At 38.5% G+C, this 121,896-nt stretch overlaps 2 protein-coding genes across 2 annotated transcripts; one reads left to right on the forward strand and one right to left on the reverse strand.

Annotated features, from left to right (window-relative positions):
• The first annotated feature begins 16,579 nt into the window (after nucleotides 1–16,579).
• On the forward strand, nucleotides 16,580–68,223 carry LOC140240195 (peroxisomal acyl-coenzyme A oxidase 1-like). Its single transcript, XM_072319991.1, has 14 exons — nucleotides 16,580–16,754; nucleotides 19,147–19,309; nucleotides 24,394–24,554; nucleotides 30,041–30,148; nucleotides 31,642–31,761; nucleotides 32,281–32,396; nucleotides 56,971–57,140; nucleotides 57,254–57,416; nucleotides 58,471–58,661; nucleotides 59,535–59,696; nucleotides 62,399–62,504; nucleotides 63,053–63,199; nucleotides 65,040–65,246; nucleotides 67,257–68,223. Exons 1-14 carry the CDS (start codon nucleotides 16,580–16,582, stop codon nucleotides 67,320–67,322), a joined length of 2,055 nt encoding a protein of 684 aa, XP_072176092.1. The 3' UTR covers nucleotides 67,323–68,223.
• A 17,465-nt stretch (nucleotides 68,224–85,688) lies between these two features.
• LOC140240196 (scavenger receptor cysteine-rich domain-containing group B protein-like) lies at nucleotides 85,689–118,842 on the reverse strand. The gene is made up of 4 exons (XM_072319992.1): nucleotides 118,773–118,842; nucleotides 98,217–98,615; nucleotides 97,206–97,514; nucleotides 85,689–85,930 (listed from the first exon to the last, which is right to left on the reverse strand). The coding sequence occupies exons 1-4, from the start codon at nucleotides 118,840–118,842 to the stop codon at nucleotides 85,689–85,691; spliced, it is 1,020 nt and encodes a 339-aa protein (XP_072176093.1).
• Nucleotides 118,843–121,896: the final 3,054 nt, after the last annotated feature.

Genomic DNA, 121,896 nt, shown 5'->3' on the forward strand with positions numbered 1-121,896 from the left:
TTGGCATTGAAGTCTGTGATGTTGAGAGTCCCAATATGGCCATTCCTTCCACTGAGCCAAGCTCTGTTACTCCGTCCACTGAGCCCTGCTCTGTTCCTCCCTTCATCGAGCACAGCTCTGTTCCTCCCTTCACTGAGCCCAGCTCTGTTCCTCCCTTCACTGAGCCTAGCTCTGTTCCTCCCTCCACTGAGCCCTGCTCTGTTCCTCCCTTCATTGAGCACAGCTCTGTTCCTCCCTTCCCTGAGCCCAGCTCTGTTCCTCCCTTCACTGAGCCTAGCTCTGGTCCTCCCTTCACTGAGCCCAGCTCTGTTCCTCCCTTCACTGAGCCCAGCTCTGTTCCTCCCTCCACTGAGCCCAGCTCTGGTCCTCCCTCCACTGAGCCCAGCTCTGATCCTCCCTCCGCTGAGCCCAGCTCTGTTTTTCCCTTCACTGAGCCTAGCTCTGTTACTCTCTTCACTGAGTCTAGCACAAACATTTTCATGGGCAATACAAACCCTCACGCTGACATTGACAATACATTCACAGACACTTCACACCAACCACGAGTGAATTCACACATACACTCACAGTCTAACAACCAAGGTCAATACACGCCCATTGACAATTGGTATAATACCTACAATGATCCTCAAAGTCTCAATGAACAGTACCAGTTTGTGGTAGCTACCTTGCCTCAAGGTTTCTCCAAGTTTCTTCCCAGTCAGACAGGTGAGGACGCTCTTCCTGTCACGGATCATGTCCCTCTACCCAAGGTGTCAACCCACATGGACATGCGTGTATTTGGCATTGATCGACATCGTGCTAGTCATGGTTCTGCCTGTGTGGAGAAGACCACCGCGACATTCACCCATCAGCCAGTCGATGTCCTCAGCACTCGTTTGCAGGGTGAAGTACCATCTTCTACAGGTTCTCCGCCTGGCTACTACCTCACTCCTGATGATGCCTCTCCCTCCTACACGCCGCCAGACAGTGAACACCAGTTCATGGTGGTCTTCAGCGTGGTCACCGAAATCCAACCAGAGGGTTTTCCTGCCTACAACAATGCTGTTCGCCTCCGCCTCCCTATGGATGACGTTGGCCTCGCCGATCGTGACACACACCCGACCTGGAAGGCTCCACCATGGCACAACGGCCTGTGCCTGTCCTGTTTGTGGTCCGAAGGAGATCCCTCCCCCTCTCCCGATGATGGAGTCTCGCGTGCATTCTACCAGATGATCCCCACCGAACACTCATCTGATGATCCCCGAGCTCCTACCCATGGCTTCGCTGATGTGGGTATCATGGATGTCCTACTCCCCTGCGTGCTCCGGATCCCCCATCCCTCAGCACCCCCTGATTCCTCCCGCCCATCAGCGATAACCCGTGGTCCTCCCATGCCCCTATCTCCTCCAGGTTAATTGGTCATTTCAGTTGTATTCTGTACCCATGTTTGTAGTGTGTATAAAGGTGCACAGTGTTAGGTGTGTGTTTTTGTAATTCACATATTTCCACATGTATCAACTGTATGTATCGTACGTTTTTATACCCACATTTTTTGTCATTGCGATAGGTAAACTTACATTTGTAAAATTCTTTGGGTATCATTTGATGTTTTGATCATTTTGTGAACCCTTTTTTTTTCGTACAGTTTTCTGTTTTGATTTTTCGAGATCTTCATCTTTTTCAAGTAAAGGTTTTTTGCCCTTTGGACTAAGGATGCAATGTGTGTTTTTGTAATTATTACCACTTTGGCTATCAGGCAGGAATATGGTGCCTTTTTGTTTTTAGTGTTCCTAGTATGGCAGCTATGTACTACACTGTATTTCATTTTATACCAGCATTTAACCAGACATGTAGATAGACTGGACATGTACGATTTTTGTCAGGGTTGATGTCAACATATCGTTGACTGTGTCTGGCAATACACAAGCCGTCTAGTTATTTTAATGTTCATTATTTCACCAGATTCATTTTGACTCACAATAAGTTTGCTTTTGCAGCCTGTGCAAGTACATACAAATATCTCATGCTGATGTCGTATTTAGCTAGCCTAAGATTATATTATTTGTCATTTGTTTTTATTGATGGTCATAGATTGTTTACTGACCTAATGTATAGGACACATGAGTGGAATTTACTGGTATGTATGATTATTTAAAGACAGTACACTTTTGTATTTGTCTGTGTGCTTTTTCGGATACATATGTGGTATACTCATTTATTACTACAGGTATTGTATGTTGTTTTGTCAACATGGAAGATCAAAACTATGATAATCTTTTTTAATACTAATGTTGATAAATGATGGCAAACTTCCCTGCTGCCTGATTACTGTCCATGGTAAATTAGATTTGTATGACCATATACACTGTATGTTTCCAGTACAGTGTCACACATTTGTAGTGTTATCATGCCCATGCCCCTTATTAGCATGGTTTTGTTAATTTTTCCCCATAAGAGTGGCACATATATGTACAGCTTAAACATACTTACCGGTATGTATTTTTATATAGTGTGGTTGTCTGGATTGTTTATTCACTATTATTGAGCAGGATTGATTCATGCAAACAAAACAGTGTTTTCCAGGTCTGCCCTGGTTATGTTATAATCCACATCCAGTTATGTTTTTATAAGTACCATGTACATTGCACGTGCTCAACTTAGTGAGGAATTTCATGTTTTATTCAGATGACCATGTATACTTAATGTATCTGATTATGATTATATATACATGTATACGGCTTTTTCAATTTTGTCATGCTTCACCAGTGTCATGTTAGCGTAGTTGGTATGGGGGAAGAGAAGATATTGGGATACAGTACACAATAGTGAGTTTGTTGTGAAATGTGATTTGTGTTCAGTTGTTGTCAGAAATCTAGGAATATGATGTTGGTAATTGAGTGGAGTTTGGTGCAAATACAGTGTACCGGTAGTTTACATGAATATGATGATTTTGTGTTTTTTGTGAAAATCGTAAAGCAAGTCAAGTTACATTTGTGTGTCGATATACTTGTATGCAGAGGTTAAATGGGCAAGATTGTTGTTGGACATTGATAGTCTGTATGATCAATATGTTTATGCATAAGGTTATCAATTGTTTGTTGACAGCGATAGAGTTTTGTTATTAACTACAGTATAGTGATTGTTATCACAGTGATGGGTGATATGCTAACTGTTCAGTTGTGGTTTTACTTAGTGATTAGTTTCAGTTTTTTCAGAGTGTTTGTAATAGAGGCAAGTTTTGAGGTTGTATAAACGTATGATTGATTGCTAATGGAAAGTAATGATTAAGCTGTCAGAGAACAGAGGAAGAAAGAAGAAGTCACGCCAGTATTGGTTGTGTTATATGCAGTGTATGTAGTAATCTACGTCTGTGCACAATTGGCCTGCCGTAGTTGTCTCGGCCACGGCAATAAACCAGATCCAAACTTTATCCGAATCGTCTACGGTTTCCCCTTTTATTTACTGGCGCTCACAAGACGCTCTCTGAACGTGGAGATGTAGTCTAGGGCATTGGAATCTTTCTCTTCCTCATCAGACAACAGCTGCTCCTTCACAACTTTCAGGGGCCCTCTTGGCTCATGCCCAAACACCAACTCAAAGGGGGAGAATCCAATTGATTAATTAGGCACTTCACGAGCAGCGAAGAGAAGAAAAGGGATACCTTTGTACCAGTCCCTGGGATTATCCTAACAGTAGACCTTCAACATCGTCTTTAGCGTCTGATGGTACCTTTCTATGGCCCCCTGAGATTGCGGGTGATATGCAGACGACTCGATCTGTTGAATACCAAGCTGGTACATCAACTCCTGAAGGATACGAGATATGAAATTGCTACCTTGATCCGACTGAATTTCTTTTGGTAGCCCGTGCGTAGTAAAGAAAGTCAACAAGGCATCCAGAACTGACTTAGCAGTTATGCTCCTCAAGGGAAATGCTTCTGCGTATCTCGTGGAAACATCCATCACAGTCAATAAATACTGACATCCCGACTTTGACTTCGGCAATGGACCAACGCAATCTACCATCACACGGCTAAATGGCTCCTCAAAAGCCGGAATAGGAATCAACGGCGCAGGTCTAATGGCATGTTGTGGTTTTCCTACCACTTGACATTCATGACACGTTCGACAAAATTCAGACACATCCTTTCTCATCTTGGGCCAGAAGAAGTGAGTTCTGATTTTACAGAAAGTCTTCTTAACACCCATGTGATCGGCCATTGGAATCTCATGTGCAAGACGTAGAAGTTCATTCCGATACGGCGGAGGAACAACTATCTGGTCGACAATCGTCCAGTCCTCATCTGCGGGACGATGTGGAGGCCGCCATTTCCTCATTAAAATACCTGACTTTGCATATCTAGCACTCTCTTCGCCTCATCTACAGTCAATGCACCCTCTCTCAACTTCAACAACTCCTCATCTTCCATCTTTGCTTTGATTAAAGTTGGCTGACTGAACACACCTTCTTTCCAACTTTGTTCTCTTTCATCTTCACTAGTCACCTTTCCAAAGAATGTGTTATCAAGAGAAATTTCACTTTCAGACTCCTTTCTCTCACGCTCTGCTTCATTAATTTGCCCGAAACCTGGTGATAGCACATGTTGGAAATACTTCTGGAAATTCATCGACGAGTTTTTCGGTTTCCTGCTCGTACACTGGGACTTTGGAAACAACCGGAAGGACACTCACTCGACCCCCTGCAAGGTCATTACCAAGCAAAAAGGAAACTCCATCCACAGGGAGAAATGGAACAATTCCCACAATCACTTCCCCTGAAATCAGTCCACTATCCAAATTCACTCGGAATAGAGGGACCGCATGCGTTCCTCCATTAAAGACACCCAGTCGCGAGGATACATGGACATATTTCAGCCGCGGGCGGCAGCACGTAAACTCGCTTCCGCAGTTGCTACGAAGCGAAATGTGTGTGTGCGCAAGACATCCCTAAAGCAATGTATCGCGCTATAGTATCTCGTTTGCTCGCGCGCTTGATTGATCTGAGCGCGGGGAGTACGTTTTGTGTAATGTGAATTGAATGTATGGTATACTGTATGTACTGTGTGATGCAATGTTCGCATGAGCTATAGTAGCCAGCTGCCTATACTTCGTACGACTACAGTGTACGCCTTCTCTTCATCGCACCGTCGATCGTCGTCACTCGTTAACTACACTGTAATCGTCAGATCAGATTGGTAGGGTGGCCATCATGGACGATGACACATCATCATGGGTAGCGGATATTACCGCCGAGTTGTCCATTCTGAACGCGGACGATTGGGTCGGAGACCCTGTGTCTTGTATGGTAGCCCTACTACATATCAACCACCCTTATTGAAACCGACCGCGTATAATTCGCGCACTGAACACTTAGTACGCACTTCTCTGCGCGCAAAGCACATAAAAATGGATTGGCTTTGAATGTAGATGAGGATGGTGTGGGAAAACGCGATAATTCATTGTTCATTAATGGTTTTAATCAAGGACAAAATTTCGAATGAATATTTTCACCGAATCGTAATGACAGCACAATGTAATGTCTATGGAAGTTTCTAAAAGGCTTCTAAAAAGCTTCGTACAACACGGTATTCAATACAACTCGGTTTGCGTGCATTGTCAATGCAAAAACAGCGGTCGATCCTAATAACGCGATTTACCGCGGGGAGCTGAAACGAGGCCACGCAAGTTCGTCGGCGATATTTTTGCACTGAAACTTCGAATCGAAAACGGAACAACGGCATTTGATAGAGCTGGATTTTCTCAATCACGTAGGTCAAGTTTTTTTACGTGAATTTCAGTGTTAAATATTCTTATCAAGCAGATAAACATTAGGCGGTCGATTAGTAGTAGGTCCAACCATACTTGCCCTGGCGTGTGTAAATTCAGGACGGGGAAGCGACTGTGCCCGTGCAGGACCAACGGCCACAGTTGCACTGCACAGTGTACCTGTGGCCGTGGTAGAAGGGGGCCGTGCACCAACCGACATACCTTCAAGTCGAAGCAGGGCCTAAACTAGAATCTATTATTGTTAGATCTATCATCTTTGAACCTATAGTTCCCCTGTTTAAACGTTAGAGTTCTACCAGATCTATTTGGTTAGACTACATGTATGATGGAGCTTGCGATAGATCTATTCATTTTTTTTTTTTATTTATTTGCAAATCCTAAATCATATTCTTGGGGAATTGGCATAACATGATTAATATGAAAAACTTCTCATTTAATGGGACTAATGACATTAAACTGACCCAGCAAATGTCATTTCAATTACGGCATTATCATAATTTGACATAAATGAGAACTTAGAGAAGTTTTTCGCGGAATTATACATAGAAAAATAGGCCTACTTGTCGATCAAACGCAAATGCCCTAAAGTTACTGATACTAGATTAGAAAAAGGCCATTCCACTTCAATCATTGATTCATGTGTAGACTTCTACTTACACATCATCTGGATCTGGATTCCTTGAAGTTGTTGACTTGGCCAGCTGGGGTTGCTTGATTGGCGTAAGCCGTGGCAACACAATTCCACCTGCATGTCGTAACACGAATTTGCACATTCTAAATAAAAATTCCTGCAAAACTGTTCATGCAACTCCAGCAAGTGGAAAGCAAATATTTCATCGGCACGCTGACGCTGAAGCCTCCCCCTCTGGTCTCTTACTTGTCCTCCAGCTAAGAACACGTCTCTCTGCGTTCTCCACTCGTCGATAGCGTCAAACAAGTAGATCACGTTGCCTCGAGTTGGACGGCTGTTTGATCTCCATTGTGAGGTTTCATTACTAAATCAAAGCCAAGGATAAGCCGAAACAGTACAACACTTTTTATTGCAAACAGTACACGCATATTATACCACACACAATATTGATATTGACATACCGGTACCGAAGACTTTCTATCAACTTTGTTATGTTACGATCCGGCCCAACGTACTGTAAGCTGTACGTATAACACATGCAGCTGACGCAGCAGACAACATTGCACGATGAGATCATAACAACCTGCCATATGGCCATATGCACCATATGCATTGCAACTTGCTATACATGAAGCTTAGAGTTTTAATATTTCTTCATCAAAGCATATTTATGAATACCAAATATTAAACAACGTAATATATGAATAATTTATGATATTGTTATATAATATTTTCAGACATTTTGAAATATTATTGCTTAGATTGCTGAAATTGGCACCATAGTGCATATAAACAGAGACTGGAGCCAGATACGTACGTACGTACGTACTCCCGACAGCTCTCACTACTTGTTGTGTCGCGGACCGGGAGAGATTTTCATGCGCATGGCTTTTGTGCGGTTTTGTGCATGCACCCATTCGGCCCCATTCGGTAGGTATTCGGGCGTCCATGTTGAAATTACAGTGGACAGCTCGCACGGCGCTCGTGCCCCATCTGGTTTTCGCTGGTGCGCTGCGTAGCGTCGTGTTCGGCATTCGGTACGTACGGGGGTACAATAACGGGAGGAGCAGCTTGTCGTGCTTTTCTACTGAGCTGCGAATCGCCTGCGACGACCGGCTGCCTTTAACATCATGTATCAGTACTTTTCTATCCATGAGGGACTGTGTAGCTCCAGTATCACCAAGGATGACAACCGGTACTCGAAATTCAGCAACGACCACTTGAACACTTATCTGCCATTTTTGAGACACTCCTTTTCACAACATTTGGATGACGCTGTTCATCACTGAATACACTTGACTTAACAAAACCATTGGTGGCTGTTGACGGTTTCTCTTTTGTTTCAGTATCTGAACTGTTCTGTGGACATGTGTCTGCGTGGACTAAACCATGTGTTGCCTTTTGCTTTTGTTTTTCCTTTGCTTCTTCTATTCCAGGAATCGCCTACATTCGGACTTAATGTGACCTGTTTTTCCACAGAAAAAGCATCTCACCTCTTTGTATTGAGGCCGTGGCGATTTCGGGCGCTCTTTCTGTGATTCAGTCTTTACTTTATCCCTGCGTTCACTATGACTACTCGCGAGTTCACGGGGAGTTTTGGAGATTCACCGCGAGTTACGCCGAGTCGTGCCGACATGTCACGAGTTATCCCGAGTTACATGAAGAGCTTTACGCGAGTTATCGCGCGAGTTGTCGCGAGTGCCCCTTTGAGGCAACTCGCCACAACTCGCCAAAGCTAATAACTTGGCTAAGTGGGAACCCTGCTAAAGCAATTCAGACTTGACAAACACTCGTATATCTCGACAAGGCCAATTTTCTCGTAAAGCCACATCTAACGATGCTAATCCAAATAACCAGAAAGTGACCCACTAATCTGATAGAATGACATAACGGAAACGATAATACGTACCCTGTCTTTCCAGCAATCAATGCTGTAACCATGGTATTCAGCTTGCGAGAAGACCAGTACAAGTGCGCAAAACATACTCATCGTATCGCTTCGCGAGTCGCACTTCGATTCACAACCACTGCTAACGCAGCCCCATCACACGTACCATGCAATGTCACGCAGTATAGAATACCGTTACGAACTAAGTACGACATCGTTACGTTCGCTACCCTGAGTGTATTCTCACATGAGTGCGAACACTACACATACCTCCAACGGGCATCAATGATTACAACGATGTACCAAACACCGAAATAACTACCCAAAAGACGGCTTGTTTATAAGTTCAGTTCCCGGACATGTTCCCCACATGTCATGCACCAACAAAACCATGTCATGCATCGACAAACAATCTGGAACCAACACCGAGACTTTGAACCTTCTTAGAGCCAAAATGACTACAACTGTTCACAACATTTTTTTTTTTTTTGCAACCAACTCTCTCTAGAGTCCCGGATGGACACTTTTTATTCCCCTCCCTGGGTTCTCATTGATGTTCTCCATCACAATCTTAAAAATGTGAAAGTATAGCAACAGTAGAGGGCCCGTATAATCATCAGCCAAAGATGAATTCTGGAAAAGATGTATATATATATATATTTTTGAATATAAACCCCTCAAAAAAAAAGTTTGGAAATCTGAGTTTGATCAATCATTTCTCATTTTTCCTTGAAAATAATTTATTTGTGCTTAGTACCACACAGAGATTGTTTAATTCTCTTTAAAATGATACCATACTTGTTATGATTATCGTATGGAGGTGCAGTGCTTACAAATAAGAGGTAAAGTCAGAATTTAAAAGCTGCAAAATGGCCCAATTTTTTACGTCCCTATGGAGTTTCCTCGTTATGAGTGAGTTCCCCATTGTTTCTTTGGTGTTCATTTACTGTAACATTGACACAACATTTTTATGGAGTGAAGCATGTATGCGTTCAACCAAACAGATAAACAAACACACACGCACACACACACACACACACAAACACAAACGACCATGACTCAAACCATTTTTATCTCACAGAACCTCGCCACATTAGCCACAACAAAGACATAAAGAAGTGAAATGACATGGTCTTGATATTATTGGAGTTTCATCTTTAGTTTGTCTTCATTTTGTCGTTTTTTGTCTTTACTTTATGTTTACTTTGTCTTTATAATTGTCAATAAACATGATCGGGGCTCAGTATCTGGTGGACGACCCAAGTGCTTGCACCACCGCCTGGCATCGTGTCCTCATGCTGTTGATTAGCTTCGTGATTAGCTGGTGAGGAATGGCGTTCCACTCGTCAATCAGTATCTGACGGAGTCCTGCCAATGTCGTTGCATTTGTGACCCTCTTCCCCACGTAGCTCAGCCAAGTTGATCCCAAAGATGTTCTATGGGGTTGAGGTCGGGGCTGCATGCAGGCCAGTCCATTCTAGTGATGCCCTCTCTCTCGAGAAAGTTGCCCACAAGTCTCGCTCTCTGTCAGTATGTGGTCTTGCGTTGTCATCTTTTTGAAGCATCTCAGCTTCAATTTGCCCTATGTCGCGGGCTTTTTGAACATTGCTTACACGTGGCATGTTGCACAACCATAAAACTTGATGAGCTGTCAAAATTGCCTGGCATGGCACCACTGAAAACTTGAATGTTAAGTTAAGATGTCTATTGAAATTTGCCTTCATGGCTGACCAGTTAAGAACAAAAGACATAACACAAAGTAACATGTTCTCTATTTACTCTTCACGACCATTCTCATTCATAAGGACCGTTCTTTTTCATTTTGCAGCTTTTCAATGCTGACCTTATCAGACAGTTTTGAGTACAGTCCTTTACTTGGTAGCAAAATCATAGTGAGTAAGATATCATTTCAAAAAGAATTAAATAATCTTTCCATTGATATCAAGCATATATTGTATAGTGCTAACAAACTGGAGAAATTTACAACTGAAGTCAGATTTCCAAACTTTTTTGAAGGGTTTATATAATGTAGTGCGAAAGATAGTTCCCTTCCCTATATATATATATATATATATATATATATACACACACACATATAATCATATGTATATATAATATAATATAATATAATATAATATAATATAATATAATATAATATAATATAATATAATATAATGTAATATTCACAATATTTCTAACCACTATGCCTATATATAATTGGTTTGTTTGTTTGTTTGTTTATTTCATTTGTCTTCAGCCGGGTTCGAAAGAGTCAGTAGTTTGCAAAATGAAAATTCAACGCAGATATGGGTTTACAAAATCTCATGCTCAAAACTATCTCCTATAATGTAATATAATGTTTGTTTTCCTCATCGTTTTAATTGTTATCTTTTTTATCTTTTCAATTCATTATAATGATATTGACCTTTCCTGACGAACTTACACAAGGTGGTCCATTATCATGAGCATCTACTTTTTTGTCAAGTTTTTCCAAAAAAGAAAATAATCCCCGAAGAGCTCGCGAATCCTCTTGATTAAAGATATTATAACTAGTTAGTCAGAATTGGTCCAGGAAATAAAAATTGCTGCAATTACAGCAAGCAGAACATGAAGTTGACTTCCTTTTCCCGTACACAATCAAGAACCCCACTAGCATAAGCATCTATAGTATGAATATCAAGTTATGCTGCAAATTCAGCAAAACTCTGTGATCCCGGCTTTGGACGTACAAATGCTTTTGTGCAAATTCTAAGACCAAATTGTGCTTAGAATTTCTGCAAAACTTTGACACTAACATATTGATGATCAGCAGTTAATGTCATTTCTCAAAATATGTCATTTGCCTTAAATATACTCTCTAAAAAAAAATAGAGTGAAAATATTCACTCTTAAAGGAGTGAATTAAAAAAAGAGTGGATTTAGAGTGAAATTGGAGTGAATGTTGAGTGAAAATGTTCATTTTCACTCATTTAGGAGTGACCTCAGGGATCACTCGAAGATTTTGGGTCACTCATTTTGGAGTGACCTCAGGGATCACTCGAACTCGTGAGCTGTATGACTCGTGGTCTGTATAATTCATGGGTCTCAGTCTCGTGGGATGACCCCGATTTTGTGAGCCGCGGCAAAATCTTGTGCAAGCCCCCAACTTATAGCTTTAAGATCCTGTCGAAGGATCACTTCATCTATGATAAAGATTCATGGGATCGTGTGGTCTTCTAATGTGATTCGTGTGTCATCGTATGGCCTTCTGTAGGTATCGCAGCTTATAGGCTCCCAAGTGGCCAGGTTCGGGGCCAACTTCGTACAAAAGATTCGATATTCGTATTGCCACTTAGCATTTGCGTAAATTTCCGGACATTGTGGCGTCATGACCCAATATAAGAACTTCATCCTTGATTTGAATGAACCAGTGGCGAATCCAACTGGACAATCGCCTTAAACTACCAGTTTTCGACGTTGAGGGCGTCAATATCATGAATATAGAGAAATAGTACGAGCAGAGGGTCTGGAAGCCAGACTATAGGGCGAACCGGGCGCGCGCCAACCTCTTTACTATCTTGTTTATTTATTCATTTATTTCTTTTTTTACAAAAGAAATAAAAAGAAAAAATGGAGGGGGGGGGGGGGCGTGCGTCCTCTTTAATTTTGTAAAGGCGCCTCCCTTTTACAGAATTACTGGATCCGCCGCCTGACGAACAATAAATTGAAGAACTTGAGACATACTTGATTCAATTTATTATTGCATTCACTTAATGGTTTTATGTTTACGACTTAAACAGATTATTCATTTTATCGCACCCCCACTAGTACACATATTCAACATATCTCTCAATTCTGGCCGCTGCCCAAACTCACTGAAAATCGCAAAAATGATTCCCATCCATGAAAAAGACGATCACACACAACTAAGAAACTACCGCCCAATATCCCTTCTCCCAAGCATATAAAAAATTATAGAGAAAATTGTTTATCAAAGACTATTTTCTTTTTTAGATAAAAATGAAATTCTTATTCCGAATCAATTCGGATTTAGGAAAAACCATTCTACTGATTACGCTATTACTCAACTTTGTGATAAGATAATTGAAGCTTTTATTAATAAGAAACATAATTATTGTTTTTATGGACCTGAGTAAGGCATTTGATACTATTGATCACAAAATTCTTATCCGCAAATCAAAACATTATGGAGTTCGAGGAATACCTCTTCTATGGTTCACCGATTCAGAACCGTGAGCAATATGTTGAATTTGATTCATGTTCCTCCAGGAGGTTAAAAATCAATTGTGGAGTACCACAGGGGTCTATCTTAGGCCCTCTGTTATTTCTTATTTATGTTAATGATATAATTAATGTTTCACCAATATTAACTTACATTTTGTTTGCAGATGATACAAATATATCTTATTCACATAAAGATCCACAGATAGTTATCCACACACTTAATTTTGAATAAGGTAAAGTTTCTTCCTGGTTCAAATGCAATAAATTATCTTTAAATATTGAAAAAAATAATTTTATACATTTCAAAAATGTTCATTCTTCTGATATTGAATGTAATTTATATATTGATGGGTTACCCCTTGTAGAAAAAAAGTCTACTAAATTTCTTGGTGTAATTATTGACGCTAATCTTACCTGGAATGAACATGTAAATAATATAAGTAATATTGTATCAAGAAACATAGGTATATTGTTCAAACTGAAAGATTTTTTTGATAGAAAAGTCTCTTTTTATTTTATATAATGCACTGATTTTACCATACATCACATACTGCAATATGGTATGGGCAAATTCTAACAAGACAAAAATTCAATCAGTTCATCTTCTCCAAAAAAGAGCACTCCGCATTTGTACCAACTCACATTATCTTGCAAATTCTGAACCATTATTTTTTAAATTGAAAACTTTGAAAATCCATGATATTCATACATTACAAAGCGCAATATTCATGTACAAATACAAATCCAGCACCCTCCCTTCCTCGTTCCACAACCTATTCACTGTGAACTCCAACGTCCACGCTTACCCAACTCGACATTCTAAAGATTATCACCTCCACAATCCCAAGTTAATGATAGCTCACAAGTCAATTAGACATCATGGACCTGACGTTTGGAATAATCTCCCCGAGCAAATTAAGACAACCACCAAATTACATTCTTTTAAGGCACTTATGAAAAAATATCTTTTATCGAAATATAATGATGTATGAGTGATAAGAAGTTTTGGGTTTTTTACGTTCACTCACAAACAGTTTATATTGATATAGTATTAGTTTTAGTACTTTGCTGCGCATCAAAATTAACAAAATTGTATTTCATCGCATGCACAGCTCAGCACAACACAGCACAGCACAGCACAGCACTCACCTCAGCACAGTATTATGGTAAAAAAATGCCTATTGATAACAAATAAACGAAAACTATTTTGAATTCCCCCTTTACTTTTGATTTCATAAATTATTACAATGTTTTGGATTTGACTATTGATTCTATTTTTGTAGACACGTCCGTTATACAGATATGTAAATCGATTTTAAGTCTCGAATTTTACCCCGAGGCCTCGATCCATGTCAAGCTGCTGCTTATGATCGCGGTCTCCTGCTTTTCTCTTATTATAATAACCAAAAAATATTGAATTTTAAAAATCAATTTATTCAAATCCCCTCTGTTATATTCTTTTTTTTTTCTAAAATTCGTTTAATGAAACGACGTGATATACTCCGAATGATTAATCAATTATTATTTACTTACTCTACAAGTGTTGATTTAACGATTCGCCTCTGAACTTTTTTTTTTTTTTGTGAATGATATGCTACACGTCTTATACATCGAATACTGTCATGTTCATAGTGTGTGTGTATATGTACCTTGAATTAATTTGCAAGACAGTAAAATGCTTGCTTAAATGTCGTGTAACGTTAATTTCTAAATATGTGTATTCTTGTGTTATGTGTGATTTGGAAAAAGGCAGAAATAAAATCAATCAATCACTCAATCAAAATTTGATCATCAACCTCTTTGTGCGAGTCTGTTTCCTGTTGTTGATCTTCTCTAGGTGCTTAAAGAGATGATACAGTATTGGTTGAGGTGAGGATTCAGCTTTTAACTTTTTGTAAGTTACTTAGACACTCTAATTCTAACAGGAATTGAAAGTTAAAGGCACATAGACCCAGTGGTTTATTCGAATACGTACGCGGGCGGACGGCGCAAGTTTCAAGCTACAGACACCTATGCTATCGACTCCTGTTTAGCGCCTACGCTTCTAAAGACCCATTCCCACCTCCGGGTGTACGCATCTTTATAAGTTGATGAAAATCGGTTTTGAAATGGCTGAGATATCCAAAAGCAAAGTAGGAATGCGATCCTAATCAAAGGTGGAACCCACCTTTTATTAGCATCGCTTTGTCTCGGATAGCAAAACCAATTTTCATCAAATAAGCTTTGAATTCCTCTAAGAATCATATGCTCTTTCAAATTTATTTAAAGATTTCTCACCATGCTCACTGTCTCAAAAAAAGTCATCTTCAAAACACGTTGGAAACCTGAAGCTCTATCTCAACCAAAACTGTATCATCCCTTTATTGTTTAATAATCAGACATTATCAGTCACCTCAGGACTGGTGGTAATCAAGTTACTCTGATGATGCTTCATGCGTGTTCCCGATTTTGGGGGAAAAATGATAGGGGCTCAGTTCGGGGAAAATCCCGAAAAATTGTTGGAATAGTGGTTCTTTTTGTATTTTTTTCCGAAATATCTTTAATTAGGGGGAGTTTTCAATCTTCTTTTCGACAATCCTGAAACAGGGACCATCCAGACTTTATGATGATGTTTGCCCCGATTCTCCCGAATTACTTTCTGTGCATGTTTTGCTGCCACATTATGCTGCTTTGCTATGAGCTTCCCTTCCAAAAACCTGTGATATAAATACCATTAAAAAAAGCACTCAAACAATGGTGTTTTATAGGCATAAAAAAGAGAGTGCTGTTAACTATAGTCTACAACAAAACTTTATCCGTTTCCGTTTTCAACAAGACCCCGGGACCCTCATTCAAAGAAAAAAACATGTTCAAAATCGGAAATCCGCTGAGGAAATACATTAGTGAATGCACTTTCACGGGTTATTCCATTAAGTCCCGGGGTTGGGCGGGATTGAAGGGTTTTTTTTTTTTTTGTCTTGTTTTGCTTTTTAACTGCATAGTCAAATTGTCTAAGTGTCTAAAATTTCTATGGCAGATATTTTAACCCGTGAATGGAATACGCAACATATATGGACAACATAAATGCCCCCTTGCCAATAGAAGCCCTCAAAGCTTGCGGCCCCCCCCCCCCAAAAAAAAATACAAGTTTGCAATGTTTGCAGGTGGTAGTCCAGTGGCGGATCCAGAGGGGGCCCACCGGACACGCGCCCCCTCTGTTATTTATTTTTTTTTGTGTGTAAAACAAAATCAATAAAAAGAAAAAATGGGGGGGGGGGGTCTCATGCGCCCCTTTCATTTTGTAAAGGCGCCTCCCATTCACAGAATTCGTGGATCCGCCCCTGTCAGTCTGCAAGAATGCGTGGATGGTGAACCTAATGCGATACTCAATGATCGCTAGACCCCCGGGTCTCTTGTTAAATAAAGTTAATAGGACAAGTTTATCTTCATCCACATTATAGGATTAACAGAATACAGTAATATTCTTTCAACACATCACTGAAACTTTGAGGAAAATTGAACAGATCACTTTCAAAAGTTATGGATTTTGGCAGTTTCAGTGTATCATCGTTAATGGATGAGAAGACTACTCAGATTGTTAATTGTATACATAGGGTGTGGGGAAAATAATTCATGAAAAAACCCCTAAAACTCATTTTTTTTTCTATCTCTCTCAAAGCCTAATAAAAGAGCACTTCACTTGCCTCTTTTGGAAGGCAGGGTGAATAATATTTCCCTTAACAATTACTTACTGACCCTTACTTAATGACTTAGGCCTAAATGAAATTTTGTGGAACTCGCGATCTCATGAGATAGTTTCGTTATAATATTCCTACAACGACGATAGAGCAAGCTACTAGTATAGTTTCATGGGTTAATTATGTAGGATAAAATTCGAAAAAAAAAAAATTGCCTTTTAGTTTTTGTTATTGTTTTGTCGATCACCTAATAATCGCCAACGGTGTCACGGTAAGTGCATGGCCGCTGAGAGTTTGTCATCGATCTTGCCTTTTTGTACTGATCGATTCCACTATTACACAATTTCGCAATCATCACATTCACAACAAACATAACAAGATTCTCAACAAGATGGCGGCCAACGTGAATGTTAGTGTCAGCGGCAATCTCTCGGCTAGATCTCCGCCAACGGAGAACATCAATCCCGATATTGCTGAAGAGAGAGCTAATGCCAACTTTGATCCGATAGAGCTAACTTACACCCTCGATGGAGGGAAGGAAAGGACCGAAAGGCGGCAATATTTGGGTAAGTTTGCCGCTGCAGTTGGCTGGCTGTAGCGCGCGTGTAGGACGAGGTCAGCCTCTAACGTTACTGCATAGGGTCCTAGGCCGACTGTGAGAGTTTGCGATGCGATGCGACAGAGCCTGGTGCTTGAGAATGACACACCCCCGCCCCGCCGCGCAGCGCTGCGTCGGGTTCAAAGTTTCATCGTAGCAGGCAGGGTCTTCTTCTTCTTCTTCTTCTTCCTGTTCAGTACAGTCCACCTTTGGTGTATTGTCGTACTGTTGGCAGGCATGGTGTGGAGATGTTTATGTACAGTGCAGGTTAAAATGACTACATTTTCTAGAGTGCAGCTAAAAAACATCCCATTCCCTTCTAGCGGAGTTGAATATCTTGCACCACTTGCTTAAACTGAGCTAAAGTGGTGCAGTTGAAGGTATCCTGGGGCAGAGCATTCCATAGTCTGGTTGTGTCTGGGAAGAATGTCCTTTGGTAGCTAACAGTTCGTGCATATGGAATAAAGAGCTTGTGAGAGTGTCCGCGGAGTGATGTTGATGTCAAAAAGACAGCTGATACTAGAAGCATTCATGTTCAAGATCCCCTTTGCCCGGACGCAGCTAGTAGCTTTATAAAAGATAAACGGCAAAAATAAACATACTTTTCCCGGGGATTACCTTTTTTTTTTTTCCTGGGGGGGGGGGGGGGTGCTTATCTGGCCCCACTTCCAGGTTTCGTCAGCTAACAAAACAACCCCCCCCCCAAAAAAAAAAAAAAAAAAAAAAAAAATGAAAGTAGAAAATAGAAATGATCATAAATAGAATAGAAACAATGAAAAAAAGGCCTTCAGGCTCAGCACAACTTTCTTCTGATTCCACTTTCGGGTTTCTTCAGCTGACAAACGGAAAAAAAAAAGAAGAAAAAAAAGGTCTCTCACAGACACACAGACTTATGAGCCGCATGCATGTGAGGGAGCGAATGAGTGAGTGGAGGAGAGTCTGGATGGGGCCCATGCCTGGCTCCGTGGGGGGTGTCCCACCTCCAAGTACCCACCCCCATCCCCGGTGACGCCCATGCTTTTCGGAATCGACTCGGCCTCGGATGGGTGCTTGATAGTGATGTCTGTTAACAACATTACAGTATATGATGATGACTGGCGGGGGAGGGAATTCCCATACCGAATGTTCCACCCGAAGGGTTTGAAATGCTATTGAGGGACTTATAGCCTCCCGAAATAGCATTTCAAACCCTGACCTGAGGGTGGAACGTTTGGTATGTACATGTTCCCGACAACAAAAGTCATCATCTGTTATATTTTATGGGTTAGTCAAATCTGCTTTTTCACATTGTATGAAATGGGCAAATTTATCCTATATAGATTGCGTGAAAAATATGATCGTTTAATTGTTTGCTATCGTTTGTCATTTGTTACGTGAAAATGTTTTCCCATGGGAGAACATTACAAAAATGTTCTGCCCATGGGCGAACATAACCAATGTGCCTCCATCATGTGACTGTGTTTAGCCAATCACTAATTGGTATTTGACTAACCCATTTAATATAATTCAATATACAATATTTAGGAAAGAGTTCCATATACAATGTGCCTCCATCATGTGACTGTGTTTAGCCAATCACTAATTGGTATTTGACTAACCCATTTAATATAATTCAATATACAATATTTAGGAAAGAGTTCCATATACATGTACCCACACTAACCTATTCTGGAATCTGCTTTCCCTCTCTAGGACATGATGATCAACGTTACCCTGAGGCCTAATCCTAATACCTATGAATAATCCTAACCATAACCCTATGAAACCTAGCCCTAGTAAAGCCACCTAAGTTTTTTTTTTTTATTATTATTATTCCAGTTTGGTTTTGTTATTTATGGGTTTTATTTCAATTAAAAACATAATAGCATAATAACATTCCAATTATGAATTAAAAATATATAATTAATTCCACTCTTTGGCTACAACATGATATCAATATTTTATTTAATTCAATAAAGATGAATTTTGAGCATCTTAGGGGACATTATTTTGGACTTGCCCTTTAATAATTGTCATCATGATGTGTATGATTATTTTTTTCATTACTTGCATTATTGTAATGTTTTTGTAATCATGAATATAATTTTTATGACACTGGACTCCCGTTATAACGAAGTCCTCAGGACTGGCGGTTTTCTTTCGTTTTATCAAAATTTTGTATAACTGAACAAGTAAACAATAAAAACATGTAGAGCCAACAATTTTGCAACCTGAATTGTTTATTTCATTGTAACCAGAATTCGTTATAATCGTGTTTATAATAACGGGAGTGCACTGTACAGCATATTATCATTGTCTCTCTCTTTAGTGCCTTTATAATTTTATTTGCCTCTTTTTGGTCCATTTTCTGTCGTTTGCAGAGGATCAGGCCCTGAGTGACCCAGCGTTCAAGGACCCTGAAGATATCGCCTTCATGTCTGAGGAGCAGCGGCATACCAACAGCATCCGCAAGGCCATCCACATGGTGCGCAAGATGCAGGAGTTAGAGCTGACCAACCACATGGACATGCACTGGTTCCGAGTGTAAGTGATACACGTACATTATGTCCATTTTGTACGTGTACAGAGGACACCACATTTGTAGATATCTCATCCCTTCAACTCGTCATTGATGTACCCCCTCTCTGGTTACGCTAATTATCAGTGTCAATCGTGATGATAGTGGTGATGTTGATTAATGATTATGATGGTAGTGATGTTGAATGATGATGGTGGTAGTGATGTTGATAATGATGGAAGTGATGTTGATGTTGCGAGTGATGTTGATGAAAGTGGTGATGATGATGAAAGTTATGTTGATAATGATGATGGTGATGTTGATGATGATCATCATCAACATCACCATCATCATTATCAACATAACTTTCATCATTACCATCAATGGTAATGATGTTGATAATGATGGTAGTGATGATGATGATGATGGTAGTCATGTTGGTAATGATAGTGATGGTAATGATCTGGAAAATGATGATGTTAGTGATGATGATGATGATGATGGTGATGTTGATGGTGATGGTAGTGATGATGATGATGATGAGATGGTAGTGATGTTGGTAGTGATGATAGTGATGGTAATGATCTTGAAGATGGGGGATGATGGTAGTGGTGTTGATGATGGTAGTGGTGTTGATGGTAGTGGTGTTGATAATGATGGTAGTGGTGTTGATAATGATGCAAGTGATGTTGTTGATGATGTTGATGATGATGGTAAGTGTAGTGATGATGATAGTGAATGATGATGGTGGTTATGTTGTTGATGGTAATGATGGTGGTGGTGATGATGATGATGATGGGAGTGATACTTGAAAATGATGATGAAGAGATTTTGATTGTGTTTATCATGATTGTGATATATCACCAGATGGGATGCGAGAGTCTTTCATGAACGTTGAACTGAGTGATGTTGAGAATGACTTCTGGAGATGATTATGGTGATGCGTTCCTCATGAAGTTTGGTGACTTTGATGAGGATTACAGTGACAAGAATTGTTGCGAGTGGAAACAACAGACTTGATATGTAGATTTGTATCCTGATGGAAAAGATTTCATGCAAAATGTCTGAGAATTGTAACAAGTCATGAAATTTCCATGAAATTTGAAGAGTGTACTGTAGAGCATTGGGATTATGGCATGGAGGTTTCTGTTACTGCAGTTCCACCTCACCTTTGGAGACGATCAACCTCGGCCTTCATGCTTCCATGTTCCTCAACACCATCCAGTTTCAAATGTCTGATGAGCAAAAAGGGGCGTGGCTGGATGCCACCCGGAACTACCAACTTGTGGGAACTTACGCCCAGACAGAACTTGGTCATGGTACAATATTGCCACTGCCATTGCTTTAACTTAAATTTGTGTGTAATTGTCACACTGTAGTTGTGCTTTGAAGATTGTTATTGTAGAAGGCACTTGTAGACATTTGTAGTCAAGCTGTAAAAACCTCCTTCCTTAAAAGTCATGCAAATGTCTACCTGTCTATTTAAATTCAATTCACCAAAATGTAAGGCACATGCAGTATTGATACATGTGTATGCTACAGAGTGTCATCAGAAATAACCATATCAGGCTTCTTTTACTTCTAATGTGATACCATTATATGTACAATAACCATATTTCAAAATATTTCTCACAGAATCAACAAGATTTTCATCACAGATCTTTCCCCTGTCTCTCTTTCTTACCCTCTTCCAAAGGATGTTCTCACACATTTGCTGCTTTCATGCATTTATCGGGAGAACTAAGAAAGTCATCTTAAAGGACAAGTTCACCTTCATAAACATTGTAAGGATTGAGAGAATGTAGCAATATTAGTAGAACACATCAATGAAAGTTTGAGGAAAATCGGACAATCCAAATTACTTGTTATGAATTTTTGACTTTTTTGTGCAGTAACCGCTGGATGAGAAGACTACTGCAGTACACATTCGTACAACAATATAAGGAAAATATAAAGATAATTTCATAAAATTTCATCTTTTGAAAAAAGTACACATTCCCTTGACTCGTTACCGACATATGTTATGGGTAATATTATTCCCCCTGCCTTTGGAAAGAGGTAAGTCAAGTGCTCTTTTATTATGTGACAAAAAAAGTGAAAATATGTTGAATTTTCTTTACATTTTCTTTACACAGTTGTACGCATATGATATCACAAGCTGTAGTCCTCATCCAGCGGTTCCCACACAAAAAGTTTAAAAATTCATATTAACTTTTAAATCGATTGTCCAATTTTCCTCAAACTTTCACTGATGTGTTCTACATACTTAATATTGCTGCATTCTCTCAATCCTTATGTTTATGAAGGTGAACTTGTCCTTTAAGCTGCGGTCACACTGGCAAAAGATAATGAAGTTTAAGATTGCAAAGACTTGCTTACATCGTAGTAATCTCTTGTCGTCCATTCACACTGGCAGCCCAATTTCTTGGTCTTTGGATCAAAAAGTTTTGGTCACTAATGTGCTTGTACAAGAAAGATTAGAAGAAAGCGTACACCGTCTATAAACATCTAATGAAGTGTGATGTAACAATGCACACAGTCTGTGCATCCCATTGAGGCACCACATGAAATGCATTGATCGATACCGCAAGCAGGTAATGGGCTGGTCATGTGACAAACTTTTTGAAGTTTCATTTGTGAGCATTCAAGTATCCCTAGTTTGAATGGGAAGTTTTGCAGGAAGTTTCATGAGAAGATCGCGATCTTAGAATAAACTTTGCGACCTTGGTGCCAGTGTTACTGCAGCTTTGGTATTTGGACAGATTTGTATACAGCTGTGGTGGTGTATAGGCATTAATGACCATTACGAGGGGATACAGTAGATGATGGACACTAGAGATTGTTTGTGTCGTGGGTGCAGTTTACAGCCCTCGGTTACTCTGCTTCAACCCCACCTGCCATCAATAAGTTTTGAAGAAAAAGCAAAACCAAAAACCAAATAAAAACAAAGAACATCAAGAAGCAAAACAACAAACAGACAGAACTGCTTGTGGTCCCTGCATGTTGGATTGAATGGAATAATGCCCTATCGTTATTCCTTCAAATTACAGTACTCTGTGTGGCTGTGTTTAAATATTTTATATTCCTCATTCCATTTACTGTACCTGCTTCACTAGTTGTCTAATATTCATTTCTTTTTTGTCATTTTCATGTTCATGTGTCTTGCCCCTCAGCCTAATCTTCATTTTGTTATTTTCTCAAAGGAAGTTAATTGCTTGCGAAAGATTGCATGGCAAAAATTAAAAATTCAGAGCATCTGTGTTGTCATTATTGCTTCCTATCATGCAGATGGACTGCTTTTTGGGGCATAATTGGTATTATCGCCCCGCTTACGGGAGCTCAACTCCATGCTATGCTCTGAGGAGCTTACTCCAAGAGCTGCACAATAGCATGGGATTGAGACCCCTCTGGTGTCCTTTGAAGAGTCAACAAATGAGGCATACACGTATAATGCTAAATTGTTTTTAATAATCTATCCATAAGATCATTTTAGAATTCCAGAGCTTGTGCTAGAAATTGTTGCTAAAATAGTGTGGGAACACTGCCTTTATCATACAATGTGCACGATGAATGTGGCTCCAAAATACATGTAAGGGAGAAAATGTACGGTACCCTACCTGGATGCATGTGTGTACAACACAATTGATGAGAATATACATCATGTACTTTGAAGTCAGTCTTGCTTTCATCCACTGTTTTTCATTAGTGTAAACTTCATGCTATATGTTTGATTTCACTTTTACAGACCCTGTGTGGGGTGAAGTTGAGCAAAAAGAAATTGCAAAAGTTTTGTCAGTGTCAGACATGGAGATAAAAACACATTCTGTAGGCCTACAATTTCCATAAATAAGAAAACCTCACAATTTCTCCTTTATATTAACTTGCACCAAATCTTCAACAATTGATTATTACTGATTTTCATGGTTTTGTTTAGTGTGTGTTAACTCAGGAGAAGGTCAGGATTTTAGATACTTGTAGCACCAGAATCCATTGTTCATGGAGTTGGAGAGCTTATAAGCGAGAACCCGTTGTACTGATGGAAAATTATATAGATAATGTTCTCTAGTATGGATTAGTACCTATGGGTATTATCAAAACACCCTTTGCAGGCTTCTGAAATGGTGAAAGAAAACTCAGTTTTGTTTTTCCATTCCTTGGGGTTGAAATTGGTGTGGAGACAAATCTCCTGAGGTGCTGATGTCAATATCTATTATTAATGCCACCCAGTTCTTTTTTCTCTCTAGCAGTCCATGTGATACAGTTCCATCATGGCCTGATTCATCTGCCTTCCTTTTCCCCTTTCAGTCTAGGAGACAGAGGTTTCATCTACCCCATTGCCTCATCCGATGAACAAAAGAGACAAACGAATAAAACCCAACAATTGTGTATCTCCATTTCAATGCAGGGCCATCTGTAAAACAGGGCCAACTACACTGTTTGTCCACCAACTTTCCCTGTATGAAAAGGCTGAGCAGAGTACATGTCTAGAGGGCTTTGACCCTGCCATTGTATTCCATGATCTTACCCTAAGGGCTCAGAAGAACATTAAAAGCTATTTAAATCATATGTCCATTTACTACAGGTCCTCAACAGAGCAGACTCAACGCTGCAGGAGATACATTGTATACCATTCTGATACCCCTTTCATACTTAGCAAATTTTACTCGGATTCACCTGGGAGATCTCATAGTGTGAAAGGTCTCGTAGGCAATTCCCTGGTAAAATGGCAGGTGATTTTTCCGAAATTTTATCCTCAAGCCGTCCTAGGTAAACTTCAGAGTGTCCCCACGAAAGCCTGGGCGATGCTGTAGTTTGAAAGTCATTGCGGGTGTAAAACTCCGTCCAGGGGTGAAAAACGAAGGCCAGTGTGCCAACAACACCTTGCAGGCCGTTTCAATCATGGACCATACCATGTACATGTACATACTTCCACTGCAGAAGAGCGGACTAAAGAAATTCATCTGGGAGCTCATTTGCTAGTTTGAAGAAAATTCTTCACAGGGGTTCCATGTTTTGATTCCCCTGTGAATCTTCAGTTGATCCCCAGCATGACTAGTATGAAAGGGGTATCAGAGAAGAAAGCTCTATATGAAATCTCTGTTCATTACAGGGCTGTTCACAAAGTGGAAGAAGTTCCTCTGGGTCTGCATGCCACCATGTTTAGCCATGCCATTTACTCGCAAATGTCTGAGGAGCAGCACGAAAAATGGCTGGAAGCTGCGTTCAGCTACACCCTAATCGGCACCTACGCCCAGACGGAAATTGGCCACGGTAATTAAAAAAGATAATGCAAACTTGAAAATCCAAAATGATAACTTTCCCTCCATTTTATTTCCCAATGTCCTTCATTTTTTAAGTCTTGTATTGGTCTCATACCAGGGATATATTGTAGAGTTCAGTGTCACCAAAGTGAATGGAATATTTAACGAATAGTAGCTGACATGACATACGTATAATCACTTGACACTACTTTGAGATCCATACTGACCAGTAGCACTTTGTGGCATGGAGCATAAAGGTAGTGTTCTTGCACTATTTATGGATTGAAATCATTTCCCAGGTTTTGAAGAATTTCTTGGAAATTCTGCACTAATTCAAACATGGAAGAAAAGGAAAGACTAACTCTCTTTGTTTCATAAGTTCATCTCTCTTGTCATTCATACTCAAGTGAATCATTGTGTTCTGCTGTAGATGCTTTTTATTTCCTTTTCTAACCAGAAAGCATTCATTTTCCATGACATGCACTCTTCGCTGAAAAGATTCATTTGAATGGAATATCAACTGGTTAAAATTTTGTTTTGCCACAATAAGTTGCAAATTACCTGTTCTTGATGAGACTCTCGCCTACTGGATCTGTAGGCTTCTTCAGATCAAACACTGACAGAGTTTTCCTACTAGCTGACGTAGCTGGTGTACGCCAATCTGAGAGAATGGGATCTGAAGAAGTCTACAGATGAAGTAGGTGAGAGTCTCAGTAAGAACAGGTAATTTGCAACTGATTGTGACAAAATGAACTTTTAACCAAACATGTATTCTTATATTTCATGCTGTGGGTAATTGGTCATGATGACTTTTGTAGAAGGGGAGTCAAACACGTCATATATATTGAAAGCTGCATGCTTCAAGCCTTCCTCACAAGCGAATTTGTACATATGTATTTACAATTTTCATTAACAGGTTCATCCACATCCTTCCATGCATCATTCAAAGTTGTGTCTGTCATCCAGATAGCAACAACAACAACAACAAAACAAACAAACAAACAAAGAAAGTGCAATGGCTTTTGTTTGTGTGGATATTTCCCTCTTTCAGATGAGAAAATTTAAGTATTTACAGTACTGCATGATACATTTGTAATATGTCATTCATGTTTATTTATTCCTTTCAAAGGTTTGCAAGCTATCCATTAGTTTCTGAAGATATTTCCTTGTTTGTGAGGCTCTATAGTGGCCGTTAGGATGATGAAACATTCAGGTTCTACAATGTATAGGTGGTTTAGTTTCTGATTATTAAAGGTCCAGTTTACCTTTGGGAGCAGTGATTCCAAAAATTTTCAAGATATCATATTTGATGCATATGTGTAGGTCTGTTGTATCATAAAACATCCTACCATATGAAATATTTGCAATAAAACCTAAAATATAAGGAGATATCAGGGATTTTCTCAATAAACCGTAACTGTACACGGTTTAGTCTGGAAAATTTTTTATTATAACTATTGTTCACATTTTGTGTATTTAACAACACTTAACATCGATTATACGGATTCAAATTTTGACAGTGGTTGTTTCTATCCCTAACTCACATTTTAGAACTATTTTATAGCACTAATGATTTCATCTGCAAATGGTAAATTATGCCTTTAACTAGGTTGGAACAGTCTGATGGAGAATGTTGAGTCCAGGGAATAATTTTCCTGGTATCGCATAGCAATGTGCTATCCATTTTGGTATGACTGCTATGCAAAATGTAATTTGCGTAGCAGTTTCATTACATAGACTTGTATACCATTTTGTTGAAAATGTGTGTCCATCGACAAGAATTGCTATTCAATTTCGAGAAGGAAAATTATTTCCTGGAGTCTATATTAATATGATATAAAACCTACGTAAACGTACACACACATACAAAAAAAAAAACAACAAACACGCCACTACAACAAAAAACAAACAGTACACCCAAACACCCAAAGTGATAGAAGGCTAGAAGCAGTTTTATGTTTACAACACCCAGATGAGGGCAGAGTTACATGTAGGTACCTCTTTTCTATTTGTGTATCCTTGGGTACGTAGATAAAAAGTGCTAAAGATCACTTTGTGATCCTCACCCTGTCACAGTGATGGATCCAGAGGGGGGCACACTGGGCACGTGCCCCCTCTTTATTTTTGGTTAGAACAAAAGAAATACAAATAAAAAATTGGTGGGGGGGGGGTGCGTACACACCCTTTAATTTTGCAAAGATGCCACCCCTTTATGGAATTCCTGGATCTGCCCCTGCTATCATGTCTTTTGAAGCAAGAATATTGAATCGGACAAATGTTTTTGTTTTCTTTCTAAAAAAGTTCTAGACAAGTTTGTCTCCGTTTTTAGAATTTAGCCTTATGTTGTCTGGCCTGTAAGACATCAGAGTCATCTTCATTTAGTATGACCAATAACACTTGTATTCATGAAATCTGATAATTGTTTTTTTCTTCTTGCTTCACCTCATAAACATCATTCTATTACATCCATTTCCTAACAATGCACATCTCTGCACTGTCACCAGTATCATTCATCCTACTGCGAAGGTGGGATCTTAGCCTAGATTTTTGCAAAGACAGCGTGCTATAATTTGAGGATATGCACACAGAGAGGAGTGGACTCGCACGCAAACACCGCGCGATCTGCGAGCGCACTATCTGATCGCTGTGTGAGTGCGAGACCACTGCTGGCTGTGTGCGAGTCCATTGCGAGCTGCCTTTTGCTAAAGGCTAGTGTAGCCTGACTTACAATGTATCACCATGTGGAAAGAATATTGCAAGAATGTTGCAAGTAGTGAATGTGCTCTCTCACTAGATTTCTGCAGTTTCTTTTTGCAGTACTCTGTGTGACATTTACAATGAATATACAATGGAGGGCATTATGTGTATTGTCAGCTGAGAAGCAGAAGGGCACTTATCGTCGCTGGGGTGACAAGACCTTGTATCTGCAATTTTGGTGAAAATGACTTTTTTGGATTAATGGTCAAATAATGGGTTAAGTGATGTCCTGTCCAAATCCCAGCTGTCTTTTTACTCCAAAAATGAAGCCACCACGGCATGTCAAAGGAAAGGCTATCCCATTCGCCACAGTGCTTTGGCCGCCATGTTTTTGGCTCTCCTGAACATTTGACATTTTGAGATACGAGGTCTTGTCGCCCCAACGATGTTATGCTTTTTCGAGATTTGAGCATTCTAAATAAAAGTGAAACAATTCATTTTCAATTTATAAATGAAAAGTTTATTTCATTTCATCAAAAGTGGATAGATTTTTAAACACTATTCCAAATATAGGATAAACTACACCTTTGTGGTTTTCTTCTAACGTTTTACTGACAATGAGAATAATTTCAAATTGACACCATAATGTAGAGGATTTCAAGCTTTACATCATGATACCAATAACTCAATACCCCCAAATTGCAATAAACCCTTCTTGTTCTCAGCCAATGATATCAACTCCCACATGAAACTTGGATGAACAATACAGACAAGCATACAAGTGTACATAACATGACTGCATGTTTTGTTGCAGTGTTAAATGCACAGCTGAACTACATCACCATGTCGTAAAAGATACTACATTATTCATAGTCTTGCTTGATGTTGGTGTAGACTAGCTGTGCGTAAAACATTGATACAGTCTGTGTTATTAGTTATGCAGGGAAGATGGCTGTATTTTATTTCTCCATATGAATCAAAAGCCACAATCAAACTTCCACTGTCATACACTGTCAGCTCCCAAATAGATTGATATTTATTTAAGGCATTATATGTTTTCGGTATTGCTATGGTTGGGATTCCATGCATTGTTTTCACTTTGTTCTGTGTGCTTAGATGTGTGTAGACACATTTCTATCATGTGTATATATGTATAGTCTGTAGGTGAAACCCTCTGCGTGCCACATGACATTAACTGCTTATAGGTTTGTGTGTAAGAGTTGTGCAAATTCAATTCATTGGCATAGAAAGGGTTGATATAATAATAATAATGATAATAATAATAATAATAATAATAATAATAATAATAATAATAGTAATAATAATAATAATAATGATAATAATAATAATAATAATAATAGCTGCTTATGTAGCGCTTAATATTCCTGGAATCTCTATGCGCTTTACAATGTACATAATTGGGTAAAGTACCATAAACTACAACTTACATAATTTTAACAAAACAATATAATTAAACATACAAAATACAACTTATCATAATCATTTAATAACAAAACAAATATGTTTTTAAGGACTTGAGGAAAGTGTGAGTACATGTGATGGCCCTAAGTTGACTTGGTAATTTGTTCCAGAGTACAGGTGCTGCTGACTGAAAAGCCCGATCCCCATATGAACGTGTTTTGGTTGTTGGCATAATCAATAAATATAGTTAAGATGCATCTGAAATGAATAATTAATCACTGGTGTACATCAATAATAGACCATCCATGTATATGATGAGACATTTAATAGTGGAAATGGATAATTTCCCTACAGATATACAATACAATTTTGCACAAACACTTAATTTTGCCCAAGACTAGATTTCTCAAATCAAAATGACATTTGTTGTAAAGCTTTCTTGATAAAAGAAGACAGATTGAACTTTCCATTTTTGTCATTAGCATGTCTTCCTCATACTGTTGATATTCAGACATTTTGTCCCTTTTTAACCGTGACACTTAAAAATCATCACCACCACATTTAGCACAAAATGGGTTTCTATGCTATTAATCTCCATCTAGTGGAAAGTGAAAATCTACCTCTCTATATTAAACTTTTTTGTGTTAGGTCTGAATTTCAAAAAACCTTGAGCTGTCATTCTGCCTGCATGATTTTACTTTGTTTATTCTCTCTTTACATTCTTGTGTTCATTTTTTTAATGATTTTTCTTTTTTTTTTGGGGGGGGGGGGAGGTGGCAAACAATTGGGAGATTTGTTGCAGGAAATGCTAAATTTTAGAGTAAAAAATGGGTAGAAATTACAAAAAAAAAACAACAACAACAACAACCCATGTTTCAGTCCAGTAGAAATGTGTTTGAAGTAATTGTGTAATATTCAAATACACACTGAGGTTTGATATGGACATGTACATTGTAGATTAAAGGGATCGTATAGTTTTGGTTGAGACCTAATTTCAGGTTTCTAAAATTTTTTGGTGAGGTAATGAGTAACATCTTATGAAATATGAAAGAGCATGTAATTCTATGAGGAATTCAATGTTTATTTGATGAAAATTGGTTTTGAAATGGCTGAGATATCCAAAAAAGAGCGATTCTGATAAAGTGTGGGACCCACACTTTATTACGATTGCTTTGTTTTACTTTGTTTTTGGATGTTTCAGTCATTCCAAACCCGATTTTCATCAAATAAACTTTGAATTTCTCTTAAAATGGTATGCTCTGTACAATATCATAAGTGTTTTCTTGGTATCTCGTAAAAAGTTAAAAGCCCAATTCTCATCTCCACCAATACTGTACCATCCCTTTATTATCTTTGTCTTCTGATGACTGTTGCTAGGAACATTCCTGAGGGGCCTAGAGACCACAGCGACCTATGACCCAACGACTCAGGAGTTTGAGCTTCACTCCCCAACTCTGACTTCTATGAAGTGGTGGCCTGGAAACTGTAACTATTTCCGTTGCTTTGTTTTCATTTTATAACCATTTATATTTTTTGACTTGGGTATTGTCAATCTTTGTTCATTATCAGTAAAAGTTGGAAATCACCGTACTGTAGCTGCATAATCTGAATACATTCTGTGGCATGTATTTAGCGAGGTGTAATGTACAACTACAAGTATTTATCATGATCTAGTGGTGAAGGAAAGGTTAAGAGGGAATGACACTGATGTTCCATAATGCATGTCATGTTCACGGGACGTTCAGCCACCCAGAGAAGTGATCTTACAGTATCTAGTGGGGTACACCAGGCTAGTGGAACAGGCTGCACTGGCATATTTTTATGCACACTACTCCCTGAACCAAGAACATTGCACAGGTTTTCTGTGAACATTTCACATAGTAGTTTGTATGGCATTTGATTTCTAACACACACTGGACCTTGTCAGGAAAGAGACTGAGCAGGGAAGTTACGTGTAATAATAATAATAATATTAATAATAATAATAATAATAATAATAATAATAATAATAATAATAATAATAATGATAATAATAATAATAATGATAATAATAATAATGAAAAATAATAATATTAAAAATAATGATAATGACAATAATAGTAATGGAAATAATGATAATACTAATAATGATAATGATGATAATTAAGTACCTTTATAATGCGCAGTATCTAGCATTTCTGATACTCTCAGTGCATGAGAGCCTGTAAGATTCAACACACGGGGGCCAAGTTTTTATCTATGCCCCATGTGCCCCATTTTTCGTGATTTCACATTGTTTTATTGAAAGTACTAGAATCCTTGAAATCATTGAAGGTATTCTTCATAACATTTATCTCTTTTTTTTTTCATGTATTAGAATGTAGGCCTACAATAACATGTACATTGTACACTGTATTTGTCCCATGAAAGGCTTTCTCGTCAATATTCAGGAGGGCACTGTTAGATGGTGTGATGATAGCCATCATTTATACAATAAAGTTCAACGATGTAAAGCTACTGTACAAGTGTAGTTAACTGTCAAGCAAAGTAGATCACAGTATTTACACACAAGTTTGCTCTGCTGGCTAGCATGAAAACCTTGTCTTTCAAGGAACCATGATAATATTTAGTAGGAGGGACCAGCTAAAAATAGCAGCAAATCAAGAGACCAACTTAGATTGACATTATTTCAGCCATCCATGTAGCAATTGGTTTTATTCGTATAAATTTGGAACATATCAGATACATAAGTATGAGACCATTCAGCAGCGCCCTCTTGAATCGTGGTTCCATGTACTTTTAACTCGTTGAAGAGGAATCTTGAGTATACTCGGCCAAGTGTCTATGTTAAATATGTGTTATAGCAAAATCAGTCCGTCCTCAACGGGTAACAATGAAGTCAAAAGGCAACTGACCATGCTGTCTCTCGCTATGTTCAAATTGATGAAACAAGACACTACTTAAGTCATGATTACCTGATGTTTTCATGTTGTGTACAGTGGGAAAGACTGCCACCCATGCCATTGTTGCAGCCCAGCTATACACAGGAGGGAGTAAGAAAGGGGTTCACATGTTTATGGTTCCCCTCAGGAGTCTGGAAACTCACCTCCCCCATCCTGGTATGGAAGATTCTGTCCCTATAGCAACTAAACCTGTATCATGTGACTAGACACACATCGACCTGGGATCTCAGTTTCCCTCATCCAACAATTAATCACATATATCACAATGTAAAACTGAATGATTACTGCTTACAAATTCTGTACAATTAATGGGATAATTCTAGTGGTATCATGGTTGTAGATGTTTTACTTAGTTGGACTTTTTACTTCTTGTTCAGCTAATTGTTTAGACTGTTCTAGTTCTTTAAAGCTATAGTTTTTCTATGGGGGAATAATCTTTCATACAAAAGTAATACTTACATGTAGGTTCTGTTGCTAAAAATTTTGCTAAGTTTTGAGAATGTTCATCATCACTCTGCTTAACTATTATTCTCATGGTTTGTTGTATGTTTATGCTACAGTATTAGATATGTCCAGGCTTTACATAGATGATATATGTGAAAAAAATATGTTCAGATTTCTTACATTATTGGGGTAAAATCTACTTTTGACAAAATGTTTTTATCTCAATTTCAGGAGTTGAGCTTGGGGACATTGGACCAAAGTTTGGATATGGAAACATAGACAACGGCTTCCTCCGTTTCAACCAGTACCGCATTCCACGAGAGAATATGTGTATGAGATACTCTAAGGTATGGCCTCCTGTTGCCATGACAACATCGTGGTAGAAGTTTCTCCTGATGATGAATGGGGGAAGTGTTGGTAGTGATGGAGCGAAATGCTGATGATAATGATGCTGATGGAACCTAAGACTAGGAGTAAAGTTTGGGAAGTCAATAAATGTCTATGCTGATGTCACTGTTGATGCTGATCCTCGGAGAACTTGACGTTTCGGGCAGATTCTCTGAGTATCTTATTTATTCTTATAACTAGGTCTCTTGTTCTATCTTAAAGGGGAAGGCTAGTAACTGATCAGTGGGAATCAGTGGACTTTCTGTGGAATGCTGGGAGATGATTGTTCCAATCCTTATGGGATTCATTCAAGAGTTCATTGTATATCTATTGTTGTGTGAAAATGATTTGCTTCAGAATAGTCTCATATTCAAGTAATGTGCAGTTTAATGCTTCCAGGTTAGCGTCCCTGGTCAGTGACGGAGCATTAATCTGCACATTACTTGAATATGAGACCGTTCTGAAGCAAATCATTTTCACATAACAATAGATATACAATGAACTCTTGAATGAATCCCATAAGGAATGGAACAATCACCTCCGAGCATTTTTACTGATTCCCACTGATCAGTTACTAGCCTTCCCCTTTAAGTTATGCTCTTGCTCGGTCATTTTCACTCCATTTCTTTCTCTCTCTTTACTATGGTCTGTTCCTTTCATTTCAATACCTCGTTAATTCTTCTTTATTTCTTGCTTCTTTACAACCCAACTTTCCTTTTCAGGACCATTTGAGTATTTTACAGTTCCTTTAGAGGGTAATACTCAGTGCCCTCTCCCCTCAGGACTACACTTTAAAGGGGATGGCTAGTAACTGATCAGTGGGAATCAGTGGGAATGCTGGGGGATGATTATTCCAATTCTTGTGGGATTCATTTAAGAGTACATTATATATATTGTTGAGTGAAAATTATTTGCTTCAGAATGGTCTCATATTCAAGTAATGTGCAGTTTATTGCCCCGTCACTGTACAGGCATGCTAACCTGGAAACATTAAACTGCACATAACTTGAATATGAGACCATTCTGAAGCAAATAATTTTCACTCAACAATAGATATATAATGTACTCTTAAATGAATCCCACAAGAATTGGAACAATCATCCCCCAGCATTCCCACTGATCAGTTACTAGCCGTCCCCTTCAACTTCATAACATTCTCTTCTCCTCTTTGCCACAGGAAACTTTTTCAGGACATAACTCCAATTGTTTTTTTCTTCTCCACAGCATTAATTGCTGGGATCCACTCTACCCCCTCCCTTTCCTTCCCTTTCACTCTCTTAGCTTTCATTTCTCTTTTTTACCCCTCTCTCTGTTTTATCTCTCCTACTCTATACTCTCATCTCTCCCTCTCTCTCTTTTATCTCTCTTACTCTATACTCTCATCTCCCCCTCTCTCTCTTTTATCTCTCTTACTCTATACTCTCATCTCCCCCTCTCTCTCTTTTATCTCTCTTACTCTATACTCTCATCTCCCCCTCTCTCTGTTTTATCTTTCTTACTCTATACTCTCATCTCCCCCTCTCTCTGTTTTATCTCTCTTACTCTATACTCTCATCTCCCACTCTCTCTGTTTTATCTCTCTTACTCTATACTCTCATCTCTCCTTGACTTACGTGTACTTCTTTCCTTCCTGATTTATTCATCCTTTCATTGTTTTGATTTTGTGTGCCATACGCTTTCTAGTCCACATTGTTCCCTGACTTTGTTTCTCTCCAATGGTTTCATGAATCTTCACTTCTCTCTCCTATCTCCATAATTTTCCAACCTTAAAGGTAGGGAATCCCATTTGCATGCCTTAAATTAAGAGTTGTGTAAACACAGTGGTATGTTGAAGAGAGTATCATTTTAGAAACTCCCATAAAGTATTGAAAGTGGAAGGTAACATTTAGTACATTTTTTTACCGTTAGATTTTGAATTGAATTGTTTTCGGGGCTCACCGTAAATTCCAGCACATTACTAGGCTACCTTTGCAGACCCATGTACTGCATGTGTGTCCATCATGTATATTTTGTGAAGAAAGTTCATCAACACTTCCAAACATTTCTATATACATTCTTGCCACACACTCTATATGTTATTACATCAGCTCTTGTACTTTTAGATTTGTGTTTATAGATCACAAATACAGAAGAATGCAACAAAAAGGCTCAAGTGTGGCTGACACACAGAACTACTGAATAGTTGAGTTTTGTGCATTATTCAAATTTTAGATAACTGTTGACTTCCAAATTTCTAAGCAGTGGCCTAAACAAGTCCCCTGAGGTTCATATTTAATGTTTTGCTGCATTTTGGGAGGTCTGTAAAAGGTATCCCTACCTTTAAACTCCTCCCTCTCCCTCCTTCCTTCTACTTCATCTTTCTCCTTCCAATGATATATGAAGCATTTTGTCCGACAACTTTGTAGGACAAATTTGCTCTCAGCCAATCAGATGCAAGGATTGCAGTAGCTTTGTTTGTCAGACAAAAAAATCTTACAAATCGCTTCATGAAATGCCCCCACTGTCTGTTCATACAGAGCTCAGAGGGGTTCAGGAGCGTATCCGGGCAATTACCCCCAGAGGGCAATTACCCCCCGGCTAAATACTGGTTAATGGTAAGGTTAGAGTTAAGATTAGGGTTAGGGTTAGGTTTAGTGTTAGGAGTTTGGGTTTGGGTTAGGATTAGGTTCAGGATTAGGATTAGGATTAGGGCCAGGGGAAGGGTCCGGGGTAATTGCCCAGGGGGTAGTTGCCCTAGACCCCTCAGGAGTGCTCCTAGAGCACTCTTAACCCTAACTTACCTGGGCTATTTAGCGAGCTTGAATTCCTGGGGGGGGGGGGGGGGAGGCCATTATGGTCCCCCCCCCCCCCCTTCAGATCTCGGCCGTTGATCTCGCGATTGCCGCAAAATTTTGCATGAACATAAGGCCGGATGTAATCTACAAGACTGTTAAGTTAAATTTTCAAAAAATTTGCATTTTCTATTTTAAATCAATTAATTATGCAAATAATATATACGCAAAAAACTCATCTTCGTCCGTAATTGGCTTATAAAAGCTTATGGAATGCTAATTTTTGGTGTAGATATTCCTAGTGACATTCCGAACATTTGTGCATAAAAAAGATTTCAGTATCAAAATTAATTTCTTATGTTTTTTATTGTATTATCAATTCTTTATGTATTTCTTTGTTTTTTCAAACTTTTGTTTTGTTTTTTCAACAGAATTTGTCACACACGTTTTTTGAAGCATAATTACACTAAAATAAATTGATTTCAGCCATTAAAATTAAAAATATGAATCTTAATATGAATTAATTGAAAAAACACAATTTGTATTGACTTTGTACACAAAATCACGTTTTTGAGCAATTTTGGGGTTGATGAAAGTTTTTTGAAGGGGCATGGGTTCGGAACGTGGCTTCGGAACGGTATGCCCGGTCGCGACAAATTTGGTCTCAAAAGTTGCGCGAGACTTGAAATTAAAAAGTCAGCGAACGGCGTGGTCAAAAAATTTTGCGCGCCGGAATGGTCGTGGAATTCATCGAGCCCCCCCCCCCCCCCAGGTAATTTAGGGTTAACGCCCCGTGAAAAATTTGGGTGTATGCAACTTTGGTGACCAAACTGATTTGCAAGCATGAAAGAGGGAATTCAGATATAGAAAGAAACAGAGAGACAGAGACAAAGAAAGGGAGAGAAAGAGAGGGAGAGAGAGAGAGAGAGAGAGAGAGAGCAGTGGTTAATTTCTATGATGTGCACAGCCACACAGGTATTATCACATGAATTATTAGGGTCATAAGGTTATCTCTCTACCAAAGCACACACCCACAGAATGGAGATGCAAAATTGAGTCAAAGTTCAAGTATGTGTGCAAAACCTGTTTACAGTAGCAAGAGTGAACTTGATTCTTCATTGACTGGTGTGTAGTTTTTCCAGTATTCTGTCGAGTCATGGCTAAGGGTGCTAAACTTTACAACATCTATCGGTGTGTTTTCAGGTGTCTACAAGTTTGAAGTACTGTATCGTGCCATAACACAAATGCAAAGTATATCACCTCCACAGAAGTGATTGCTATCATTTCTGGAAAGTTAACAAGGTGAAATAAATGAGGGAGAAAGGTTTGCAGTATAAACACCTAAGTCCAAATTCACAGAGGTGGAAAATCTTTGTCCATGGTTTAAACCATGGACAAAGATCGTAGTTTGTATAGGGCGCCAAGTGTCGCATGGCCTATTTTGTCATGAAATCAGTCATTTCGTTACAAATCGTTAATATTTCACTTATGAAATGACTGATTTTGTAATGAAATAGGCCGTGCGACACTTGGCGCCCCATGCAAAACTGCGGTCTTTGTCCATGGTTTAAACCATGGACAAACATTGTACCACCTACGTGAATTCGGGCCAAGGTGTATGTAATCCTTGTAGGGATCGTTGCTTGGCAAAAGAAGAGCCTAGAAAGAGGAGAGTTGAGGAGGGAAATGACATAAGGAGCATGTAAGGAAGGCAAGAAGTGACAAGTCGCAACTTCAACATCCAGCTTTCTCCTGCCCCCCACTGATTGGCTGAGAGCAAATTTGTCCTACAAAGTTGTCGGACAAAATGCTTCATGAAATGGCCCCCCTGCAGTGCTCTTAATTTATGCTTCTTTTGAGCCTAGGCTCAGTATGGCTTGCAAAGTGCCCTAAACTCTGCAAATTTTAAATGGTCATCAATGTTTACAGCACACCAGAAGTGGAATGTGTTATAAACTGTGCCTACAGTTTACAAGTACACGTATGTTACAAGTTCCTGCACACTCAAAAGTCATACATTGTACATATGACATTTATGCCCGTCCCAGCCACTTTGTGTGTGGTCTCAGCATGTGGTGTTTCTCTGTATAAACAGACACAGTGGGGCGTATTATTAAAAATCAAAGTGCTTCTAGGTTTCTAGGTGTTGGTAATACATGTAAAAATATTAATGTCTACATCTTGTATTGAAAGTATTGTCCAAACTGACTGATGAAGGCGTCACCGATATTCAAATTTTATATGCAAGGTTCTGTTGGCATACTGTAATTCGATGCTGTATCTTTGCCATGCATCACTTGTTCAAAAGACGAGTCCTGTCTGTTAAACCCGGACAGGTGTCTATGGAAGCTATAACCCAGTCCAAACTAAAAAGAGACTTTCCGAAACAGTCTACAAAAAAGCACTCGATTTTGGGAAAAATTTGTTAAAAATTGATCCATCAATGTGCAAAAAATGGCATTTTCTACTGAAAATGATGCTCCCAGGTTCGCTAGAAAGCGAACCCTGGCTGCCCTGCCAGGTTCGCCAAAAAGCGAACCTGACTGCTGGGTTTGCCAAAAAGCGAACCTGGCTGCAAGGTTTGCCAAAAAGCAAATTTGGCCACCAGGTTCGCCAAAAAGCGAACCTGGCTGCAAGGTTTGCCAAAAAGCGAACCTGGCCGCCAGGTTCGCCAAAAAGCGAACCTGGCCGCCAGGTTCGCCAAAAAGCGAACCTGGCCGCCAGGTTCGCTAAAAAGCAAACCTGACCGCCAGGTTCGCCAAAAAGCGAACCTTGCCGCCAGGTTCGCTAAAAAGCGAACCTGACTGCCAGGTTCGCTGGCTGCCCTGCCAGGTTCGCCAAAAAGCGAACCTGACTGCTGGGTTTGCCAAAAAGCGAACCTGGCTGCAAGGTTTGCCAAAAAGCGAACCTGGCCGCCAGGTTCGCCACAAAGCAAACCTAGCAGCCAGGTTTGCCAAAAAGCGAACCTGGCAGCCAGGTTTGCCAAAAAGCGAACCTGGCCGCAAGGTTTGCCAAAAAGCGAACCTGGCCGCCAGGTTCGCCAAAAAGCGAACCTGGCCGCCGGGTTCGCCAAAAAGCGAACCTGGCTGCCGGGTTTGCCAAAAAGCGAACCTGGCTGCCAGGTTCGCCACAAAGCAAACCTGGCAGCCAGGTTCGCCAAAAAGCGAACCTGGCTACCAGGTTCGCTAAAAAGCGAACCTTGCCGCCAGGTTCGCTAAAAAGCGAACCTGACTGCCAGGTTCGCCAAAAAGCGAACCTGGCTGCAAGGTTTGCCAAAAAGCGAACCTGGCTGCCAGGTTCGCCAAAGAGCGAACCTGGCTGCAAGGTTTGCCAAAAAGCGAACCTGGCCGCCAGGTTCGCCAAAAAGCGAACCTGACAGCCGGGTTTGCCAAAAAGCGAACCTGGCCGCCAGGTTCGCCAAAAAGCGAACCTGGCCGCCAGGTTCGCCAAAAAGCGAACCTTGCCGCCAGGTTCGCTAAAAAGCGAACCTTGCCGCCAGGTTCGCCAAGAAGCGAACCTGACTGCCAGGTTCGCCAAAAAGCGAACCTTGCCGCCAGGTTCGCCAAAAAGCGAACCTGACTGCCAGGTTCGCCGAAAAGCAAACCTGGCCGCCAGGTTCGCCAAAAAGCGAACCTGGCTGCCAGGTTCGCCAAAAAGCGAACCTTGCCGCCAGGTTCGCCAAAAAGCGAACCTTGCCGCCAGGTTCGCCAAAAAGCAAACCTGACTGCCGGGTTTGCCAAAAAGCGAACCTGGCCGCCAGGTTCGCCAAAAAGCGAACCTGGCTGCCAGGTTCGCCAAAAAGCGAACCTTGCCGCCAGGTTCGCCAAAAAGCGAACCTGGCCGCCAGGTTCGCCAAAAAGCGAACCTGGCCGCCAGGTTCGCCAAAAAGCGAACCTGGCCGCCAGGTTCGCCAAAAAGCGAACCTTGCCACCAGGTTCACCAAAAAGCGAACCTGACTGCCAGGTTCGCCAAGAAGCGAACCTTGCCGCCAGGTTCGCCAAAAAGCGAACCTGGCAGCCAGGTTCGCCAAAAAGCAAACCTGGCATACATCACAAAATCCTTTTCAAACAAGAGAAAATGTTAGGTGCATTTTGATCTCCAAAAGGCTATTCTAATTGTTTTCATCATATTTTCCTTCAGTAAATGTGAAATTATCACTCTTGGTTTTGTGTATGAAGAGTTTAGATAAGTGAACAAACATTAGTCAGTGACAATCAATTTTACCTTTGCAATTACTCTGTACTAATCGTTAATTTTAGCCCATTGGGCCATGTATGTCCGTAACAAAAAAACAAAATGTTTTTTTTTTTAAGTTTTACAAATTAAGCACTCGGTAAAGAAGAACACACTAATTAAATGCAAAGCAAGGTCATAACCCTCTTCCGAAACACTCATAAAGAAACTTCTGCTCTGTAATAATTAAGTAGTCAATTATTGTTAAAAAGTGTACATCTGTAACAGACACATATAGTGTGACTGTATGTGAGCTTTACAATTTCATGAGGATTGATTTGTTGATTTTATTTTCTGATGTTTATTTGTGATTTAATTGAAAGGTAGCATAGAACATCTTGATAATTACGATTAAGTTGGAATACTTGTTAATCAAACTAATTAGCAGTGTTTGTTTGTTTTGTTTGTTTGTTTGTTGTTGTTTTGTAAATCGCATTGCACACATATTCAAAATTTCCGAGAAAGACCTAAAGTATATGGAAATGCTAAATTGCATAGATCTCTCATCTTTTGGCCACGATGTATCAGGAGACAGAGAGTAAAACAAAGAGCATTGTTACTGTGTCAGATGAGCTATACAACACAAGCAAAACATCTATACATGTAGATCTACATAATTATGGAGCATATCTTGATTAGGATTAAACAAAAAATACCTTTAACTACCCACAATCCATGTGGTTTCAGATGTACCCATACCCAGTTCAAGCCAAGTCTTCCTTGATACAAAAGTAGAAGGAAACTATCAATGCAGATAATGATAAAGTGGCTTTTTGTCATGGTAAGGGTGTACAACGAAAGTGTGTTCTCAGTGGATGGACAAGATAGTGAGTACTGCAAAAAAAAAAAAAAAGAAGAAAAAAAAAGCAGTTTGGAGATACATGACATATGTGTAAAATGGGCGGGCAGCTACATCAACCCCACAAACAACCTATGAGGTAGAAATACTAAGAATCCCACAAAAGATGTGATTACTAAAGGAAATGATATCAACTGAGAGAGAAGTTGGATTCAAAGGCACCCCTATTTGCAAATAGCTGTACCTGTACCAAATGCTCACACAGTCATTAGGCCTACTAGTATATAAGGAGCATAATGTGAGTATCAAAAGTACCATTGAATGCTTTAGAATACAGGAAAGTCCAATTAGACAGGTTTAAGATCTATGATTCCATTGTCAGTCTAGATGAGAAACCTGAAGATGACACGTCAGTGAATGATAAACTTGATGTAAATGTTGGGGATTTAGTGTTTCAGATGAATATCACATGGAAACATTTCCTGGTGAGGTTCTTTAAATAGGGGCACTAAGGGCAGGAATCTCAGGATCAATGTCAAGCATCCTGCAAGTGGTCACCAGATCACCAGATCAAATATTTTCCGTTAAAAAAAACAAAAACAAAAAAAAAACCCACAAAAAAAACACTGCCAGAAAAATCACACTACAAACAGTTGATGGCAATCGTGGTCAGTTTACACGTAGCTGGAGTCTTGGACTCGCATTCAAACTCTTTGCTCTGTAAATTATGTCCTTCATCCATTAATATCTCAATCATTCCATGTTACACTATTTTTAATACCCCCAAAAAGTGAAATTATTACTTCAATTTTAACCATACAAACCAGTATAATTTTGTTTTTAACATGCTGAGAAATAGAAGATTTTTGGAATACTCACAATTCATAGAGCAAGGGACACCATGATATGTTTTCAAAATCCACATTAAGATTATTATTCTGGTGATCATGATAGTTTACTGTCAATTTGTTTTTATGTACAAATGTATCTATTTTTTTATTTATTTCAAAACTTTGATCAGGTATAGAGTCTACAATTCAGATATGTTTGAAAGGATTTTGTTTGAAATGCTTGCAAAATATAGTAGGCCTACACCATCAATTTTTCATGTGTGGCGCAAACCATTTCTGCACTGCTTTGTGTGTACTGCATACATGAGTAATGGATCCCTAGATAGTTATATGTGGTATTAGTTAAATCTGATTCCAATATTGAATTAATTTCTTTTCTACAAATTAATATTCTAGACAATAATGTGTTTGTCAAAATGAAATAGGCTACAACATGATCAACTGACAAGCTAATTTACCATGAAAGGATATTTCTTTGGATAATGTAATCATCCTGTTGCTCAGTGAAGCATGAACTGTATGCAAGGTGATGATTTGGGGAAGGTTTTTGCAGATTTCAGTAAAAAAATGCGATTGTCATCTCAAATTATTAAGATTAAGACCCTACAGCATGAGAAGTCACTGAATTCTGGTAAAGGGATCTTAAAATAAATCCATTAAAATAATAAAATTAATAACGATTTCAAAACGTACGTCTGTAATGGAAATTTTCTACGTCTGTAAAATACTGTACGTCCGTAACACAAAAAGGGTGCAATTAATTGCTAATTTAAAAAAAAAAAATTCTTAATTTCTGCACTTTTGGGGTGTTTAACATCTAATTGAAATGAAAAGAATGAATTTGCTGGAAAGTACCCCACAATTCACAGAGTTTTCCACTTTACATTCCAATGTCAGAAATTTCAACTCATGCAAGTACGTCTGTAACGGCCCTATTTTCATCATATCAAGGTCAAAGTATTGATCATATTGAATATAATTTTGTGATCACTTTACCTTCGAGATGGGTGTTAGAAATTAAAAGTATCAAATCTTGTGAATGAAATCAAGTCTAGTTGTTAGAGCTTTTTAAAGTGTACGAAATGTACGTTTGTAATTATGGAATTGCCCGTAAAAGACAATGAAAACAAGAGAGAAAGAGATAGATGGCGTTTCTCAGCTCAAACACAAACTTTGATGCACTACAGATTGAAAAGTAGTGACATTACTTCAAATTTTTTTAATGTATCAACAGAAAATATACTTCTGCTGATATTTTGAAGCCTGATACGCAGTTTTACCGCTGTGATGTGTCTCCTTAAAATGAAGAAAATGAAAGGAAGGTAGGATTCCCTCCATAGGCTCACGTGTTATGAAGCTTGCGGTTTCATTACTAAAATGGCCGCCGTTGGGCTCCATGTGAGGCCCAATGGCGTACTACATTTGTACATCCATTTTTGTGCGATATCGCGAGAGTATACACCCTCTTAGCCTAGCTATGATTACTATTTGCTATGAATCAATAAACGCAACTTTTCTGGAAGACGTTTATCACAGGGCTTTGGAAACGACTTTTGATAGTGGGTATGCATGGAAAGCCTTTTTGTAATTCGCGGAAAGATGATAAACGCAGCATTTAGGCCTATGCTTCTCCTATATTTTCTATAGCGCACCTGAGAACTGGATTGTATTCGGCTATTGATAGATAGTCCCGCTTGTGGTGTGTGTGTGAGTGTGTGAACATACATACATTGTACATGTAATTATCCATACATGGCCTTGCACATGCAAAGTTTGTATGTGCTAGGCTTTGCATTATGCGTAACAAGTTTGAATATTTTGCACACTACACAGCATGCACATGAAGTGGAACATTATCATGTAATGCAATTTACGTGTAATGGTAAAGCAAGAACTGTAACTACCAGTACACAATCAATGTAATATTTTGCAACAACATTCCTGCATGCACAGGCCCGTAGCCAGGATTTTTCAAGGGGGGGTGCGGTCACTAAAAAAACGGACCTTCGGTACCAATACCAATGATGACACACACACACACACACAATTATATATATATATATGTATATATATATATATATATATATATATATATATATATATAGATATATATTCTTTGGACGACCGAACTACAAAAGTTGAATAAGAATTTGCGCGCAAAGCGCGCCACAAATTGTGAATTTGGACTGTTTTAATGACGTTTTAAAGTCTCGAGGAAATTTGTATTTTTGTCTGTTGCATGCAATCGCGTTACGGTATTTCATCTAGGAAATAGTAAAAACTCATTTTGCCAGGAAGTTGCAAAGTTTAATTGTGTTCGAGACTCTGCGCGCATAGCGCGCCGCAAAATTGAGAATAGTGATTTTCATGGTGTTGTTTTAACTTTTATTTTTTCTATTGTATACCCGCGTTAGCAGGCCTGAAGCCAGGATTTTTAAAGGAAGGGGGGATTGCCGGTCCTTTGATACTGTCCCGGGAGGGGTAGCGACAATCAAAAGGTAGACACCATGCTCATACATGGACTTTCAAAATGGCCCCTAAACGAGTAATGATCATATGATTTTTTCGGGCCTTAAAAACAAGTATTCCTTAAATGTTTCCTGCACCCTAAAGAAGTACTTCATCATGATTGAACAATACACCATTTTCCCAAATTTCGGCCTTTTTGATACCCTTTGATTATATACGCTCGTACATCACACTTTCCATCTAATCCGTGAGAAAAAACGACCCCTATTACGCGTTTTCTTTAGCGAGTATAGTCACGGTGTCCACCTTTCAGTTGGAGTTTTCCATCCCATTGGATGCTGTTTGGAAGATGAAACATTCACTTTACTATACAGTATATCAGCCGTTGGTATGCGAGTTTGTCAAAAACGAAAATAAATAAGAAAATTTTTAAAACAAAATGAATTGTAAATGTGAACCATTTATATTTTGCCTCCTTGTGGTAGGATATTTCCAGCATTTCCGAACTTTCAAATAATCATTTTAGATTTAATAATATTAAAGGTAGTAGATCCGATTCGCAAACATCTCCAATATCAGTCAAATGTCATATTAACCATCATGCTAAGAAGGTTTTCTTTGTGAAATTTGGAGGTCAGTGAAATTCAAAAATTAAACATCCGTTAGCCTTTGGAAGAAGTTGAGTGCAAATTCAGACCTCAGGCTTAGTGCTCATATGTTTTCCTATTTGATTTGATCTGTCTTACTGTGCACACTAAGATACATACTGGAATAGTTATTTCTTATTTATTAAATTATAGTAGCATATTTGGTTACTAGCTGTCTCTAGGCATTTTCGAATTTGGGCTGCAAAGAGATCCACTACCTTTAAGTTAAAAGAGAGATAAGTAAATAATGATAAAATAAACAAACAAAAAAGAATGAGTTTCTTTTGTAATACTATCTGACAAACTTTTTACTTTACCATTTTACTTCATAGCTCAGCACTTTCCATTCTCTCTCATACCCTCAATAGATTACCCATTACATTTAAATGAAATACAACTAAAATGAGTTTGCGTGCCTGCATAATACTCTTTGGAAATTATAAGTGAGAATGTTCTTAGGTTTTGGCTCACTTTAAAATGAGAACCAATAGAACTGTCACAACATGAGAAAATGTATAAGTAACAATCAACAGTACATTTCCGAATTTGGCCTGCAAAGAAATCCGCTACCTGTAAGTTAGAAAAGAGATTAGTAAATAATGATAAAATAAACAACAAAAAAGAATGAGTTTCTACCGCCGTATCCAGAACAGAGCCTGAAACGGTGCAGGCTCAAGAAATCGTTTGTACTAATACGTCTTGAAGTACTGTGTGATACTGTTGACTCACACTTCTACAAAGCAGTAAGTGAGAATTTTAACCCAATCCGGCTCATAACCTGTGTTTTTTATGAAAAATATGAATAAAGAATGTAAATTAAATAACGACGCGTCACAATGCAGTCTAACGCTCTCACAATGTTATCATACATAGGGTTTTTCCCTGACTGTTTTTACTCCGGAGCTCTTGCAATATTCAGGCTTTTGTAATACTATCTGACAAGCTTTTTACTTTGCCATTTTACTTCATAGCTCAGCACTTTCCATTCTCTCTCATACCCTCTTACCCATTACATTTAAATGAAATACAACTAAATTGAGTTTGCGTGCCTGCATAATACTCTTTGGAAATTATAAGTGAGAATGTTCTTAGGTTTTGGCTCACTTCAAAATGAGAACCAATCGAACTGTCACAACATGAGAAAATGTATAACTAATAGAGAACTGGAGTAAGACAGGCCTTTCATTTTGTTTTGTCTCTCCTGATCTAATTCTAATTCTAATTCTAAGAAATGCTAATTCATGACCACCTTTTCAAAATTTGATTGGAGCATGCATTCATAATGGAAAATAGTTGACATAATAATCTATCCCCAGGCATTATCATGCCAACATGTACTTATATATACATGTACTATATCTTTGTGAGACGTAGATATAAAATGTCTCAGGTTTTCGATTATAGTAATTTCGAGGAAATTTCTTTAATTTTTATCATATATGTAAACTTGAGGATATTAGATTTTCATCCACTTACCTCTGTTCCTGTGAAAAAATGCAAGTGTCAACCTCAATGTCATCCACGAATCGCACGTACTCGGGCGACCAGTGGAAAAAAAAAACACCGGTCACACGCGCCAAGGGCCATGGCATGCAGTGCCAATATAATAATAGCTCACACAAATTGATACATAACATTTGTGTTTGTGTGCATGGGGACGATCCGATGGTTCATACAACAAAAGGGTTTCGTACAATTATTTTTAACATTGTTAAACGTACTCTTCCAAATTTACGTAGCATATAATGTGTCTTTATATTTATTTGGATTGTTATCTTGAGAATTGCTAAAAACCGTTATTATGAAAAAGTGGACCTTTCAGAATTTGGGGGGGGGGGGGTGCGTACGCACCCGACGCACCCCCCCTGGCTACGGGCCTGCATGCATATTGATCAGAAGAAAGCTATATAAAGTTATAGGGCCAGTACCAGGTATCGCACAAACATTTAATACGTACAGTCCAAATAACGTCATTGACAAACACAAGTAAGTCAAATGCTCACAACTCAAAAAAGGATATAGTTCTGGACACTCAATCGAAATGTTTATTCACAGGCACAGCTCCTAATCATTGCATGATCACCATCCAGTGCACCACTGGCCACATCCTGTGAAGTGAACAGTTTACAAGAGAATATTGGATAGACTTACAGTTGTACAAACTACTATGAAATCCGTTTAACAATATTTGTGAGTCAGGACACCGTTCTCTTATCACAGTCGTCATCTTATGGCGAGTGCTCTTCTTCAAATGGCCATGTTCACGATGAGCAACATAGGCCTATACATGCTGGTTTCAGAGGATTTATATTGTGGGGATAGAAAGTGTGGAACGATGTCTGGCCTATGTCCATCAGTGCATGGGTCAGAAAAGGTCAAGACCTAGCCAACTGCCAAATCCGCAGAGGGTTCAGTGAGTGGAATGTGATAATTCAGACACACTAGCACAGTGCCTGCACTACATTGTAGCTGTACAGTTCTCATTGCAGTGTGTCTGCAAACCAAGGACATAGACAATGTTTTGGTGGGACAAAGCCACTTGTATGAAATATATTAAACTAACAATCCCACCTCATCCCTGCTCGTGGATATACAGTTCTGTATCATACACTTGAACATTAAAGGGGATGGCTAGTAACTGTTCAGTGGGAATCAGTGGGAATGCTGGAGGATGATCAAGGATTGCAACAATCACCTCTCAGCATTCCCACTGATTCCCATTGATCAGTTTGGTAAAAGTAGCCATCCCCTGTAAGTGTGCATTTCAGTTAATTGAAACAGGTTTGTTTAGTATTTGTTAGTTCATGTGTTTGCTTGTTTTGGTGATCATGACGATCATGGAAATTTATACACGTCATGAAACACGACTGAAACATGTTTATTTTTTGTGGGCTTGTTTTTGGAGATGGCCTGTGTTCATGGATATTTGACAGAACTACATAATCATACCCAATTTAAGGATAACTGTGAAGATACAGGCAATTTTTATTTTGATATTTTACATAGAGATAAACATGGTTTTGCTATTGTCCTGTCGCAAATATAACTTTAATTCCCAGTAATTGGTCCTTTTTAAACCTGGTTAAACCCACTTGTGATATGTAACTCTATTCCAAATATCAGGATACTCTTTTGCATTTATGCATATGTCAGTGTGCTTTCACTGAACAGGCAGGTCGCGGGCGCAGTGCGGCTTGCTGTGGCGAAATTAGTAGTCCCAGAATACTGTATGGTGTCTTCAAGGAGACAAATTGAAAACAGCATCCATATCCATTATCGGCCTGCAATAAACATATGCCTTGTATCAAAACATTGTTTGAGCAATATGCTTTTGGTGAAAAATGATTTAAATATTTCAAAAAATAATGGTTTGGGTAACTAACAGGAGAATAAATTGGAATTATGAGAATGGTGCAAATTGTACACTACTAGGGTACAAAATGAGTGCTGAATTCACAAATATTATGAAGGCACTAGCATTCAAAATGGGGATCCCAATTGTTTAAACAATGCAGCAAAGATGTGTCGTGTCCAAGATCCAATTCGTATTGGAATTCATGAATGACTAATAACTGTTATGGAGATACATTTAATGTTTTTACCCTCAGGCTAACCTAAAAATCATGATTCAAAGTGGACGGAGGGGCTAATATTCATTATAGACATTGCTTCTGAAAGCTTTGTTTACAAGAGGAGATTCCTACAGTACGTGTTGGCCTATACTTATTCGTAATCTGTATTTTCTGACATCAGTCTTAACTTTTTTTGTGTGTGCGTGTGTTTCTTTTACTTTCACCATTCTGCTTTCCTAAGTTGTGTGTTTGTACTCCTTATAGCGTCTCCGTTTGTTGCAACTTCAATTTTTCTTGATACTGAAATTTAATAGCATTGACTTGATTCTTTGTTATTATTTGATAGTTAACAAGAATTTGAACGTCTACAGTGTAAAAAAAAATCATAGTAAATGAAAAGCTGTTCTTGGTTTTTATTTTCGGGCGATGAGCTTCCAATCTGTGTGGATGTAGCTCTTTCTTTTTCTTTCCTTGCTGTCTATCTTAGCTTACCCATCATTTTCTTTGTCCATTCCTATCTCATCTTAGGTTGATTCTGATTTCAGTTCAATGAAGCAATTTGGAGACTGAAGTTGTTGTTTTTTTTGTACATAATAGTCATCAATGGTACCATTTAATAGAATTGTTCAAAAAAACAGATAAACACACCAATTTTCTAACTTACTGACAAGAGTTCATTTTTCTTTACATATCTTTGAGGTAAGGCAATGTCTGCACGGAGTTATACACCTTGAGCTATACCTTGTTAATCTTTATCCTTTTCCCTATGATATGTCATTTATGTTTTATATTATCTTGTCATATTTTCCCACTGTTCCTCCCCTTATGTTATTTACAGTATTGTTCTATTTCATCTCATCTTCCATCTTTCCTCCCCTTTTATCCTTTGTCAATCATCATTTTCCCTTTTTATGATTCCATCATCTTCTCTTCTTATTCTTTGTTAAGTGTTATTTCTCTCTGTATATCAATTTGAACGGTTTTCATCCCGTGATATGGGCTCTTTTCGATGAGTCCCCTTGAAGACACGCGTATAAAGCTTTTATGGGCTAATTTTGCCCCAGCTAGCCACACCGCATCTGTGATCTGATTGTTTAGCAAAAGCCTGTTTGGAATACGAGAAGTACAGAGGTTACACTCTAGAAAGATATGTTCGTACAGGGTGGGTCGTGGCTCCAAAAAAAAAAAAAAGGCCTAACCAGTTTCCCATGGTCAGTTTCTGCAATATTTGTTATCAGTAATTTAGATGCGCCATTCTCTAAGAAAAACGATACCAAGAATGATCGTCAATTTTGGTCGAGTAGTTTTTGTTTTATGCTACAAATCATACTGTGGAAGGAAGCCCCACCGCCATGCTTATCTACCGATGAACGCCATGGTGGGGCTGAATTCACGAGTAGGTTTAGGCCTATAAAGCAGGCGAGTCACCGTAGTATTAGTACAGACACGCAGTGGTGGTGGGGCTATTGTGAAATAGGCCCCACCGCAGTGCGCGTGCACCGTACCCGTGTGTTTATAGCAAGCAAAGGGTAGGTCCTAGGGTTTAGGGTTAGGTAGGGTTGTATTTATGGTTAAATTGGCCGTAAAATTAGTCGAGGGACATATTAGGAAGTCATTTTCGCCGCATTCACGAGTATTGACTATGGAAGGCAACCCCACCGCCGTGCTTACCTACCGATGAACGCCACACGGTGGGGCTGAATTCACGAGTATTTAAACAGGCCAGTCGCCGTAGTATTAGTACAGACACGTACGCAGTGGTGGGGCCTATTTCACGAGTTTGCCAAAAATTATGGATATCCAAGCGTACCACAGTTGTAATCTGTATTATTGGCAGTATTAAATCTGATACAATTCATTAAATATTCTTTTGTCTAAAGGCTTAGCCAATGACAATAGTGCAGCGCCTGCTATGCGCTCGCTAGCTCGCTCCCCTGCCAGCGCTAGCCGCCGGCCGGCTGTCGCTGTGCTGCACTAGCATAGCCTTGCTAGTTCACTGGCTATCAACCAGACAATCAATATCGACGACTCTGTTCTTAGACGTCATCACAATTTAGAAGTGATAGTGCCAAAGTATAGAAAGTTTTCCAAAACCGAGGAAATTGCATCCATTATGTTAACAAATGTAGAACAAAATTTAGAACAGTAAAAAAACCCCGCACGACCATAGAATTACTTAGAATTTAACATTTAATATTATTACATCATTAAGAAAAAAATGTCCAAACCATTTTATTAGGTCTTTAATGTCAGGCCTTGTTTGATATTTTGTATCATATTATAATGCATGTAGTGTTTTGTTCTTGTTTGTATGTCATGTGTTTTCTTCAATAAAAACATTGAAAAAAAAAAGTTTTACTAATCAGACTGCAATCACATACCCTTTCTTGGGTGGCTGGAAGCAGCATACTTTGCATTCAATGACCTGACCTTACCCAGAGACTCCAACCCTAAGCACCTTCTGATCTGGAGATTCTCCCGCCCGAAACCCCTAACAGACGGGAGACTCCAAGTTGATGTGTGCGAAGCGCGAAGTTCCTAGGGTTTTAGATGTTCTCTGGTGCTATCTAAGGCTTATTTTTTCAACATACGATAGCAATAAGTAAGAAATCCTTTCCACTGGGAGACACAGAGCCAGGGCGGGAGAAATCAAATCTTAATCGGGAGAACGGGAGATTTTGCGAAAATGGGCTTTCAGCGGGAGATCGCCAGTCGAAAATGGGAGGGTATGGAGTCTCTGCTTACCCAACTCTTTGTATATTAGGCCATGTTATTCACGAAAAGTAGGTAACGCGACCACCTGACACGAATATGATCACCTAATGAAACAATGTAAAGCCTTATAATTGAGGTTTGTTGAAGTCAAGGGTAAATCAAGAAAATATTGATTTCAATTTTAGGGCATAACAATATCACAATGCCAAAACAGTTTAGAACATTGCTATTAAAGGAAAAAGGGGTAACTGAAAAAATTTTAGCAACTAAAGTATGGAACCTGTTAACAATATTCTTAATCAGGGGTCCAAAGTCAAAACTTGTTATCTGTGACATTAACTACCACATTTCTGTGACAAATTTGTTCTGCGCCAATCCAATCATGTAAGGATTTCATTACAACAGCTATAATTGCAATTTGGCACTCATAACAAGTTTCATGAAAAGGGCCCTGGACACTATACTTTCTCAATGCAGGAAGTTGTATGTTCACAATGAGTGCAGAGATGCCAAGTTCAAAAAACTTTTATGAGTGAGATTTTTATGACTCGGCGTCTCGGCGCTCGCGCGCATGCGCACGCGAACGAGGAGGGTGTCCCACTCCCATGGTAGGGAGCTTTTTTTAAATTATTAGCTTTTAATGATGCGATCTGGTGCATAATTCTTTAATTTAGTGACTATTTTTTACTAATTTTGAAAGGCAAAAGGGAAATATACCTTTAATTGCAACTATCACTTTAATCCTTTGAGCTATGCTCCTCATTTTTGGCCCAAATTGCAGACTTCACCAGATGCGTGAGATCGTGAGACAGACCCTAAATGCTCGAGTCTCACGCAGAATGCGTGAGACTTGGTAGCTCTGTGAGTGTCCAGTGTATGCTGTATTGTGGGGAAAGTATTTAACTTTTGCCCCTGTACAGTTCAGGGGTCAAAAAGAATGTCACCTTGATAAGACTTGGCCAAAACATTCACCAGACTCATGGTCAGGGGAGAGTAAAGTAACATTAGCCCACTGTATCTGCACTTTGCTGTGTGCACCATACACTCTGTGTGCCACCAAGTTTGGGTGTCTTAAAGGGACCCCTAACTTTTGCAAATACATTCATTCTGGCATAGGCCTATACAAACATTATTGTTCTGTCACCACAGTCAGATTAGTGAGATCCCTAGGGCTTACAGTTAATCAATTACATGGCAGTATAGCTAAATTGGATGAAAAGGATGAGGACCTCATATCAAGGTGACTTAAAAAAAAACAGCTTTCTATAAAATAATACCAGACGTTCTAGACATAAAAAAAGAAAAAAAAAATCATGGGTACATCCCATCATCTTTGCACTTTTCGTTTAAATAATTCTTAACACAAACGCAAAACACACACACACACAAAAAAAAAAACTTTAAAGAAATTGAAAACACTTGGATCAATGTAAAGGACTGCCTCTCCACCTGAAAACTTCATAAATAACTTTTTTTTTAAAAGGTGCCCATTTGCATAAATTGAGATTCTATTCCCCTGGGGATGGATGCTACCTGCCAAGTTTGGTGAACTATCAGTCATGGGGTTTTCAAGAAGAAAATGAAAGTACAAAATTAACGCATGACGCACAACACACACCGCACAAAGAGCACACGCAATAACTCAATTGAGAAAAGGATGTCAAAAAATACAGATTATGAATATCAAGTATGGGTTTCCTCCTGTTATCAATGTCTGCAGATGCAATGTAGCCCCTCTGTTCACTTTGAGTAATGATTTTCATATGTCAATGTGAAGGTAATTGCTCTCCATAGCAAATGTATGAGTCTGTATGTTGCTTGAACAAGGATCCCAATTTCATTTGTGATCTTATAGTCCTCATCAAATGCTAATGAATTTTCATTCATTAATTGAGTACTTATCTTAATGCACTAGTATACTTTAGCACCATTCCTTTTGAATTTCTGATTTCTCCTGTTTACGTAATACCCCGCTCATTATTCTTTGAACGGATGAATTAAATCATCTTTTACCAAAAACATAGGCCTACAGGGTACTGCCAAAGCAGTGTTATTGCTGTGTAGGCCTACATGCCATACGATCGTTGCACTACCATTAATCATGGATATGGATGCTGTTTCAATGTGCTTTCTTGAAGACACCATACAGTTTTTTTGGGCTATGTATGCTCCAAGCAAGCTGCATCACTGATCTTATAAGAGATCAGTTGCCGCACCATGAATGACACACCCACGGCCCAACTGTTAAGCTTAAGTTATATATACGCCTGAGCAAAAGAGTATCCTGATATTTGTATGTCTATATGTAAGAAGTGGATTTTTAGAGGCAGCTTCTAGGACAATAAAGAAACCATGCAGCTCACTATAATTCTTATTAAGCTTCCAGCATTCACATGTAAATTATCAAAATCATCTAAATTGCCTTAACTTCACAATCAACATGAAACTGGGTATGTTACTGTGGAGTTCTGTCAAATTTCCATGATCGCCATGATCACCAAAACAAGCAAACACATGAACAAGCAAATACTAAACAAACCTGTTTCAATTAACTGAAATGCATACTTACAGGGGATAGCCTGTATTACCAAACTGATCAGTGGGAATCAGTGGGAATGCTGAGGGGTGATTGTTGCAATCCTTGTGGGATTCTTTTATGAGTATGTTGAATGAAAATTATTTGCCTCAGAATGATCTCATATTCAAGTAATGTGCAGTATATGCCCCATCACTGTCAGGCATGCTAACCTGGAAACATTGAACTGCACATTACTTGAATAATAACTAAATATGAGACCATTAATTCTCAAGCAAATAATTTTCACACAACAATAGATACCAGTATATAAAGTACTCTATCCCACAAGGATTGGAACAATCATCCCCCAGCATTCCCACTGAACAGTTGCTAGCACTCATTTTGGTCCTTTCTCACTCTAAAACTTTATTTCATTTGCATGCATTTCTATTGATATCACTCATTTTGACTCCTAAATTATAGCATTAGCCTATGGGAGTCTCACTCTCAACTAGTTTCCAATTATGGCAGCCCTGTACTAACCATCCCCTTTTATAATGTTCAAGTGTATGATATATTCACAAGCAGGGATGAGGTGGGATTGTTAGTTTAATACACCTCATACAAGTGGCTTCCCACCAAAACATTATCAATAACCTTGGTTTGCACACACGCTGCCATGAGAACTGTATAGCTACGTGTAGTGCAGACACTGTGCTAGTGTGTCTGAATTATCACATTCCACTCACTGAACCCTCTGTGGATTTGGCAGTTGGCTAGGTCTTGACCTTTTCTGACCCCTGCACTGATGGACATGGGCCAGACATCGTTCCACACTTTCCATCCCCACAATATAAATCCTCTGAAACCAGCATGTATATGTTGCTCATCGTGAACATGGCCATTTGAAGAAGAGGACTCGCCATAAGATGACGACTGTGACAAGAGAGCAGTGTCCTGACTCACAAATATTGTTAAACGGATTTCATAGTACGTAGTTTGTACAACTGTAAGTCTATCCCATATTCTCTTGTAAACTGTTTACTTCACAGGATGAGGCCAGTGGTGCACTGGATGGTGATCATGCAATGATTAGGAGCTGTGAATAAACATTTCGATTGAGAGTCCAGAACTACTGTATATCCTTTTACGAGTTGTGAGCATTTGACTTACTTGTGTTTGTCAATTTGACATTTGGACTTCATCAAATGTTTGTGCGATACCTGGTACTGGCCCTATAACTTTATATAGCTTTCTTCTGATCAATATGCATGCGGGAATGTTGTTGCAAAATATTGCATTGATTGTGTACCGGTAGTTACAGTTCTTGCTTTACCATTACACGTAAATTGCATTTAATGATAATGTTCCACTTCATGTGTATGCTGTGTACAGTGTGCAAAATATTCAAACTTGTTACGCATAATGCAAAGCCTAGCACATACAAACTTTGCATACATGTGCACGTCAGGGCTGCCAACTCTCATGCATTGAGGTCCTTTCTCACTCGATCTAAAACTTATTTCATTTCCATGCATTTCTATTGATCTCACGCATTTTGACTCCTAAATTATAGCATTGGCCTATGGGAGTCTCACTCTCAACTAGTTTCCCGTGTTGACAGCCCTGGCATGTATGGATAATTACATGTATGTATGTTCACACACCACATGCAGGGCTATATCTATCAATACTATTGATAGCCGAATACCATCCAGTTCTCAGGTGCGATGTAGAAAATATAGGAGAAGCATAGGCCTAAAGGCTGCATTTATCATCTTTCTGCGAATTACAAAATTACAAAAAGGCTTAATTTCCATGCACACCCACTATCAAAAGTCGTTTTTTAATATGTGTGCAATGCAATCTACAAAAAACAAAACAAACAAACAAACACTGCTAATTAGTTTAATTAACAAGTATTCCAACTTAATCGTAGTTATCGAGATGTTCCATGCTACCTTTCAATTAAATCACAAATAAACATCGGAAAATAAAATCAACAAATCAATCCTTATGAAATTATAAAGCTCACATACAGTCACACTATGTGTCTGTTACAGATGTACACTTTTTAACAATAATTGACTACTTAATTATTACAGAGCAGAAGTTTCTTTATGAGTGTTTCGGAAGAGGGTTATGAGCTTGCTTTGCATTCAATTAGTATGTTCTTCTTTACTGAGTGCTTAATTTGTAAAACTTAAAAAAAAAAACATTTTTTTTTTTGTTTTGTTATGGACATACATGGCCCAATGGGCTGATATTAACAATTAGTACAGAGTAATTACACAGGTAAAATTGATTGTCACTGACAAATGTTTGTGCACTTATCTAAACTCTTCATACACAAGACCAAGAGTGGTAATTTCATATTTACCGAAGGAAAATATAATGAAAACAATTAGATAGCAATTAGATAGGCTCATCAAAATGCACCTAATATTTTCTCTTCTTTGAAAAGGATTTTGTGATGTATGCCAGGTTCACTTTTTGGCAAACCTGGCAGCCAAGTTTACTTTCTGGCAAACCTAGCAGCCAGGTTCGCTTTTTGGCGAACCTGGCAGCCAGGTTCGCTTTTTGGCGAACCTTGCGGCCAGGTTCGCTTTTTGGCGAACCTGGTGGCCAGGTTCGCTTTTTGGCGAACCTTGCAGCCAGGTTTGCTTTCTGGCAAACCTTGCAGCCAGGTTCGCTTTTTGGCGAACCTGGCAGCCAGGTTTGCTTTTTGGCGAACCTGGCGGCCAGGTTCGCTTTTTGGCAAACCTTGCAGCCAGGTTCGCTTTTTGGCGAACCTGGCGGCCAGGTTCGCTTTTTGGCAAACCTGGCGGCCAGGTTCGCTTTTTGGCAAACCTTGCAGCCAGGTTCGCTTTTTGGCGAACCTGGCAGCCAGGTTCGCTTTTTGGCAAACCTTGCAGCCAGGTTCGCTTTTTGGCAAACCTGGCGGCAAGGTTCGCTTTTTGGCGAACCTGGCGGCCAGGTTCGCTTTTTGGCAAACCTGGCGGCCAGGTTCGCTTTTTGGCAAACCTTGCAGCCAGATTCGCTTTTTGGCGAACCTGGCGGCCAGGTTCGCTTTTTGGCAAACCTTGCAGCCAGGTTCGCTTTTTGGCGAACCTGGCGGCCAAGTTCGCTTTTTGGCGAACCTTGCAGCCAGGTTCGCTTTTTGGCAAACCTGGTGGCCAGGTTCGCTTTTTGGCGAACCTGGCGGCCAGGTTCGCTTTTTGGCAAACCTTGCAGCCAGGTTCGCTTTTTGGCGAACCTGGCAGCCAGGTTCGCTTTTTGGCGAACCTGGCGGCCAGGTTCGCTTTTTGGCAAACCTTGCAGCCAGGTTCGCTTTTTGGCGAACCTGGCGGCCAGGTTCGCTTTTTGGCAAACCTTGCAACCAGGTTCGCTTTTTGGCGAACCTGGCAGCCAGGTTCGCTTTTTGGCGAACCTGGCGGCCAAGTTCGCTTTTTGGCGAACCTTGCAGCCAGGTTCGCTTTTTGGCGAACCTTGCAGCCAGGTTCGCTTTTTGGCGAACCTTGCAGCCAGGTTCGCTTTTTGGCGAACCTGGCAGGGCAGCCAGGGTTCGCTTTCTAGCGAACCTGGGAGCATCATTTTCAGTAGCAAAAGCCATTTTTTGCACATTGATGGATCAATTTGTAACAAATTTTTCCCAAAATCGAGTGCTTTTTTGTAGACTGTTTTGGAAAGTCTCTTTTTATTTTGGACTGGGTTTTATACAAATGTATTTGAGCAGAATTAGTTCATCCTAAAGGGGTTAACCTCAAATAATGAAGATGGATTGTCGGGATAGTGAAGAATTAAGGGTAAACTTGACATTTTCTGTATTAAAGAGACTTGATAAAGAATCATAGTTCCAAAAGATGATATTCAAGTCTCTAGCAAATAAAGGTTGTAGCAAGCCATTGTTTTTATCATCATTTCATTGTAATTGTTTTCCTGTATAAATCCACCCAAAGGTTCTTCCAGATGGCCGATACGTTCCACCACCCCATGCCAAGGTGAGCTATGGTAGCATGGTGCCCATCCGCAGCGGCATTGTGGGTAACACAGGCTCCTTCCTGTCTAGGGGCTGTACCATCGCTACCAGATACAGCGTAGTGCGTCGACAGTCTGAACTAGTTCCAGGGTGAGTAGCAATATTTGTGACCCTGCTAAATGTAGAATCTTTATATTTCTTAGAGTATAGAGTGGAGAAAGTTCCTTCGATTTTTGAAACTTTGATTTGTTTTTTTGCCACAGCACAAAGGAGGCCAAGATTCTAGACTACCAAAGTCAGCAACTGAAGATATTTCCCAACATCGCAGCAGCCTACGCCTTCATCTACACTGGTCAGGAGATGATGAAGACTTACTTTGCCAGCCTGGCTGAGATGAATGAAGGAAACTTCAGCTCTCTACCAGAGGTCAGTCTCAGGGTGCATTCGACTGCTCTAAAGTGCACCAAAGCGAACCGGACTAAAGCGTGCCGAATTGTACTGTGCCAGATTTGAGCGTTCGAGCGCTATGTGGAGAAAACATACCTCAGGAGTTATTTTTAGAGGGGTTCATACATTTTGTAGCAAGAGCGTCATTCACCTGGGGCTTTTAAAGTACTTACACATGTCGCAAACAAAGAGAATGATTTCTTTGCATTATAACATATGTGCGTTATACGGGCATTCTTTACATGCAAACTTTTGGTACGTCTTTGGTACCCTTTTGAAGCACATCAGGAAGTACATTGTAGTCCACTTTTGGCCCAGTTCAATATGGTACACTTTAGGAATGTTAGAGCTCTCATCTGGGGCGGGTTCGGTATAGTTTGGTTGGCTTTAGGAGAGCGCTTAAAAGCACCCTTAGGTCCACCCTACTCTAATTTAATTTCAAGTTTTATGCATTTGAAATAGTTAGAATGAGCATTCAGTGTAATTGTGTGTTCAGTGTAATTTTGCTGACAAAAACAATTTTTGCTCCATCTTTCCTTGTTTCATCTCTGATTTTTGTATTTTGAAAATGAGTGCAATAGTTCAAATTAGTGAATTCTTGCATCAAGTTGTTTTCATTGCAACTGATGAACAAATTTGCTTTCATCAACACAAAAATTGGTGCTCGTTTACTTCATTGAAGGGCAATTTGTCAGTGAGAGTGCAGTAGCTGTTCCAAATGAATTCACATTTGAAACCTTTGCAGAATCAAATTCATAATGAATCGTAGGTAAGATTTAATTTTGTCTTTGCTTTTCTTTGTCTGCATGTGCATTAGCTGGGATAAAACATTCTGTGTATTAAAATCATATTGCTTCATTTGTTGATCCTGGCTGGATAGGACATCATTAGAGACAAAGTGTGAAGTCATTATGGCATACAGTCAAATCTAGCTGTGGTCTGACTCTGGCCAACTCTCTGAGTTATAATCACTGCCAGTATTTTCTTGATAGTTGCTTATGAAGTGTATTATGTTATCTGTCCTCTTGTTCAGCTCCATGCCACTTCGGCCGGTTTGAAAGCCTTCACCTCCACCGTTTCGGCCAGTGGTCTGGAAGAGTTGAGAATGTCTTGTGGTGGCCATGGTTTCTCCAAGGCTAGTGGCTTCCCAGAGCTCTACGGCACCGCTGCACCCGCCAGCACCTATGAGGGAGAGAACACTGTCATGTTCTTGCAGACAGCAAGGTACGGATGGCTTTACTCATGAGTTCTTTTGTCTGCTTTTCTGTTCTTCTGTCTCTTACTCCTCTATCTCCTCTTCCTCCTTGACCTCTTCTTCTTTCTCTTCTTTTTCCTACAGCTCTCTCTCCTGCTGCCTTTTCCTCTTCCTTCTCCTTCTCCTCTTCTTCCTCCTCTTCTTCTTCTTCTTCTTCCTCCTCCTCCTCCTCCTTCTCCTCTTCCTCCTCATCCTTCTCTTTCTTAAGGATAACAATAAGTGAACAGGACTGTGAATGAGCATTAGTTTAAATGCTCAGTTAACACACTTTCCCTGAGTAGTTTTTAATCGTGTCTGATTTTTGTGATTTTGCGTGAGCTGTTGGCAAAATACCCTTAATAAATCAATGACACCACAGCTGGAGAAAAAAAAACCCAAAATAAGCTAACTTGTGTAATAGCTGAAAAATGAATAAAAAATATCAATCATATGTGTTCAGAAACCAAATGTTCGGCATCTCAATAACAGCCACCCTTGAAGTCAAATTCTGGATTATATATTCATTTATTAATATTTGTTGTTGTTTTTTTTAATATGGTTTTGTGAACAATGTTTGCATGATGTTATGATTTTCACTATTTTGTTTCAATTTCCAGTTTGCTGGACAACCCCAAGACTGAATTTCTGACAACTTTGCAAAATGATGGCTCGCTTTCTTGCCATTTCTGGATGGGTTTTTGAGAAGAAAATTATATTATATACAAATAAAGCTGTAGCTGGAAAGCTAAGAGTCGGCTTTGTATTGATCGTGGTCCTAAATGCATAAGAAATTGATTAAATGTTCATCGTCTGAGAAGATATTGAGGAAATTCACGAGTGTGTCATTTTGTTGTCTCTGTCAGGTATTTGATGAAGCTTGCTCGTCAAACTCAGTCTGGGGACCAGCCGGTTGGGTGTGCAGCCTACCTGAGAGCCAACCTCAGCCCAAGGTGCTCAGTTCGTCAGCAGTCTGACTTCCTCAACCAGGATGTCCTGGTGGATGCCTACAAACACCGGGCCAAGAGGTAACCTAGCAACCCCTCCTCTCCATCCCATGTGATGATGCAAGTTTTGTCCAGTCTCTGTTTAGTTTTCTCATTTCTCTTGGATCCATCTCCCTGAATTTTCCCAAGGCAAGGGGAGACCGTTGGTTGCAGGACCGGATTTCAGTAGCTTGGTCAATTTTGTTGTTGTCGTGAATATCATACGAGTTTATATCTCTTTATATCTCGGTGATGAAATACATATTGAATTCTGGCATTCGATGGTTATTTCTTAAAGATAATAAAAAGTTTGGGTACCTCAAAAGTTTCCCTGAATTTCCTTGTCTTAGTTTGTGTTTCAGGTTAAAGTATGTTGTCTGTGAGACTTACTCGCCCCAAAGTGCTCTCATGTCTTAGTAATCATGCAATAATGGTTTCGTACCAGAGCCGCCGCCGTACGGCGGCGAGGTAGTGTTGTACGAAACCACTGATTGCGACCAGCGGCGTGTGCAGCCCCATACGCATAGCTAACTGCGACCAGCAGCCCCATATGCACAACGTAATGGGGCTTCGCATTGTAGCATTCAGGATCATGACAGATTTAGTATCGCAGGTAAATGTCAACTTAAAATCCAAAAATTTCTTCAATTTGAAGACTTACCAATTAAGTTGAAGTGTTGAAAACAGGCTTCGGACAACGTTTGGTTCTGCCAATAGTCCCTTTCTGTTCGAATTGATGACTGAATGTGACTCGGTCGAGAGGACCTTAGGAGAGCTACATACACTGAATACTACAGCCAGCGCATGCGCACACAAACATCTTATCCGTTCATGGATTTGAAATTTGTGCGCATGTGATGTGTTCGCACGCACTGGCTGTAGTATTCAGTGTATGTAGCTCTCCCAAGGTCCTCTCGAGCGGCGCGGTTAAAAAATTTTGCGCGCCGGAATGGTCGCGGAATTCGTCAAGGGGGGGGGGGGGCATTATGCCCCCCCAGGTAAGTTAGGATTAATTTGCTTTCATTTTCCATCTGAAAAGATGGCTGGATAACCCATATTCAACTGCACTAGCTGGTCTCAATAGAGTGCGATAAGTTGCAAGTACTTTGAGCGGACCACTTCACTGGGTTATACACACTGCTTTTAGCTATGAATGAAGCAGGATCTTTTACTTGCATCTGTTGTGATACTCTCACACACATGACCTCCATTTCATGTCTTATCTGAGGGAGTTGGTGGTTATTTATTCCATCTCAGTATAGTGATACATTTGAAGAGTTTGTTTGCAAACACCGATAAGTCCATTTTTGAAGATTTTGAAGTACGGTCTCTGTCATAAAGTACAAAATAATACCTTTTAAATGATATATTGGTTATTACATATAAAGGTATATTTTTGAAATTATGGTCAAAAGAAGCAGAGATTTTCTTATTATTCTCTTTATTTTTCTTGACCTTTAATCGCAAATATCTCCATTTGACAAATATGGACTTATTGGTTTTTGCAAACAAACTCTTCATTTATTTGTTTATTTTACCACAGATTGTTTAGGGATTTTGTGGGCACTGTAAGTGGCCTCCTGGTTGGTCTAAGTGTACCATGCATCATTCTTATGGGACAAAAGTCATGGATATTTAACTGTTAATTCTTTATTGTAATGGGATAAGTTTCTCTTCGATAACTGTATTTACTTTGCCACACCTGGCCAACCTATCATAGTATACTCACACTCAGCTAAACCCTTCCTTAAATTATTGAATGGAAGAAATGTATGCGGCTTCCTAACTTACTCAGGTGTAAAAAAAGAAGAAGAAAGAAAGAATAGCACATTCTATAAGAGAAAATCGGTTTTAATAGCATAAAGATTAAAGGACTGGATAATCTCTTCATGATATGTGACTAAGGGGACTGGATTATACCTTCTTATGATCTGCATCTGTGCCAAAAAGATTGGCAAAAAAGAAAAGAAGCCTTCAGCCAGATACAGTATGCAATGAATAAAATAAAGTGCACATTTTGTGGGTTACAGGTCGCTGTTTACACCTTCAGGTTTCTTCTCAACTAATCTGCAGAATTTCTCTTTTCTCTCTCTCTCTCTCTCTCTCTTTTGTCTGTCTCTCTGCCCCTATATCTGTTGTCTGTCTATCTATCTGTCTGCCTGTCTGTCTGTCTATCTGTCTGCCTTTCTGTCTGTCTGTTTGTTTGTCTGTCTGTCTGTATGTCTATCTGTCTGATTGTCTGTCTCTCTATCTGCCTCTCTGTCTGTTTATCTGTCTGTCTGTCTGTCTGTCTGTCTGTATATTGTATGTCTGTCTGTCGGTCTACCTGTCTATCTCTCTGTCTGTCTATTTGTCTGTCTATTTGTCGGTCTATCTGTCTGTCTATTTGTCTGTCGGTCTATCTGTCTTTCTGCCTGTTTGTTTGTCTGTTTTTCTGTCTGTCTCTCTGCCTGTCTATCTGTCTGTCTGTCTGTCTGTCTGTCTCTTTGTCTGTCTTTCTGTTTATTTCTGTCTGTCTGTCTATCTGTCTCTCTGCTTGTATGTCTGTCTGTCTGTACATTGTCTCTCTGTCTGTCTATCTATCTATCTGTACATTTGTCTCTGCGTGTGTGTGTGTGTGTGTGTGTCTGTCTGTCTGTTTCTCGTCTCTCCGTCTATCTATCTGTCTGTCTATCTGTCTGTCTATCTGTGTGTCTGTCTGGTTTGCCCACTACCTGCCTCCATCTCTGTCTTGTTTCCTGTAGTGTGGTGATGCTGGCAGCTAGGAGGATCAATGAGGCAGTCCAGAAGGGACAGTCTCAGCCGATAGCCTGGAATAACTGCCATCTCTACCTAGTCAAGGCCGCTGCGGTAAGGATCCCTGTTTGGGGTCAAGCCATTCCCTATCATGTCACTATCAAACAACTGTGAAGTCAATATCCCCAACTTTAATGAGTTCAGAATAATCAAAGTGTACGCTCGTCAGTAATAGTTGATTCCAGTCAAGATTTCTTGACTGTATGTGTACTTACATCGAGATCATTGATAAAGCTGTTCACAATTTATTACAGGGATTCTTGAATATATCCAGGCCGGGCTAGTTTTCCAACTCCATGGTATTCCCACTCTACCAGGTCTTTAGATGTGTTCTGATCGCTCACTGGATGAAATGAAACACTCTACAGTGAATGCTTTCATTCAGTTACTATTAGAGCATACGCTTTGATGGCTGCTGCAGGCTTTAAAATTGTAGGCAAATGTACTGGTTACATTTTATCACTAAAGTCCATTCCCAAGCCTCATTGAAGGAGTTTACAATTTGAACTGAAAGATTCACTCAGGTAGGGAATGAGGGAGATATTGTAAAGTGAGTGTATGGCTTAGAATTGATAACATTCTGAAATCTCTCCTGATCACAGGCTCATTGTCACCTGTACACTGTGGAAAGTTTCTTTGATGGACTCAACTCAGCTGAGCTCTCCCCACCAGCACGGGATGCTCTCTCTGCCCTTTGTTATCTCTATGCCATCCATGGGATCAGCCAAAACAAGGGAGACCTCCTACAGGTACTGACATTAGCCTTTCAACTGGATGTTTTCTTTCTTCCAAGACAAAAAAATTAATTACTTTGTCGGGATTTTAATGATATTGTAATGGTAATTGACCATGCTTATATAGCACAAGACACATAGTGTGTATCCCCCTCTGCACTCATGATTTCATTTCGCTTGGTTAGCAATAGTTCTGCCTTTAGCAGATAATAGCAGTGTCAAGATGAAATATGAAAACAGTATGATGACATTTAATTTTCCTACCTATCCCAACTATAGTTTTTACAACCGTCAGACTCTGCCCCATAACATATAAAACTGCTGGACAGGAGACTACTTGACATTTGTGATCCCATTTGTGTACAAGTCAGCTCTTTCAGTTTAGCACCTAAAATTAGGGGTGGGGGGATATCTGATGAACAGAAAACTTGTACCAAGTTTAGCATTGGACAATAATATTATTCAGTATGTCTGAGTTATATTGTGATTTTCTTTTTTTTTTTGTTCAAATATGGAGAAACTGCGATTTCCTTCTGTCATGTTTGATGAATTTTGTGTTTGTGTTTTTTTTTTCTTTTCCTTTCTTTTCGTCACTTTTGCTTGTTTGATCATATTTCGATGGTTTGACTATTCAAATCTAAGGCACTGCCCTCCCTCTTTCAAGAAATAAGCTGTCTCTCATATGCTCTGAAATGACTGTGGGAATCATTGACTTGAATATGAGAACAGTGCTGTTGGTGCCTTGAATGGACTGAATGGTCCAGTAAATTTTTTAATGTGGCTTTTGGTGTGGCTGCCAACTTTGCATATTCTGCACGTAAAAACCATTATTTGCTTAATTGGAATATGCCAAAATACAGTGACGGTATCACAGCTCTAACTTCATAAGATTTACATTATGGCAAAGATGCAATGTTTGTTCTACTCATGTATTTCTGGTGGCTGGTAAATTCCATGTGCAGCACTTTCTAGATTGGAACTGAACAATAAGTTATGATGTCACACGTAATATGAATGAATGAATGAAGAAAATATTCAAGGGATTTCAGTCAAATTGATTTGTGTATGACTTTGAAGGAGCATAACTAAATGTAGATGATATTGAAAATATATTTGTGACCCGCTACAACAAAAGGATCCTAAAGTCGCTGACGGTCGAGCCAAGCATGGCCCAGAAAAATGCTATGTTCAGGCCTTTCCTTTGATCATTTAGCTTCGAAATTTCGGCAAATGATAGAAGATACATTAACTACAAAATCATGTAAAAGCAGAAATCCAAACGTTTTGACAGATTTTGGTGATCTGACTTCAAACTCGATTTTCTCGGCTCACCCGTCAGCGACTTTAGGATCCTTTTGTTGTAGCGGGTCATATTTGTCTCAACATATCTCAAAAGTGTAATGGGGTGAGGAAAAGCATTTTTTTTTTCCTGATGACAAAACTAAAGATTTGTGAAATTCTGCCAGTATTTTCTTCATTCTATTCTCCTATACTTTGACATAACAATTTGTAGAGTTTTCATGTAGAGCAGACAAGCACATTAAATAAATTAATACTTTTAACCTTTTGAGGACAGGCTGATTTTGCTACAACACGCATTTCCCATAGACACTTGCCCGAGTATACTCGGGACTTGTCCGTAACAGGTTAGAAGCCACAAATTTAAATGGACTGTCTGAAATGTCCTTAAACTTTACTAACTTTTCAATAGTCCTATTGCTTAATAGTCCTATTGCATAATGTTTGCTTTTATATCCAAATATTATTTGGAAATAAATACAAACAAACTCGCCTGTAACTTGGAAGAACTGTGTTGTGGTAGCTCGAAGATGACCCACTTTGTCCATTTTGGTAGGATGGTTACCTGACTGGTGTCCAGATTGACCTGTTGGAGAGACAGCTCATCGATCTCCTCGCCGTCATCCGTCCCATCGCTGTAACCCTGGTCGACGCCTTCGACGTTCCCGACCAGATGCTGTCCTCGGTGCTGGGTCGCTATGACGGCAACGTCTACGAGAACCTCTACAAGTGGGCCAAGGCTGCCCCCCTCAATAGGAAGGAGGTATAATTGGGCCTCCCCTGCCTTTAATATTTCTTAACCCTCTGTCTGCTTTGAGTGCGGATTGGCACAGAAACCCACATAGCATTGTACACACTGTCCAAGTTCCTGGTACAGAAAGGGTTCAAATGTGAGGCTCAAGTTGACTCTGAGCAATATGGGGAGGAACTTCTCTTCTAAATTTTCTGCATTCTGTTCATCTCAGACTTACTATGTGTATCAAAGTCAAGTTAAATATGGCATAGTTTGCATTGCTCTTAAAGGGAAGATAAACCCCAAGAACAATGTGGATTGAGTGAAAGCAGCAACATTAGTAGAACACATCAGTGAAAGTTTGAAGAAAATCGGACAATCGATGCAAAAGTTATGAATTTTTAAAGTTTTGGTGTTGGAACCGCTGGATGAGGAGACTACTAGAGGTTATGACGTATGAGTGGACTACAATATCAAGAAAATATAAAGAAAATACTACAAAAATCCATTTTTCATGAAAATTACAAATTCCATCAACTTGATATTGACATATGTTAAGGGTAGCAATTATTCCCCCTGCTTTCTGAAAGCGGTTGGTCCACTGCTCTTTCATAATTCTAGAAAAGTGAATTTTTGTTGAATATCCTTTATATTTTCTTTGTATTGTTGTCCACTCATACGTCATAACCTCTAGTAGTCTCCTCATCCAGCGGTTCCAACACCAAAATTTTAAAAATTCATAACTTTTGCATCGATTGTCCGATTTTTCTCAAACTTTCACTGATGTGTTCTACTAATGTTGCTGCTTTCACTCAATCCACATTGCTCTTTGGGTTTACCTTCCCTTTAAGAGACAGCTCATTTTGCCAAACATCCTAGAGGTACACCCCCCCCAAAAAAAAAAAAAAAATTATAATAATAAATAAATAAAAAGGACGTAACTAGTAACATTGAGCTTCCTGTACCTTAAAATGACAAACCATTTGGTGAAAAAAAGAGAAATCTCAGAATATGCATTGTTGAAATTAAATCTTAAAGCTGTTTCTTGTTAAAATTTGACTAGTGCTGATGATACATTGAGCTTTTTCTTCTGTATTTCTGAAAAAAGAAGAAGTTAGGTTTAGCAGGTTTTTGTGCTGTTGTCCCAAAAATGTGTGGATGTTAAACATTGTAGCTCTTTCAGAGCTTGTTTAATTGATTCTCACAAATTGTCTCAAAAACTATGACACTTTTCATTACCCTGCATCACTAAATGCACAAAAAGAAGCACAGGTCAATTTTCAGGTAGGTCTAAAAATGCTGTACAAATTTTGGGTTAGCAACATAATTTCCTATCTCTGCTATTTCCTGACTGAAGGATCTTTTTTCTCTCTTAACTGAGAGTGTGGAAGCATGAAATTAAAGAAAAGGATTGACTTTTATGCTTCCATCACAATTTATATACATGATGGTATAAGAATTTTTTCAACATAGATGCAGGCTTTTACTTTATATGCAGTATTTTGAATTGTATTGTTTGCATGTGTGTGTGTTTTTAATTTTTGCTTTTTTGCCAAATATACTGCATGTGTCATGGAAAATGTATTTCTCAAAATATGTTACAACACCTGTCTATTGCAGGAAAGTTAAAATACTGTTTTGTGAGAGAAGAAGAAGAAGAAAAAATGCCTTTTCAACCGTCAGAATATTGCTGTGCCTTTTTTTCCAGGGTTTGCATCCCTGCTTCATTGCTGTACAGGTCAGTGTAGGAGTACCCAGTGCTTCCCTGGTAATTAGGCCCCATTTCATAAAAGATGTTAGGATGGCAACTTTTGCTGGAATGGCAACTTCCAATAGCAACAACCAATCAGGAAGTTGGATTCTTGTCATTACCATGACAATTGCCATTCCAGCAAGAGTTGTATTCGTATCAACTTTTTATGAAATGGGGCCCTTGTTTCTACATTTTCCCCAGGTCCTCTTCTGTAAGGCATGGCTTATTATAACCTCTAAAAGGGCCTCATGCTAACATTATTCCCTTTCACTCGATCTCTCTTCCAGATCCCAGATGCCTACAAGTACATTGGACCCTTCCTGAAAGAGAACATTGCCAAGTCTAAGCTGTAAAACAACGGTGACCTCTGACCTTCCATTGCTGGTAGCTTGGTTTCAAGACTGCCTCTGATAATTGTCTGCCAGTAGCGAAATGAGTTTGATGAACCAATATCTGCAATCCGCTACCTCAGTCAATGTGTGATGAGATATTTTACACAAAATAATTTTAAAAGAAAAAGGGTGTGTGAATGCTGCGTTGAATAGAGAATGATATAAAGAGTTTTATAATGATATTTCTCTACTGTCTCATCTTCTAATGTGAAGTACAAATGGTACATACAGTAAACAATATCGATATATTTGATATGGATATGTATAGTGTTGATGATGGAAACAGTAAACGAACTAGTGAACAAATTTAGGCAGACGTATGGAATACTGAAATGTTTGAGTCCTTGTATGCCCAGGTGAATATATACTGGCACTGAATATAGACTCACAATTGCCAAAGAAAGAAAGAAATAAAAAAAACAAACCCAGGTGAATGAATAGATATCTTATACTACAGTAAATATCACCCTTAGCAGAATGAAAAAGAACCTGTTTGATAGACCCAGACATTTTAGGATCTCACAGACCGTATTTGGAATAAGGCCGGACTAATAGGAAAGGGCTCTGTGCTTTGAATACACCTGTTCGGTAGACCACTTTTTGAATGTACATTGTATTCAAAATTTATGCATAATGATATTACTGTGAACAGGACAGTGTATCTGTTGTGTAAATCTATCAATATTATCCCCTGATTATGAAGGAACAAACTTTTCACCTCACTGGTTATTGATCCTTTATTAATGGGAATTTGAATCCTCTCTTAGAGTAGCAGTTGTTGAATACGTTAGGTAAGCTAAGCAGACAATTCCACCTTCTCACAGATGAAAAATCCATCAGGTGAGATTAAAGAGACAAAAAAGCATGAACTCGGGGGGGGGGGGGGGGGGAATATAGTAAAAAAAGAAAGAAAAATCACTGTTTTGTGAGAGATGAACTCATTTGCTTTCATTCCTTTAGAACTCCCACTTTTCAGTGAGCTTGTTCGCGTGTTTGTCTATGGTTGCGTTTGCATGTAATTTGTGAGCTGAGAAAACGTAATAAATAATTATAATTGATGAATGCTGTCATTATTATGACTCTTGATTTCCTGACTTCTACATTGGGAAAATATTTTTGAAATATGATGAAGTTCATTTACCAGATGATGCAATACAAGATGTGTATATTTTACTGTATATTTTGCATTGATATTATATGGCTGTATTGTGAAGCATGATATACTGTAAAACGAGGAATGTTTCGCATGCATTTTAATTGCGCAAATTTCGCGCGAGAAAAGATTCACGATTATTACAATGCACACGAAGGCTTTTGTCTACACTATGGTGATGCATCGAAGGCCAGAGGCACTTTGAGAAAATTTCATGCTGTGAAAAAGGCCGTCGACTCCAATTCGCGAAAAAATTTCATGCCGCTATAAAATATTATGTTTTACAGTATGCTGGTAGAGTTGTCTGTTCAGATGATGAGGTTTCAATGATTGATTTTCGAGCAACTGTCAATTTTCTTGAACAACATCTCTTTCATTAAAGGGAACTGATCAGCAGATATTATGGTTCTTTGATTCAATTGATCTTCATTCAGTGTCCACCACAAAACTTTAAAAAAAAGAAGAAAAAAAAAAAAAAAACACACACACACACACAGAAATAGCATAGGCCTGCCGTAATGGCCTATCGGCAAGATACATGAACCAAAGTGAATTATGATACAAATTCTGCCTTGAGACTAGTGGGTTGGCTAAAAGAAGTTGGTGACAGCTCAATACGTTTTTATCGCTTACAAGAGCCTGTTGTGTCAGCTTTTTCTGAAGCATTACAGGATTTGCAAGTACAGTATTGTATTTTTGAGTTGTTTTTATTTGAATGCAGGCAATTATTGAATCCATAATTGTTGCGTGGCTAGATAAGAGTCCTGAATGATAAATGCCCAGCAGTAATTTGGTTTCCCCGGACAAACAGCCATGCTTAAATATTATAGTTTTCTGATGAATGTTTAAATCACAGTGTGTCACTTATACGCAGTTAAGCTACTTCATTACTGAGAGTTTAATGCCATGACTTCAAAGAAAAATCAATAACTGGCATTGCATTTTTCCTTATACTTCTGTCAGAATATATTATAATTACATTTATGCTCATTTAATATTGTGTCTCATCAGTTGGAAAGTAACAGATGAACACATCAAATAGTCATTGCCAAATTGCAGTTTTACCAAGGAAGGTCATTATTGAACTCATCATACATGTGTATTTTGAAAGACATGAGAGTAAATTCAGTCACAGGAATTGCTCTGTGCTCTGTGAAAGGGTCAAGAAAACCCAGTGCACATCAGACTGGGTTAAACTTGAAATCAGACTACATCAGGAAAGAAATATTCAAGAAAAGTTAGAATCAGTGTTTTAAGGTGAAATATTTGATGAGGGATAGGCAAGAAGTAAAGTGTGGTCCTGATGATGATCCCTCGGATCTGAATGGGCGTGGTCGACATGAATGACTGCTGAGAATAGTCTCCTAGTAAGTGTAGTACAGTGGACTGTTGTTATAACGAAGTCCTCGGGACCAGCAGTCTTCTTTCGTTATACATGTATTGAAACTTTGTCATAACCGAAGAAATAAACATTAAAATGCATAGAGTGGATAATGTTACGGCCTGAATTTTTACTTGTAACCAGAATTTAGTAATAACCATGTTCATTATAACGGGAGTGCACTGTGACATGAAATTGCTTAATTATGAGAAAATAGAACATGTAACAAATCAAGAACTGACACCAAGTCCATTATTTTCATATCATCAAGCCAATGTGTAAAAGGATAACTGTATCCTCTTTTTTGTCATAGTAATTTGTATTGTGTTAACTCTAGTTTTTGTTGAAGCCATTCACTTGTGTTATCATGTTATCCCAAAGTACTGTATCTGTTAATGACCATAAATGCTAACAAAGAGCAGAAACAGACCAGAAATCTGTTTATGAGTGAAAATGAGCAAAGACAGTGGGATTTCCTCCTTGTTGTATTCTAGTTTCCTTGCTTATTTTTGTTCATGTTAATAAGCCTGTTTTAAACACAGAAACATTACATGTATTTTGATGTTGAAATGAAATGAAATAACAGACACCATGTGTCTTACAGCATCAAAGGAGAAATAAATTTATATATGAATCTGATTTACAAGTGTTTATACACTGTATTTTGTTTTGATGAGTCAATCATGATGTATAAATGAAACAACCCCTGACTGTTTGGGAGGGGGAGTGGATGGGGGTAGTACCGTACATTGGTTGGACTGGGGGGGGGGGGGGGGGAGCCATGGTTCAAACTAGCAAGGTTCTGCACACATCAGTGATGGATCCAGGGGGGAGTGCACCGGGTGGCGCCCCCTTTATTTTGTGTTAAAACAAAAGAAATAAAAAGAAAAAAATGGTCGAGGGCTGTGTGCACCCCCCTTAAAGTTTGTAAAGGCACCCCCACTTTATGGAATTCCTGGATCTGCCCCTGACACATAGCCCTGTGATAACTATCCAGTTCACACTCTCTGCCGGCCTTGCCAAGACGTGTGATTTCCGGGGTGGTGATGTTCTTCCTTTTGTTTTTAATGTATGCATTGTCATATTCTGGCTGCTGATCAAAATGGTGTACTTGGAAGCATTCAGTAGGAATGAACAAGACAGGTGCGTGTGGAGACTGGATGGGTAGGTTGCCAAGGATGAGTGACATTAATTAAAAGTACTATTTACCATTTGGAGCAGTGATTTAGAATATGTTCGAGTAATCACTTTGATGCATATGTGTAGGCCAATTGTATCACAAAACATCTTACATATACAAATTTTGCAAAGAAGCATAAAGTATAAGGAAATATCGCTGTTTTTCTCAATAAACCATTCTAGAAATAATTTTGTTGTCACTATTGTTCACATTTTGCACATTTAACAATATTTAATATTGATTATGCTGATAAAAAAAAAAAACACATTGGTTGTTTCTATCCCTAACTCACATTTTAGACCTATTTTGAAGCACTAAAGCTGGGTTTTTGTTCTGCAAATGGTAAATGGTTCTGCAAATGGTAAATAATGCCTAATAATGCTTGGTGGCTTCGTTGTCTTTGACTTCCTGTCTTCTTATCAGTTTCACAGTCCATTGGTATAGTGGCAGGATAAGAAAGAAGAATTAAAGGGGAATTAACCCCCAAAATACAAATGTACATGTTGATTGAGTGAATGGAGCAATATTAGTAGGATACTTCAGTGAAAGTTGGAGGAAAATCGGACAATCCGTTCAAAAGTTATGAATTTTTGAAGTTTTAGTGATGAGACCGCTGGATCAGAAGACTACTATGATGGCATCGTATATGGACTACCATATAAAGAAAAAATAGAAGAAAATTAAACATTATTTTTTCTCACTTTTGTAGCATAATGAAAGAGCACTAGACTTACCTCTTTCAGAAAGCAGGGGGAATAATATTACTCTTGACATAAATTATGTCAGTAACAAGTCTAGGGAATGTGTACTTTTCATATGAAATGATATTTTGTGGAATTTTCCCTTACACTTTCTTTATATCGTAGTCCGTGGGTAATGTCATGATCTGTAGTAGTCTACAGATCCAGTGGTCTCGTCACCAAAATTTCAGAAATTCATAACTTTTCAACGGATTGTCCAATTTTCCACAAACTTTCACTGATGTGTTCTACTAATATAGCTGCATTCACTCAATCCACGTACATTGACCAGGGGACTATGGTGACAGGAGCAGTAGCAGTCTGTAGACTTAAAGGTCATCGATTTTATTGTGATAGCTTAACAATGATTATCAAAACAATTAAACTTTGGCTGACTGAGCAGGGTAATGATGCTTAAATGGATGAAAGAGACACTCACGTGTCAAGAAAAAAAATTATCCAGTCCAAATTAAGACAGAAATTACCACTGGTATGGTTTTGGTTTGCTTTTATTTGGTTTATAGTTGTGCTACGTTAGGAATGACAAATTTAGAATATGGTAAATCGGGGACTCGTAGATTTCACCTCACAGTAACAATTACTATTCATCTTTTAAAGCATTGTGTATAGGTTCTATGATAGCATATGAGAGACACAATTGTACCTGTGACATGTTGGACATGGAGCACAGAACTTTCAAAGTGAGAATATTGTAATGGATTTACTGTTGCTTTCTGATTAGTTCTTGCATGCATGCATTACTCTGTCTCAATATTACATGGAATCTTGTAAAGTTCATCTTCGTTTTTCAGATCTCAACTACATGGCCGTATCTATGGTAGGAGCAAATATTTTGAATGTTCCAGGGTAGTTTTGGTGATGAGGACTTTGCGCGGGGAGACAGCCAGATGCCTGGTAAATTCAATTTCTTTTTAAGGGGATTCCTGCTGAGACTCGGCGGAAGTGGCCTTGAAGTCTATGATATTATATTGTGGTATTTGCCCACATTTTGTGTGCTAACCCTCTTCATGTCACATTGATTATTATACCTGCTTTATGCATGTGTTTAAAAATTGTTCACATTATTGACTCATTAGCACAGAAAGGTTTAATGTTAGAGCAAGAAGAAGCCGCTGAGCATTTCTTTTTTTTCCTCCAGGAAGTTCTTTCCCCATGGTGGATATATATGTCACTGAGTACTCACTACCGTCATTGCAGCCACGACCACAATATGAGAACCATCAGGGCAAACTAGATGTCCATATCAACTTCTCTTCCTTGTGCATACTAAACTGCCCCTGGATTATTATTATTTTTTTTTTTTTCATTCGATGGAATCATGAGAGCTTCCGCATCGAGGTAAACGGAGACGGGTTAAGGGGGTGGTATACTTATTGAAATTGGGCTTCAGGTTTCCAACCTTTTTGTGAGATGATGAGAAACTTCTTATGAAATATTAAAGAGCACACAATTCCGAGATGAATTCAAAGTTTATTTGATGAAAATAGGTTTCGAAATGGCTGAGATATCGAAAAAAACAAAAGGTAATAAATGGAGGGACCCACCTTTCATTAGGATCGCTTTGTTTTACTTTATTTTTGGATATCTCAGCCATCTCAGAACCGATCTTCACACTAGATCACAGGACGACATGCGTTGTACATCGAAGTACATGCACCATGTCCCTCGGATAGGACATAACATGGAGGTCCCGTGTAGGAGAGAGTCACAATTCATGCACGTAAAAGATCCCGTTTCGTTCATTCATCGCAAAGAGCAGGGTGTTTAACCCGGAGGTTCCGCCTCACATCCAGCTGGACCCCATGGAAGACCAGCTTAGTGTAGCTGAATAATATCCAGCCATCTTCTCAGATGGAAATGAGCAAACATCAAACATTAAAATGGTACTGCACTAATTGCGCAAGCACCATTTATTTTCTGCGCATGCTCAAGATGATGTGGGGTAGAAAGGGGTGGGGAAATGGAGAGACGAAGAGACAGACTGAAACAGAAGACAAGGAGAACTTTTCAAGTCGCATCAGTGTCATCGATGGAGGACATAAATCATCCCTTTAAACCCAGCTGCAAATTTGTTTCATATTTGTGTGTGTGTGTGTGTGTGTGTGTGTGTGTGTGTGTGTGTGTGTGACTCAGCATCAGGCCGAGTATAGTTTCCTACTGGGGTCCATCCCGCCTGCCCACCCGGACCGCCTGGCTGCCTCGTTTCGTTGCTTGCGGGTTCCGACAAACATTTTTGCTCATGGAATTCTCGACCTAAGAGCACTCTGTGGACAGGTGTAAATGCCATGGCGAATACTACGGCTAATATTTAATGCTGTTATTACTAATTATAGAAACTGAAATGCACCCTCATATTTGACAAATATAATTGACTTTAACGAGAATGGTTGCTAATCATATGGCATTACCACTAATTCGTAAAGGTGTTCGCGAAAAAGAAAAAGAAAGAAAGAGAAAGATGTCTTGTGCAACGGAACTTCTTATGGCATATGCTAAATATGAGACTGGATGCAAGATGATTTTTTATTTTTTATTTTATGCACGCACAGTTCAATTTTGTAATTGAATGGCATGAATCGAATTTTCCCTCCCGAGGCCGTGAGAAGAGATCAATGACCCTCAACATGATTACTTCAAACGGAGAGGGTGCTCTGACGTAAATGACGTGTCTCATTCTCACGTGTCATTAGTTACATCAATTGAATCAATACGTATAATATCTGTCAGGCGAAATTCAATAAGGGTGGGTTCGGAGATACAGTATACACTATTTCTAGAAAATGAGAATAAAGCAGACCTTGATGGAAATCAGTTCTGGATAAGTCGTCTCGACTACAATTATATTTGGATTAATAAATCAAGACCTACATTTAATGAAAAACCAACAAACAATAAATTTTAACATCCCAGAAATTTGACTGACGGATCCACATATAGCCAGTATAGTCAATGATGATTTCTTTGTAGTAATAATTGTCTAATCGGAGCAGAATTGCAGTAAAGAAGTCTTAAAGAAGACAAAAGAGACATTCTTGTCATATTGCCTTTTTAAGATGGATTTCACTTTTTGTTTTTAATTTATTTAATTAATTTATTATTATTTTCTTTTTTACTGTACGGCAGTAAATGATTATGACATTCACCACATCCCTGCCTATGTATTAAAGGCAATTAACATTATTATTACTATTATTATTGTTATTATTATTATTATTATCATTATTTTTATTATTATATGTTTTAACTCTTGAGGTGTATTTTCGATTTTCGTACAGCGATTTTTCTTCACAATGTTGGCCACCATTTTCTTCGACCATACACAATTTTGTATCGTTTACAAAAGGGAGTGTAATACAACCTTCAAGGCTTTGCATCAGGAAGGAATGCGAAATCAGACCCTGAGCTTTTGACAATTGGAAAAATTGTGTACAGTATTAAATTGGAATGTCCATTCTGGTTCGTAACATACCCTGAAGCCAATTAATTCAACATCTTAGGCGTCATTGCTGTTTCCCACCTGCTCAATGTAGCAGTTATCACCTCTCAACCCGGCATACACTGACTGAGAAGAATTTATCCCCTTCAAAACATGTGAGGGCGCTCTTTTGCAATCTCTTTCGCAAGTTACATCGGACGGTCGTGGGTGGACGTTATAAATTACATTCTACATCATTATCACAGTATTATACTCTGTTCATCGGACTGACTTATACAGTCACGTTTTTTTTTTTTTTCAATGAATTAGTCTCACTAGTTTGTGAACACTGATGTCCAATCATAACTGTGGAAGATAATGATCTCATGCCCCTATTCAATGTACAATTTTGTTCATACGTCTGAACTTTTGAAGGTCTTGAGAGTTACAGGATAAATAAATGAATAGGTGATATAGGGCCTACGAACCACGCTGTTGAATGTTACTTCTACAAAATGATTAATCATTTTAAAGTCTATGCGAGTAAAAGCGGCCACAACACACATGATTGTGTTGGTTGCTGCCTTTGACCCGTGGGCGCTTCAAGATTCGTCAGACGAGCCTGCCCCCAATAATGGAGTACACAAATTATCACTAAAATACCAAGGGGGAAAATGAATGGCATTAAATCAATATTTAATTGCTTTGCTTGAGGTTAAAGTTTCAGATCAAGTCGCTTTTCCGCTGCTAATTGAGCAACAAATATTGCGTCAGGGTATCTTTGTTGCCAAAATCAGATTTTGTATTTAACTCAGCCTAGTCGTCCGCGAAATGCGTGTGTGTGTGTGTGTGTGTGTGTGTGTGTGTGTGTGTGTGTGTGTGTGTGCATGTGTGTGTTTTGAAGATTTTACTTTTGATATTTCGAGGATGCTCAATCCGTTTATCCAGGTTTATCCCTGGTTTATCCAAGTGTAGGCATATGCATTTAGAATCCTGGATATACTTCTACTTTCTATCTTGAAAATGTAGCCATAATTATACAGAACAATGTTGATGTCCTAGACATTATAATTTCATCCTATCCATGTCGCACTTGCACGCGCGGTTTAATGTCGTGGTCAGGATAGTCACATTATGACGGAAGGGGAAATGCAATCTCCGACAGTAGCGGCTTTCTAGCGCTTACCTCGCCGTCTCTCCCGGAAAGGTATAGGGCAATATTTCATCCCGTAAACCGATCCTTATTGCCCTGGGCCCACCGGACACTTACAATCGCTCTCCAGAAAAAAGGAGATGAATTTTATTTCATCTAATTTTGAGGCAAGATATCTTGGAGTGGGGGGAAATTCAAGACGTTCTTGCCTGAACATAGCACTTGGGGACCTCTTACGGCAGACAAGATTTTTGTTTGTCGTACACAAGAATGAGATTGCTTGGATATCGGTCTTCTCAGGCTTTAAAAGCTTCTTGATCACGAAGTGCCATCCGAACGGCAAATATCTTTACTGTTCTCAAACAAGAGGTGCATTACATATCAGTGTGTTTTCTCCTTTATCCTCTAAAGCTTTCAGCTTTCATCTTTTTTTCCCCTTCTTCTTCTTCTTCTTCTTCTTCTTCTTCTTCTTCTTCTTCTTCTTTGTCTTCGGGTACGACTGGATCTTCAGTACTTCGTTTTTGTCGGATTTACATCTTTGAAATATTTTATCACTGAGAATTGTGTGATATATTTCTGAGTAAAAATTGTTAAAGCAATGAAAAAAGAAACCCACACAAGTCAAACATTACATAGTGGAAAGCTTCTGTCTACCCCAATATAATGATCACGTCTTTGACAAGTGAAGGTTATCATGTAGGCATTATTATATAATGTAAAATTCCCGAGGTACTCTTCGCTAAAGGGATTATTATGATTATGTTGGTATCAAATACAAATTCAGGGTCTTCTTTGGACTGCACATAAAGATGGTTGTATATCACAGGCAATCTGCTAAGTCTCGTAGATAAATGGAAGTCGGTGTTATTCAAAATAAAGTGCGCCTACCTTTCATATATTATAACACCAAGGATAGGCCAATACTATTGGAAGACTGAAACTTTAAACACTGTAAGTCCTTTGACATGTTTGGAGTAATGACCATGTTAGTGAGCTAGATTCTGAAAGGTAGGAGCCTGTTTGATAGCGAAGTTGAAAAGGCGTCAACGTCAAAAAAAAAAAAAATGAACTAGAACATGAACATGTGGATGAAATTATAAGGCTGTAATGTAACGATGACAGATGAATATTTTTGCTTGAATTAAGAACGGGCTGGCATCGTTGAAGCATTTATGTAAAACATTTCTCATTATAAAGTTGACTCAGCGGTGGGCTTATTCCTTTAAAAACGACGTGTGTTTCATACACGGTAGATAAAACATTCTTTTTGTGCCGCCAGTATGACATTAACTAGACACAGGATAAGTTGAAGTGAAACCTTTACCATCAAATCGACCTTAAAATACATTTAACCTGAACACTGACGGTCGAAAATAATCACAAAAAGAAGGAATTTTTTTTTTATAAATGTAAGAATTATATGCATATTATAACTCTTGATTGATAGAAATTCCTTCTTTTTGTGATTTTCCAATGTCATTCTTTCACTGCAAACTATCAAACAAGACGGAAGTTATAACTGCATCACACACACGAATACGAACTTTTCAAATGTCATACCTCGTACAATCACATCCAAATTTGATGAAATTCTACCAATTTAATTGATTCCTCTAACTTTGGCAAATCTGCCCGAACATGGAATTGAATTGCACTTGGAAACACTAGCTAGCACTTTCTGCAGATTAGGAGGGGGTTATAGAATTTTTAAGAGGGTTGTTCCCTACCAACATACAGGTAACGGTTCGGTCGTTAGCCCTGCCTGGAATTAAAGTAATCATGGTAATGTTAACGAAACGATGTTGTCATAAAGCTTTAATGTTAATGACTATACATTAAATATACATTTTACTCAAAAGGATACCTTCAGTTGTATAAGCGCGAATTTCACTTGATAATCCTTGTGAATGGATCGTCATGCATAGATAGATGAATATATTACCAGTTGTACATGATGTATACATGATGTATACATGATGTATACATATAAACGTATTCATAAACATCAATTAGATGTAAACCTTACCATTGAGTTTCATTTACCTCTCCTGAGAACTTTATTGGCTCAGAATACATTTTATATACACCGGTCCAAGATTTTGAAACTCACTAAGCTGTGAAATAAACAATTCCCCATCTTTGTATTCTTTTAAGCGCAAGTTGAAATTTGTTCTATTAAATCCTCTCTGATATGCTTTTTTTCATTAGCTATAGTTTTCGTCAACCTCAGGGTCCATCATCCATCAATCATTCAATCACTGAATTCATTATTACGTAATGAAGTAGCCATCACAATCCTTACACAGCTGCATGCAGCGCCAACTCATATGACGCATATATTCTCTACCATCCCCTGTTCCATTTCCCTTGTTCAGCGTGTAGGCATTTTCTCATTCTCTCTTTTTCTCTCTTTCCTTCCATACTTTTCATCTATTCTGGAAAGTTGTGTCATGTTGTTGTGTTTCTTCTGTTTTGTCCCGTCCTGTCTTATGTCATATTTGTGACAATTGTTTGTAAATAAGTAATTCATAAGTTTTATGAGTGGTTCACAATATACAAGCTTTGCTTTTTAGTGGACCTCTCTATTCTTTTTTTTTTTTTCAACTGAAGCATGACTTTGTATCGTTTTTTTTTTGCCAGTATGCGCTTTTATGTTTATCGATTTCATTTAGGTACTGCAAAGGCGAATGTTTTTGTTTATGATGATAAAATACCTGATTTATCTTGTGTTATGTTTCGTTGGAAAAAAGAAGAATGAAAATAAATGAATTGAATTGAAATTGAAAATTGAATTGACTTATAGTTTTTCATTACATTCGTATGAACGAGACTCGCAATGAATGAAAACCGTAGGACAATGTACTGAGATATACCAACACTGATAACGGCGAAGAAAACAAATAGTAACACGCAAGATGTAAACGCAAGTGGAAAATGGAACATAACAACACCAAATATAAGAGCAGGTATGTCGTCTACGATTTTCATATACATGTACGTACATGTATTTCCAACTCTCTCCCCTCTCACCCTTAAATGACAAATTTACGTGTTGCCTATACATAAACATATATATACCACATTTTGTTAACACTTTTTGGCTGATGGTAATGTAATAGTGGCCACCCTTGTTTGATAACTACCGGCACTCTAGATCGCTTTGCTCCTCAATAAGAACCGTCTCGTGTAATGTATTCATCCCAAATAAATATACTTAACCCGCCAGTTTGCCTTATGATTTTTACGATGTGCAGGCTGAAAGGTTTTACTATTCATGTGAAGCTGAATGACCTTTTCAATTAATCCTCGCATGTTACGTAGTGATTGAATTTAATAACAATGATGATAATGATATCAATGATATTGATTAAAACAATATAAAAAAAGTAATATTAAAAAACGTTAGATTATAGAATGCTTCAATACTATCCAAGATTGCAACACCTAACTAATGAACATTAACAATCAACAAAATAATCAAATGGACTGTGTGACCATTGATCCTGGGCATTATCTGTTTTCACATGTCTATGTCATAGATCTAATCTCATCCAATCAACCTATGATAAGAATATTCACGAACGACCATACGAAAAACATCCAGACATAAATAATGCGAATGGTGATACCTTATCTTTATTGATTTGGCCAAAAAAACAAAAACAAAACAAAAAACAAAAAACAAAACGAAACAAACAAACAAACATCAAAAACTGCTAACAACCAGCCTTTATTAATGTTCATTGTTACAATCATGGTAGATTTACTTGAAATGATAATAAATCTGGATATACAAATGAGGACAGTAATTGTTTGTTACGTAAGAAAAATATTCCAATTATGAAAAATGTAGATACAAACAAAACACAGCACACCCCAAACACATCACTACATACAATGAAGCCGTGGTCACAACTCGCCATACTTGCAAGTACGTGCTGTCTCTTTGCAAAAACGTGGACAAAATTTGGGGATCCGTACGTAGTAAGTACCTCCCATATGTAAATGCAGCTCTATGGTACCTCCTCAGTACGGATTTTGGAGCACGCAGACACCCCGTAGCACTTTTCGGACACGAGGAACTTTCGCTGTGTTCGGGCTACGGATTCACCCTAAATACGGGCAACGTACGTGCCCTCTATAGTAAACGTGCGTACAACCCACTGACTCCGTGCATCTTTTAAAAATTTTCCATCGTCACTTGCTCGACGGACGGTGCACGTAGCACGTGCGTGTTGAGCACGTAAATAAGTGTGTAGTCCGTGCTTATTCGGCACTTCCGTGAGTTCAACTCTTCAATAGAGCACGCAGATCCTACCGAATAAGCACGTGCTCCGCACTTACAACGCAGGTTGTGCGCACTTATATCTGCAATGTACACAAGCCGAGCCGAAGGACGATCTTGTGTCATCATTTCGTCTCAAAGATGTTGGTAATTAGGTATTCGTACTGTTTTACTTCACCTACCGGGCAGAAATGCCCTATAAGGATGGTGGGCTCGAAAAAAAAAAATCGCATACACAGAAAAATGATTGTTATACCATATGAAAGAACTTTCAAAACTCTATCGCACTATGTCAGAAACCAAAATGTCAAGCTATAGGACCTTTCTGCCTGGCGGGCGATGTTTGCTTTATATATATATATATATATATATATATATATATATATATATATATATATATATATATATATATATATATATATATATATATATATATATATATATATATATATATACCGGGTGTCCCAAAAAAAGCGGAACGGTGGATTTTCAGTACCTTGCGGTCTAAAAGTTATATATCTTTTGACATCATTAGAAAGAGCATCTTCAGCAAAAGACTATGATACCAAAATCATCAAATTTGGTTCAGTACTTTTTATTCTACGCCAATTTCTGAAAATGCAGTCATTGCCAAATTTCGCCGGATTTTTTGCGACTTATGACATAATAATTTGAGTGCGACACGCGATCCATACGGTGAATATTGTGTAAGCTCGGTGATCCCTGTCAACAAAAGATACAGCTTTCACATTAGTCACGGGCCAGGAAAAAAACCGCGTGTGTCTGTGTGTGTGCGCGCGCTCCCAATATGAAAGCGTTATCTTTTATTGACATGGATCAACGAGCTTACACAATTCACCGTATGGAACGCGTGTCGCGCCCAAATTATTATCTCATAAGTCGCAAAAAATTGAAAATGACTGCATTTACAGAAATTGGCGTAGAATAAAATGTACTGAACAAATTCTAATGATGTTGGTATCATGGTCTTCTGCGGAAGATGCTCTTTCTAATAATGTCAAAAAATATATCACTTTTAGAACGCAAGGTACTGAAAATCCACCGTTCGGCTTTCTTTGGGACACCCGGTATATTAAGTGAAGTGAAGTTTGTCACAGGATTTCATATATAGAACATTTAGAACATTTAGAGACAGTCAAAAACTGCTTGAAGAAGCAAAGTATTTAGAAATCTTGAATGCTGAGTGCTAAGTGCAAAGTGACCAGGTTTTTGGAGTTCTTCTTCTTCTTCTTATTTTTTTTATTTTTTATTTTTTTACATTTAAGAGTTGCACAAGCTTGGTTAAAATGCATTGGTCATTATTATTTTTGTAGAACAGTGATAAAGGAAAAAATGGCTATGATGACAATATTACCTTACATAAATTGCAAACGTGACTCTTTCAGACTCAGAGAAAACTGCAAAACCATAGGCCTACATTCATCGTTCCAGCAATATGCTGTTAATCTAGCTCAAAATATGCCTGGATGGCTGAAATGAACCACTGGTCACCTCTCAAACTGGTTGTAAAAATGGCAGACTTCATAACAGGAAATCATGTGCATCTGAAATAACAAACGTCTATTCTCAGCTGTCAATCCAGTTTCAATGTGTTAGGCTATTTAAACCAAAATTATGTTATACAATGTCATTGTATACACTATGCATTTATACCTGATGTATTAACCCTTTCTCTGTCAGTGAGTCAACAATATACACACATAAACCTATGGACATGAAATAAGTATGGCACACAGGTTAAAATACCATGTAAACATATGGAGAAGACGTATGATTACACATCTGAAGAACCTCGGAAGGTGGTCCTATAGGCCTATATCCCCAATATCTGATGGGGAAAAAAAGAAAATAATCGCACTTGCACGCACTTACAACATGAGAGAGAGAGAGAGAGTAGGGATACTGTACGTGAGCAGCACGTGTAATTATAGCCGCCGCAAAATAACGTGGCAATCGCAGGGAGATTGTACGTTGTAAGCACGTACAACTCACTTACCACGTGCACAACGTACGATGTACGTAACCCCTTACGGCCAGACGTGGCGTGCGGGCCACGTATTTGCACCCTGCGCAGCCGTGCGAGTGTCGTGCGTTGACGTACTTCGATCCTCCCTGCTCTAGTCACTCCCTCCCATCGTTTTCAGGAAAAACGTGAATGCCGTGGCTTCCGCCTAAAACGTACTAAAAGCACGCACGGCGAGTTGTGACCAGGGCTTTAGACATAAAGCAGTATACAAGCATCTTTATATCAACGAGCCTGTGTTTTTGCTAAGTAGATTCCATCATATCTCATTTGTGTCATTCTCAGGTTCTAACTTGAATAGATTGACCACTTTATTCTATTATGTTTGCACTATTATATTATGCTTCATAACTTGATACCATGTATCATTTAGATGCATTTTCACCGAGAAATATGAGAATAAATTGAAATTGAAAATATAATAACATATGTGCATAACAATAAGTCTGGTTACCATAGTGCGAGTGACATTTGTTTTGTATGATCACAAAAAGTGATAGGAAGGCAAATCTCCAGTAAATGCAGAGATAACAGTTATGCATTTCAATATCTAAGCTAAGAAAAAAAAAAATAACGCCGAATGTTTCTCTATCGAAATCCACGTGTGTATAATTGTTTTATAATGGATGATTTGAATTTAGACCTAGGTTTAAAAGTCTAAGATGGATTTGTTTATGGATATTTCTTACGGATTTTATCTGGAACCTTTCATTTAAACAGTTCCACTTGGATAACTGCAACCGCTGGCATTTTTTGATAATATTTTTACAAATGTTAATATTTGTACTCACTCAGGAATTTTGATAAGTGATGTCAGTGATCAACTACCAATATATTTTGTATGTCCTCATCCATTGCTCATTATAAAAGCAAATCATCCCCAATTATGTGAAGCGTAATATTACCCAATCAAATGCAACTCTTTTCTTCAGACATTGAATGTTGTTGAATGAAAAAAAGAATCAAATGGGTAAAGGAAGTATTAATTAAAAAAAACAACAATATTTGTAATTATTCAAAGATATTTGACGATGAATGTTTTTCTTATCAATCATACGGTCATATATAAGAAGAAAAAGAATCCATGGCTGAGTAAGGATTTTATTAAACTTTAAAAAAAATAATCAAGTATAAACGTGTTACAAAACCAACCCTTACTAACAAAGAAACGAGGTGTATAATGAATTTCGGATTTTTTTTTTTTTTTTTTTTTTTTTACACAGGAGTTAAGGCAAACAGAAACGGAAAATTGCAATGACAAATTTGATCAAGTTAAAAGACTATAAAATCAACACGACAAATTATTAATAATCTTTCAACAGGTACAATAAATATTAAAAACAGTTAAATATTCTATGACATTTTATGACCTAAATACAATATTTGTAATCTCTTTATGTGAACCATCAAATTTTCCTTTCAATGATTGTATAATTGTTTGGGTGTTTTTTTTCCATCAAAAAATGAAAATTGCACATGTTATACCTATTGATAAAAAGGGTATCTGTAATGATATTAGTATTTACAGACCAATATTGATTTTAATTATATTTTCAAACGTATGAGAGAAAATGTATTTTTGATGTAAAGATTCATTGAGCTTATAGACTTACAAAGTATTTTGATAAAAAGTCAGTTGGATTTAGGAGGGGTCGTACAACAGCTAAAGCAACATTAGATCTTGTAAATAGAATATATGGTGTTAAAGATAATAAAGAATATGCATCAATATTATTGATCTTCTCAAGGCTTTTGATGTTTGATGCTTTTGATCATTGCAACATTTCTTTATTACCAAGATTATAACTTTATGGTGTGCATGGCCCCCACTCAAATTTTAGGTAGTTATCTTAAAGATCGTCAACAGTTCTAACAGTTCACATAAGATCTAATAATGTTAGCAGTTAGGTAAATATAAGGGCTATTAATCCCATGATCTTGAACACGCATCAGTGCCTAAGATCTCTAAGGGTAAAGCAGGCATCAAAACTTTAAATCTCTCATGTCCTCAATGATGCGCTTGTAAAGAATTTGATTTAAAGGGATTTATACTTTTGGTTGAGACCTAATTTCAGGTTTCAAACATTTTTTTTTTCTGTGAGATAATGAGAAACCTCTTATGAAATATGAAAGAGCATGTAATTCCATGAGGAATTCAACGTTTATTTGATGAAAATTGGTTTTGAAATGGCTGAGATATCCAAAACAGAGCGATTCTAACAAGTGTGGAACCCACACTTTATTACGATCGCTTTGTTTTACTTTGTTTTTGGATGTTTCAGTCATTCAAAACCCGATTTTTATCAAAGAAACTTTGAATTCCTCTTGAAATAGTATACTCTGTACTATTTCATAAGTGTTTTCTTGGTATCTCGCAAAAAGTTAAAAGCCCAATTCTTATCTCCACCAATACAGTACTATCCCTTTAAGACCTAGTATTTAAGAAGATTCAAAGGCCCCACAGTTTTCACCAGACCTGATATTGCTCCCCATTATACTGCCAACCAGCTCTACGTATATCATGTATAATGTCTGACATGTCTGATATGTCTTACATCAGTGACTGATTTATTCTCAATAGAAACATGCACTGAAGGACAAATGTAAAAAAGACCAAAAAATCAATAAACAACGCGAAAGATTCAGAATCCTTTTTATGGCAAATTTAAGTAAAACAATTTTTTTTTTACTTTGGTCAATGTTAGTCTAGTAATATGAACATTTTTATTATTTTTTTTTTATAATTTTTTCCAGCTCAAACTTTGCCAGGAGCATAAAGGAAAGACTACGGGATTCATCTTTGAGAACTTTAACATTTTTTTTTTTAAACCTTCGCTCGATTCAAAGCAGTTGCTCTAAGTCTGACCAGTCTCCATATAAGGTCATGCTGTCAAGGAATTCAGCCTATCCCCCCATCATTTCTTTTTTTTTAACTGCAGTTGATTGTCTTCTTTATCAATATCCCAATTCTTCATAATAAGGCTCAAAATGGTCCATTTCATTTACATTTGTGAGACATGATTCTTGAGTCTGAGGTTGGACAAAGGCCGTGTTGTTGATCCCGCCATGGGGTGCCAGTGATTGCTGCTGCCCGCTGTTGGTGCCTATTAGAGCCCGACATGAGACGACAGCTATAGCGATCAACACGATAGAGAGCGCAGCGCCCACGGCTGCCATGGTGCCAATTACTTTATTCCCTAAAAACAAAATAAAAAAGTAAACAAAAAAAACAAACAAACCAAAAGCAACGGAAAACACTGAAATGTAGTCATTCTTTTCACATGATAAACAGAAATACAAGCAAAAGCTTAAAATATTGTAACGTGTTAATTTTTTTTTACATTGTTTAGACTACGTTACATTCAAATTTTGTTATAGCCGAACAGGATCCTTAAATAATAAAAATGCATAGGTAAGCAATTTTTGGAACTGAATTTGTACTTCGTTGTAATGCGATTTCGTTCGTGTTTGTATAAGTCATTAAGGCTCAGTTTAATTCAGGTGAATTCCAATGACTAATTATAATGCGAACACCTACCGAAATGTCGAACACCATAACCGGGCGTGTAATCACCTAAAAGAAAGAAGGAACAAAGGTAACGGGATAAGTTAAGTTCATCCTCTGAATGCTCGGTAACTTTACAGTTTCAGAATCTAAGCAATATCCGCAATGCCTGTGACCTTTTATGTTATATGTGAGACAGCTCAGGATTCTTCTTGGTTAAAGAATGAAAAATTATTCTTCCTTCCGGAACAAGAAAGGTAGCAGAACCCTTTTTGCAAAATATTATGTTCGACATAGGTGTGAGTTTCTACAATTTCTTTTATATGTTCGACATAGTTATATTTCTAGCATCGTGAAAAAGAATAATTACGACGTACAGTATACATTCTTCAAAAATCGGGGAAAGTGATATCACCCTTTTGCGCACATAATGACAGAAGCAAGTCGATGAAATGTATTCTAGTCATTAAAGCACTATGTGGAATTCTGTCTGTATTTCAATGACATCTCTCGTTATATTATTTTGTCCACTGTGTGATACTACGTTTGTTAATTGTTCCAACCGAAGGGACGTTCTCCGACCCACCACATGCCTCACAAACAGGGTCCCCTTTCAGCGCATAACATATACGTTTTCATTGATGACCAAAAATACCAATTCTTGTTGTTTTTATTCAACTATTGACACTAGATCAAAGTATTTTATGCATGCCTCTGTCATGCCTCTGTCATGCCTCTGTCACCGAGGTTTCCATGATTACCGGTGGCCTGCATGAGGTTGCCCCGAATGCAGAATTCTGTTTATTGTTTAATGTATTGTCGTACGTCGGGTTGACTGGGTGACCTGTTGCGGAGGGTGGGGGGGGGGGGGGGGGATGATCCATGGGTTCACTGACTTGATGTCGATGCTAGACCAGAGTGTACTTACATTGATTTCTCATTGCAATTTTGAAACCCAATAGGTTTCAAATTTTATTCCTAAAATCTCTAAAAGATTATCTCTCTTCCGCTCTCTCTCCCCCTCCCTCTTTACCAACCACGGGTTTTGCCGGTATTCAGTTGTAAAATTTGCGTGAAACTTTGCTGTTCACGTCACTCTCATTACCGAAATCATGTTATTGTACTGAGTTCAGTTATAAAGTTTACGTTTATTTTCTAAAGTTAATGTTAGAACCGATAAATTCAGAGGTGGTCTATTGCCGTTTTGATTCTATGTTGCTTTGCGTAAGGCAGATAGTTACGGTCGATTATTGCTCTTCAATACTTTTTTTTTTCTTTCTTGTGTTTTGTATGTCTGTGCTCTGCAGTCCTGCAGATCATGTCAGTAATTTTGTTTCAGTCATTCCTCTATAGTCTGTTACAGCACATCACGCACCGATGCACACCTTCGTATACATCCCGTGTATTCGATGTGCACTGCACTTTCCGTTGCACCATGATAGGCCGCTATTACGTAATGTCACTCATTGTAAATGGATTCTGATTTTGGAATAGATGACCAACAGCTAGTCAACCACACAAGCCAGTACTTCACAATCAATGAATTTAACAGTCAAATTTTTTCAATACGGCAAATCAGATTTGTGCTTATTTCAGTTTAATTCACCTTAATTCAAGAAGCTTAACTAAAAAAATTGATACGTTTGAAAAATTTTTAAGTTCCCTCAATGATTCTCCATTTTCCGTTATAGGAGTTGCCAAAACATGCTTGCACACCGATTCCCCGAACCTATTTGGCATTGAAAATTATAATTTTGTTCGTAATGACAGAAAGCATGGCATAGGAGGTGGGGTTGCCATGTACGTTAATAATCAAATCAAATTTAAAATTCGAACTGATTTGTGTATTCAGGGAGCAGAAAGTTTATTTCTTGAAATCTTAAATGATAATGAGAAAAATATTATAGTTGGTACCATTTACCGTCCTCCACAAAATGACGTTCAATCTTTTTTTGACAACTTCGACCAATGTGCTAACGGAATTCTTGGAGAAAGAAAATCCATTTTTTTTTTTTTTTAATGGGAGATTACAATATGGATTTATTACAACCCACCCATTTCCACGACATATTACTTTCCAACTCACTGCATCCCCACATCAATAAACCTACCAGAATAAATAACTCCACCCATAGTAAAACATTAATAGATAATATACTGTCTAATGTTATAACTGAAACCTGTATGAACGGTATTCTTTATTCAGATATATCTGATCATTTACCGATTTTTATGACTAATGATAAATCTGTAACAACTCCAATACGCTACCAACCCAAACAATATTTGAAAATGTATCGAAATGAAACGCCACAAAATATTGATTCATTGAATCAAGATTTATTCGAAGAACAATGGAATGACGTCTTTGAACTCCAAGATGTTAATTCTTCCTACGATTTTTTTTTTTGCAAAAATTATTAGATTATTATGATAAACATATTACTTTAACTCCCAAAACAAATGGAAGGAAAAGAGCTCGGCAACCGTGGATTACTAAAGGTCTTATACATTCCACTCTTACTCGAAACCGTCTTTATAAAATATCTCTGAGGAAACCTACTCCTGAAAACGTGAAAAGGTATGAAACATATAGAAATAAATTAACTACCTTGATTCGAGTTTCACGTATCAATCAACAGCAATACTGTTGATTCTTTGAATTCAGAAATAGTTCTGAACGATTGTAATTTAGAAAGTGTGTCATGTTTTCAACTTCTTGGTATTTATGTAGATAATAAACTTTCTTGGAAAATACATATTGATCATATCTGCAAAATTATTTCTCGCAATATAGGTGTTATGAATAGACTGAAATTCTATATTCCTGAAAAGACCCTATTAGTGTTATACTCCTCTTTGATACTCCCTTACCTTAATTATGGAATTTTAGCTTGGGGCAATACTCATCAGACACTGCTGAATAGAGTGTTATTATTGCAAAAGAAAGCCCTCCGTATTATTTCTAATTCTCCTACACGTTCACATACAAATGCATTGTTTGACTGTTATAAGCTATTAAAAATCAAAGAATTATTCTTATTTAACTTAGGTCAATTCATGTATTATGTATGATAACAATTTACTCCCAGCTACCTTTGGTTCTATGTTTCAAAAAAAAAAATCAATCATTCCATAATTACCCCACCCGGCGTTCTAACGAGTTTCATTTACCACTTCTTCGAACGATTCTAGCAAAGAATACACTTATTTACACTGGACCAAATTATTGGAATTCCCTGAATCATGATTTAAAATCTGCTCCATCTATATGGGTGAGAATTTTGAACGATGTACAATTGCCAATTTTCGTACCTTATGACATTATTTCCCTTAGAACACGCCAGGATGATCTAAGAAACCATATTTTTTCATGTCATCTCAAAGATTAGTAAATTTCCTTTCAGGAAATATATGGTTTGGTTGACTTTTGCCTGATATTTTTCATTTGACATGGACTTAAAGCGTAAAAATACGCTAAAAGCGCTATTTTGACAATAATTTTTGTTTTTCAAACTAATGATGTGCATTTTTAATGGTACGTGGCATCTAATATCTGACCATGTTCTGGATCTGACATATCATGGGTATGTACCACAAAATTATAAGAACTTTATGAGCACGTATAAAATCACAGAGAACAATTGAAATATCAAAGTCCTAAACAGACGAACGTCCGTGATTCTATTATTTCTATCGTTGCTGCAAATTCTACTTTGTTGTCCCAACTGTAACGTATACGAAAATTTGGTGTTCCACCTAATGAACATATCCTGCAAAAATTGTACGTCTGCTGGCTGTACATGGGACGTAATATTCTTTTATGCAAAATTATACTCAGTTTTCGTCACGGACGTGCCTCCGCTATTTTCTTATAAAGATCGTAGCCCATGAAACGTTATTGGCGATATTGTTCTGAGTCGTAATCAACTAAGATCTAGCAACACGATAATATGTTTGTTTTGAGTTTCTGTCCATCCTTTGTCAAATAGGAACCGAAATTATATTTTTAGACGAACCTCCAAGAAAAAAAGAACGTCCGTGATGATTAAAACGTTTTCGAGTGGGACACCATCTTGCTTTGATGGCGAAGATGCATTTTACCTTTGGCTCTCTAGCCGAGGAGCTGCATGCCATTTTTGGAGCGGACTGAGGTTCGTCCGCAGTTTTTGAACCATGCAATTCACCAAAAACCAAGCAAATAATTAATATTTTCTCTGAAAATTCACCTCCTGATCCCCCTTTGAGCAATACATATGTTGGAAGGATGTCAAATTTCTTATAATTTGCATTGACAATACATTTTCAAATTTTTGAAAGAGTTAGGAAGGCTGGGTACTCTCTGCCGATTAGTTATCCGTCCTGGAACATGACCATAGTAGTAGAACGAACGTCCGTGATAATTCCAGAGAACGTCCGTGACGTATGCAATCCCTCCGATAGGGATAACTTGTCCCGAAAGTGTCCTGTATTCTTTAAAACTTTTGGCTCGAATAGCGACAAATAAAGTTTTACAAAGTAGGAAATGAGTTTAGAGCAGTAGTTTCAGATTTTTTGAGGCGTTATGTGATCATGATGAACAAGCAATTGAAAATTTACTCACAATTTTACGCTTGTTTTCTCTCTAATTATACAAAAAACAGCTAAACACTTAAAACAAAGTTATAGGAAAATGGAATTTTGCGTAATCTTTAATTTCTGTGGGTTTAAATTTCTTTCTGAGGTTCTGGAGACAATTTGTACTGCTACAGGTTCTGAAAGTTTCGCTCACGGACGTTCTGTCCGAGAAAGGAAATTTCTGACAATTACAAATATATCACTGCACATAAGATTAATGTTAGTTGAAAATATTACCAAATCACCGAGCCGCTCATACCCGAAAGTGAATAGCGTTTAGCACTCAATTTACCTGTAAATAACAAACGGAAAACGTTTTTTTCACGGATGTTCGTTGGTTGAATAAGTCAGTGGATTACATAGTAGGAGAAAGAGGATCAGTGCCACTTTTTAGTGACAGGTGCTCTAAGTGTTTATCCTTTGAGTATGGTAGCTGCCGTCTCAAACAGAACACATCCAGTTTTGGTCTCCATAACGGACGTTCGCTGTAATTGTCATGATATTAAATGCCTTAATTCATTCTTATTTTCTCTTCATGACGATTTTTATCTCATTCCCTCAATAGCCTGACCATGCTGCGACCAAACAGAAAACAAAAACAAAACAAAACAAACCAAAACAAATCCGAAAGTGCTACGCAATCACATTCAGGATAATGACGGAAGAAGTCTGTAATGAGCATGTGTTGAATAAGAAAAGGAAAAGTTTCAAAAGGACGTGGAAGCAGTTGAATGAAAATGACTCAGAAACAGAGAAGGGATCGAGCTCCAACACACAGAGAAAAGAATTGCCAGTGCACTCCCGTTATACCAAATTCCTCTGGAGAAGTTTTTGTTTGTTTGTTTATGTTTTTTATTCATCGAAATGCCGTCACAAGCGAACAAAACTCATGCAGTATGCAATTATTGTCTGATGAAAACACACAAATCCTCCGCTTATCATCACATGGTGTTGTTTCATACTCATCAATGAAAAGCAATATTCATTTGTAATTTTTCCCAAGATTTTTTTTTTCCATTTTACATCTAAGAGACAGAGAGATCGTCAATTTGTTTGTGCTTTTGTGCTTACTTTGAAAACACAAAGTAATGATTAAGAATAGGCTTAAGGTTGCACTTTGATACGTTCGCTCTTCCTAAGATTCGTTCCTCCGATGTCCAAATATGGACTTATTGTGTCTTGTTATGACGAAACATCGCAGTATCAAACCTATTATCATTTCTGACTAATATAATAATACAAATTCTCCTCGGTAACAGTGTGTAACACAAGGAGCAAACATAGAGGGATTTCTTCCCAACGTGTTCGTTTGCCCTCCCCAGCTAAACTTCGTATTTCTATAACGGAGCACATTTCTGTTGTCTTTTTATGTTAATTCTTTGTCATAATTTTAGCTGTGACCATGTTCGTTATAAGCAAAATTTTGCATTGTAGACTTAAGATAACAAATTTAGGACCTGAATCTTTACTTCATGATAACGAAATTTTGATAAATATATTCGTTCTCAAGGATGGACTACGTCACTGAGATTACACGTACGTTTGTACATTCATTTACCAAAGATGGAAAAATTGTTTTCTTTGATACCTCAGTATGAGAAGATAAACAAGCTTATATAATTGAGAATTGGTAATATCTATTCAGTATTTTGCAGAGGAGTTTGTTCTCGACATGAAACTGCTGTTTGTTGTGAGTAGAATGCGTTTCCAACTCAAGAGAGCTGCATCTTGTTTGTTCCGAACGTCCGTGAGCTACATGCGAACCTCCGTGACGCAAAATATGCTATGTTTGTTGGCTTATAGAGACTGCCTAGATCAGATACATCTTAAAAGGGTATGTTATTATTTGGGAGTGAGGATTAAAGTATGGGATAGCGAAATAAGAGGTCAAAATATTGAGTTTCTGTAAAATGCGCGTAAAGTGGATAAAGTGTTTAGCGGAAGAGCAATATTTCAACAGAAACAACGAATTTAGTTAAATCATCAGTTGTCTACCATTACGTACAGGTCAGGAGTACAAGCTTAATATTCTGCAAGCACGTACACGTGTCCCTAAAGATATTTCGTTAGGATTTTGAACTGAATCAGATCTTTGCAAACTATGTTAAATGGTATTCAAGTGTATGTGCAGTACTATTCCCCACGGACGTTCCCTGGTCTGGACATGGTGAACTTCAGCGGTGAATAAAAACTTGTTCCTCTGGGAAAATCCTAGTATAATTGGGTTCGTATTAAAGCTTGAGTTATACTCTTTCAGGTAAGATGAATAATTTGGAGAATTTCCTACTTTTTAAATTTTGCCTTGTTTTGGCTCAATTGTACATCGTTCAAAATTCTGACCCATATACTCCTTTAAAAGGAGATTAAAGTCTTTTCTTTTACAATCTTATAATGACGACTCGCAGAATCAGATTAGTTAATAGGCTTACTTTGTTACTCATCCGCAATATCGGCATTGCCGTTCTCTTTATTATTGTAGCTATTGCTCAAGCCTTGATTATAAGATTTTCTTTAACCTATACTTCGCAGTTGAAGGGTTTGTTCTATATTCTTTTTTCTTCTTCTCTTTCTTCCTCAAACCTCCGAGGATCGTTGTCTGTGTTGCATATTCCTGTCTATTCTGTTACCTTTTTATCACGCTATAGTCTTGTTTCCTCTTGTGTCGTCAAGTCTGTTTGTTTCTTGTTTTTCCTCCTACAAGTAGTCTTGTTGCTGTCCCAGTCCTGTTACATGTTCATAACTCTGTTTGTTGTTGTTTTATGTATAACTGTTTGTTCGTCTGTCTCTTAGTGGGCTCCCAAACTTTTTTGCGACGAACTTTTTGTGCGGATTTTTTGCTGTTTTCAATTCAATTTTTACATCGGGCTTCTAATACAAGAGGGGCCCACACTCTACAAGCTCTGTCTTTTTAGTGGGTCCCTCCGTTTTTTTTTACACAATGCATATATTGAAAACTATTTCACTTTCGTTATCTTAGCCCCTATTGCAAGTATCGCTACTGTTATTTTTTTTTTCATATTATTGTTGTCTTCTCTGTACAATTGTATGCATAGTTTTTGTCACTTAAGAAAGTGAGATTTATGTTTGTATATTGTGGAAAAAAACGAATAAATATGAACTTGAAATTGAACTTGAACTTGAACTTGAACGTAAATCATATATTTCAAATAAACTCGAATCTAATAAGGATAATAAAAGTGCTCTTTGGCGGATTGTTAATGAAATACTCAAAAAGAAACCTACGGAATGTCCTGATAGCATTACTCATAATGATAATGTTATTACCAATTCTGACCAAATTGCAAATATTTTTAACAATTTCTTTGTCAATGTTGGTCCTTCTCTAGCAGCATCTATTCCCATAAATGATATCAAAAATCATAAAGATTACTTACCTGAAAGTAATCAAAATTCTTTGTTTTTTACTCCAATTAATGAATCGGAAATTATTGATATTGTTCGATCTCTGAAATGAAGTAAATCCTGTGGGCCTGATAACTTAAGGGTGAATTTCTTGAAAAAAAAATCACCCCTTTAGCAGCCCCTCTCACCCATATATTTAATCTATCCCTACTTAACGGTAAGTTTCAAGACTCTTTCAAAGTTATGCCCATTTATAAAAGAAAAGATCCATCAAAGGTGAAAAATTATAGACCCATCTCATTGTTACCTGCAATATCGAAAATTTTAGAAAAAGTAGTTTATAAGCGTCTCTCCTCGGTCATGATTGAAAATAAAATATTAAATGTGAATCAGTTTGGTTTTAGGAAAGGATTTTCTACCGATTATGCTATAATCAAATCTGTTGATGATATTATTAAAGCGCTTATTAAAAAGGAGCACATATTCGGGGTCTTTATATGGATCTTAGTAAAGCATTCGACACTAATTGGTCGTGATATTTTACTTGAAAGATTATATAATTATGGCTTGAGAGGGATTACTTTGTCGTGGTTTAGAAGTTGTCTAAGTCATCGAAAACAAAATGTTGCATTTAAATCCAGTCACTCATCATATTTGAACTTGTCATGTGGTGTCCCTCAGGGATCTATCCTCGGGCCCCTACTTTTTTTTTTTTTATTCATATTAATGATAATCAATTCCTCTCCTCGTTTAAACTTCATCTTATTTGCAGACGACACCAAAGTTTTTTTTATTCCCACAAGGATATTGTAACACCGTTTGATACATTAGATATGGAATTAAGTAACATTTCGAAATGGATTAGAAGTAATAAGCTTTCATTGAATATTGATAAAACATGTTTTATACATTTTCATACGCTTCAATCCCAACCCACCCTTCCTCAAAGTATTTCTACTGATGATATAAACATTGCTGAGAAACATTCAACCAAGTTCCTAGGAATGACCCTAGATAGCAATCTAACTTGGAATACTCATGTTCAGAATATCATAACAGCAATATCTAAAGCAACTGGTGTTTTAAGGAGAATAAAATAATTAATGATCAAACTTTAATGATGTTATACAACACTTTATTTCTACCATATGTAATGTACTGCAATATTGTATGGGGCAATTGTAGTAAAACCAAATTGAACACAATTTTTCTTCTCCAGAAAAAAGGCTCTTTGTATATGCACGCATTCATTTTTTTTTTGGCTCACGCTGATCCCATATTTTATCGCCTAAAAACTCTAAAGGCCCATGATATACATTTATACCAGTCCTAACTGCCATATTTATGTATAAACACATTCGAACTGTATTACCATTTTCCATAATGCCCTAGTAACCAATGACCATATTCACCCATACCCTACCCGTCGTTCCCATGATTTTCATTTAAGTAATCCAAAGCTTTTACTTGCTCAAAAGTCGATTAGACATCGGGGTCCGGATACATGGAACACTCTTCCTGAGGAGTTGAAACAGTGTGCCTCCTTGTTTTCATTCAAAGCAACCTTAAAGAAGCATATTTTACTACAGTATTCTTCAAATACGAATTAAGCACGAATAGTCGATGACTCATGTTGGTCTCCCGAAAGCAACATCGTATGTCGTTCCCTCTTCCAGCAAACCAATTTTATTATTCTAAATTCCAGCCTATCTGCCCCTGTGCACTTTCAAGCACTTGCACGTACATTCACCACCATCACACATCAGATTTTATTTTCCCCTGCCATCCTCGCAGCAGAATTTGTATTGTTACGAATTTAATACGTCCCTACCTTTTCCTCGGGCCGGCCATCTTTTCAAGCAATGCTTACAATGGCGGCCCTCTGCATTATTGCTTCTTAAATATGATTTATTATTGTTACTGTAATCCCTGCTGCATAGACATGCATACTGTAATATTATATCATTAATTTCCTTTTATATCGTTGTTTATACAAGTCAATATACTTTGTATGTTTCCCATGTTCATGATTATGTAATTTATGTATATATTGGTTTGCAGAAAATAAAGTATTTATCAAACAAAACTTGATAGTCTTCATATCCAGCGATAACGGCACATGGACTCATCCACAACGTTCAAAATTGCTAACTTTTGAACGCGAAATTGATTAATTGTCAATCTTTTCCTTTCTTTTCCTCTCTGTTCCTTTCTCTACCATCTCCACTGGTGCAACTTCAACTTCTAGCCCATTACTGTTCCCCACTCTGCACTTTTGCCCTCCTTACAGCCCCCATAATTATGTCGCTTCCCTCTTTAATTCTCCTCTTTCAAGGCTCTTCTGCCGGTTGCGGACTACATACAAATGATGTCACCGCAAATCTTTCTCCCCCAATCTTTCCTTAGTTGTCACGGACGTGATTTGTTTGTTTGTTTGCTTTTTGCTTTTTGTTTTACAGCCAGCATGGAAGTCACATAGAAGTTTGCAATAAATAATTCTCTTAAAGAAATGTAAAACAAACTGCCTTACCATAGCTGCTGTAGTAGTAGTCAAAACCATAGCTGCTGGACCAAGAGTTTACTTCAGAAAGAAAGAAAGGAAAACAAACAAACCACCAAGGAAACATGTTAAAGTTAATACATTCAAAGACTCGACGACCCTCGCTCTTATTCAGTGTACAGGGCGCGAAATTGGTAGCAGCCTGCAAGCACGGGACAAAACAAAAAATTATTATATCGAGCCACCAAATGTCGCAGAAGAGTATCTTCTGATGGTCCGATTTGCCAGTTGAATGTTAAGATGAAATTCTATATTTCGTTTTATTTCAGAACACGAAGATGTAAATTTCAAAGATTTTAGTGACCCGAACGGGCCACAAGAGACTGAATCTAGCAGCAATTACTTGTGGGTTGCAATAAGAAAGGAAATTAGACAAAATCTGCTTCGGATTCACAAACTGCATCAAATGTTAAGCTCGTAGTCTTACCACATCGCACACCGGCATCTTCATAGTGCCGACAATTATGGCTGTACCACCCGTTGTGAGAACAATCAGCTAGATTCGACTCCCAGCCATAGCAAGTAACGTTGTCAAGGAGAATGGGCCCGGATCCTTCCCCATATGCTGCGCCATCAACAGCCTCGGCGTTGGCGGTGGGATATCCTAGCTGTCTGCAGACGACCTGTGCATCGTCGTCATCCCAGTAATCGTCGCACACCGTGCCCCAAGTTCCGTCGTGAATAATCTCCACTCGACCCTCGTACACTGAACTCCCTCCGACAAGACGGATGTTGGCTATTGTTCAAAGAAACGGTATGAGAATACACATGAAATGAAGTGAAGCAAAATGAAATGAAAGCACACATTTCAGGGAATCCACTCTATTATCCTGTTTTAACTGACCTTTATACGTCAACGTCAGGACAACGTCCGGGCAATAAACGCGTATAGTCGGTGAAAAAAGAATCGATAAAAAGGGTCCAGGACTAAACTACGGCTACTCTGACGTTGTCGCCGTAACTCTAGCTTGAAAGGCTCTGTTAAAACGGGGGTGTAATATTAATACTCGACTCAATGTATAAAAAGACAATTCAACCTGTTAGTTTGCAGTTAAAGCATAAACATAGAAAGTAAGAAAGTAGAACATGGGAATGGTTAATAAAGAAAAAATGACTTTTATCTATCAATGACAGCTAATTTTGACTTCCAAAGCCAAATTTCAAGCCACTGGTGGAAACATCAAAAAGGGACACACAATGAGATATTGCAAAATAAGACTTATCAAGAAAATGCAATACTACGTAAGAAATTGATAATGATAAGTCAATATAATAATCACACACACACACACACACACACACACACACAGAATCCTGATATTTCTGCCGTTAAAAAACCATCCATACCCACTATCTCACCCCAGCATGCCCAGTCTCTGTAGGGGTGAGGCCTGCAACTTTATGAGTCTGCATGATGGTTGATAAAATAATGTCACACTAGTGGTCTTACCACATCGCACACCGGCATCTTCATGATGTCCACAATCATGGTTGTACCACCCTCCGTGCCAGCAACTAGTGAGTTTCGACTCCCAGCCAGAGCAAGCAACATTGTCAAGGAGAATGGATCCTGATCCTTCCCCGAATTTCGCTTCAAGAAAAGCCTCGGCGTTGGTGGTGGGATACCCTAGTTGTCTGCAGACGACCCGAGCATCGTTTGCACTCCAGCCATCATCGCACACCGTGCCCCAGGCTCCATCGTCATAAACCTCAACCCGACCCTCGTACGGCGAGTTACCTCCAACAAGGCGAATGCTGCCCGGAGCAACTGTTGTTGCTGTTGTTGTTGTTGTTGTTGTTGTTGTTGTTGTTGTTGTTGTTGTTGTTTGATAACCATCTGTGCACAAGTGTGATTACATAGTTGTGATGCGTGCTACTCTATAACTTTATTCAGATGATTGTCCAATTATTGACCATTACCTTGTCTATTCGCCTGTACTTTAATTGACAGGAGATGAATACTTCTGGCATTACTAAACAAGAGACTCGGGGGTCAGGCGCACACCTGATTATCGCAAGTTCACCTTCCATGCATTCTTGCAGACTCTTACCTGAGAACATTGGAAACTTATAATGGAGGTAGCTTTGAGAGTGGGGGCATGGTGTCCATTTACATATTCCATCACACTGGTAAAAATACCTGCCAAGTACACTGTACGTTATAGAACGTTGGATTATGCAGCTTGCAGCACTTTTGATTAGAACTAGAGAAAAATATTATTTAATATTCATTAATTTTGGAGGTTTGGACCCCCTGGGGCCCCCAACGAAAGCATGGCGCCCATTCATACACTTTGAGATCTTGTCCCTATGGGAATGCTACTTGACAAGTTTGGTGAAAATCCATTATGTTGTTTTCAGCAAGAAGATGAAAATTTAGCCCCGCATTTGGACCCCCCATCCCATCCCCCTTCCTTGGGTCCCAAGGGGGTGGGGGGGGGGGAGGTGGGGAGGGCACCCCGGACTCTCCCATGAACAAACTTGAAACAACAGTCATCAATATACTGACTCATTGTATTCTATCTCCCTAGGGATGCTACCTGCCAAGTTTGGTGAAAATTAGTGATAGGGTTTTCAAAAAAAAAATGAAAATTTACAATTTCGATCCAAATTTAGGCCCCCTGGGACCCCCCAGGTGGGGCATGGTGCCCATTTGATGTGAATGAGATTCTTTCCCCCTTTGGTGAAAATTCATTATGGCATTTTCAAGAAAATAAAAAGATGAAAATGTACAATTTGGGCCCCATTAGGATCCCTCCCCACTCCCTTCCCCTGGGTCCCAAGGGGGGCACCCCTGATTCCGCCATGAACAAACTTGAAACTACAGTCATCAATGTTCTAACGCATAGTATTAACTTAGCTCTATCACTTCTGGTTCTAGAGAAGAAGATCTTTTAAGATTCCTTAATTGTGAGGGGTTTGGGCCCCTTTGGGGGCCCCCAGGTGGGGTATGGTGCCCACTTGAACAAATTGAGATCCTATCCCCCTCGGGATGCTACCTGCCAAGTTTGGTGAAAATCGGTCAAGGGGCTCTCAAGAAGAAGATGAAAATGTAAAAGTTTATGCACGACGGACGACGGACGACGCACGACGGACGCCGCACGAAGAGCGATCGCAACAGCTCACATGATCCTTCGGCTCAGGTGAGATGAAAAGCAGATGCAGATGCAAGAGGTGAAGTTACCAATAATCATATTGATGAGAGAAAAATCAATGACATGGTGAAATTAATATTAGACGGATGATAGTCCGGGAGCCAGCGGGGGTCAGCCTAGCTGAAAAGGTTACCAATTTTTATGTATATAGCAATTTAGTACATATGCCCCTAAGTATGGAAATGCACGTCTGGCTGGTCATCGGTGGTGGGTGTGGCCAGGAGGGCCAAAAAAAGGACCCCTCAAAATTAGGCTAGCCTAGCTGGAAAAGTAACCCCATGAAAACCACTGGAACTTGTTCGTTACACTTACAGGATAAATGAATGACCATTGCCAGACGTTTCAAGTGGTGGGGGGTAGCCGCCAGACGCTCTTTAAGGCCCAACTCCAGCTAGGCTAGCCTAGCTGCCTGGCTGAAAAAGTAACCTCATGAAAACCACTGGAACTTGTTCGTTACACTTACAGGATAAACGAATGACCATTGCCAGACGTTTTGAGTGGTGGGGGGTAGCCGCCAGACGCCCTTAAAGACCCAAATTTTTCCAGCTAGGCTAGCCTAGCTGAAAAAGTAACCTAATGAAAACTAATGAAACCCACTGGAACTTGTTCGTTACACTTACAGGATAAATGGATGACCATTGCCAGACGTTTTAAGTGGTGGGGGGTAGCCGCCAGACGCCCTTAAAGACCCAAATTTTTCCAGCTAGGCTAGCCTAGCTAAAAAAGTAACCTAATGAAACCCACTGGAACTTGTTCGTTACACTTACAGGATAAATGGATGACCATTGCCAGACGTTTTAAGTGGTGGGGGGTAGCCGCCAGACGCCCTTAAAGACCAAACTTTTTCCAGCTATATAAGCTAGCCTATAGCTGAAAATATAACCTAGTGAAACCCACTGGAACGTGTTATTTACACTTACAGGATATATTATGCATGGCCGTTGCCAGACGTTTTAAGAAGTGGGGGGGGGGGGGGTGTAGCCGCCAGATGCCCTCAAAGACCCAATTTTACCAGCTAGACTATAACCCTGGCTGGAAAAGTAACCTCCTGAAACCCACTGGAACTTGTTCTATGTTTGTATCTCACCTGATAAACACTGTCGACATAGTATTCTGGTGTTCTTTCAATAACTTTCCACACTTTTGAGCTATATGATCACCAAATTCACTCCTCAGATCATCTAATGATTGCTGTCAAGTGTTAATATTGGTGAAGTCCGACTACGTCAACAGTCAAAAAGTCAATGAACTAGGCCTATGCCATTTGAAAATCTCTGTAATCACAAAGTCGATATGTGGACGAGACATCACTTCGCTTTTGCCTTGCTAAATGGTGAATATCAAATTAATTTGTAAGCTTCCGTTTCTAATTCATACAGCACCAGCATACATGTCTGAGAATAGCGGTAAAGAAGATTAGAGTCTTTGGCAACAAGTGCAAAATTAAATTCTGTGCCTTATTTGCTAAACAAACGTGGTAGGAGGACAACGACCTGTTAGGCAATATGGCGGACCAATAGCTCTTTCTTATTAGTGTTATAGAATAAATGACAATGATGTAGTTCTGAAGCATACTTTTCATTAGATGCTTTTGCAATGACTCAATGTATACTTTTAATCGAACTAAGTATATATCCATGACTTGCTCATGAATTACGGCAGAACGATTCCGTGAGGAAAGTTTTCTGTCATGTCATTACGGAAGAAGTGAACGTGTCAATATTTTGGTATTTGTTCCATAATTATTTCTGAAGTAGTTAAATGTATTTTCCTAAAACATTTTTTTTTCTTTTATATAATACCTACGTTGCATCCAAATGCCTATTCGTTGAAAAAATGCGGGCCATGTATTCAAAAGTCAAAGATCATAGGTTAATGGAAGTAGGGCATACATTGTACAACATTTCACTAAGTTGTTGGTTTTTTTTTTTTTTGGGGGGGGGGATGATTCAAAGTGTCCTAAAACCTTGTATTTTAATACATGTATTTAGTTTTGTAGTCATGACTCTTGCTATGTATGATGCCAAACTCTTCCCGCTCAAACAAATGCAGCCGTTTCAGGGAAATAATTATGATAATGATTGGTAATGCTGAAGTGGTTCATAACATTCCATTGATACTATGTATAGAACAGAAAGTGAATTTGACAATGGTATATGATATCCGCAATTTACTCTTTGACAGGTTCTATCATCCGATTAATAATGTATAAATTGAATATACAGTAGTCCCCTATTCAGTAACTACCGGTTAAGTTAGATAAGCTGCATTCATTTTGCACGCGACAATGGCGTTATAGCCAAAGATGATTGAATTCTGTAAATCTCTGTGTGCCTGCACAGGATTGGAAAACGAAACAACTTTCTGTGTATAGAACAACGAAACAGAAACTGGTGCATGCATTATCTCAGTCACTTTGTTATGCATCATGATGGTTTGCTCATTGCAGTTCCGGAATCTCAGCTCGAGGGACTCGAATTGATCCTAAATCAGTCGGCATGCGTGTATCACCCAAAACAATATCTGACCGCAATTATAACTGCAGTCCTCCATAGTCTGTATTGGTTGTCGATAAGGGCTGGTATCAAGTTTGATTTTCATATTATTTACAGTACCGAAGTTGTATTTAATTGTTTTCATCGAAATGCCCGTATATGGTATGCGTATCTCAGTTAACTCTTTAAACCATAGTTGTAATCTACGTGCCAAGAATCTCATGTTTTCAATAAGCGTGAACTCCAAGACATGTCGTGATAAGGACTTTAAGACAATTGGCATCGTCATTATAAAACGAATTCCCTTTTTACAAGACACGTTTACATTTTAGATAGAAATATGGATTCGTTTGAATGCATACAAACAGCTTCTTAAATCCTCTTACATTTTGTTTTTAAGATATGGTGTATACTTTATAGTGTAAGAAGCATGCTCTTGTTTTAGAGGCTTTGAGTACTGGTAAGAAGCATATGTTATTCTTATTGATTATGTGAATAAGTAACGCATTCAAGAACGTTTTGAATAAAACGTATCCAGACAACTGCATATCATATTTTCACCTCTTCCTTAAACATGCAGATGTATACTCTTGCCGAGAAGGTTAACTGTTTGATAGATATAGTGCTCACCTTATTGAAAAGGTAATTGGGTAAATTTTTGGTTTCAGTATATTATTCAAACACAACTAAGTTAACTTTTACATTAACATTTTCACAACTCACAAATTCTGTACGCACACACATTTCATGATTCACAAGATCCAAGTTACACTAATCCTATTTACTTTGCAGAGTGCAACAACAACATAAGTTATATGCTGAGCAAATAGGCTTACATCAGTTCGCACTATTCAAGGTTTAGAGTAGTTAAGGAACTAAATCGTACCCGATTTTGTGATGCTAAGTTGCACCTTGAGATGATGGGCAATATTGCCCCTGTAAAGGAGCAGGCAGTGACACTGACTTGCTCCTTTGAAGGAGCAATTTTGCAGCAGTCATGGAACAAATAAGCACCACATAGGTGCAACATCATACCAATAAGGCACAAGGTTGCACCCTCAAGAGAGGGTACATTCTTGCATCCTTCGGGCATAAAGTTGCACCTAAAGGTACGAGGTTGCGCCTTTTTCAAGGGGGCAAAGTTGCTCCCGAGGGTGTAACTTTCACCCTTTCTTGCGGGTACAAAGTAACATCCAAAGTTCCAAGATTGCACCCTCAAAACAAGGCACAATCTTGGAACTTTGGGTGTTTCTTTGCACCCTCACGAAAGGATGTAAAGTTGCACCAAGATGTAAAGGCTACACGGGGTGCAAAGGTGCGCCGAAAGGTAAAGGGTACAAGATAGCACCCTCAAGAAAGGTGCAACTTAGCACCACTTAATGTGGGTGGAAAGATGCACCCTCACGAAGAGGTGCAATCTAGCACCACTTAGTGTGGGTGGAAAGATGTACCCAAGGGAACATTTTCGCACCCTCAATAAAGGGTTCAACTTTGCACCCTCTCTGCCGTATTATTTTATACACACGTGAATTCCTTGTTCCTGTGAGCTACGTTTAATATGAGCGTGACCCAGTATTAAACACGTGTCAAGCCTTTGCAGACACAGAATTTTTTCTTCATATTCTTTAAAGGTCATTTAAAACAAATTTAAATATATATTTATTTCTTTTAAGTTAAGAGGAGCAAATGTGGAGATCATGACCTGTGATCCATGTTACGGGAAGCCTATATTTTTATGTCTACTCGTTTTTTTTTTCAACTACAAGGAATTACCTATGAGCTAATTGGATAGAGAAGCTGAGCATTCCTTTTTTCATCAGTTAATGTCAATGCTGGTGTATTATTCTTGAAAAGTTGGCATCTAAATGTCCTCCAAACCAAGTACTTACTGTATAAAATTATATTTCTGTGAGTTACGTTTCTTATGAGCATGACAGATCTGTAGACACGTGTCATAGTGGTTACAAACTCTAAGTTTCCTTTGCTTTCATTGTTATCAAGAAGCGATTTTGAACAATTTCAGATGTTCAGTTTTTTTCAATTTCGTTACGAGAAGGCAATAATGATTTCATGTAAAATATGTTAAGGAAAGTTGATAGTTTGGTTATTTTATCATTACTCATCTTCGTCTTCTCAACAAGAAGATGATACACATGAGCTCATTTGCTAAAGAGGTTGAAGGATGTTTAAATGCTGGTAGCCACATAGGGGCTTTTGTCATAACATTTTGCATCTTAATCCCTCGAAACTAAGTACATGCAGTATTAGTTTATAGAAAACATAATACTTTTGTTGTTGCTGTGACTGAGCTTATTCATATGAATTTTAGACATGTTTCTCATATGTTTCTGTCATATGCTTTACTGAAGAACAGCAAATGTTGAGTTTATTGGCAAGAGAGGTTGATCATTACTTTACATTTAAGCTCATTGAAGTGCCGGATCATAAACTTGTCTTGAAATATTAGCATCCAAAACCCTCCAAACCAAAAACGTGCAATACTAGACACGACAGGAATTCCTTGTTGCTGTGAGTTATGTTTCTTAAAAACACTGATTTTTTTTTTCTGCTTTTGCAGTGTACTATGTTCAAAAACACTCTTGAACAATTATCAGATTTCGTTTCTTTCTTAAGAGAAGAAAACGGTGACGTAATGTGAAGCATGTTCCTATAAGTTTTATTTCGTTAATAATTTTTCTTTACCCATCTCCTCAACCGTAAGGTGATATGGTACCTAAAAAGTCATAGGCCAAAGGTGTTGAGCTTTACTTCCCCTTTTTAAAGTAAATTTAAGAGCTGGGGCATTATTTTTTTAAAAGTTGGCATTTTAAGCTTTGTACACCGAGGACGAGTCTAACTGAATGGATTTCTTGTTGCAGTAGAATTGTATTTTTTATGAGCTTCATGGAGTATTAGACAATTGTATAAAGTGTTTGCAAAAACTGTTAATGTATTCACTTTTGCTAATGTCCAAAGAGTTCATTTGCCAAGTTTTGATTGTCTTTTGTTTTAATCATCAGAGGTCTGTTTTATCATAGTCATAGAGGAAAGAAACTTCATTATAAAAAAAGCCTTCATATATATATATAAGAAGAGATACTGTAGGACACAATTTCATCAAAAGTTGTGATTTTCAACATTTCCAAAATGCAATTGATGAATATTTCTCCCCAGGGCACAGAAAGAAAGTAGTTTGGGTCTTGTTTTTTTTTTTTTTTCACGTCAGTATGTTATAATACCCGCGGGTTTACGCCCATCCCACCAATTTCCATCCGGATACTGTACCCGGCCCTGTTTTTTTTTTTTTTTTTTTTTTTTTTTGTTTTGTTTTGTTTTTTTTTTTTTACACTGCAAAGAAAATGAGAACACTGATGTTTAAGAAAAATCCCGACATGTTTGATTGGGCAATTCTTTTTTGATGTCTATTATTCTTTCCAAATAAGTTTTTTGGTTATCACTGAGGACAAATACAGATAGCCTATTTCTTCTACCAAAACCACAGCACTGTATATTCTCATATTTCTACAGTATTTTGTCTCAACACTTGCCCTATTAATATTTCAAAGCATGTTTCCATGTGCGCTCAAGAAACTCCCCCATTAAAGGAGACCTCCGGGTGATTCTCAGATGTTTACATTTGTACAACTATGAATTTGTTTTACTGAGGACAGAGTTTCAGAGTTTGTGATAACTGGGATGAGGAATAAGAATATTTTCAAAAAAATAGAGCAAATTGCAATGAACAAGGATGATGGCAATGTCATGGGAGAGTCACATAAGAATGCAATAGTTGGGGCTCAAGGAAGCAGAACAAAAGAATAAAGCATGCATAGATTATAGACAGGTGAACTCGCAAGCTAGCGGTATTGTTATGGAATTACACTGCTATCATTTCTGAAATATGTGAACCTTATAGCTGGTAAAATTGTGTCTTTGAGAGCGTCTGGGGGCTACGCCCCACCACTTAAAGCGTCTGGCAACGGTCATGCATTTATTCTGTAAGTGTAAGAACAAGTTCCAGTGGGTTTCATGGGGTTACTTTCCTAGTTTTCAGCTAGGCTAGCATAGCTGGTAAGAGTTTGGTCTTTGGGGCGTCTGGCGGCTATTGTCTGGCAGCGATCAATTGATTATCCTTTGAGTGTATCACAAGAACAAGTTCCAGTGGGTTTCAGGAGGTTATTTTTCCAGCTATATATAGGCTATAGCTTAGTCTAGCTGGAAAAATTGGGTCTTTAACAGGGGCGGCGCAGCCGTGGGGGCCGTGGGGGCTCGGGCCCCCACACTTTTTGTGCACCATACAAAGGAATACATAAGGTGTCATCACTTTGGGCCCCCACACTTTTTTTCAACCCGGAAGTACGTAAGAGGCACTATAATGGGAGGGGAGAGAATGAGCTGAGGAACTTTTTTTTTTTTGTTTTGCTTGTTAGCTCATGAAACCAGGAAGTGGGCCCCCACACTTTTGAAAACAGTGCGTAGGCCCTGTTTAAGGGCGTCTGGCGGCTTCCCCCCACCCCCAACCACCATTTAAAACGTCTGGCAACGGTCATGCATATCCTGTAAGTATAAAGAACAAGTTCCAGTGGGTTTCACAAGGTTACTTGTTCAGCAAGGCAAGCCTAGCTGGAAAAAGTTTGGTCTTTAAGGGCGTCTGGCGGCTACCCCCACCACTTAAAACGTCTGGCAATGGTCATTCATTTATCCTGTAAGTGTAACGAATAAGTTCCAGTGGGTTACATTAGGTTACTTTTTCAGCTAGGCTAGCCTAGCTGGAAAAATTTGGGTCTTTAAGGGCGTCTGGCGGCTACCCCCACCACTTAAAACGTCTGGCACTGGTCATTCATTTATCCTGTAAGTGTAACGAACAAGTTCCAGTGGGTTTCATGAGGTTAATTGGGTCTTTAAGGGCGTCTGGCGGCTACCCCCACCACTTAAAACGTCTGGCAATGGTCATTCATTTATCCTGTAAGTGTAACGAACAAGTTCCAGTGGTTTTCATGAGGTTACTTTTTCAGCTAGGCTAGCCTAGCTGGAGTTTGGCCTTTAAGAGCATCTGGCGGCTACCCCCCACCACTTAAAACGTCTGCCAATGGTCATTCATTTATCCTGTAAGTGTAACGAACAAGTTGCAGTGGTTTTCATGGGGTTACTTTTCCAGCTAGGCTAGCCTAATTTTGGGGGGTCCTTTTTGTGGCCCTCCTGGCCACACCCACCACCGATGACCAGCCAGACGTGCATTTCCATACTCAGGGGCATATGTACTAAATTGCTATACACATAAAAATTGGTAACCTTTTCAGCTAGGCTGACCCCCGCTGGCTCCCGGACTATTAGGGGAGATGCAGGAGAGTTGAGCCATACGGAGAGTTGAACTACCTCCTAAAACTTGAGTTCACAGGTGCAAATGCTTGGGCCCCCTGTTGGTAGTGCTTAATAACATCACTGTCACTCCAGCACAAGCAAGTAGAAGTGGTATAGCACAACACACACACACACACACACACACACACACACACACACACACACACACACACACACACACACACACACATAATCAAAAGACAGCAAAGTGATTTTCTGAGTTTCAGGTACTACCCTCTCTATTACTCGACAGCTGCTATCAGTGAGTGATTTATATGTAATCTAGTTCCCATTGTAGTCTTTCGTTTTGGCAAAGTTTGATGGATGTTACATTTGCTGATTTTGATACACGTCGAGAAATTTGGAAATTGCAACCTTGGGGAGAGTTGAGCCGTGCAGTCATGGGGAGTTGAGCGGCTAAACTCGTCCTTAACTGCACGACCCTAATCTCTTCGTCTGATGGAATTGAGGTAACCATTTTTTTTTTTGGTGATTCTATACATATTTCATTTCATAGCACCATGCAACAAAACTATGAACGAACTAGAAATGTCGCTATGCGACTGGTATGCCTCCGCCATAATGCATGATTCTCCTAATAGGTCTATAGTAGGGGAAGTGTGGGAGAGTTGAGCCACTGGGAGAGTTGATCCAGGCCACCTTACATCTTCATAGTAACTGACAGCAGTAAGCTGCTGCTATTTCTTGTTCATGCCTATGATTAACTATATACCAGTGTATGAGGCAGCGACGTTGGACAAAGCATAACAAAATAGTCAAAGAAAAACCATTTTTGGTCACCAAAAATGAATGTCCACTTGTCAGATATGTGGTTTTCTCTTACACCTATGGTAGAGGATAAGTGCGAATCAGTTGGAGTAGCAGATAGTCTGTATATCATTTGCTTCTTTCGGCAAATTTCAACATGTTTGGTGTGGTCACTTTCGTAGGCTTTGGGTGTTAGTTTAAATGGCGGCTGTAGGGAGAGTTGAGCCAGCGTGTTGAGGGAGAGTTGTGCCATGGCTAAACCCTGCATTCCAGTGGCTCAGCCCTCAAGTGGCTCAACCCTCCCTTCAAGTGGCTCAATGAGTGTCATTTTTTGGTCAAAGAAACGGGTCTGCAATTGGATGAGGTGAGGAATATTGGAAAGGTATGTGGTGTTCTCGCCAGGGGTGACGCCCTACGGGCGTTTCTTCTTCCTCACACCAACAGTTGACTTATTACGCAAATCCAATCAGGGTGCATCTAGAAATCCTGATCATGTGATCATAGGTGGACCCCAACAACATCCACATTATCCATCCGATGACCCGTAAGTCAAACAGACGCCCCGCCCCCTCTGTTACCATTACACCATCCTTCCTTTAGATAGGTTTCCATGGTCAGTTTCTTTTATAAGCCTGAACTTCTTAATATGATATGTAGGGCCTATAGCATAGTGGCTCAACTCTCCCAGCCCCGTGGCTCAACTCTCACCACATCAAGGGAGACTTGAGCCATTTTGCAAAATATTTTTGTTGAAGTGTCACCCCCAAGTTGTTTGTGCTTGGTGTCTTATTGGGCTATCATATTATGCCTGAATAGTTGTATTATATACCAGCGAAGGAATAATCCATAAATTGTGTATAGTTATTGAACAGTATCACTAAATGTAAAAAGTGGCTCAACTCTCCCACACTTCCCCTACATGTAGACAATGTGTGATTACATTTTCACAAAATTGGCAAAATATTAAAATGACAAGTTTGTCACAAATGCGTTGAATGTTCACCTTCCTTCACCTAGGTTTAATTGGATGAATACTGAGGAGAGCATGTATTTCAGGATTCAAGGACTTGAACTTGACTTAGACCCATTCATAAGTTTATATATTGAGTAATTTTCAAGATATGGAGAAAAAGTGCAATTTTTGTATTGAATACTAAATTGTTACCATTTTCATCTGGCCTTTGACCCTAAAATTCATAAGATAATCACTGTCAGGCAGAACTTGCATAAGTATGTATTAAGTTTCACGATAACTTGAGCCACTTCCAAGATGTGGAGGAAAACGTTAGTTCAGCACTTTCACTTGATCTTTCACCTCTTGACCTTTGAGGCAAAAAAAAAAAAAAGAAACTTCCCGGAGAATCTCTATTTGGTTATACATGCATACACCAAGTGTAAAAAAAAAAAAATAATCCTGCTGGCTTTGCATAAATATGAGGGAAATAGTAAAAGTTTGAAGTGTTACCCTTGACCTTTGACTCCTGACCTTTGACCCCATGAACCCTAAATTCTCTAGATAATCACTGCTAGTGAGTACATGTATATATAGGCCCTACTATGTTCCATGAAGATACCTTGAACAATTTCCAAGGTACGGAGAAAAAAGTGAAATTTCAATATTTTTACTTGACATTTTGACCTTCGACCTTTAATCTCATGACCCCAAATTTTCACCAGAGAATCTTAATTGGGTAATACATGTATACACTAAGTTTCATGAATGATTTCTTCAGGCATTGCATAGATATGGTGGAAATAGTGAAATTTTACGTATTTGACCCTGACCTTTTCACGTTTGGCCTTGAGCATGTGCACCCAAAAGTTGATAGGCACAACTTCATCCCCTCATACACATACATGCCAAGTTTCATTAAGATACTTCAAAAGGCTTTTTAGTTACGCTGTCCACAAAATTCACGAAAACATAATGCCTCCGGCACCACTTCGTGGCGGAGGCATAAAAACACAAAGCCGAACCTAACGGATGTACTCCATGCTTTTGTTTGGAAGGAGAAAAGAGAAATGAAAACAAAATCACATTTCTTTTTTTGGTAAACTCCTTTTAAACGTTTTGGTAATTGGCGCCATCAAATTGGTGATCTTCAGAGATTTCAAATGTTGGGTCATGTAAGGTATGAGTTGCTCTACCCATGTGCCAAATATGACGGTGATACATCAAAATGATAGAGAAGTTACATAGGGGAGGCACAATGGGCCCCCTCCCCCACGCCTGTAAAGGGTAAAAATAGCTTGGGTTTTATAGGGTTAACTCAAGGGCTACTCAAACGTTGTCGCTATAATTCTAGTTTCGAAGGCTCTGTTCAAACGGGGCTTATGACTCGACTCACCGAATAAAAAGACATATCCACCTGTCAGTTGTCAAATGTTGGTAGCGGTAGTTTAAGGTAAGATAGAAATTTACTTGAGCAGGCCGACATATTTAATTTTACTGTGTCAGAAATGACAAAACACAGAACAGAATATTAATCGTCACTGGAACAGCTGTAGTCTGTGGTGGTCGGACGAACGGTGTGGGGTTGGATTATAGCAATACCCGATGATATATCTATCAAAACGGGCCTTGAAAGGTGTATGTGTGCGTTGCATTATCGCAAAACAATACTTACCTTCACAAATCGGAAAATTAATTATTCAAGTTAAAACATAAAACATAGCAAATAAGAAAGTAGAACATGGGAATGGTATACAAAGAAAATTACCCTTATCTATCAAGAACAGCTATTTTTGACATCCAAAACCAAATTCCAAGCCACTGATGGAAACGTTAAAAGGTGTATTTTGAGCTTGTACTACACGGTCCAGTCGTAGACATAATACTGCATGCAAGACGACGCAAAGAGAAGTGCGGTGGGACCTTACTCTTATGTCAGTGTATGTTGTTCAGTAAGAATAAATTAAACTTTTAACAAGATTGAACAAATTCTTGAAAAGAAGAAGAAAAAAGAATGAATATGAATACCAAAACCAAACTACCATATTGTTACATTTTATTACTGCCGAGCTAGTTTGGTATATTTGATGAGTGCGGTATGGTTTTACGGTTCAGTTCTTTTCATTCTGATCATACAGATAACATCCTTTCTTTTTGATACGTGGGTCGTACGGGAAAACCCCTTCTCTTTGTTAGTGTCACGTTTCATTTGATCAGAAGAATATCTGAGCAGAATGGCAGTAACTTCCTCCTGGAATGTCCTGACATGTAGTTGTTTTAGAGTGAACATTTCCCTACACGAACAACTCATTGTCACACTGTGTTGCTATGTAGACTTAAAGAGAAAAATCAAACAGAACTCCAATTTCCATAATTAACTTGACTCTTCTTTGTAGAACCAAATGATTCTCCGCATCATAGAGCACTTTCCGAAGAGCAATTAGTTTGGGAGTTTGCAAAAAGATACACTTCGGTTTTGTTTTGTTTTGTTTTTTTTTTTCACGGTGAAAACGTAGTCTGCCTAAACATAATTTTGAAAAGCCCTCCCGGCTCAACTGCATCTTCACCATTATGACCTGGGTCTAAGGCACACCGCTGGTATATTTGGCAAAGGCATTGCAGTTGCAATTTTCTTTGGAGGCAATTTTAAAATGAAATCATGATTCAGTTAAATTAAACATTGATTTTTGCAGTAAGGTTTGAGATTTTGCTCTATTTTCAGCCTTCCGTACAAAACTTTAACTTAGCACAGAATTCAATTGGTGTGTATGGGAGTGTGTGGTTGATACCCAGATAATGATCCCGAACAATGGCCAGTAGGCCATGGGGTGAAGCGGAAAAAGAGGCTTAGAAAATGGGTTTCGTTCCAGCAACACTGGCACTACTTTTTGAATGCGGAAATGTGATGTTTTGTACATCCTAAATATACAGTAAAAAGTTCTCCTCGAAATATCCTGCAGTTTTTGTGAAAATCCATATTTTATAAACTGCGACCAGCAGCCCAATACACGTATCGTAATGGGGCTGCGGATTGTAGCATTTAGGATCATGACAGGCTAGTATTGCGGACAAACGTCAACCTTAAATCGAACAAAAATTTTTCAATTTGAAGACTTACAAGTAAGGTTGAAGTATTGACAACAGGGTTCGTGCAAGGTTTGGTTCTACAAATAGTCATTTTCTGTTCAAATTGATGACTTGATATGACTAGGTCGAGAGGAATCTGGGAGAGCTACGCTGAATTGACGGTCAGCGCAGGCGCACACATCACTGCGCACAAATTTCGAATCCATTGACTGGATATGATGTCTGTGTGCGCATGCGCTGGCCGTCAATTCAGTGTAGCTCTCCCAGTTTCCTCTCGACCGAGTCACATTTAGTCATCAATTTGAACAGAAAGGAACTATTTGCAGAAGCAAACCTTGCACGAACTCTGTTATCAATACTTCAAATTTATTAATAAGTCTTCAAATTGAAGATTTTTTTCCGATTTTAAGTTGATATTTGTCCGCAATAAAATATCTGTCATGATCCTGTATGCTACAGTTCACAGCCCTATGACGCTATGCGTATGGGGCTACTGGCCGCAGTTATGCGTATGGGGATGGGGCTGCTAGCCGCTGTATAGTTTCCATAGTGTTTCTAAGCTGAAATACATATACACATTTTGTAAAGCACTGCTTTTAACCATATAGTACCTAGAAAAAAAAGTGAAGTTTTGGTTTAATAGTTGCATTATATCTCATGTTTCAGCTTTTCCTGATGTGTATCAGAGGTCAAGGCAAATGCCTTATATTCTGTTCAAAGACATGTTATCAATCAAATGACTAATCATTCAAGGCAAAAAAAAAAATAAAAATCAGAGCGTTTGTTTGTGTGTGTGTCCGCGTGCATGTGGGAGAATCTTATTGTACACACACACACACACACACACACCCTCACATGCACACACACATACGCACACACATAGTTATGAAGATACCCAAGTGTATTACAATATTATTCTACATGCCTTGGCCATTTATCACATCAGCATCATAAAAAAGATCATCATAAACATGAACATACACAATGATATAATACATGTATTGATCAGTGCATTACACATACACACGTGCATAAAAACGCTGACATATTATATACACTCACACGCACACATACAAACTCATTTACACACATGAGACATTACTATTAAACAGATCATATTGTTTATCAGTAAACATGTTTTTCTTTTCTTCTTCTTAAGAAGCTTTAATATATTTAGATCACATAGCAATCACGTTGTTCATGAAATATTACAGTACTTTAGAAAATTTAATCTTCATAAGATTTCCTGAAGTTTTCATTGCTATCAGTAGGTTGGTGGAACACTACCTCCTTTCATGTAAGATAGCTCAAAATGATAATCAGTCAAATTTTCTAGTTTTAATAAATTTTCTGGAACATTCCATGGTCCAAATATCCTTGAAAGGGTGTAAAAGTTTTGAAAAATGCCAATATATAAAATAAAGGCAATATTATAGTTTACCCATTCATGAGTGAAAACTGCTGGATTCTGTATTGGAGGCAATATGTACCTGAAAATCTTGGAGAGAGTAAAACAGGTTTGGCATTAAAAATTATGATAACATTGCAATTAACTTCCAATATCAGAGGATCTGTGCAAACCTGACTCAACTTATGCACAATTCTCATTTGGCTGGTATTAGTTTTAGCAAACTGATTTTGTACTCACACCTACACTGTACTGACCTTTCTACATGAACATTCTGTTTCAGTATTAATAATAGTTACATATTTTTTTTTTCTCAGAGTGGGAGAACAAATTTTAATCGTAGTCATTCAGTTTTATGAAAAAAACCACACTTAGGAAAACATCTTTGTTCTTAGAATAATTCAACCCTAATCAAATCATAATAGTGGGCAGTAATGTTTACTAAAGGGCGAACAATCACATACTGAGGCAAGGAGTCAAAACATGTTGCATAAACATTGGCATTCAAAATACAGGAAGCAATCTGTATTACAAAGACATTTTATCATGCACAACTTTGGTAAGATGTCAATTCTTGAACATTAGTCACATTGACCAAAGCATTGGTGCATATACAGTACATTCTGTTGTTTCTGAACTTTGCACTGAAGTTCTTTGTGTATGTGTGTGAATGTTTCAGTGGTGTATATATATTGCTCCATTTTATCAAGGACAACTTATAGTAACATGACAATGTTTTCATGCTTCAATATCAATCATATTGACCTATTTCCCTTGGCAAGTAATGAGCAGGTTGACTCTGTTGCAAATGATGCATTTTACAGGCAACACAGCAGAACCTGAAGAGCTTCCAGAAGAAAATCTTGATCTTGACGTGAGCGTCTTAGGGGAGGAAACAGATGCTCCTGCTGACGGACCAGGCTCCTCCTTCAGCTTTCGTTTCCTAGCGAGATTCAGGCGTTTGCTATCTATAAACCTCTTATAGCACGTTTCATGGAATCCTATTTAATACAATGGAGAAATGAACAGCAATGATTAGCCGTTGGATTTTGTTAGGGGGAAAAAAAGGCTAAAGGCTAGGGGGAGGGGTTGAACATTACACTCAATATATCATTAAATGTACGGTAGACTATTGACTGCCAATATTTGAATCTTGTAATTACCAATAGGCCTTAGTACTATGCCAGGTAATCACTAACACCTCATGATCATTGTCATCATCAACTACTTCAACTTGTACTTGCAGTGCAATTACTGATTTTAAATGACATCTACAGCTTTCAGCACCTGATCACATGCAATATCAATTATCATAATTATGAATACAACTGCCTTATCATCATTAATACTAGTAATCCTTGGCCTTTCACTATCACCGCCACCCAGTGCCACTGCTTTATAATTTGGCACAACATAATGGTAATCATATGTTTTAGGGAGTTTAATTGTTGAAATTATGTCATTATTGTCATTGTTGGTTTTTTAGACCTATCTATATCAAATATTAATAAGTTAATTTAATGAGATGCTAAATGTGTGTTTTGAGGGGGGATTCGCCGATTTCGGGGTGAGAGAGACAGGATGGATTTTTAATATTAATGGTCCATGGCCATGATTATGAAAATACAAATTTACATGCAGTTTAGACCTTTTTCAATCCAGTCCTGTGTGTCAAGATTTTTACAAAACAATATCACCGATCAGCTACATCAACCTAACCTGGGCTGTACATAGAACAACATGTAAAATTCATCTAGGCTACATTATAACGGCGCTATGCCATGCCAAGGTGAAATTCAAGATAATTTATCTAAAATGTAACAGACACGCTAAAACGGCTAAGCAACAACATTAGCGTCCATTATAACATACACAAGCAACGTTCATAACATAGCTAACGTTGTACTAAGTTGTAGTCATTACGCATAGATCTATATGAGACTGCACTGCAGTGTCGACTGCTACGACTGTACGCACGTAAACTAACCTGTAAATTATCCTATGTACATGTAGGTTGCAGCAGTCCCCCTGAGCTGCTGAATCACTTCGTTCTGGTCTGCGATTTCACGGTCTCCCCCACTCAATTTGATCCACTCTTTGGCACACAAAATAGGTTTCGTCTATCTTAATTTTCGGCAGAGCAGACGACGTAGACGCGTCGACAGGCTCACAGGGGGCGGCCATTTTGACTCGTAAACAATAATTCTCGATTCGGATTGGATAACATACATCACATGATCGTTCGCGAATGAATATCGTACACGGCAAAGTGTACATATTCAGCTCCTCAGTGACAAAAAAGTTCACTGTTTCCCCCTAAATTACCAAAATACTGCAGGAGGGTTTGTGTCGAACTTTTTCCTGTAGCCTTTTTGGTTATTTGTTTACACGTAGCTGTGGAGAAATTTTAGTGCCGCAGTTGTCGGAACGAAACAAGCGAAAAAACCAGCTCACCCCATGGCCTACAGGATTTTAGTGCTCCAATATTTATTCATGAGGAATTCCACTGTCACAGCTAGTCTTTATTCATTCTGAAATGTGGTTTATGCAAGCACATGGAAACATATGTGTTTACTTATTTCATGTGCGTGCATTTCATCCTTTGCCATGAATTCAGACTAGCAGTGCTCAGGGCAATCCACATGAATAATGGATAAAGCATTCATGTGCCTTGGAGCAGACCTCTGAACAGGTGGTATCTATGTCCATTGTTCAGGGTCATTGTCAGTACACACTCACATACACTCCATTGGTTCCTGCGTATAAAGTTCAGGTTTTTGTACAGAGGGTTATAATTTGACCAAAATCTGGAACCTAACTTTGAAATTAATCATGGAGTTCATGAAACTGATACATGTTTTTATATTCACCGACTAAATTGTACACTATTCAACTATTACTCATATCATTGACGGTGTTATCTGATATATAGTTTTTGAACTATTAAGCATCAAAAGTGGGAATGTTTTTTTGTAACACCTGGTACTCTTCCGTCTTGCGTTTTACTGCAGCATGCGACTTTGTATATTCTTTTACTTAAGTTGTGCAAATCAATGAAATTGATACAGTCATATCCCCAGTTCAAGTCAGGTATATATTTTTATACCAATTCACGCACTTTTATCATTTTCATTATAATTATTATTATTTGTTTGTTAGCCTATTTATTTATCTATTTGTTTACTTCGCATTTCAACATAAAATACAAATAGAAAATCATATTACATGATAATAAAGAATATAGTGATCTTAGGTGCATACCGCTGGTTGCCAGGGGAGGAAATGCAAACTAATAATCACCGAGGCTCGAGGCCTTCCTCCCCGACCAGTGCATGCACCCAGAGTCAGTTGTATATGGTCAACTCAAAACTTATCCATACGAAGTAGCCTATGATTGTTAAATTTGAAGTCATTAATGTAGTTATCTCAGTAGTATGGTAGCTCTGACCTTTCATGCACGTTTAAGAAATAGTCTTTTAAAGAGTAATATATTGTGTTTGGTAAAATGTAATTTTTGTTGCTATATTCTGTATCATGGTAAAATTTGTTTGTTTGTTTGCAAAGCGCACTGAAATTCTTTTCAAGTCTAAAATGCGCTATATAAGAATTTGTTATTATTATTATTATTATTATTATTATCATTGTTATTGTTATTATATCAATGTAAAACAATAATAGATATGACAAATTATATCAGATAATGCATTTTTACGCAAAAGATTCATTCACAAATAGATACAAATGGAAATAAGCCTTTAAATAGAATCATTCACTTCAAACAGTAGCTAAATGAAGCAAAAGAAAAAATAAAAAAAATTGTAATAAACACTTATTCATTCTATTTATGTGTTTATTCATTTATCTATATTCTATTTCATTCAGTCTTCTTTAAAAGCAGGGTAGTCGCATTCAGTGCCAGAAAGGTCTGCTTTACAAGGGAGCCCTGCGTTGATATTGTAGGCCTACATGACATTACATGTGCACACAATAAAAACGAGAACAAAACGAACATAGATGATTATGCTACAACGGAAAAAGAACAATCGCTTCGTAAGATCATTAGACATAAGAAACTAAGAACCTAAAACAAGCTGAGAAAATACATCTAGATATCTGAATAATGTATAGCTAGTGCCAAAGGTTCATGTCAAATGAGATACTGATGTTGGCGTACACGATTCATGAATGTTTGCAATGTAGAGGCTGTTTGAATAAAAATAGGTAATTCATAATGATTTGCTTGCAACACTTATGATATGTGTTGAGAATTTTTTATGTACTTCACGATAAACACGAATAGTGAGGAATGAGGACGGGTGTAGAAGAAAACAATGTGCAAAAGTTATCGTTACGCCATGATGCAAAGATGTTATTATTTCATGATACATTGAACTATGTAATTCATCAGGTCAGTTGATATGGAAGTCCATCGAAGCATTACAATAATCTCTGCCATCAAAACTGCAACTTAGTACAGCCCTTCCTATAGGATGCACGGTATGGTACAATATAATCAACTCTGATCACTTTCAGAAATAAACACATGATTCATAATGATTCATGGCTGATTTTGCACATGACAGGTAATCAAATCATTGTGACAAAGAAGGAAGACATAATGACAATAAACAAAAAAGTCAAGGTACCATACAGGAGGATCTTCGAGATGTTATAATAAAACATCATATTAAGTAATTAGTTCATAAGTTCATATGATTTCATATTTTATTAGCAATCGATATACTATAATTACCTACTTCCTACTTACCAGTAAGGCTGTACTGGATTAAAAGAAAGAAGCAGTACGTGAACACGCCTGTTATCGTGTGAGTCGCCATGTTAACACCCATGAATAATGTGTTTCTATGTATGAACTTGACGGTCTGAAGCTTTGTTATAATGGTTATTCAAGCTGTTTCTTTACCCATACCAACACTCATTATTATGGCAGAGCGAGAGGTGGATGCGGTGGCGGATCGCGGGCGGGGGGGGGGGGGGGGGGATGGAGCGCCGGACGCACGCTCCCTTGATTTTTTTAAACAAAAGAAATAAAGAGAATTCATCTTTCTTAGCTGGTTGTAGTGGCACAAGAAAGCTTGAAGCCTTTTTCTTGTAACTTGCCAGCAGATGAAACCCTGAAGTAGCACCAGATTGTTAGGCGCCCCCCCCCCCTTTACGGAATTCCATGACCCGCCCCTGGGATGTACTTTAGAATGCACGGTTCGCCAAGTCGAAGTGCAGTCAACAAGATCTGAATAATAACCATTGATAGCGAAAAAAGAAAAAAAGAAAAAAAGAAACCCAATTACTGGAATGTTATATACCGGGCATTCACACATACCGAGATTTATTAATTTTGCAATGAAACAAATGCTAATCATCACAATAGCAATTTTCTAATATTATCTAGGCAAATTTTCCGTGTGAATGGAAACTAGTATCGCGTGTGGCGATTTAAAACTTGGGTCATAGTTACAAACAAGTTTCTAATTAAGTTTGTAATCAAGCAACGCGGTACGTGTGAAAAGGCTTCGAGTAATGCCAATAAGAAAGAGATGGCAGTAACAAAATAATCATTGTTATCATTCTGACCGTTGGAATGTCTCTATTGACTACACCTGCAAGAAATACTGAGGTCATCACACGAGACCGACGTCCACGAATCATACGGCCCACGAAACCGACATTGAAAATAGGTACATGAGGCATGAGACATACAGCCCACGAGTCATACAGCACTTAAATTCGACACTTCACATGTATGATGCAGTGAGTATTTGTGTGTAATACTTTGGTTTTGGTTTGGTTTTGGTTTGGTTTATTTCTGCATTTCCTTTCTCCAAATACAATTGCAAATGAAAACAGAGAGATACAGAGTATACAAAAAACAAGAAAGAGAGTTAACATACAAATCAATACAAAAATACAATTTGCGTAACAACATCAATCTGTAGTGACATTTGAATCAAAATAACATATTAACGCATACTGTATCTATGAACAAAGGAGAAATCAATACAGGGGAGCTTACCGTCATCATAAGCAGAGCTTGACGTGGATGAGGCCCTATCTGTATCTATAATACAAATATATTACAACACCAATTAGGCCCTATGTACTCATAAAACTCTTTAATTTCAATCACTCATTAAAATAATGATATAATCCAACCATACCTTAGTGGCCCCATGTCTATATCAGTCACCTGCCTTAAACTGCTACTAAAAAAAAAACAAAAAAAAAAACAAACAAACAAACAAACGGAAAGAGAGAAAAGTCACATTAAACATCAGCGGCATCCTGTCCATCACGGCCGCTTTTCTTCTTCCCCTTTTAGTGACCGCTCCAGACAGGTTTGGCTGCATTACGTATATCCCAATACAGTTACTAGGTGGGCTCTTGATTGTGTGAAAAGATGGAGATATTGTTGCCCGCTGAGGGCGCTGTCTCCACGGAATGCCCAACTGGCCAACTGCTAAATTGGACGCGGACGCCATGTCGTTACCGCACGTATTACGCGTTACAGGGTTAGCGGGTACGCTCAGACGTAACAAAATAACCAAGCCAAATAAAGGGTAGTGAATAATGGGCACTGCGTATAAGTGCACTTTAGTAACGACATGGCTCCACAAAGATCACGGGACCCGTTTTGACCAATCACAGGCTTCAAAACTCATGAGCCGAAAACCGAGCTGGCCAGACTCTCTTTATGTGCACTGGGAATGCCCAGCCTTCTATTACAGAGTTTGGCCAACTTAAACACAGGCGCCATTTTGTGCCCACCTTGCGCCCACCAAAGAGGTTCTATAATGTAATAGAGTGCGCTCTCGCATATAGAAGCGGGGCCAATTGAACGACCCGCCACCATTAGCAAAGTGGTCGAGAAGTCGAGCATTCGCGAGGGTACCACACGTTTCTAGTAGTCAACCTCTTTCGTGCGCGCGCGTCACTTTTCAATTGGCCCCGTTTTCATTTGTACGCACTGAATGGTGAAGGCTTACTCTGTTACAATGATAGAACCTCTTTGCACACAATGGGCACCGTAGATCGAAAAACTCATAACAGGGTTGGCCAAACTCTGTAATAGAAGGCTCTGGGAATGCCTCTAGGCTGCACTCGTTGCGCCCAAACTGTTTTGCTCCGACGCCATGGGCGCGTTCGAGCGCTCTCCTATTAGCGTACCGTACCGTACTGTACCCGCGCCAGAGGAGCGCTCGAACGCACGCTCCTAAGGTGTACCGTACCGTACTGTACAGAACCAAAAGTGGACCACTTCCCGATGTGCTCCAAAAGCGTACCAAAAGCGTACCAAAAGTTCGCTGTAAAGCATGCGCGTATCATGCGCATACGTCACAATGCAAAAACATCTTTCTCTTACGGGTGCGTTCGAGTGCTCTAAAGCGAACCAAAGAGAACTGAACCAAAGCGTACCAAACCAAACTGTGCCAAATTTGAAGCGTTCGAGCGCCCTGTCGAGAAAGCGTACCTCACCAGTTATTGTTAGAAAAGGTCACGCATTTTTGTAGCAAGACTAGTGTCATCCACCTGGCGCTTGAACTACTTACAGTTGTCCCGAACAAAGAGAATGATGTCTTTGCATTGTGACGTATGTGCATGATACGCGCATGCTTTGCAGCGAACTTTTGGTACGCTTTTGGTACGCTTTTGGAGCACATCGGGAAGTGGTCCACTTTTGGCTCGGTACAGTACGGTACGGTACACTTTAGGAGCGTTCGAGCGCTCCTCTGGCGCGGGTACGGTACGGTACAGTTCACTTTAGGAGAGCGCTCGAACGCACCCTTTGTTCGGGACCATAGGCGTAGCCAGGATTTTTTAGAGGGGGGGGGGGGGGTGTTTAAGATTAGATCTATTCTTTATTTTAACTGAAAATA

Source organism: Diadema setosum, chromosome 16, assembly GCF_964275005.1.
Source record: "Diadema setosum chromosome 16, eeDiaSeto1, whole genome shotgun sequence".
Taxonomy (NCBI): Eukaryota; Metazoa; Echinodermata; class Echinoidea; order Diadematoida; family Diadematidae; genus Diadema; species Diadema setosum.

Bases quoted from the DNA above. Each gene is read 5' to 3' on its own strand.
- LOC140240195 (XM_072319991.1), top strand. From the start codon at position 16,580: ATGGCGGCCAACGTGAATGTTAGTGTCAGCGGCAATCTCTCGGCTAGA. The intron at 24,555-30,040 runs GTAATTAAAAAA...GACTGTTGCTAG, and splicing joins CCAGACGGAAATTGGCCACG to GAACATTCCTGAGGGGCCTA. The intron at 65,247-67,256 runs GTATAATTGGGC...TCTCTCTTCCAG, and splicing joins CCCCCCTCAATAGGAAGGAG to ATCCCAGATGCCTACAAGTA.
- LOC140240196 (XM_072319992.1), bottom strand. From the start codon at position 118,842: ATGGCGACTCACACGATAACAGGCGTGTTCACGTACTGCTTCTTTCTT. The intron at 97,515-98,216 runs GTGTGACATTAT...TTTGAACAATAG, and splicing joins GCGATGTGGTAAGACCACTA to CCAACATCCGTCTTGTCGGA. The intron at 85,931-97,205 runs GTAAGACTACGA...TTTTGTTTTTAG, and splicing joins AGATGCCGGTGTGCGATGTG to GGAATAAAGTAATTGGCACC.